Here is a 132,516-nt window from a genome sequence, read left to right as displayed (position 1 = left end):
CAGCTGCTGCTCAGGAGCCATCAGCAGAGCACTGTGGAAGCTGGGACCAGCGCTGCTCTGGATGTCAGTAGATCTGTACTATTCAGAAACACACTTACAACTTATTTACCTGGATATAGATTCAGTTGTGTCTGGAGTGGTATATGTCTCTGCTTATACTGCACACAGTGGTCTCTGTTCCTCACATACTAAACCTACTTGAATAAATGTTTTTCTCACTCCTCTTTCTCTCTCGCTCACTCTGTAGCCCTTCAGTTTAAGCCTTCCTCTGCCTGAGTGGAACTTCACAGAGATGGAGTCCAACCTCAAATCAGTAAGTCATATAGTGTGAGAGCTGTGTGAACCGAGCCTAGTGGTAATCATGTGATGGCAGCTTCTCTAATTAACTACATTGCTGTCACCGCAAAATGTAGGAATCATTTATTTTAAAATTATGATATTTTCTTCTTTTTTGTACACAAGCTGTGCAGCCGACACACAGAGCAACATTATCATTCATTAGGAGTTCTGTTTGTGTCCTGGCACACAACCAAAACAGTCGGCTGAAAGATGCTAAAAAACACTCTCTAGAGCTGAAGGGAGCCGCACATTTAAGAAATAATTCTTCCCACACTTGTCACTACGAGCAACACCTGTCACATTACATTATCTTTAGTTCCAACAATCGTGAAGTAAGCAGAAGTTCAACATCAACCTTGCAAAGTAATCTACCAGGAATGTGTGGTTGCATGTATTTGCGCCGTGCCGGACCAACCCTGCAATGTTTTGTCAAAGCGCTCTGCTGTGCCAACACACTGGTCTTATGGAAATGAATGAGGGTGCTGCGTTTTTTAACGTCGGCATGGACACAGCCTTAGGCCATCAACAAAGAGGCCTGTCTGATCCACTGATTGCATGAATACAATACGATATAAACAACACGAACACCAGTGAAAAATGGAAATGTGCCGCCAGGTGGAGGTTTCCTGTCAAACTGCAATAGTGATTCACAAAAGAGTCTGAAGCTGATGGTGAAGCTCAAATTGTCCAATGTGACTCTTGGATTCAGGATCCGGTGTAATACAAACAGAGGCATTGTTAATAATTCTGCACCCCGACTACCCTCTTCAAAGTTTGCCTGCTAATCCTCTATGCTAGTAAAGTAATCAATGATGTCATTGAAGTCTAATTTTCTGGCCACCTTGCATCGAATAGCAAGGACGGTGAGGCTGTTCAATCTGTCGTGACACATTGTGCGGCTTAAACAGTCTTTCATGCGGCTCATCTTGCCGCTGACAGAGTACAAAACAGCCTCATATAGTAAGTAGCGCCTCTCTAAAACTGCTTTGCATCTATACTTTAAAGATTGCATTTAACAGCTGAAGTAGAGAGAAGCTAGGGGGGGAAATTGGTGCCATGAACTGATGAATGAATTACAAACTGCTTTCAAATCATTGAAGACTTGTTTGCCTGATGAGCAATATGGAATGTGTCCTCTTCAGTGGCCGTTTATGTCAAACAGCAGCTACATCCTTAAATGAAGATGAAATCACTGATTATGCTTCAGCGACATATAGCACTCTGTTGCAGAACACAATCGCTGGACTCTCTACAACTCCTCTTCGCCAGTCTCCTTATGATAATGTCCTCTTTCCTTTTGTCTTTGTCCGTTTGAGGTTTGACAGTTAATCACGTCACGTTGTCTCGCCTTCTCTTCTGTGTTGAAACTTGACTAGACTATTAGCTCCACAAAATATCCCAACCAGGAGACTTCAGGAAATCACCCAGCCACTGATCGCCAAGAAATAGTTTCAGAGCATAACTCTTTATTAACCCCACATTGTCTTCTCCACATAATTGTCTGAGCTCATTTTGGTATCGGAGCTGAGTTGTAGTTATCCTTCTAAAAGGCAGACAACATGATGCTTTATGTAATATCTCATCTAAAGAAGAGCTCATTTCTCCCCTGTTTGGTTTTGTTTCTGCAGCTGACAGTCAATACTACTCCCAGTAATTGCAGGTTTTTCCACTGCCAGTCACAGTCTGTGTGCGCCTTGTTTGCCCCTTGTTCCATTAATATGTCGTACATTCTGTGCCATTTACCCAAAGATATTCTGTTACCATGTTAAGGACCCTCTGCAGTACTTGAACATTTTTTTTAATTAGCTCATGAGGGAAAACGTAATATGAGAGGCATTGCAATGAAAATTTGTTCCAGTCATGTTACATCTTCCTCCGCTATGCCTGAAGGGGTTTATTCATATCCATCACTGTCTTCTACTCTCTCTCTCTGGCCACTGTCCTGGGTCAACAGACTATCTCTCTCTTTATGCAAGCTTAACAGAAACAGGAGGATGTGGTCAAAAGAAAGGGAAAGAAATAGATTTGTGTTGATGTACTTTGGGAAAATAACCATCCAGTCTTTGTGGGTTGGAATCATCAATGGTTACATTGCCAGATGACCAAAACTGGGGCTCACCTCCTATATTGGCAACAAAGTGGAGCAACAAGTGCTGTACCAGGGTCAGGTGTTACACTTAATATTGCTGGTACATTTGTTGACAGCCAAGCGTCTGGATGAAGGGGCAGGACTTTTCACATCACCGTTCAATTCTGCTACATGAAGATGTTGGACAATAGCCAATATACAGATAATGTTCTATCATTTGTTATGACATTCAGGATTAGGGGTTTAAGGTATTAAATGTGTGTGTTTGGGTTTTTTTCCTTCACAGTATATGTTCCAGAACCAGGAAGCGGAGGCTTTTCCAGCTTCTGGCTGTGAGGAGCAGTGATCCATCTGTGCTGTGGACTGACTTTTCTGAAATGGAAGGTAATGATCCTGTGACTTCATTTGTGAGTGAAGCGGTCACCTTTTCAACACCAGGAAGATGCACTACATTCACTAATCTTAGTGCTAAGCAGGATGCAAAATACAAGGGGCCTTGGGGCTCCATGTCCTCTTGATTGACCCTCGAGACTCCCTCAATGCGTTAACAGCAAAGTTTAGGGCATCTCTGGAAAAATGTGTCGCATGTCACTAAACGCTTACTATGTTCATCAGTATTTGTTATTTAAATTGCAAAATATTTATTCACAAATACAAATACAGAATTCTTGTGGCATTTCCTCTCAAATAACCATTTAATACCCGGTTGTTTCTGGTAAGGTGGATTGCCTTGGCTCACATTTTTAAAACCTTGTATATTGCATATTGAGTCTGTGTAAGAATTCAGAGTAACACTGGAGCACTAGGTGTCATTAAAGGATAATGCTGGTGATCATTTACATTTAGGAATTTGTTTTTGCAAAGAACATAGTGGGAAGGGTTCACTTCCCTATCAGTATGGAGAGGAGGAATGAATACAGCAACTAGTAACTGTACATTGTACATATGGCATAAAAGTATCATATAAGGACAGACTTGAAAAAACCTGGTTTTTAAAATGAAGTGAACCTCATTCTGTGTCTGAGTGTTGTTGGGATCTAAAGGAGCGTGTTTGGGTTATCAGCATTTAAGAAACTGAATTCTTGACATCAATAGAATTATTAATGTATGTAACAATTATTAATGATTATTAATAACAACGGGGCACCACCCTGCGAACAGGGACCAATAACCAAACGATAAAACTAAGTCTCATAATTAGTAGTCACTCATAATGTCAATAGTCTGCGTATGACTATACATTCAGTGACAGTGAAGGTTTTAAGTTTGAGCACAGGCTACTACATACAGTCTTATCAAATACATATGCACAAGTAATCACAGACGACTGCTCGTTAAAGTATAACAGAGTTTATTAAATCAAAATAATAAATGATCAAATCAATTAATACTGCAACCAATAAACGTTATCATACAATTTTATATGCCTAAACTAAAGAATGAATAAAATGGATGAGGGTGTATGTCTGTGTGTGTGTGGGTCTGTGGGTGAAAAGGAAGGAGTCTTACAGCTACCGCTAAAGACTACAAAGATGGCGGCGTCGAGTGACGCGGGCCAAAGGGGAGGGGCCTTAAGATACTACAGCTAAAAACTACAAAGATGGCAGAGTCGAGTGACTCGGACAAAATGGCGGCGAGCCTGCTGTATGTCATCACGTGTGCCTGGGCAGCACGTGATGTGAGGCGATCGTTTGAACGGGGTTTCCCCAGGGGCAGAGACAAGAAAGAGAGCAAAGGTGGGGGTCATGAATCAAACTTCTGCGTGCGGTCCGCGTTGTAGTGACAATGGGGATCGCTGGCCGTATCGTACACAACGTGCCGTTGTCGGTAGAACTGCCAGCAGTTATGTACGATAGCAGAGATTCCACACTTCACTCACAGAGCTGATTTAATGAGGAGAGAATACCACACGAAGTGTAATAAAACAAATGAAAATAAATCAAATAAATCCCAAGCAAACAGTCATAGCAGTTCATACACAATGCAGCGGAGCTTCTCTGCTCCGTAATGATTGCGCAATATCTCAATCTCACGCGACAGTAATTTAAACACACAAAAACACGGGAATATCAACATATAAATGAATGACCTGAATTAAACTTACGTTAATTTAAGCTAAGCTATGCCCAGATGCCAAGAATCTTACTTGTCGATGCTTCGTTGCAAGTGTTCGTGGCAAAGTGGTCCTTTTTACTCGGCAGAAAGGGGGGGGGGCAGGCTGCTTGCATCGCGGCCGTGCAGCGGGCGCTGTGCGTCGCACGGCGTTTGCTGGTGCGGCTTCGGTCCGTTGGTGTGAGCTCGCTCTGGAGCGAAACGCAGACGTGATCAATCCTCGCTGCAGGGGGGATGATCTAACTTCGGCTGACGGCGTGGTCCGTGCGTCTTACCGGTAAGCATCGGTCAGGAGAGGATTAGACGTCTTCCTGCCGGAGTGTGCACCAAAAAGAAAAAGAAGCAAAAAGCGGAGAACGGATCGCGGATGCGGATTCGTCTCGACTGGGTAAAGGAGCCTTACTCAAAGTGGAACACTGTCGTTTCGTCCAGCGAAATGTCTCGTGACCTGACAGGGTTTGAGGGTTTGAGGCGGGGTGAAGGGCTGTTGCTTCCTCGTGGCCAGCGTCGCGCTGGCGGGGAAGCTGGATCGTCTGTGGCCTGGACGGGGGGTCCGGGCGAAGAGAGCGTTTGCGTGCTCCCTAACTCAACCGAGGTCGAAGGGAAAAAGCGTGCAGGTCCGGGGCGAAGAGAGTGTTTGCGTGCCTCCTGTTACCCCGGAGGGAATGTTGGAAAAGCATTGAGGTGTGATTTACAGACAGTTTTGTAGAACAGTGGTTGAACCACTGGTGTCCTGGGGTCTCTTGGCCTTCGGCCAATGAGATTGCAGCGGTGCATTCAGGTGACCATGGTTTTTTTTTGGGGGGGGGGGGGGAATTTACACCCTAGTGTGAAATTCCTTTGCTCTCATCAAACTACAAATCAGGATGAAACCTTTGCTTGAAAAGTGAAGGCCTGATTCTCTTTGTTCACAGCACATGTTTAAGCCATATGGTCAGACCCCAACAGTGTCCTATTATAACTGTTCAGGGAGAGATCACTGTACCTACCGATCCTAATGATGAAGACATTGCCCCGAATGTATTTGCATCCAACAGTTGCAGATTATTCACTGAACTGTAGTTTCCCTCATCTTCCTCCCTCCATGTTTAACTATGAAGATGCCCACCGACTGACTCTGTCATCTCTGCTTGTTTCCCTCCTCAGGCCACAGAAGCTGATGTTCTCCTCATTATTCCACTCTGCATGGGTTTGAAACCACGGCTCTGCCAGGCTGCTTCTTACACGTGGCTTTCTTTGCTTCCTGCTTTATTCCTTTCCATTCACACACACACCTACAAAATGCAGCAAAGAAAAAGCTTGTATCCTTACATTTCCTTGCCCTGCCGATGGGCCTATCAGCCAGCAGCTCTATGAGCATGACCGCTTCTTGCACGAGAAAAGACGCTGGTCAAAGGTTTCCGAAGTTACCCAAACAAGCAAGTGTGTTCGGACACAATTATACCGAGACTCTAATATTAAGGCAGCTGTATGCAGACAGTGCATTCTTGGCTCCGGCACTTTAGTCTTTGTGTGAGAGGGAGTTCCTGCTTGTGGAAGTGACTTTTTCTTCCTCTACTGTATAAAGAATCTATTACGGATGTACAAAAGTATATTTTTGTCCTTATTACAAATTTTTTTTATTTGTATCCACGTGAGAACTTTGGCAAAAGAGTCGCTGTGAAAAAAACATCTTGGAGTGCAATGTAGCATACTGTATATTACAAGTTCTGTTTTTTTTTTCAGTCTGTGTCAGAGTGTTGGAAATTTAAGGGCTCCTCGAATATTTCATGCATTTCCAATCATGATAAATGTGTTGAGATGGATCAGAGGTGATTTAGCCTCCCGTGATATCAAAGGTTCTTCTTGCAAAAATTCAGATTCATGCCACTCTAAAATCTAAAACGTGAAAAGAAACCTTTCGTTTTTTTAAGCGTATCACGATAGGAGGTTTTACACTCTGAATCGCCCATCTACTGTATCTTTGCACAGGCCTGACATGTAACATGAGTTACTTCTCTTCTGTCCATTTAAATGTGAAGTTTAAAGGAAAATATTGAAAGATAGACTTCTCATTTGACAAAACCATGAACACCACTGCATTTTTGCACAATCTGTATCACTAGTTATATATAGTCATGACAACAGGTCATTTATTGTGTGTTTGTAGATGACCAACACTTCGTCGCTCTACACATGCCTGTCTAGGAGAGATACTGGCCTAATAACAGGGTTTTTGAAAACTTGAAGGCAAATTTAAGTCTTGGAGACAAGACGTTTCTGAATGTTACAACAGTTTTTATTTGGAAACAAAGGCCACACTTTGAGTTGAGGCTTGAGTGTTCATAGAACATAAAAACCCTGATAGAAAGTCATGACAGCTACCTTTCATACTTTGTAGAAGGAAGAATCCTCAACTGTCCAGGAGCCAGTCTTTAAAAAGATTTATGATTATGATTGACTGTGTTCATTATATGGTGGGTGGTTATTTGAGAATTGAATCTGTTTAAGAACCATGAATACCTGCTTAAAGGACTGCATATTAATTATCTGGATTATTTAAGATAATCAATAACCATTCAATGTAAATGATGTGTCCACTGCACTGGTGGCAGGCAACAGTTAAAAGGGTCAATTGATGATAAATATTTGAAATATCCTGGAGATGAGTTGAATCGTGCAATATTGTACAGAACTGTGAGAACTCACAAAATTGCAATACATGGATAACCATAGGAATGTAGGAAACAGCAACTGTGAGTGGTGGACTGGAACACACCCTGGTAAGATGTGCTGCAGAAGGATAATGTTAGCCTGCGACACTAAAAGCCCTGCTAGCTCTTTACACGAATCAAACAAAAGCTTCAACCAGTAGTTTCAGTTTTGGGGAGGTGTACGCTAGCTACAACTTAGCCTATGCTATGGGGGCTGCACTGTAACGCCTTAATGCGACTATATATCCAGCTTTATGAATGCCTTTTTGCACAGAATACCTGGACATGTTACCCCCTTTGTGAATCTAAAAGCCCTGCTAGCTATTTCCAGGGAGTCAGAGCAAAAAGATTTGAACTAACTGACCCGCAACTTCACCTTCAGAGTTACCCACCGATGCTAGCAAGGCTAAAGCTCAGGGTAGCGATTTGCATTAGCTTTTGGAAAAAGCTACAATTGAGGTTTTTATGTCTGCATTAAGTGAGGACAATGCTTTAAGAAAGACTAGCTCATGACTGTGTTCCTATTTGGGTCGATTTACCCAGACATTACATTGGATTCGCCAAATTAAAAAGCTAATGCAAACTGCTCCCTGCAGGTTAACATTTTGTTGTGTCAGAGCCTCCTTCTCAGTGCATACTTTGGGGAGAAGGGAGAAAAAACAAGCTGTGGTGTATAACAAGTGGAAATGCACTAAATCACAGTTGTATGCTTTTTGAGAGTATACAGTATATTTTAGACATAGCATTTATTCTTGTTCCTCATGATTATATGAGTGTTAATGATTTTTTTTTTCAAGGAGTGATGAATACACACATTCAGTTGCTGTTGTGTTCTTAATTTATTCTGTTTTCAATTTTTATCATTTGCACTGGAAATGAACGGATGTGTGTTCAAATTACATTTATGCTTGTCAGGATTGCAGATAGATAAGGAAGTATTATTGTAAACTGAGTGAAAATATCTGTGCTGTAACAAAGCCTGGTATCCCAAAAACACTGTTACATAACCAACAATACATCAGCATATTAATACATATACAATAAACAAAAACAGAAAGAAAAACCCTTTCTTGTTTCAACAAAGTATGCTTGCTGACACACAGGCAATCTTAGTGCTTAGATGCCTTTAAAGTGGGCCACAACCTGCTGAAAATGTGAATTGTTTTTCATGGTTTTTTGCAAAGACTAAAGTGTATTGTTACAGACAGTCAAAGAAACTGAACATGTATTCCACCTGTATGAAATATTTAAGTTGTTAAAACAAATAAAAAGTGAAAAAAGGCAACCTAAGAGTGATAACTTCCTTTGGATTTGTAAATTACTGTCCATTTACTGCATGTCTGTGTGCATGCAATTGACCGTCAGCTAAACCCCCTTCCCCAAATAGCAAATGTCCAATTTAGCAACTTTAACTGGGCACAGCAGGTCTGTCAAGCTTTGGATTTCTCCACATGCTCTTGCTGTGTGATTGGGGCTGTAGAGGAACTACCAAGAGTTTTGACTGGTGTCTTTATTTGATTTTGCAAAATCAAAAAAATCCAACAACAGAAGTGTAAGGAACGGATGTAACAGGTGCAACCCTTTGTTACGGAACTACAGTTCTACAGTTAGCTAACTACATTATTATGTGGGGTTGTTGCAGCAGCGGCCCATGATGCTAATAACTCCTTTACCAGGGTAATGGTATGTTCTGTAATGCTGTATTAGAGTTTCCCACCAACTAACAGCGTTAGTTAGCTAACAAGCTACAACTACTCAAATGTGCCAGCTCCTGTTGGCTCCGCCTAAAAATGAGAAGCCTGCTGAAGCCTGTGTCTGAGTTTTAACATCCTATTTTCCAAAAACTTACTATGAGTGAAAACATCTGCAGCATCATCATTGGAGAGCAAATTTCAGAAACACTTCCATGACACTTCACTTCACGACCTTTCAGCTTCTGGCCATCAGATGGCCCTTATGAATGGATGTATAAAGCAGTGATTATATGTGATTATATTTCCTCATGATATTGCCAATTATGAGCATGTGTAAGTTAAAAAGCAGTGGTCCACGAATCGACCCTTGTGGAATCCCCGATGAAGTATTTCAAAAAAGATGAGACAGACATTTAATATCATTTTGCAGCAGAACGTTTTCAAAATTCTCAACAGATTTTTATGAATCTGTCCATCTTAGATTTCCTGTTTTATGTAGTTTTTTGTCTAAAAGAAACACCCATGTTGAGCAGGGGCGGAGTTGCTTCTGAGGCTCCAGCCCAGAATGTTTTCTCTGGGCAAACGTTTTACTACTGGAGAAATAGAGAAAATTGTTTAACATAAATAGGTCTCAAGATTAGCAATACTGTACTCTTATTTCATACCCTACTTATGGTTTCAGAATGATGAAGAAAGTAGGAGAACAATTAGATACAACATAGGATGTATGCTCTACGGCTCTTCATGTTTTTCCCAAACAACGTACTGATTTTTAGGTGTCTGTTATCGAAAAAACCTTGACAAAGAGTGTACATAGCTGTGTTAAATGGGAGAATGCCCCCGGACCACCCTAGGTTTGGGCTGGGCCCTGAATGTTAACGTCTTGCTCTGTCCCTGATGTTTAGCATACATTTCACCCACATACAGTAGTGTCAGATTGTGTCTGTCTGTCTGTCTACTATATTCTGGTTTGCTTTGTCCACTTCTGTCTGTTTTGTTTTCCTTCTCTGTCATTTTTTTATTCCTTTAATTGCGTTTTAAGTTTACATTACATTGCTGTTGCTTTAACTCTAATGTGCAAAACCCTTTTTGAGTAGCACTATGCAAATAAATAAATAATCTTCACATGATGTCTGTAAGGCATCAGAAGCCGAAGTGGGGTAACCAGCACACAGCGTCTGGGGGGAAAAGGCTTCACATAACTTTTCATTTAAGAAAAAATATATATAACCAGCACTTTAAAAACTGTCAACCTGGACAATTGTGTCACCTGGATTTGATGGAGCTGTCCCGCCCTCAAACCAGGGTCAGACAATGAGCCGGACTTAATTTGTAAAAAAAAAAAAAACTCATCTTGACTTTGATTGTTGTTTTGTAGAAAATGTTCTCTTTGTGTTTCTGCAGACATGCAGTGTTTCCTTGCTGACATGAGGCGGTATGAAAAGGAAGGGAATAGAATACATGTTGTACTACAAAATTACAGATTACATAAACACACACACACACACCTTCCGGTGTATTTTTGGAACCAACAATCATTTCCACAAAATGTGAAATAAAAGTGGCTATATGATTTGGAATATGCCAACCCCCCCCCCCCCCCCCCCCCAACATTACAAAGACAGGAAATTTATGTCTGCTTCTCATTAATTGGACACAGATGCTGTGGCTTGTACTGTGTAGTCTAGCACATTTCAAGGGCTTTATGTGTGTGTAAAAGCACACACACACCCAGAGAAAGTATAGCTGCTATAAATATATCACTATGGCTTCTCTCAACTTGTGTGTGTCTCGCGGGCTCTCTTTGTCTTGTCTTCTCCTTGTTTCATGGTGGTTGAGCTGCACTCCTCTCGAGTTACGCCTCTGATGTAGCATATATTCCATTTGTGAATCCTCCAAATTAGATTTCAGCCCATTTAACCAGCCATCAACCAAGGAGTGTAAAGTCACCGTCTAAAATTTTCTCACAGCAAATGATATCAGAGAAAGTGTTGCTTTCTCTGATTACTGGCACATTGAAGTTCCAGGCAGATATAAGGCAAAGATAAGTGCAGTTTCCCACAACAAGGCTGAACTATTTTACTCTATATATCTGACTTGTTATTCTTTTCTTCTTTTTTTTACAATGACTTTGCAATCAGTTATTAAATCAATCTTTCACAAGTCCAGCCCCATGAGCTGTTGTTATTATTTCTGCTGTTTGTATTTACTTCTTCGAAGCCTATTATTAATCCTAAAACCATGTCATTCGGGTCGGCCTCACTGGATGATTCACACAGCAAAACCTTTTTGTTTTTTTTCGTGCGCTAACTATTTCAAACTGAACTAGTTTGTGGTGTCTTGAGTCTGTTGAGCAGCAGCAGTAGGGCACATATTTAAGTGGCTGGGAAGACAGCAGTATCTCAGGTTGGCAATTTGAAAAAACATACGTAAGCAGTTTGAGTCTTTGAAAGGCTTTTATGTAATTGACTTCCACGTTTCTCTGTGCAATTTTTTCATGTTATGTAACCCGCATTTCTAGCATTCATGAGGTAACATATATGACATATTGCTGATAATGTATGATGTGAGAGTCATTACTGCGTGTGTCCATAGACCTGTCCATTGTGGTGGATATTTAACCTGTGAAATAAAGGAATCTGTTGGCAGACTTTCAATTCCTTTTCTTCATCTATCATTTTAAAGGTGGGATTAAGAGCTTATGATTAGATGGGTGTTACAATTCATGCTAAAATCTGCCAGAAAAAATAAATAACACAGAATGGCCAGTGTTAAAACTGCATGCATTCATTTGTTTGGCCACTTGGGGGAAGCCAACAAGCTGTAAATACACCGTTGGTGATGTGTGATGTGTTTGAACAATTGCCTGTGTAGATCGCTGATTAGCTGCTCAGCTGCAGCTGAGCATATTAAACAGCATGTAAATCTACCTGCAAATGTCCCCTGGGTCCGGTTAGATGCTGGTGTGGTCCATACTCGTCCATACCTCTAACAACACGCTGTCTGCCCATGACATGTAGGCTACGGCGCTATAGTTTGTTTACTTCGTCTCTTGATCTGGGACGCAACACGGCACTCTGCAGCCGACCAGCAGCTGACAATAAAATCAGACACGGACATGCCCCTCCAGCCAGCTGAGGCAAAAAGGAACATTTTCTCCTCCAAAATGTCACAAATTTTGCATTTGTGTGAATTTGTCTTCGACATGAATCATTGAGTTATGCCAAAATGTGTTTGTGAGGTCACAGTGACCTTTGACCTTTGACCACCAAATTCTATCAAATCATCCATGAGTGCAAGTTGACGTTTGTGGCACATTTAACAGGAACCCGTTCAAGGCGTCTCTGGCCACAGCTGATCATTGGCATGGCGGCATAAAAACGTACTTCCTTAAAACTTCTTGCAAAATCTGTCCACAGACAGACATTTACCTGTCAAAGTAGTGAAAACCATCTCTTTGTTAGTTCCTGCTACAGTAAGTGTCCATATTCTGCCATGACATAGACTCACAAGGTGAAAACATGAAAAAGAAACATGTTGACATTATTTTGACTACAAAAAGGATGACTAGTTTCAGTTGGACTTTACTTGTCAAAAACATTGATTAGAAAAGTGTAAAGCAAGTCATCATAGACTTCAATTTGAAACAAGTTGTAATACTTGTTCCTTTTCAAACTATATATCTTGTAATTAATACTATTCGGCTACTCCACTTTTTTCTTTTAAATAGTGTGATTTAAACTGTGTCATTGGAACATACAGGAGTAACAAGTGTGGTTTCCTGCAAAGTGCAAAGCCACTACAACAAGGACGACAGTGGGAATACGTCCTGTGACTTTTTTGTGTTACCCTTGATGTCCTTCTAATAGTGCATGCACATTGGTGTTGTAAGTGTTTCCTCCATTTCTTCCTCTCCTTTCATCCAGCACCTTATTTACTGAATTTTCTCCTCCATCTTCTACGGAGCTTGTATCGTTCTGCATACTCCTTTGCTCCCCCAGTCACTGCACAATCTCTCTTACACCCTCCTCTTCATCTTCTTCTTCCCCCTCCCTCCCTCCTCCATACTGTTGCATTATTCAGACTGAGTGCTATTTGGAATGGCTTGTGTTGTCCCTGAGTACCTCTCCTCTCATCGCGCTCCATGAAGCATCGCTCCCTGAAAATACCCCGACAGCCCCACACACACACACACGCAAACATCCACCAGGTCAGACCACGGCACACACATACAGATTCCTTACATTCAGGCGTTTTCTGCACATACAGTGGTGAATGTGAAGAAGTTCTCCCAATTGTCATGTCTTTTTCTTTCTCTTTCTTCCCCAAATACCAGCCAGGGGTCCTCAGAGATCACTTAAGCAGCAGATGCAGGGCCAGACCACAACAGACCAAGGCGTCTTTTATTCATAACTACCAGTAGCACGAAAGCTGAAGCCCTTCAACTACAGGCGCCACAGCCTTACAACACAGGACAATGTTCAGCACCGACAAAAAAAACCCAACGAAATAGAGGAAACATCCATGCATATTTAATCGTTTAAAAAAAAGCATGGAGTACTGATTAGAAATACAAAGAGATACAAAGTGTCGCTGTAGAGTCGCTTTACTGGAAGACTGCATCTTCTTCTTCTTCTTCTGCAGAGAAGGAGAAAGTACAGATATGAGAGGAAGGCCAGAAGAGATGTAATAAGATTTAAAGAAATGTTGCTGAAATGAGCAGTTGTGTATGTTTAACACTTCACTTTTTAAGACCTATAATCATTCAGTCTTCAGTGTGAAATCACAGCTGATCTGGGAGAGACAGAACACCCTTTTTTCAAGTCTTCTCAGACATTGGGTGCTTGAAGTGGCTTTCAGAGTGTCCTCTCATTCATAGAGTTTTCTCTTTATCCTATATCTCTATTCTGATAGCAAAGAGTTTTTCTTTCCCTCTTCATTTATGAACACATGTGGATCAAATTCACAGGGAACGCTGTGAAAGATATGAACTATGCATGTTCTTGGAAAAATAAAAGCAGGTCTAGTGGTTGTGGTGGTGCTGATGAAGTGACTGGGGCACAAGGGTTGAAACTCATCTGCATTTTTCATGCAAGACTGTCTTTTTATAGCCGAGTTGTGAGGAGGCGAGCTAGCTGCCAGTGCAATTGAGTTACTGACGTCAAACAAGACTGGAACCAATTTGTAACCAATTTGGTCGCCTAAAAGTGTCTTATCAGCATTCAGTTTTACTGAGCTCCACCCTCTCGTGTCACTTCTGGCTGTGAAAGAACTAAGATGGCGCCGGTGAAATATCAAGGTTTCAAAACAGCAGTGGGATGTAATGACTCCAAACGCTTCCCATTGTTGGAGGCAAGGTGGCTGCATGTGCAGCGGTGCACAGAATGATGTTACAAAGGCTCAATCTGATGCCACACATTTAATTAAGTGTTCTGCAAAATACAAAAATATCACTTTAGGTTATCGCTACACTGCGTTTTCTGCTTCCATCTTGGATACAGAGATTCTCATTATCTCACTTATTCACCATAGACGGTTTTAAAATACCACAAATGCACAAAAATGTACGATTACACATCCTCATGAACTCTTTTGAGTGTATTGTCTCGTACATTTCTTCATACACATAAAAGTTACTCATCATAACACCATATTTAAGTAATAAACAGTCCTATGAAACGACAATATGAGCGACGGGGGCTCCCACACATTACCAAGGCTACCGCCCCGTGCAAAACCTAACACAGTGCCACCAACGTACATTAAAACACTGTACTGACCCGAGATACCTAAATAACGTCACCAGCTTACCTGCAAAATACAAAAATATGTCTTTAGGTACACAATCGCTACACAGCATTCCATCTTGCACAGAGAATATGGTTCTCTCGCTTCTCTGTGATTCTCCCGTCACAGACACTGCTAATGTAGCAACACGGGAACCTACTGGCGCTACGGCCTAAAAATGTAGCTGGTGTTAAATAACACTGTACCCCAAACTTTAACTACAATGAACACTTCCTTCCCATAAACACATGAGAAACATTACAAACTCTTACACCAAGAAATTATTATATTTACTGAACTATGACTTATTGTACCACACATGTCCAACCTGTTCTCACTTCCAGCGCCTCAAGCGTCACGGCTCAGTCAGTGCCACTAGCCGTCTGATAAGGACACACCGATGCACCCTTTAGCATCTGTATGGGATGATAACTAACTCTAATGTGATACCATCCACGTCATTATTAAACGGTCAGAGAAACTGACATACTTTAAATAGCAAGAAAGTCCCTCTAGTGCGGGTGGGGGGGAGGGAGGGGAGTGTGGAAGAGTGGACGGGTCAAACAAACACAGGACTTTCACCCAAGAGACTGCTGTTTGTGTCCAGTGTGCCAAGTCAATGTTGACTTATTTTACCATAGTTTAACAACAGCTGCGTAACAAGCGTAGTTATTTTACGGAACAAAGTTTTTATTCAACCCACATCACAATCTTTTCCAAACACTAACTAGGTGGAATCTTTTCCAAACTAGGTGGTTTTGTAAACCTAAAAACTAACTAACTAACCCACCATCATTCCTGTGCCGAAGAAGTCATCTCCAGCCTGCTTCAACGACTACCGCCCCGTCGCATTGACTTCTACCATCATGAAGTGTTTCGAAAGGCTGGTCATGAAGCAGATCAAATCCACCCTTCCTCCCTCCCTGGACCCGTTTCAGTTTGCTTACCGAACTAAACGGTCCACAGAGGATGCAATCTCCTCCGCTCTACACCCAGCCCTCACACACCTGGACACTAAGAACTCCTACGTCAGAATGCTGTTCATAGATTTCAGCTCAGCATTCAATACAATCATCCCCAGCAGCTTGTGTGTAAACTTACAGACCTGGGCCTCAGCCCCTCTCTCTGCAACTGGTTGTTGGACTTCCTCACAGAGAGACCACAAGCTGTTCGGGTCAACAACAACACTTCGAACACACTAACACTGAGTACGGGGGCCCCCCAAGGTTGTGTGCTCAGCCCCCTTCTCTTCACCCTGCTGACCCATGACTGTAAACCCAACTACAGCTCCAACCACATCGTGAAGTTCGCTGACGACACTACCGTGGTAGGTCTCATCAGCCACAACGATGAGACTAACTACAGGAAGGAAGTGAACCAGCTGGTCCGTTGGTGCCAAAATAACAATCTCTTCCTCAATGTGGGGAAAACAAAGGAGATTGTTGTTGACTTCAGGAGAACCCACTCCCAACCCCCCCTCCCTCTGACCATCAATGGTGCTGCTGTGGAACAGGTGAGCAGCACCAAATTCCTGGGTGTGACAATCACAGATGACCTCACCTGGAACAGCAACACCACTGCACTGGCAAAGAAGGCCCAGCAACGCCTGTACTTCATCAGGAAGCTCAAGCGAGCAGGAGCCCCCCCCCCCATCATGCTCTCATTCTACCGAGGCGCCACTGAGAGCATCCTCAGCAGCTGCATCACGCTGTGGTTCGGAAGCTGCACCGCCTCCAACCGCAAGAGCCTGCAGCGCATTGTGAACTCTGCCCAGAGGCTCATCGGAGTCTCACTCCCTACACTACAGGACATTTACAACACCCGCCTCACCCGCAAAGCACTCGGCATTGCGGGTGACCCCACCCACCCCTCCAACAGCCTCTTCAGCCTCCTGCCTTCAGGGAGAAGGTTCCGCAGTCTCCGTTCGAGCTCTACCCGGCTGAGGAACAGCTTCTTCCACCAGGCGGTCAGGATGCTGAACTCTCTCCCTCCCTCTCTCCTCTCGCTCCCCCTCTCTCCCCCCCTGCCATCTCTCCCCTGACCTGTCTACCCTCCCCCTCACCCACCTTTCCCCACTGCCTCAAATGGAACATACCAGGACATCTACTCCCCCTCACACCCCTTCCCTCATCCAGCACCAGTCACTTTTTCTATTTATTTATTTTAATTTTTTATTCTCTGCTGCTACGAACAAATACCCCCCTCACACACCCTTCCCTCATCCAGCACCAGTCACTTTTTATTCTCTGCTGCTACTTGTTAATCCTTTATCTAGGCCCTTATGTTCTTAACTTTATTCTATTTTATTCTATTATATGTTATATGTTCATGTCTATATTACACTGTGGGACTGCGAGAAACGGCATTTCGAATTTTCTGTATGCATAACACATGTGGAAACTTTGACAATAAAGTGAACTTTGAACTTTGAACTTTGAACTTTGAACTTCAAAGTTTATTTTGAAAAGACAGCATGCATGTAACTCACACGCCATCCCTTTGTCCAAAACTGGCGCCAGAGGGGTAGTTTGAAGCGTGTGCCGAGTTGTGAGTGAGAACATACCGTCAGTTGAAGCTTTCTCAGCATGAATTCACGTTACAATTTAAACGCTGATCACCAACAGAAAGTACATAAGCAGTCTCATACATTTTACTGTAAGATTTTGCCATTTGTGAAATGAAAAGGACCATTGATGAAATGTAAAAGGGGAATCTCTTGAATGGGCGAAGAGATATCTGTGACAACAGACAATATGGTCATGGCTTTTGTGCACATGGCTTTTAAAGTCTACAAACGTTGCCCCTTGTATTGATTGTCTTTATCTTTATCTAAAATTGACAATTTTCCAAAATGAGTGCTCTATCAACATGACTTGAACGGTTTGGAAGTATGTCCTTGTCGCTGCCTTCACACTGACTACCCAGGAGGCTGTGCAGGAAGGGACTTGGGATCTGGAAGAAATGTATTCAGTGCAATAAAGAACAACATCTCCAACTCTTTGCCAATCTACTAAACCTTAAAAGAAAAGGAATGACACACTTGGCTCTTTATATTCCCTGTTAATAACCAACTCACACAGAGACAACTTGGCAACCACCTTTTACTCGCCCAATGCATTCTGGGATATAGGCTCCAGCCCCGGGACCCTGAAAAGGAAAAGTAGTTTTAAAAACAAATGGATGATTATAACCAATGTATCGCTGTCATTTTGTTTTAAATACCGTTACATGTAGTTTGAATTATGAAAGTTTCCTGTTGAACATTTTTACATTATTATTCAATGGTAGTGTTTATATGTGTGGCTCAAATCCACAACATGCATGTATTTGACGGAATCTTGCACTGCCCCTTAACATGGACAACTTAACATCCTGTAGCTTTGGCCCACATTTGTAGAATTGAACATGTCACGGCAGCTAATGAAATCCATTTTCCTTGCATTTTTTTAAATCTTATTGAAAAAATGTTTTTATCAAAAATACATGCTAACATCAAAAAGGCATGGAAACTATTGGTTTATTTTTAAAAGGCTCTGAAAGGCACTTTGGTACAAATCCCAGCTGTCTATAACTAACTTAATGTACTTATATTTACTCTTAACCATATAACACAGATTTATTTCAATATATGTTGAAGAACTTCTCCTTCTGTATCTGCTCTTACTTTTTTCTCTCCAAAATCACTTTGAAATGCATTTGCTTGAATTTTAACTTCACAGTTAAACACGATTAATTACCCCATAACGACTATTCTCTCCTTAAATAGACCACCGTGCCGATTGTGTGCTAGGAAAGCGAGCTTGTGACCAGAATATCGTTGGTTCATAACCCTTGACAGGCAGAATAAATCTGATGTTTGAAAGTGAAAAGGCAGTACTTAGCCCTCCCTTACCACCAGTGCTTTGGGCAAGGCACTTAACTGCAACTGCTCCAGTGGAGCTGCTCAGCTGCCGGACTATGGTTGACCGGGCAGGATCCATGTGTTTGAATGTGATCAGGGCGTTCCTGAAAAACAAAAGCAATGCTCTCATTGAAGCTCATCTCCTGATTATATACAAACACACACACACTCATCACCCATTGACTGTTTGCTGTTTGAGTGGATTAGGAGGGATTACACTCCACGCTTCAGTGCCTTTTGGGGGTTTCCGTAGGTTGGTAGTGAGGGGTCTGCAAATGACAGGGATGTCCTAAACAAAGGTGGAACTACCTGCTTGGTTCAGCTCTGACTCTGCTTGCTCACAGAAAACAAAATTCCCACACATAAATATCACCTCTGCAATGCATTTTGATGATTTGATCAAGATATTTCTCCTGGTACACTTACACATACACACATATGACGTATATATGGCAGTAATCGAGGTAAATGACGAGGAATCTTCATTCATTTGCTGTGGGTGTTTTCATGGGAATGTGGATCTTTCAGATCAATTTGAGGATTGTCTAGTTTGCATGTTCCCCATTTATTGTAAGAGTGTCATGCAGGGGGGAACTCGCTCTGGTCTGGTCTGGTCTGGTTTTGGTCATGACCTGGTTTTGGTTTGGGTGCTCTTGACAACAACACGTCACAGCAGTTCATTTCATTGGTTATTAAGGAAGTGCAGTTTTATTGTGGACCGTACAAACACAATGCCAAACCCCATGTTGTCTGTTTTGGGGAACATTGTGATTGTCACACACAGTGGGCTTCTCTGCCATAATGGGACACTGACCCCCATGGTCCTTACTGTAGTCCAAGCTGTCTTTTTATTCTTTCCAAATATTTACAACTTAGATGGTTGATTTATACACGTTGCTTTCCATGTTTGTTTGCATCCTCCATTGTTTTTAGTTCATTCACTTATCCTGTCTTTATTCTAAATTACAAAAGTGAAATTTGGATGTTCCAATTAAAATCTATCTGCAGCTACTGTAACAGACATATTTCACTGCTTGTTCTCAGAATGTTATTACCCAGAGGTGTTTGCTTTGACAAGCAGCACTGGCAGACACGGAATAAACAACAATTTCCAAACCCACACATCAAAAACACCACACACAAAATGATTAATTATATAAACTTACCCAAAAATATTCATTAACAGCTGCAGAGAAAATAAAAATTGAACAATCAATATTATTGTACTTCTTATGTAACCCCAAAACCAGAACACAGAAATAATGGCAGGCAGAACTTCACCTCCGATAGATTCTGTGTTATTTAAAGAAACATTTGTAACAGCCCCACGCTTTTCGAAACTGCAGGCTTCTCTCAGGAAGCAGGAGTAGGCGTGTTGTATTTGAAGGCCCACACAGTGCACTGCCCCCAGATCAGTCAGCGCTTTGGTGCTGTCTTTGATTGTTTACAGCTGTATTATCTGCCACTCTAAAATGGAAACCTTTGTGGGGGTTCTTGCCCAAGTTGGGGATGAGGGCTACGGTCACTGATACCTGTGTTGAGCAGGAAGTGTTCGGGAACTTCACCTGAGAACACGAGATTGGCTGAAGGTAAAAGTCCATTGAGTCCTGAAGATCTTACAGTATTTCACAGGATAAACGAAAACCTGCCGCTAAAATCACCAACGTCTGTCTGTCTCGATGCAGTTTCCTCTGCTTTATTGTTCCAAAATAACTTTTGCTTTATGTTGTGGGGACATTTTCAGTCCACGCTCACTTCCCTTCTGCCCTCAGCGCTCTCTGTTTATTTTCATATTTACTGAGCTGTGCTCTGAGTGTGATGTCATCATTAAGAGCATTAGGATGTCTTTTTCTGCCTCTGCACTGCTCCATATCGTATCCCATTTTTTCCTCGCACCTCGTCTTTTTTTCTCCCCCTCGCATCACTCTGACCTTATTGAATCCAGCTCCTTCCATCTTCAACCACGTTTCTTTGAAAGCCGCAGACTGAAGAGTGCAAATTGCATCCTGACACATCCAGTTAGCCCCGATCCCACACTCTGTTTTTCGCACCAGCCTCTGTGTTTTTTTTATAGAAAGGAAGATGAAGGTGTTGTTTAAGCATCTCTGCACTTTTTATTAGAAATAACCCATGGTTCTTTCCTTTGTTCGGAGGGGCGGTGATGTCATACTCCCGGTAATCGCATTACAAGTACACACTTAAATGAGTGTTTGCCAAGCCCTGCTTACCTTACTGGTGCTACTCCTGTCAAGCTTTTCTTTCTTGCATGGCACACATGAAGGTCACAATGCTAATGGGTCAACCAGACATGCTAATGATTGTACGTTATTAACACACCGTTCGATCCATTCCCTGCACTTTTCCTTGCAGGTATAATTGTCAGTGACACACTTTGTAATTCTTCCTTCTTTTACAAGTGAATCTAGGTGATTCAGGGTGGTTGTAATGTGCGACACACCATGCGGTGGTATTTTTGAAATTCCCTTTGCAAACAAGGGTTAAACAGGTTAGAATGGAATTGAAATACTGACTGCTGCCAGCACAGGTTTCTCATTTAATGTGTTGCAGAACACGTTTTTTGTTTCTTCAATTTTGTGTCCTCAATCAGCTCTTACTCTTTCCTAACAAGACTTGCATCACATCGCTGTTGATGTGTGTGTGTGTGTGTGGGGGGGGGGGGGGGGGGGTGCACTCTGCTTGTGTAACAGCAACCATAGTCTGTGTTTAACAGACTGACCAGATGTGACAAAGGAAGGAAAGGGAGGCAGAATGTGCCCTAAAGCTGTAACACATGTCTCTAATGTCAGAGAATATCAGAATCATCTTTATCAGCCATGTATGCGTAGCATACAAGGTATTTGACTCTGGTTTCTCCGTTGCTCTCCACGTAGATACACAGAAGAAAAAATGAACAAAACAAAAAACTGAGGACAACAAAGTAGAATCGAGGTAAGCATAAAGATTTAACGACTATGTACAAATATAAATATATATACAAAAGTATATATATAAATATGAACATGAAAAAATGACAATGAAATGGAGGTAATAGTGCAGCATGACATGATTAAATGTTCATATGGTGCATACTACACAAAATAATACTCACAGAATTACACGTATATAATGCAGAAATGTGATGCTCCTTAAATAGCTCCAAATTGAGCTCACACATTTTCTAGATACACTATGATTTGCCTTAACTGACTTATAGCCAGGTCTTAATAATACTTACTGTTGAAAGTAGTTAAAGTCACACACACAAACAACCTATGGAACTCCATGGATTACAATGTCAGTTGGTCCACCACTGTGGTCCATATCTCAACAATGTTGGATGGATTGGAGAGGAATATTTATAGACATTCATGGTTGAAACCTCCTGATTTTCATCAATCTGCATGGGGTTGACACTCGTGGTTCAGAGGAAATATTTTGAAAAGTACTGGATAGATTTCGATGAAATTTGCTCAAAATATTAAAAATTCTTAAGAATTTATTGGTCCTTTAAATCTGCCATTAGCACCATCGTGAGGTTGACACTTTTCGTTCTTTATTGATAAACATCTCTATGAAATTTGTCACAAATATTCAAGGCCCCTAATGATCAAGAGTCACAATCAGTTAAATGAGTAGTATTCATTGTTAGCATGCTTATACTCTTGTTAAATAAGATTATAACTGATAAACATTTACACGCATCATCATCACGAGTATGTTAGCATGCAGATGTTACTATTCATCACAAAATTCTCCAAAATCAGTCTTGAGTATCAAACACCGGACCTGTTACCGTAATTCATAATGGTGCTTGTGAACAGGAAAGGTCTCCAAAATGGTGGCTCATGAATTAAATATGACAAGTAATCAATACTATTCTGAATATTTCTGTTTTCATGCAGTTGAATAAACCTAACTGTACCATCATCACTAAGGATTGGGGGTTTATTGCAGTCCAGGTGGATGACGACGATGATGATGATGATGATGAAATGGTGGTTTCAGTAAGACAATAACATGCATGCCTCTCTGCCATTTATTACATGAGCTTCACAAACAGGTAATGTGCTTTTCCTCCAATGTGCTTGGATGGACACAATGGAACAGGATCCAAACAGGTTTGTGTTAGAACGTTCCCATTGACGTTCTGTCTGTGTTTCGAAATAGACTTCCGTTAAAACAAGGCAGGATGTGGCTACCGTACCAGTTAGCAAATGCTTGATGCTCGACTTCCTGCAGCCGTCACTTGTTCACTTTGGCTCACTGGCTGTTCTTGCAGGTCCTCCAGGTAGGGCAGCTATATGCTCAGCTTGTGTGAGTGTGTTTGCAGGAAACGTCTGTCTTGGGTTTCATATGTGGGGGCAGATGTGAGCCCTGACGCGCCACCCAACAGCCTATGAGTGGGCCAGAAACACAACATATTCAACTGAAAGCTGCACAGACCTGCAGAGTGGAGTGCTCAAAAACGAGTTCAACAATTTGGGGTGAATTGCTCAACTCGGTACAACTCGATATTTGTACATTTGCTGAATAAACCAGCAAACATCTGTCCGCTTGCTGGTTCAAACTAAATGTTTTGGCCATAAATGAACCATCGACTGAATATACACAGTCATAAAAAACTCATTCCTCTGCCGTCAGGTCATAAATTATGCAAAAGATGAACTGACCGTCATACTAATATGTTATGCTATGCTAATGCTTACATGTTGATGCTTAGCAGGTAGGCAACACAGTTTATCCATTCATCATAGCTCGGCGTGTCAGCATGCTTAAGTTTGATAATTACCGCTCAACACAAAGTACAGCTAAAGCTGATGTGAATGGCAGCTTTTGCAACAGCCATTTGCCTCAAACCAAAAGCATTGAGCTCGTGGTGACACAAGAGGAAAACTCAGGGACATGTTTTGAATGTCTGTAACTAATTTCATGGCAATGCAAACAAATTGAGATATTTCTGTCTGGACCAAAGAGTTGAACCGTCTGACATGGCCTTACCTATGCTGCTAACATGGCTAATAAGTATGAAAAATGAGGAACCAAAACATTTTCAGAATAACCGTTACCATGTGTCCTAAATTCCAAAGCTTACATGCCAACAATGAAATCTCCAAATGTTTAGCTCAGTGGTGGTGACTTGAGGTCACGTGACCGAGGTGTAGTTCTCTTATAGCCTTACGTTTGCTTTTCACTTCTGGCAAATATATTCACGCTTCAAAAAGAACGCGCTGACGGAAGATCACTGCTCATGGCTTCACAGATATGTTTGCTGAAATTAGCCAAAGTCTTGACTTTCTTGGTTCGGTGAGTCTATGACAGTTCTATGACATCTGATATTTCTTGAGCACTCTCAGTTTTGAGGCAAAGGGGTTTTATTTCTTTAAATCCTCCTGTGACTGTGAAAGCCTGTGTGGAACTTGGCTGCTGTCAGGGCACCACCAGGCCGCGCTACTGGGAGTATAGACGCTCTCCCTCTCTCCCTCTCTCCCCCACTTCTGCTTTTTTTTTTTTTTTTTACTGTTCTGACGTCAGCAACCTGCAATTGAACGAATGAACTAACGAACGACCGAGCCCCTGCTGGAGCTACCGGGAGGCAGTAGAGAGCCACAGAGCGAGTCCCCGCCGCCCGCCTCGGAGGAGCCAAACGGAGGAAGAGCCACTGTGAGCCGCGGTGAGAACGTCGTGCTGGAATCAAACGATGCGAGCGCTGCTCACCGCCGCCAAGTAACACACGACCTACTGTCCACGAGTGGAGAGGAAGAGAACCGTTACCGTGATTTACCGACACAAAAAAAACAGAAGAGAGACGAAGGACGGACGGACGGACCACTACCGAGGCCACGCTTGAGAAACGGACCAACTGCAGTGGCTGCAACGAGTTGCGTTTGCGCTGTGGATCAAACCGAGAGGATCCTTGATTTTAAATGCGTTAACGGTGCCGTACCCCCGGTTTGAGAGCGCGAGAGAGGGAGCTGCCCAGAGAGCCAGAGGAAGAGGGATCGAAGGCAGAGCTCACAAAAGGAGGAAATTAACCAAGACAGAAGAAAAAAAAAGATTTGCAACCAGCTTTGGTTCCACGCACAAGTGTCGTTTTTTTCTTTTCTTCCGTGGGTCCCGGTAATCGGTTTAGCTATCAAGCTGTGTTCTCTAACCATGGGATGTACTCTGAGCGCAGAGGAGAGGGCGGCTCTGGATCGGAGCAAAGCCATCGAGAAGAACCTGAAGGATGACGGTGTCACCGCGGCCAAAGATGTTAAGCTGCTGCTGCTCGGTAAGAGAGTCCAGCTGCCGCCCGCAGGGCCCGCAGGGCCACGCAGAGAGGTGTGGTGTGAGGGGGTGGGCGTTTGGTACAAGATGATCATAATGGTGGAAATAGATGCAAAAAAAAACATGACGTCCGTCATAAGCTAAAAACAACAACGATATGAGCAAAAACCAAACGATTGATTTGCTTTATTTCTGCCTCCCAAACGCACCCTGCCCTCTCATTACATCACTTTGAAGCCACCTGCTGTAATAAGGTTTTATCCATCAAAGATATGCCAGGTGGGGGAAATGTCTGCAGAACCAGTCAATATGTAGAGAAAAGGTGGGAACTACATCAGTGTACGTTTGTATTTTACACTGTCATCTGTTTGACTGATTAAACTGGAAGATTGATGGGAATTTAAAAAAAGGATGTTCGGGAGGAAAGGGTGCAGCCACTTTCTCCATTTATTTTTTAATCTCCACCCAGCTGCTGCTGTCTGTATTCACTTATGGTTTTAAGAGGCTGATTCTCTCTCTCTCTCTTACTCAATCTCCATCTTGCTCTCTTACACACACACACACACACACACACACACGCACGCACGCACGCACGCACGCACGCACGCACACACGCACACACACACACCCCCTGTTTACATTGTCTTCTTGTCTCTTATCCCTCAGGGGCTGGAGAGTCAGGGAAAAGCACCATCGTCAAACAGATGAAGTAAGTCTCTAATAAGCACGGTATAATAACTATAGAGTGGACGTGTGTCCCTCTGTCTCTCTTTCTTGCTGTCTCTCTCTCTCTCTCACACACACACACACACACACACACACACACACACACACACACACACTAGTATACACTTATGCAGTGATTTACTGGACTGGTTGTATGCATGGTGGGGAAGCATATACATATTATATGGATTATTCTAGCATATGTTTCATGCAGATAGACTCTGTCGTTGTCGATACACTCATCTTCACTCCAGTCCAGTAATATTAGAAGTAACATCTACTGAGATGGTTGCTTCAAGCTTTCTTTCATTGAATGGATCAGATTTGAGGTGCGGCAAATTAGAGTCTGAGTTATTCTCACTATTTAGTTGTACTCGCACACTATTTGTTTTCGTATTGTTATTATTATTTATTGAGTATTGTAGGGTAGTTTATGAGACAATATCGTTCACCTGACCTACTTTAACAAACATGTATGATAATATTCCCAACTGAGTGACTACTGCTCTGTACAGAACTAACAGTGAGTTTGAATGAGCATGTCTTACTTCTGCTATGCTACAGCATTACTGTACAGTATATTCATAGAGATTAGATCGTTAAAGGGAGCAGTGTTTAGGATTTAGAGTGGGAATATAATATTCATCATTTTTTTAATGTGTATAATCACCTGAAATTAAGAATTGTTTTGTGTTTTCATGAGCTTAGAATGAGCCCTTCATATCTACACAGGGAGCAGGTCTTCTTCGACGTAGTCCGCTATGTTGCGCCGCCGTGTCTCTACAGTAGCCCAGAACGGACAAACCAAACGCTGACTCTGGAGAGAGCCTTTTCGCGTTCCCTGTAGGCCACCGTAGTTTTCCAACACGTTTTGAAAGGGAGTGAGCGGAGAGGCATTCAGTTTTTTTTGGTTCTAACCTCACTGTTTGATGCCACTAAATCCTACACACTTGTGCTTTATGTCATTTTTTTCGAGCAAAAATGCCAAAAAATTCGTCTTGGCTCCAGCTTCTCAAATGTGAGAATTTTCTATGTTTCTCTTTTTCATATAATTGTCCACTGAATGTCTTATTTGTCGCAAAAAACAAGACACCTGGCATTGAGATTTTTCTCGATGTCAGCTTGGGCTTTAGGAAATTGTAACGAGCATTTTTCTTAAATTCTATTAACTGAGAAGTCAATCAATTGAAAAAATAATAATAATTAAAAAAAAATCACTATTTGCAGCCTTAATATTTTTTAACCCAAAACATGAAAGAGCTGCTGTGTTATGGCACCATTAGTTGCCACCTTAATGTAAATACCGTGTAGCCCGTTAGCTGTGTAAATATGTGTCAAGGCCTGCTGACTAACCAGGGGTCAGTCTCATGTAGCGCTCACAAAGTCCCACCACAGTGCTCCTCTTTCACCCCTGTAGGGACTCAATGTGTACCTGTGGTACTTAGCTTTAATGAAGTCACTAAACTCTCTGCTGTCTTTTTTTTCTCTCCTGCGGTATCATTATGTCCATATAATAGTGTTTCCTATAGGGGCAGCATTTCTTGCAGCCATATCACACTTCAATGGTACTTTTTGTATTTGCTACATCACTGCAATAATCCTATAATAAATCTACAGGATTCACTGTAGTCCTTTTTTTTAAGCCCCCCCTCTATCATTTGATCCGTAATCCATTTGTGTGACATATGGATTCTCTTCGATATCCTCTGATATCCTCATTTTCACAGACACCCGAGTGCGATTTAGCTGATAACAGGCTTTGGTTGCGGTCGTACGGTGACATATCACATGCGGACGTGATTCAGTGGATCCAGATGAGCCTGCTCGTCAGCTGTTAATGGTCATCCCAGCAGCACTTTCTGCACACCGACTGACAAACGCTCCCGGTGGGTTCATTGGAGTACAAAGTAGGCCAATACCTTTTTGGAGCAAACTGAATTCATTGATTTCATTTCACTGTCGGAAATCTCACATTTATGTAACTTGGAGTGACGTAAATGAATATTAATGTTGCTGCTGTGTTGGTCCATATAGGCGGAAAGCCTATTTTACAAATGTGGCAGATATTATAGGATGCTGTTCCAGGTCTCCTTTACAAAAGAGCTCTTTGATCTCAACGGGACAAACCTGGTTTAATAAAGGCTTAAAAAAAGAGAATAGGAGGTGAACTGTTAGGTTATTGCTGCTTTACACTCATTGTTACACCAAATGCCCATTGTATAGCTGCATAACATGAATACTATTCAATTAAATTTACCATATTTATTGACGGAAAGAGAGCCCGTGTCTTTTCAGATGGTTCGCCCCATGCTGACTACTTTCTATCATTCCAGCCACCCTCTCTGTTTTTGTTGTCTGCTTGCAGCCGACAAGCTTTTGTTATGTTTTCTTTTGCACGAGTTGATGAATTTGCATCTAGCAGACGAACATTGCCCTGTTAAGCGTGTATGAAAAAGACATTCTCTTTGTTGTTAAATGCTTTGCATGCTTCTCAGTGGCCACCTTCACCTCCCAGATAAAAAGCAACGTGATACAATGTCACCCCGAGGAGGTGATTGATGAGGTGCACTGACCATGAATTATTTGTTGTGGCATTGTCGGAAGCTTTTCACCAGGCAGACATTTTCTAACTGCTAACGTGATGTAGAAGGACCACTTTTCTGTCTTCGAGATTTCTTCCGGACTGGAATAACTGCTTGAGCGTTGGCATTAGAATCCAAATTGTGTACGCTTGGGAGTAACTAACCCTCACCTGCCGGGCCTAAGCATCGGGGAATTCTGTATGTTGAAGGTGTTTTTCAACGAAAATGTGTTGTACAAGAAGCAAACTCCTTTTAAGGGGCGTAGGTTGTGTGCTTAATGTCGGTAAGAGAGGGAGAGCGAGCCCGTTAAGTTAGCCGTGGCATTGTAGCCGTGAGCATAGCAGCGCCACGTGTGTACGGTTTAGGCTATTATGCTAACTCCTCGAGACCCAAGGCACGTTTCCGTGTCTTGCTTGCTACCTGCCTATCAAAGTGAAGGGGGCTGAGCTACTAAATAACTTTGGCTCAGGCTTGCTTAAGGTGGACAAGTGCCCCGCCCCCAAAAAAACCACCAACAACAAACAAACAAAAGACACTTGGCCTACCGACTCTTCTACTGGAAACCCTGATTTCCATAGGAAGGGATTGTGATGTTGTGGAGAGAGAGGAGCTACTTTTCTAGCGGTGGACAGCGCCCTGTGAGGGAAGCCTTCACGCTCCTGCTCAGAGACGCTCTGCTATTTCCCAAACTGCATCAGAGGAGCAGAAAGCCCTCACTGCTTTTTCTTTTTCACAGTGCTTTGAACATCTGTGGTGTGCTGAAGTGACCAATTGTGTGTGTGTGTGTGTGTGTGTGTGTGTGGGGGGGGGATTGGATTTGTATTCTACGGTGTGTATATTGAGCTGCGGTGTGTGTGCACGTGATCTCAGTCAGTGAAAATAAGTTTATTGCTGCTTGTACAAAACAGTGGAAAAAAACTACCGCAACATGTGCCCACCTTACAGACTTCCAGTTTTCAGTCCATGTTCTGTAAGTTCACGTCTAGAAAGTACTTTTGAAAAGTGCTTTGGTTGAAATTATTTACCAGGCAGCACACTTGTCTTCCAAAACTCTCCTTTTGAAACACAGATTATTGCTTTGTCAGATGATGCAACCACTGAGTGACAGTAACTCGTAACAAAGCAATGATAACGTCTCTGAGGTGAGCACAGGTACGTTTATTGTGTGTGTGTGTGTGTGAGCAAGAGAACTGAGAGTGGATTATAGTTGTTCATGGACAATTTGTAATTTAAAGGGAAAGGATTTGCTAGAATGGTGTGAACGACTGGCTTGTGTATGTTTGTGTATATGATCGCCTGTCAGTGAGTGTAATATTTAGGCCAGCAAACCAAAGGACTTGGTCAAGTGTGAACAACATATCTCTATCTTGTACATAGAAGTGTGTGTATGTGTGACACCATCTGTTTATGGTGCCTGTGTGTGTGCTTAAACGTGTGCAAAGGTTTTCTCGTTGCCCAGCTGGCAAACTGACCTCTCCAGCAGTGCTCGCTGTGTGTGAGGAAAATAATGTAATGTTGTAATACTGTCATATAATCGAGCAGAAGCAGGGAGGCCACCGGTTGGCACGGCCTAAAACTTTGGGGGGAAAAGATTAGAGATCGTAGTGCCTGGGGCATTGTGTGTGTGAAAGACAAGTGTAATGAAAGACGCCATCGAGCTTGAGCTTGATATTGATATCTCGGCCTCTGCTTTGATTGAGTTAGAGTACCCCCTTAAAAGCACATCAACTGATATTCCTTATCCGTCCTATTTCCTCTGAATATGTGTGTAAACTACATATTGAGCAAAGTGACTGCAGAGAGATCGAGGCGCTTTGACAAAGTGAAGCACGGCGAGTCTTCTCCGTGGCCACCCGATAGCCGGAGGAGTCGTGCCATGAAATCTTTTCAGACCTGATTAAATCTCCAGGTAAATTATTTTTCAATCATTAACAGTTTACAACCCCGTGTAAAAGTACGGTATATAAACTGTAAACTGCCTTCACCGTATCCTCTTATGTTCACAGGTGCTGAACAGCAGCGATAGAGATGGCCTCAATGTTGATTTGAAGTTTAACAACACAAACCATCATCCTTGTTTATTTATGCTGAGACTGTCTGCAGTGTCGGCACTGGAGACGCCTCCGCTTTTTAAAGACCTCCTCATTTGTTCATTGTAGCCCAGATAACGAGGCTAAAGCACCTGGACAAGTTGTTCAAAATAAGAAATGTATCCAATCCTCATTCAGCCAGTCAGTCGCTTTGTGTACAATATACACAGCTTCACACCCTCTCTCTTCCTCCTTTTCTTCGTCTCTGGCTTGCTCTCACAGTGTGTGTGTGTGTGTGTGTGTGTGTGTGCTGACATGATCGGAGGCGACTGGCCGAAGGGAGAACAAACGCTGTCCGTCCCTCACCGCTTCCCACAGGCTGTTTCCCGTGTGTGTGTGAGAGAGAGTGGTTTCTTTAGAACAGGAGATAATTAGGTGTAAGCCTCAGAAGAGGAAGATGAAGGGGAGGAAGGTGGAGTTTAAATGAAGGAAAATGCCCGGTGCACAGAAAGAGAGGAGCAGTCTGTAAGTGGACATTGAAAGGACTGACCTGGAGAAGATAGGAATTGTTATTAAAGGAGAATTACAGAAGCAACCGGGGAGGGAAAATTATTGTTTGTTTTTTTCAAAGGGTAAAGTGATGTTGGAGTGTGAAAAAAAAACAGGATGAGAGAGAAAAGGGTGAAGGGAGGATGTGTGAATGAGGCTGGGGAGGGAAGGGGAGGGAAGCGAAGCCATTTTGTGCTAGAGAGAGAGAGAGAGAGAGAGAGAGTGGCAAGTGAAAGAACATATTCTCACTTATTAAACAAGCTGGAGGAAGTGACAAAGGGAGGCGAGGACATGGTTGTCAGGGTGCAAAGGGTACTCCTCTGCTGGACTCTGTTATCCTCGATAATTATTACCCTCCTCTTCCTGGGAGGGAGAGACAAGGAGAGAAAATCAAGAGCAAAAAAAGAAAAAGGAAGAGAGGGGAAGGGCAAGCGGGGGGGGGGGGGGGGGTGGGTGTTGGCTCATGTTGGCACCAACTCAAGTGTTGCTTGAAGAGACATGTAACTGGCCATCTGAAACAGTCCGTCAGCCAGATAGTCATCCTTCATTGGTTAAACATAGCCCTGGGCGTGCTCATTGCCAGAATGATTTGATTGGCTGCCTCAGTGAGTTGTGAAATAACAGCAGAGCAACATCTCATGATAGCTGTGTGTGTGTGTGTGTGTGAACAAGCAGTCTTTGGTAACAGTGTGTGTAATGCGTGTTTGAATCCTCTTTTGCATTTTGTAAATAGGCAGCAGTTCACACTACGAGCGACACGGCGTCATTCTACAAGCCGATTTTCAATGGGAGCCGGTGACACAAGCTACTAACTGACGCCCGACACTTGTCGTTGCGTGGCGGCCATGTGGAGCTGCAACATTTATTTTCAGTGCTCCAATAACTCTGTGAAGTGTCAACCAATCATATGTTTTGGTTTCACCCTCTTCCGTTCCATCTAAAACAAATGACAGTTAGCCAGTTCCCCTTTATCGACATAAATCTACGTTAACGAAAGTTTGAGGATGCCGACGATGTAGCTGGCCCCGCTGCGAACACAGCATTAGACACACGTACACTCTAACACAAATTAAGAAACTTCCACTCTTCTCTTCTACACTAGTCTTCTGGGGGATGAAACGTATAGAGTGGTCTCACCTACGTCACGATCTCCTTAGTTACGAGGTCTGTCCGCCATGTTGGAGTACATACACATCCTACATGGCGGCGAGTAAACAAGGAAGTGCGGCGAAAATACCATACTTTGAATCACTGGATAGTGCATCAAAGGTTCGCTACCTGGCCAAATTGAAGGTTATTGGTAACTTGGATCCCTATACGATGAGTGCAGATCGTTTCAGTGCCGATCCTACTTATCTTCCATCGGTAAACTACGCCAACATCTACACGTATCTCGTGAACACCCCCAGTCCTTACACGAAAGACGAGTTGGAGTGCTACAAAGGGCTCGACGCTTATAATCAGTTTGTCAGTGGATGGGTCCGAGACGTCAAAGCAACGGTCGTCGAGAATTCTCATCTCGTCATTGGGAGGGTAAATATATACAGATCTGGTCCGATATTTAGCAATATTCAATGTTTACTCAGCGCAAACAGACACGTGTGTTTGTTTACATTGTACATGCATGTCATTGTGTGCGTGTGTGTAGGAATTCACTTTCAACTAACTCCTAACTTCACCCCCGCCCACACACACACATATATATATATATCTGATCTGACGTTAAACTCATATCAAGCAATGCTGAGGCTGCATCTCTGTGTTTCGCCTGTTGTACACGCTCGACACGTCTCTGGTACCGACTGCTGTCACGGGCCGATGAAGCTTCGGTAACCTTCTCATGTCCAAGTTTAATTTATATTTCCTTTATTAAATACTGTTCACAAACGAATTAGTAAATAAAATCACTGACCACTTATAAAGTGATCCGCACATACTCTAGTGTACGCCAAATTCCATTCCTTTATATCTCGAGAGATGCGTGACAGCCATTTCTCGCGACGTCGCTTGGATAGCTCCTTCGTGTCATTTCCTTGATGTGTAATGACCGCTGGCAAACGAAAGAATGATTTCTTGTCTCTATCAGCTCTGCTGCCACAACCAAAGACAGCACAAAAGTTCACCACCGATAGGTTATGCGACTCAGCCGTGCATGCCAGTGGCTTTGTGTGTACTCCAACATGGCCGACAGCTAAACTGTGACGTCACACGAGACCACTCTATATCCTTCTTACCTGCAATCATAAATATTACTATGTATTTCCCACAGTCTTAATATGAATCTTGTCACCCTGAAGTGGACCATACCGTTTCTTTACCGTGACATTAGTTGAATGTCTCGTCTGCTTGAGTTGCAGTGGCTCACATCCTTCTATGCTCATGTGTGTGGTGCAAGCCAGTGAGGATGCAAATGTAGGTTGCCAGCTGCTATCTAGATGGTCTGATACACTTTACTTTCTGAATAAGTGTGTCAAGTGTAGTTTTTAGTTCTGTGAGAAGAGGAACAGGACTCCATCACTAGTAGCATAGCTTCTAAAGGTAAAATGGTCTGAAAAGGTGAAGCAGGGATGGTTTACACGTTTGTTCTTCTAACAATTTGTGCATGATTAAACTTGATGCCTTTTTAATGGCGGCTATGAATGGGAGACTTTGCAGTTTGTTTGTTTGTTGAAGGTGTGGGGGATTGGGGGGGGGGGTGCTTCAACCTGCTGGGATGTAGAGAGGGGGATGTGGCCTAAAAGGTTCGGGAGCCGCTGCTCTAAGCCACGTCTGCTCTCTTTCTTGGTCTGCACAGTTGAGTCAGACCAGTTCAATGTGTGTGTGTGTGTGTGTGTGTGTGTGTGTGTGGTCCGCGCGCTAATCAGGGCTTCTCACAAAAAACAAAGGTCTTGTGTGTGTGTGTGTGTGTGTGTGTGCGCGCTTGTACACGTATATGCAATTGAGTGTTTTTTTTTCCGGTTTATGCTGTTTTTGTTCATTCTGTTGATGTGGTTGTGTGAATGTTTTCTTTTTGTGTTAGGCCTATTTGGAAGATTTCATGTCAGTTGAGTGCGCTGTGAGACAAAGGAGTCTTGTTCCAGTGACCCCACTCAGCTGATATAAAGTCAGCTGATGGGGACTGTGGCTGAGTTTGTAGTAGAAGAGTCGATTGTTGAAAGCATGTTTTTATTTCTTTGTTTGTGTCACACTGTGGAGGCTTGAATCTTCCCCACAGAGAGTGAAGGCCGGAGAGCACGCGGTACTGAAGTTTACAGTAGCGTCGCTTCTTAATAAATCTAGCAAAAACTGGTTTACAATTAAAAATAATTGAATCCTACTGAAGCTAATACAATTGCACAATGAAGTACACTACTAACAGAATATAAAATATAACATGATCCGCGGAAAAGCTATTTACTAGCAACCCAGCCTAGAAACACATGTTTCCATGCTGGGCGCACAGCAAGAAGAGAGTGGACAACTTTCCGAAACCCTTCCTCATTCAGTTTGAAACACCCCCCCCCCCTTTTGTCCTTCCTGTTTCCCATTGGCTATCTTAAACAGTCTCCTCCTCCTCGCAGGACCCTTGCACAGGTGTGATCTGTAATTGCCTGTCTAGAAATCTCTCTGTCCCTAAGGCTTACTCTAAATACATTCAATGACTGTCTTTTATGGCTTAACCCTTTTATGATAAACATTCTATATAAAAGATAAGAATTTGCAACTTTTGGCAAAAGCTTCACATAGATATGAAGGTGCTACAAATTCTACTAAGATACACTTCTAACTACAAATCCTAAAACACTTCTACAATTATGATTATTCTAATTATGTATTTCCAAAACACTTCAAATTATGATTTCTTTATTATGAATTATTAATCACTTCTATTATAATTTCTTAAAACACACTTCTAAACCCAAATTTCCTACAACACCCAAGTGCGAACAGAGATGTGCAGGAATAAATACGTGTGATTTTTGTGACGCCTTGTCAAAGACAGGCTGATTCAGTAATTTTTTTTGCTGTATTTGTAACGTTGTAGTGGATTGCGTTATATTGGATGTAGGGTTTTGCTTTGTTTGTCCCCTCCAGTATGCAAATCATACAAATTATTAAGAATAAACTAATTTTAGCATAATGCTGTCTGATACAACACCACCACAAAGTACAGCCTCAGGACTGAGTCAACACACAAGCAGCTGAAATTATACTTGAACAGAAACTAAACATTAAGAAAGTAGGGCGATTGCATTGCTTCGCATTGCATCATACAGGTGTTTGTATTTTTCTGGCCACTCTGTAAATCTAGAAAACCGTCTTATTAGAATTGATTTTTCCAATTCCTTTTGGTATTTTGTGAACACAGGAAGTAGTTGGGTTGATTAACGTCTTGATCTTTTTGTATCACTCACAACATCGAATAAAATAGAACAGAATAGAGTACCACAGACCTGCTAATGCTAGAATGGCAACACCTTCACAGTAACAATGCTAGCATGCTGGTGTTTAGTTGAAATACCTTCATCTCCACTAATGAGACAAAGGAAGGTTCCGTTGGTTTGTCTCCACTAGATGACTGGACTCTCCTTGAATCCGCTCAAAGTAAGTCATTAATATTGACACAGGGGAAGACAGGAGAACTGAATCATCACATTTCAACGTTGTATGTGGGACGACGTGATTAAACGCGAGGTCCGCTCCACTCTGCCTCTCTCTCCCTGTCCGTCTCATTCCTTCCACAGTCAGATATCAATCTGCCAATGACTCAAATTGCCTGTAACAGAGCACATGTTGACTTATACAGGCTTCACTGTGGATGTTATCAACTGCTCCCGGAGCAACCACTTCCCATAATCCTACCGTCAACTGGGAAATGCAGAACAATAGTCACCATGTCTTTTACATCACTTAATGCACGCCTTCTTTTCGGTAATGCTAACTGAAATCTATGCACTATGTTTGTAGTTGCATTTTAATGGCTATCGGGTTTTCTGCATTTCACATGTGATATATTTATGTATTATTATCCTTTTGAAATCTACTCTCGACAGAGACTACAACAATATGGTTGTTGCCAAAATGTTGCAAATATCTGTCAGCACCGGTCAATTTAAAAACCAATGGGATCTTAGGTCAACAAATGGCCTGGATTTTATTAAAAGCAATTATAAAACACAAACAGTGCATTGTAGCAGTTTAATAAGGAGACCAAATCCCCAGAACACAGACCAAGGAAAGAAGTATGCTTAACGGTGGTAGAGGAAAGAAATGTTGCTCGTAGTTGGTTTATCTTCATCTGAGAGGATTATTGATTGTTTTTGCTGAATTCTACTGTTTTTAGAATAAGCAGTCAAAGAGGCCAACATCCAAGCTGACCTGTACACACCCGGCTGTTAAAGCATAGTGGTGTGAGGGGGTGAGCCACACTTACAAAGTAGTTCAACATATGGTCAGCAGCTGTATCGTCACGCGCGGCTAACAAGAATACTTAAACTCATGATAATTGATTTGTGATGGGAGTATCTGCAAAGGGCATGAACTGTTAACAAGCGTAGCCCTTTGGTTTCAAAGGTACAGCGCGGTGACCAATGCTGCTGTCTGGTTTCCTGACCAAGAAAAAAAGATTTTGACTGTACTTTGCATATAAATATTTATATAATATAAAAATCCCACAAATAATAACTGGGTTTGCGAAGCTTCGGCGCAAGGTTTTGGGCGTGATTCTTTGTGCAGCTTTTACCGACTGTTAATTAGGCAACGGTTATGGCACTGCACTCTCTGCAACTGTCAAACTAAACTTTGCCAGGTGAGCACCTGTGTGCAGGTGGGGTGTGTGTGTGTGTGTGTGCACCTATGTTTCCCTGTAGAAATCAGTCAGTGGGGAGGGAGGAAGGGTGCATCGCTGTGCTTTTTAATTAATAGTTAATTGCACATGGAAAAGCAAAGGGAGCAGAGGGGGGGGAGTTAAAAAGGAGAAGACATAATTAGGAATGAGGAGTAGGAAAGAGAGAAAGAGAAGATGGCAGTGAGTGGGAGAGACTGCCGGGGAACAAGTATGATGTTAGGTAAGCAATATACAGAGAGAGAGAGAGAGAGAGACAGGAATAAGAGATGAAAGAGAACTTGGCAGAGGAGAGAGGCAGATAGAGATAACTTGTGACAGTGAAACAGAGAGATAATGGCAGACGGATTTAATGAGGTCTTCCCACATGTAATACGGAACTTTAATTATTCTGTTCTCCTGTCCGCCTGGGTTTAAAAGCATGTGTGGTGCAGCTCCCAACATCCCCCCTGAAGTAGTGTGAAGCAGACCGAGTCCCTTGGCACAAGAAGTCCTCATCATCACATGACCAAACCTGGAGCCAGGACTCAAAAACTGAACAAGTACCAGTCACAGTGGCTCTCCACGTTATACGTGCCGAGATGAGGATGAGATATAAAAGTGAGATTTGTTCAAAGACGTGAGCTCTTTCTTCCCTTTTTACTTGTATTCAAATTTGCAAACGGTCACAAACGTGGAGGTAAATCGATGAGTTTTTCTTCATAGATTGTTCAAAACTGTAAGTGCATCACATGTGGCGATCCAATGCTGTAGGATACAACAAGAAGGATTTCATCTGCTGTTAGACCAGTATGTCAGCTTCTTTCTCCATGTGTTTGGTTTTCAAATCAATTCTGTACCATTTTCTCATTATGTGTCCAGGACAAAACCACGAACCTTACTTTGCACAAGAGTAAATATAAATGGTAACAAGTCAGTCAAAGGCCACACTAGCGGCTCTGCAGGCTGGACTTTGACAGAGCGTTCCTTTGAGCTAAATGCTAACAAGCTCACAATGACAGGGCTAACATGCTTATGTTAAGCAGGGATACGGTTTACCCTGTTCACCACAACAGTTTGTTAGCATGTGAACGTGCTTGTGTTTAGTTCTTTAGGTGTGTGTGTGTGAGAGTGTGTGTGTGTGTGTGTGAGTGTGTGTGTGCTCAGGATGCTACTGCTTGACCTCAAGGTGTGACCGCAAGTGAGTGGAGCCAAATGACGGAGCAGCTGATACCTCCATTTCTGTGTGCGTTTGTGCGTCAGTCGGGGTGGGGGCTTTATTTCTGACCCCTTTGGCTATTTATAGCTTTTTCTGATTATCTCCCACCTCTTTCATGCTCTCGCTCACACCCATTATCACACATCACATTTGTATCCCCTCTTTCTCCTTCACTCTTTGCTCTTAACACTCCCGTACACACACACACACACGCACACACACACACACACACACACACGTACACACAGAGTACGTTGTGTAAGTAACTCTGTCCGTTAGTGTTGACAGGAGTTGGTCAGCGTGCACTTTGTCACACTAAGAGCTCTGTTGACAAAGACCACAAAGTGTGTGGCTTGACAGCATAGCGATGAAGAACCAATCACACATGGTCCTGTGTGTGTGTGTGTGTGTGTGTGTGTGTCAGGACAAACTGTTAGCTAGCAACAATGAGGAACAGAAATAGATACCTAATTGCGCCGTGTGGTTTGTCGGCTTTGTGTTTTTCTTCACATGAGTAGGTGTGAGGATAAAAATATGAGAGTGGAAGATAATGGGACACAGAGAGGGGAGAGACACCCATGTTGTGTTAGACACAATGATGTGCGTGTGGTCACGTTTGTGTCCAAAGCGCATACAGCGAGAGAAGTCTGGCATCGACTACAACATCCTCTCTTTTAGTGTCGTTGATGTTTGTTTTTTTAATCTAGCAGTTTTGGTATACGGTTGTCAGAGAGACGGGCCTTCCGTAAGGCTGTGTATGTACAGCGTTTGGATTTATATTCGATCAAATGTAAATGCCACTGCTGTAAGCATCTGTCTGTCTAACGCTCTGATGGCAGGAGCCACCAAAAGGCACTAGTTCCACATTTTAGAGGAGTTCAATGTTGTTTTTTTAAATACAAATATTTATCATAAATGCAATTTTGTTGCAGAATGGCACACATCAAAGGACTGCGATGTTGGCATGCTTTTGCCGTGAACCGTAGAAATACATGGACTCCTGAGGGGAGGTTTTGCGGCGCTGTCTGATTCACACCAGGTCCCGTGAGGTGACGGTGATGAAGAGTGGTTGTCATTACTTTATTGCCTTTTTAAGCTAATATCAGCTGAGATGCGCATCGTTTGCCCCCACAGTGCAAACATTCCTGACTTTCCCGACACATTGATCGACTTATGTCGCACACGTCAGGGTGGTTGTGTTTAGCTCGATGATGCCAGGTGGAGACACGCATGACTGAATGGCGTCAGGTGATTGTAAGAGTGTGTCCTCACTTTACCTTACCATCCAAGGGAAAAAAACAATATCCACGACCAATAAAGTGATGAAAACCGCCCCTCCATGTGTGATTAGTGCTTCACCAGCTTTTTTTAGTTTCTGGAACCAGGAAATCCAAAGCACAGGTGTGTCCCGAAATCCATGCTACGTCCTGAGTACTGAGCATGTTTACTGGGAAAGTGACAAAATGACGCATCCTCAAACCCAACAGTATGAATACTTCAGACCAAGTAATGAGTGTGTTGTTGACAGACACCATTCCCCCACAATGCAATGCTCAAAGGAGATGGAAGAGCTTCACAGAGCTTGGAAAATGAAAACAGATTGCATCTGATCATGAGACGCCTTCAGAAAGATGTAGCCTTTCCTGCTCGTAGAAAATGGCTCGCCTCAGTTCGACAGTTTCACACGCACTCACACAAAAAGACAATGATGTCAATGTAAATATTGCTTTTTGATACACCTTGGGACACCTTGGGACACCTGCTGTATGTCCAGAATGGCCGCCATATCATGGAATGATACCGTGGTTAAATTGCCCATATGTCTTGTCCTGCTGTCCATCTGTCTGTCTCGGTGTGAAACTAAACTACGTTTCAGGTCACTGTGCAGATTGTGCCAAAGCGACGGGAAATTAAACACACACACACACCGACACACACACACACAGTTCTCTCTCTCTCTCTCTCTCTCTCTCTCTCTCTCTCTCTCTCTCTCTCTCTCTCTGCTGACAGAAGGGCTTGCTCACCTTGCTTATCTCTTCAGGACGACACCTTTGTTCTAAAATGAGGAGAGCAGGTTGACGTATCGCACGTCTCATGTTGGAAGGATAGAGATACCGGTACATCAGAAGTCTGATTCCATTTTTTAAAGTTCTTATTGATTGGAGTTTCGTGTAACTGTTAGACACGCGTCTCCCTTCTCCTTGGCATCTGCGGCTCAGCGCATTGTTTCCGCAGATACTGCAGCATCCAATTAGGACTTTGTCCTTGTTTCACCTCTGAGTGACACGGTGTGTATTCATCCATAGACAGACATTACCTGATGTGCACATTACACAGATTAGAAGTAGGGATGCAGCCATTAATCGACCGAACATCGGCGTCGACCGATATTCACCTTGTTGACTGCCGTAAGCGTATCCGCATTTAAGGTGACATTCGCAGATGGCAGTGGCCCGAGTCTTGTCTCTCTGTTTTGTCGCATCAATTTGGCACCTGCTAACCGTTGTGTTGGAGCCGGACAACAGTAATCAGCTGCTGATTCGGATAAGACGCCACTGTCATGACGACGGGTGCCGTGCCGTGCCGTGTAATATGCAACTTAATTTATGTTTCACAAAAAAAGTAGCCTATGTAAGTAGCCTACTGAAACATTCTCCTCGTTAAGGACTTCAGTAGTTGTATAGCAGCTAAAAAGGCTTTTGAAGCAATTAAAAAAAAAGATCAGGCCATTTAATTTTTAATATGAAGAAGATATTTGTTTCCTCGGCACAAAACGGGAATAAATAACATCAAAAAATGTAAAAAACAAAAACATCGGCTATTGGCCAAGTTTGTTCATTTTTTAAACATCGGTATCGGGCATCGGCCCATATTTCGGTGCATCCTTAGTGCTAGTTGCAGTGTGTAGATCTGTGCTCGGGCCTCTGTGTGAAAGTCACAGACGTGAACAGAAGCCTGCTGTATTGATATAGGACTGGTAGGCTGCCTGATTGATCTGAAACCGTACACTGCCCAGGACTGTGCTGTCCTCCAGACCACAAATACATCGACTCACACAACGTAAACATGCTCACACACACACACACACACACGCACACACACACACACACACACACACACACACACGAACTTGCATACCAATGTATGGTTTGTCAGATGACATCACACACACTGCTTAGATGTTTTTTAAGACGGAGCAGTGTGTGTGTTTGTTTTTTTTAACTTCAGTTTTCTTTAGATATGTGTGTTAATAATTCCTTTAAAGGGTTACTTTGGGTGTTTTGAATTGGGGTTGTTTGACTCGTGTGTTAAAAAGGGCTGGACGTACCGACTGAGAAGCTACGACATTACGTCATTTGTATTGAGTCCGAAAGCGCGCTTGTTTCAAGATGCAGACAAATGACTTGACTGTGTAGCAGGTACAACCATTTCCCCCCCCCCCTTCATCGCAGAGATTAGCGGGTGGTGCGCCCATCATCGGCTAATCTCTTCAGGAGAGACAAATGCACTGTGACTTCATAGAGATGCTGGAAGATGTGTTTCAAGAAGGTGCCAGGTTCCATCCTCAGTCCTTTCTGAGCAGAGATCTTGTTCACTCGGGTTCATTTATGTGCGGGGATGTTGTCAGTCTGTATTGCCTCAAAATGTTGCCCCAACCTGCATCCGTCTGTCTGTATCAGTCAGCTGTTTTTTTGTGTGGTGTCGCGTCTGTTGTTCTTGCTGCCCGTCACTCCGTCAACTCCCTTGTTTGACTTTGTCTGATTCGTCCGTCTGTCCTTTCCTCCTGCCGGTCTGTCCTCCCGGGTAACTGTCTAACCGCCTTTGAGTCTGTCTGTCGGTGTGTCCTTGTGTGCATGACATTTAAAACAGCAGGACGGGCTGCTGCTTGCACCGTGTGCCTAAATGTCAGCTTCGCCTACTGGTTATGGGCCCTCCCCTCCCTCCCCCCCCTCCGGTCTGCTCTCTCTGTGTTTTGGTTGTAACCCTCTTCCAATCTTCTTCCTAACCCCTTGCCCCCATTCTTCTCAAACTTTCTCCCGCCTTTATTTACCTGACCCCGTATTATCCCAAGAACACCTCCGATGTCCACATGATCTCATTTGAATAACTTATTACCTCACCGCTTTGTGGCTTATGGATCTATAATCGGGCCGTAACGCTTTGTGTGTTCGTGCCGAACCAAACGGTGACTTCTGTGTGGCGTTGCGTCCCTAATCTGTCGATTTATGCAACCGTTGATGACAGGAAGGAAAGACATGACCAGCATACTGAAAGACATGACCAGCATACTGAAACACATGGCCAAAATGGCCATACATACACACGCACACTTCTTATTTCTGACTCTTTGCTTGTATGTTTCCTGTCTATGTCTCTATAAGAAGCTTTGAAGGCGCTGATGTTCCTATCTGACTGACGCGCATGTATTTGTGTGTATTCAGGATCATCCATGAGGACGGTTTCTCTGGCGACGACGTAAAGCAGTACAAGCCTGTCGTTTACAGCAACACCATCCAATCTCTGGCGGCCATCGTCCGTGCCATGGATACACTGGGGCTGGAATACGGAGACAAAGAACGGAAGGTCAGCACTCGTCCCCCACGGTCACACACACACACACACACACACACACACACACACACACACACACACACACACAGACCTGACACATTCAATTGAATCTCTCACACACACACACACACACAGCGACATTTACTCTTCATTTTTAAAATACTGTCACCAGATGTGTGTAGTGTATTACGGCTTACAGTCACACTGAAATGTAGCACAGAAACCAGACCGCCACAGATGGAAACATCAACCTACATGAACCACTGATGTAATTCTCCAAATGCTGAGCTTCCAGTCCTGAATGCAGCAAGTAGCCTCTGGAAGAATGCCATAAGAGCTGATGTAGTTCAGAGAGAGGGCACCGTGTGCCTTACGCAGAGCGACTCTCTTTCAACCAAAGCACCAGGAGTCCAGCTCTTATATCAGACCCGACACAGTACCTCTGAGCAAGACACCGATCTCTGCCAGCTTCAGCTTGTTACTGTGCACGGTTAGGGCGACCCTGTCCGCAGTGCACATTAACCATGCAATGTGCCATATAGGTAGAGTGTGTTGTCGCTGTCACAGCTTCATCAAGCTGGTGTTGAAGCACGTTGTCTTGGTGAGCTGAAGAAAGGTGAGAAATCCTCACATTAGCATTTTCTACCCACACTGATGAAGAAATCTAAGGACTGTTATTTATGCATCAAAAGTTACAGAGACTCAAGGAGGACTAACTGTTTTTTTGTGAGTTATTTCAGTGACTTGATAGATAAAAAACCAATTGCAAAGGTCCTTCCGGAGCTGCAGTAGAGGAATGTGGATGTCACACACTCTCAGTGAATTTGCCAAAAGCTCACAAGCAGCACATGATCCAAGGACCGTGGCAGATTTGTGTTAGTGCACACCTTCCTGTGCAGATGCCATGTATAGCGTTTGGTCCAGTTGAACATGTCTATTCAGCTGTGTGCAGCTGCGCCTGTCTCAGCAGCATAGCGCATGTTGGGGGGGGGGAATCATCCTTAACAAGTGCTTGCCATCATTTCTCAGGCAGACACTACAATCCACAGCAGTAAACGGCAACATATTGATTGTTTGCACATGCTTTATCGAGCAGTCTAGGTTGGGATAGTAGAAGAAATGCAATTATGACAACAATATCATTTTAGTTCTGAAGTTGGAACGGAATCAGACAAAAACACAAACGATTAAAGTCATATTTCTTAACTCCTCATGATGTTGAAAATTGTTTCTCCTGAATCCTAAATCCTACAGCATACAAGTACAATATACAGTATGATACGCTAATGGAGGATTATGAGTCTAATCCACGGAAGAGCATCAATTCTCTCCCAATACAGTGCAATGGAAGGAGGTTAATTCGAGATATAAGGATCGTGAAGACGCAGGGCTGCATTATTCCAACCTCTCTTGGCCCGCATCTCGGTTTTAGGTCCAACATTTCTCATGATTCATGCCATTAGAGGTGTCAAGATTTGAATTGGCTGTTCCTTTTGTACCCTGTTTCAATGTGGAGTATGGAGGGAGCTCCTAATGGATAGCAGTGGCACAAAACTGCAGATCGACTGAGGACTGGAATGTTTCATTCAAATACAATCCGTACCTGACCTTCTGTAATTACATGTATGCAGTACACCAGATACAAGCCCATACACAGTGTGTGTGTGTGTGTGTGTGGGTGTTATATCTTGGTATTGCATATCTGGTCAGAGGTGAAGGGAAGGTCTTATTGTTGCCATAGATTCATTAAGGGGAAAAGGGCAGTGTGTGTGTGTGTGTGTGTGTGTGTGTGTGTGTGTGTGTGTGTGTGTGCAAAGAAAACTTCCTCCTCTATGCATAAAACACACAATTCAAATGATTGGGAGATGAATGATTTTATTTTTATTGAAATACTTGGCATTAGCAGTTCTAATAATGTATTGCCTTTGTGTTAACTATGGTGCTTTCATAGAGGTTTAAGCACCATAGTCGAGCCTACGCTGTTAATGTTGGCTGTTCAGCGCCTTGCTGCCAGCAGACAAGCCGGCCGCTGTGATTGCTCTGAGCAGGGGAATGAATTCAAACGTGAGGCTGATCCTCCTCAGCTTATCTTGGAGTTGCAGTTCTGAACTTTGTGTCTTCTTCACACACTGACGACATGTTGTGTGTGTGAAGTTACTGTCTGTGGTGCTGTGTGTACCAATATGAAAGGTACTATTAACTGCAGAATCGTATCAAAATGTGTTTCAAGACCAAGCGTGAGGCTGAAGGGTGACAGAAAGATGTCAGAGGAAAATAACAAGAGAGTGTGGAAGAGAGATATATTGCAGTTTATATGAAAGCTAAAAAGCATGAGCGGGAAAGAGGAAGGAAAGGAGATTATTTAAGAGAGAATGGAGAGAATGTGACAGTGGACAAGAAACAGATGGAGAGACCACGCTGTGTATAAACTACACTCTACATCGGACTTCCCCTCAAAGTACCCAGAGGACTTCTCCATGTTCTCCTCACATCTATAAAGGACGAGGAGTTAATCCTAAAATATATATGTATATTATATATAAAACCTTTGTAATCTGCTGTGGATGATGCTGATGTTCAATGTAAGACTCTGTAGCTTTTTCTCACCCCATCTTCTGATAATAACCATCACACACACACACATCTGTTTTCGTGATCTTGGCTAGTTGCTGTGGCAACCCGATGCTTTGCCTTGCTCTCAACACATTCCGCAAGGGCACTGTGACACACACACACACACACACACACACACACACACACACACACACACACACACGCGCACACACACACACACACACACACATAACACATGCACTCACACAATGATAGCGGAGCGGGCTCGAAATAGACACGTTGTCACTGCTGTATGAATCTGCAAGTAGTTTTCACTCGGGTCCAGAGAAGAAGAAGCTGCCGCTGACATTTTGAATAGCTGTTAAACCTCCATGACCCTCATGAAACCTTTTCTTTTTCGGACCACAACTGTTCTCGAACTCCTCTTTCATTGTGATCTCCACTACACACCTGTGGAGTTTTGTTACAGCATCTTGCACGGTTGTGACACTATCACCGTGACAAAACCTACCCACAAAAAATGAAAAGCCTGTCAAAGTACTAAAAAGACACTTCTGTGGTAGTTCCCGCTACAATGAGTGTCTCCAGGACCATATGTTGCCATTAAGACACAGTCACATGTCACACTGATGCTCATAACAGGTTAAATCCTTGCAGAGATAAGTATGAGAAGCATTGTAAGCCATTTAGTTGAGCTGCCTCTTAGCAAAATGCTCTGAGTGAATTTAAGTGCCCTCTCATAAGTAGTGATGCATGCAGTGTATATGTCCAGGCCTTTTATTGTGAAAGGTAAGAATGGAAATACGTGAAGCTGTAATGTGCTGCCGTTGACGAGGTGGGAGCAATAAAGAGTTTGCGGTCTTGGTTCGGACATTAGAGCCCCAGTGTTGTTATTGCATTACCTTCATGTTGGGATAAGAGCAACTTAAGTGCTGTATTTCAGCTCAGTCAGTGTGCTTTATCGATTCATTATTACGTAATGGAAACATAAACAATGCACCACGCGTCTGAATTCAACACGGATTTGTCCGCCGTCCACCGGCGACAGCCATCTGAGACGGGCGGCTCAGGAGGGGAAGTTACTTTCATGTTGTAGCCCATAAAGTTTCTTAGAGACCACAAAGACATTTGTACGGTTTTGCTTTTAAATAAATAGCTGGCAGCGGTCACAGGCCTTTTAGCCAGCAGCCTGCACTTGTGCACACAAATACCTCGTGTTTTGTTTTCAAAGGTATCTGACACTCGATAGTTATGATTCACCAATGCAATCCTTGTGTTTTGTGTTCAAAAGTGTGTCGTACATCTTTCAAAGATACTGTTTTGGAAAAGCCAACACTCACTAATTCTGAGGGTGAAAATTCACCAGCCGTACACCATGTGTGCGCGTGCATGCTCAACATTGTTTGTACAGTGTTGCTAGACCGGCTTGTAGAATAATATAAAGTCAGAGGCTGATGGTGCCAGTGGTAGACACACACACACACACACACACACACACACACACACACACACACACACACACACACACACACACACACTACTGTGTCATGACTTCGCCATTCTAGGAAGTAATGTGACGTACTGTGCTAATAGCAGAAGCTTTAGATGGAGATCAACTCCAGTTCAAGAGATTACAAAACATTTTTTTTGCACATCATACAAAGTATACATTTCCTGTTCTGAAGCAAGTAATTTTGTCATGTCACATGTTTTCATGCAGCCAGAAAAGAAAGCAAGCTTTTCCAGCATACACGTCAACCGTGTTGTAGGCGGTCTGATCCATCTGCCTCATGTCTCTCCTCATTATTACAGTTGGCTTTTGTGGCATCTAATACACACTTTTGAGAAGAAGAGAAGGAAATTAAGGACGCAGCTGGTATTCGACTGCAGCAGGCACACACACATCAGAAAAACACTTTGTGTCTCGATGGACTCTTTAAGACGACGGAGGGCGGAAGACGAGAGGGAGATGGAGAGATGAGAGAGAGAGAGAGCGCGCTGTTGTTGTGGAAACCAGCGAGTTATCCTCACGGGTTAGTCCGAGTGTGTGTTAGTTTTAATATGTGGGTATGTGAACAACGCCCCTCTGATGACAACGTTCCCTCTGCTCATTAAAGAATAAAAGAACCTGCACATGGGCACACTTAAGTGTAGTTTAAGGTGGAGATAAGTACGACAGGTCTCCTGGATAGTTTACTTTACTTATTTTGGCTTTTGAAGTGTGTGTCCACACTTTTTAATGTAACCCTTCAAGAACCATTTTGGTTTGATTGAAATGTTACAGAAGTGCTTTTAGCCAATGCACTGACGATACAAAACGTAAACGTTTAGCAACGGCATTTAGACCCAAAGAGCACTGCTGGAGATATCCAATATGTTTTTCTTACTGTCAACAAATCCCATGAAAATAAGTCTTATTTCTCTGTGCCGTTGTGTTCCTTTCAAACAATGAACGTGGGCACTTAATCAACTTAATCCTACATACACTGCCCTGCTTCCATAATTACCAAATTTCTATTAATACACAATTTTAAATAGTCTCCTCCTAATGCATTATTTTCTCCTGTTTCATAAACGCTGTTTTCTTACTTCCGGATGCAAATTTATAAAATGCACTACAGGAATGTACGACTGTTATTCTTTCTGTTTTGGTTTTTCTTGCGTAGCATAAAAGGATTTAAACTGGATTTTGTTCAACCCTGTGTTGGACAATGACTGTAAATTAAACCTAGTTTAGCCTTAAAGATTCATTTCTTTAATGGGAATCGATGGTCTCTGGGGAGCCACAGAGAGGCAAGTCGGATAGAACTGACTAATGCATTGTTGGTTTTGCTATAGAGCTGTTCGGCGATTCATCGATTGTCAGCAAAATAATCTCTATCAATTAACAATTTAAGTCATTTATTGACTTGTGATGCACATTTGAAACCTTTTTTCTGGAATGTTGTCGGCTTAAAGATTGAGTGATTGATGAAGCATTTCTAGATTAATCAATATTGAAAACAATTGTTAGTTGCAGCCACATTTTGATATTTTCCTGAGATTTGTAGGTTATCCTTGAAGTGTTGTTTTTTTAATGGCAACCTGCTCGATAACTGATTTCATCATCTAGCTTGTGTTTGCAGATGAGGTTAATCGGTATTGTATTTATTCTATTTTATCAAAGTGATGGAAAAAGATTTATTTTCAGCTTTGGTTGAATTACCCAGAATGCAAGTGATGTTGTTTAAAGCAAAATTACAACAAAAATAAAGAAATAACCGATTGCTCCTCCTAATTTGGTCCTGGACTGACCTGAAAAACGCAGAGAAGTGCTTAATAATGTGATAAGGGACGCCTGTTTTCCATCATACTGACTTCAATTTCTAAAAGCTAATATTAGTACACTCTGTTATAGTAAGGAACAAACAGGATATGGATCGACACCGGCATTAATAAAAAGGTTAAAGATGGACATTGATGATGTGACTACTTGTCTCAGCATGACTTTGCTACACTACATCAGGTCTTAACATGTGGGTTCATAGTATCAATATGCAGGAGTTTGTGTGACACACACACAAAAGGTTATTGATCACAATATGATGCTTTGAATCGGCTTGTGTGTGAGTGCCGTTATAGATCTCTTCCAACCAGGCTAAGAAGGTCATTGTATGGACAGAGCCTCCACTACACACACTCGCGTTCAGATGTTTGAACTTTTTGTGTTTCTGAGTGTAGTTGAGAAGAGTGTGTGTGTTTGAAGTGTGTGTCAGTCCGCCACCTTCCTGTAGTGCTGAGCTGCCTTTGATTTGTGTTCCCTCCCGCTCTCCTCCCTCCCCTCCTTCTCTTTTGTTATTTTCAGCATCCTCCCTTTGTCTCCCCCCTCCTCGCATCCTCCCCACTTCAGTCCTCTCTTCTCCATTTTTCATTTTCTTTCCTCACCGCCTGTCTCTTCTCATCACTTCCTTCCTCATATAATCGTTTCACCTTTCCTCCCCCTCGTCCTTCCTTCTTCATCTCAATCACCCTCCTCTCTCCTCTCTCATCGCTCCCTCTCTTCACGCTCTCTCTCGTCTAATCCTCTTACAGGAGCCTTCTCCATTAGGGTTACGCTCACCGCTCCATTCTGCTCATCCAGTCACATCCAATAGATCAATAAGATAAGCTCTGTGTAAGGCACCTGATTGGCAGCTTCGATCAATTCATCAAGACGTGCAATCTTTAATCCCACCCCTCAGTGATGTGATGTCATTAGTCTGTGGGATACTGCAGCTGGCTAATTAACACTCAAACGGGCACACTGTCTACATTTTAGGCCAGCTGTATGTGGGAGAGAGAGAGAGATAAATATAGTAAACCAGGGAGAAGAGCCAGAGTCTGCCTCATGAAAGTGAGATTGTCACAGCAGAGACATGAACTGTATCCTAGCAACAGAAAGGACCATGATCCTATACCTGAGATTTGGGGAGTGTGCGTTTGTCTTTGTTTCTATGTGTGTTACAGTTTTTTTTTTTTTAATCTTTTCTTTAGATATTACGTTGAATCTTCTATTATGTATACTGCAGTTGCTACACACTTTTTCAGTATTCATAGAAGAAGAGATCTCCCACGAATACTCGGTTGCACTTTGATACTGGAAGCTGCCCAGTACAGTGACAGTATTCCACTGTTGGCTCGGTTCAGCAGCTTGTTTCACTGTCAGCTGTGTACAATTGGCATGCTGTCCTTGCTCTCCCACAGTCCAGAGACGTGCAGGTTTGGCTGCTCTAAATTGCCTGTATGTGGTTTGGAAAATGACTTGATGACGGTGATACTTAGTGAGGAGGAAACTAGCTTTGTACATTTCCCCAGGAGTGTGTGTGTGTGTGTGTCATCAAAATGTTTGGTTGGGTGACCTGTGGATCATTTGATTGTCATCACTTTGTTTTGGACACACTATTAGGGCAGAAATTCATGTTTTTTTCAATTAATCTACTGATTATCTTCTCAATTAATGAATGTTTTGAATTCTCTTAAATTACCAAAACATTTTTTAGCCATGCTAGCTGCTTGGCCCTATGATGCTGGTGGTGTTGTTCAGCTCATGGTTTTGATCCAGACTCAAATATCTCAACAATGGATAGATTTCCATGAAATGCTGCAGATATTCATGGTTGAATCATGAAAACGTTTGTGATCCCCAACTTCTCCTCCTGCTCCACAATGAGGTTGACATTTTTGTCTTCTTTTGTTTTGGTGAAATGTCTTGACCACATTTGGCCTGGCATTGAATTTGTGGTAAGTGGTCATTTGCATGCTCACATAGTAAACTGAGATGGTGAACATGTTTGCAAAAGTACATCTTCTTACCATCAACGTGTTAGCATGTTGGTGTTAGCATTTAGCTCATAGCCCCACCATGCCAAGGTACTGCTAGTCTGGCTGATATTCAACGATGTTCAGTTTATTGTCATATTTCAAAAAGCATCACAATTTATGTTTCAGAGCCCGAAAGATGTGTGCATTTCTTGCTTAAAAAATGACTGAAAAACCTCTCTGTCAACTACCTATTCTAATAATCCACTAATCGGCTCTTCACGTTGCAAATACATGGGGGGGGGGGGGGTGTCTGATGGACATACTGTGTGACTGCGACCCACTCTGTGTTTTTGACTCCACTTAGCTACAGCCTCTTATTCCATTGCCCTCTTGTCTTCCCTGTGTGTGTGTGTCTGCCTGTCTGTGAACCAACAGGGCTTTTTAGAGAAAAGCCTGCAAAACACGTCAGAGTGCATAACATCAGAGAGGCTCAGTGTGGGGCCTTTAGGGGAGGAAACATACACACACTAGTTCTCTACCAGAGCTCCACGAATCACCCTGCAGCTTTCTAAATCCACACACACACACACGCACGCACGCGCACGCACGCACGCACGCACACACGCACACACGCACGCACACACACTTGCCTCATAGCCTCTCTCTCTCTCGCTTACCTTCTCACTGTGTTTGCCAGACCGGTGCTGCCAGCATCATTTGACAGGCACATGGACCTGTCTCGCCACGCGACAACACCACATCGCTACAAACAGGACCACGATGCCTTGCCCCTGTCGCCCCCGGTTACCAGGGCTGCCAATCATCAGTGCTGGATTGCTAAGCACTGCCTTCAGAGAAAAGCCTCACACAAACACACACACATTCAGTGGCTTTCTAGAGCCTGAAATGGGATTTGAGGGGAAATTAAGATGGCAAGAAACAGCTGAGAATATGACTTGTTTCTACAAAAAGGGCAATAAAGAAAAGGACTGCCAGGTGGAGTATGAAGCATGAGCATGGATAGATTGCGGAGAGAAAAGCAGCACAGAAAGAGGAAGAGAGCACTGGAGATGGTCCTTAGGGGTTTAGCACATAGGCACACCACTATGCCATACATACATGTGTGTGTGTGTGTGTGTGTGTGTGTGTGTGTGTGTGTGTGTGTGTGTGTGGAATGAATCAGGTTAATGAAGCACCCTGCGATAATGTCAACACATTTCCATGCCTCTGCAGAACGGCCAAATGTCATCAATTGCTGCGTCAGTTCAGACCACAGACACAGTATGCTATAGTGTATGTACTGTTTACAGCATATGCTGTTTGCAAACACAGACACACACTTGGAGGAGCAATGGGATGATATACACTGTGAGGTGAAAGAGCTTCGTCATACCAAGATATATATCACTTTACTAGCTTTGCTTGTATTACAATGATGCAATGCATACAGTGGATTTATTGTAACACCCTGGATATGTCAGATACTCAGTTGCTGGGTTGTCCGAACACATGTGGTGATTTTATTGGTGTAAAAAGTTATTTTTTCTTCTTTGGTTATATAAATCCTATTTTCTGATGTTATGTGTTGCCCTACATAACATAACTTTAGATGCAGCCTATTAAGCCTCTGTCCCACTGGACAAAACAACCCTCCCGCTAATAACACAATCATTAACTAATGTACAAAGCAACCGATTAATAAGCTCTCCTCAAAGCCATCAGACTCCAGTCAGACATTCATTGTGTACCTCACTGATTGTCGTAAAACACACTCGACAGAAACAAAATAAAACACATCTTTGTTAGTCTTTGCATCTATCCAACAATTAGCAACTCTGGTTTGAGAGTTTGAAAGAGAGAGTGGATAAGTAACAGATCAACAAAACAAGTAACCACTGTAACATGTTTACTGTTTACTAACCCTGTTTTCTAGTGCGTTTGCGCCGCTGAATATGACACACCAGAAAAAAAACACGCTACTGGCAACGACAAAAGAGTCTATCACCTATTTTTATCGGGATTTTCCCTTGTTAAAAAACAACAACATATAAGTTTGAATATTCGTGGTAAAAAGTATTCCTGTACCAACAACGAAAAAAGTGAATTTTAACTTTGTAGCTTAATATCGGTTGGAACAATTGGACCAACAAATGGAACAAACCCGCTGTAGACAGTTTGTCACAAAGTCAACCTTTGGGGAAATACAGCAGTAGATGTCACACTACTTAGACTTTTGTACTGCATACTGACATTCTTTAAAAATTGTTGTGCTTCTCTCTTCTGTGTTCAATCTGCCAGCCAACTGCTGGTGCAGCTAATTAGGGCAGGCTAAAAATAGACACCTGCCTATAAGATTCATATATCATCTCTGTCATACAAAGCCTCAGAAGTGTAAATCTCCTTCCTCCCATCGTTAACTGGTTGGTCAGTATTTTCCACACTGGTTTTCAAAGCTTGTAAGAGTCAGGTTTAGTGAGAGTGGCCCAAACATTTGTTCCCTATGTGCGAAGCAATATCATTGAAAACAATGTTTTCTTAAACAATGTAAGAGGATATTATGGGTTATAGGTGATACACCGACTAATAAGCCATGAAGTAACCAATATAATATGAGAGAGGAAAAAAAACGAATTGTACCACGGATGTAAGTTTTGACATGGTGGCTAAGCTTACGAAGTCAAAAGTGTCCTTCCATTGAGATTTTACCATGTACTGGAGTGTGCCCTATATCGCTTAAATAGCATCGTACTGTCGAAAACGTAGTTGGCCTGTTAATTATACCTCTCTTAAAATAGACACTAATGTAATTAAACTATGGCAGCACTGCTTTGAGCTCTGCTAGAAAAGTAGACGCCGAACCATATACTGAAGAAGGCCGGGGGAGGTCTCAGTCTGCCGGCTCGGTAATTAACCCTGGCTGAAAATAGACACCAGGATATATGGATGGATTTAAGGATGGGCTGATGTGATGGTCAGTATCAGCATGGTCCAATTCTAGCCAACATACACTTACAACTACACTCTTATTCACGGTAATTAGCTGTGTAGCCTGACTTAAGAAGACGTAGCAACACATCACTTAAAAACAGCCAGAATGAGTGTTGACGGGGCTGTAATCAGTGTGAGGTCACCATCTTAGGGGGACACATGTTTTAAAGATACATCTGTTGTTTCTGCTTCCCTTTTTTCTCCCCCCCCCCTCTTTGCGCTGTGGAGGTGGTGGACTCGGCTGCTGCTGTGGCTATCAGCCCATCATGGTAATGAGCTGCTGAATCATCTGCAACTAGGACATACACTTATTGCTCTCACCAAGCATCAGCCCAGTTATCCACAACTTTTGCGATCTATGGGAAAAGAGAGAGGGAGTCGAGTAGAACGGAGTCGTGCCGCACCATGCAGTGGAACTGTTGCAGATGTCTCCCCGTGTGCTTTCCGACCACTGGAAACTGAAGCACGACTGTGATCGTGCTATATTTCCTGTGAGATCAAGAGATTGGGATGTCTCAAAGGCAGCGCAACCATGTGATATGTTGCTTTTGTAGACTTGAACAAATATTACTGGGATCATGACAGAAAATTGCAGATGAACATTTAATATCCAGGAATGCACATTATAGACACAGCTGACTATCTCGGTAACAATTTGGCCTCAACACAGACGGTCCAGCCATTTCCACCAATTCTTCTTCTTCTGTTGTGTCCTAGTTTTCCTGCTTGGTGACGTACACATTCCCCTCCACACACATATTCACACACAGTGCACAAAGCAAGAGTAATGAAAGTGTGCGAGTGTGTGTGTGTGTGTGTGAGCCTGCTGTGCCTTGTAGATGTAAATTATGAACAACATTTTAATCTATATTTGATGACTGCCTCTTATTTAGAAACCAGCCATGGCTGCAGCAGCTGTGTGTGTGTTCCTGTGTGCCATTTTCTGTGTATGTGTCTGTTTATAGGGATTGAAGGGGTAAAAGGTTGCTGCTATTGAATTTCTCACCCATATTGTGATGTGTGACTGTGTATGTTCATGCTGTGAGGTCGTCATGGTAACTGGATGGACAGCATGGAGCTCTGGTTTCAATATTGAAGAACTTGGCATTATACTTCCTCAATACGATTTTGTGCCCAGACAACTTTGAACTACAAACAGGCTGTAAGTCTGCGTGGTGCTCGGGCCACAGTAACATAGTAAGAGTCTGAAGACGGTTCATTTTATAGGGTCGGGACCTTATCAATTATAATCCCAACGATTGAGTTGTTTGCAGGAACCACTGCTGATAATCTGTAGAGTGGTGAAAAAAACAAAACAGTTTTAAATGAAAGCAAAGCAGAGAACAAAAGATGAGAGCATCTGCACTGCAAGATTGGTAGTACTCTGTTAAAGCGGAACGGGTCGATACAAATCAGAGGGGTGTTTCATTATAAGTGATGATAGAAGTTGTGAAACCCTTTCACTGTACACCAAGCTGTGCATCTATGACAATTTTCAAGGCATGCAAATATGGCTTTGCATGTGACCAGTGAGTGTGTGAGTGTGTGTGTGTGTGTGTATGTGTGTGTGTGTGTGTGTGTGTGTGTGTGTGTGTGTGTGTGTGTGTGTGTGTGTGTGTAGCCATAGATCAGGGTAGATAGTGTCTAGCTGGAAAACAACGGAGTCAGAGTTTCACTACCTGGTCAGAGACACGGCACCGAGGCCAAGCACTCGCACGGTATGCTCCCTGACACACACACACACACACACACGCACACACGCACACACACACACACTCCAGTCAGAAATGACACATTCCACATACACAAGGACAGGCACGTATCCCTTTACGACATGCGATGTTGATGTATTGCTACAGGCTTACACATCCTGCTGGCCACATCCACACACAGTTTACCACACACTGACGCACACACACAGCATCACAGTCAGCATGCCGTTAATTATTTTTGTCGAAGGACACATTTATTTGTCTTACACAGTAAAAGCCATACAGACGGAGAGCCAGAGACAAAAGCAGTCTGAGGGAAGATGGAGGAAGGCGGAGATAGAAAGCAAAACAACAATTTGAGAAAAGAGAGAACTGAATGCAAACTGATCAATAGAAACACCAGCCATATTCATATTCCTCCCGGCGAGTCTAAGAACAGACCCAGACGTTACCCATAGGTTAGCTTCGTACATCAGTCTTCAACCACTTAACATGCTGTTGTTTAGGAGTAAAACCAATTCAACGATAAACTAAAGATGCCCACGCACAGATTAAGATTCAACATCCAATGATCAGTGGTGTCAAAGGCAGCGCAAAGGTCAGAGAGATCTAAAATAGATCATGTTAAAGGGCTTGCAGTAAGAAGATCATTAGGGGAGAGCATGCCTGACTGAAATTGCTCAAAAAGCAGATTTGAAAGCAATTGTTCAGCAACATTTCCCCAGCAGTCCTCGGTAAGAAAAGGCAGTTTGATGATGTAATTAGTTCAGGAAGCTCGGGTCAGGCAAAGCATTCAGAAATGGCCGAATAGACTAGTTAGAATAGTGTTGTTAGGAGACGCAACCAACACATGTACAAACCTTTTGTGTGACTTCAATTTCAGTTTAGATGTGGAGGGAAGTCAACCCCTCTCTGACACAAAGGAAACAACATGGGGAAAAGAACATGTGCTACTTTTTGTCGTCCTTCCTGCAGGGTAAAGCCGCTGCCACTGTGTTCGAGGTGCACGATTGACTTGTATCATGGTTAAAGCTGCCACAGTATTAGATTGATGATTGTTGTTCGTCGTTGCACCATTAGTGGCCGTGAACCCTGCGAAATGACTTGTGACATGCATTTTTTGCCTATGCATGTGAGCGTGTGTGTCTTTGGACGTGGCTGTTTGCACGCCACTCTGGCATTTACAGGCTAATCAATGCCCTGCTGACTTCTGCTGCTAATTGAAGGTTAGCAGATACCATCAGCATGAGCCTCTCTTTCTCTCTCTTTGCCCTTCTCTCTTCCTGTCTTTGGTCAATAGAGCTGTGTTTTTGTCAACCTCAGGGGCAGCGTTATCCAATTCTCAGCGCACACAGCTCTCACATTCAGACACACACAAGCACCAAGCATCAGCTTTCTATCGGAGAAACGCTTCCCCAGCTTCGCTGAGTGATTATGCCATACCTGCACACACACACACACACACACACACAGTCACGCAATCCTTGATTCGTAACATTACACTGTTGGTTGCACTCTTCCTCGCAGATGATGATGATGCAAATGCAGTGTTGTAGCATTGCTCTCTGTAAATCCGTGAGAATGTCCTTGAGCCGTAATTCCCGCTGGAATTTGGTGTACAGCAGCATGATGCACAACATGAGCGGGTTACTTTACTAACAACACCTCTTCAGGAGCGCCGTCTTGATTCATTTTATTTTTTCATTTTATAACATCCAGGAAATGGTTAGGATAAAAAACGATGTCATTAAACTATACGATGTTACTTAAACTATATTCTACTTGTATTATACTCCGTTATTTAAAGATTTGATTCGGGATCTGTATTGTTTTTGGAATTGTATTTTTGGAATCAACGCCTCCACTCTTCAACATTGTGTACTGAACACGTGTTGCAGTTATGTGGAGTCAGCTGGAGTCGGCAATGAGGACAGTGTCATATATGCACCGTGTGTCCATATATGTGTGTGTGTGTGTGTGTGTGCGTGCACACTTGAGCTGCAAGAGAAGTGAGCGCTCAAGGTGACCAATTCTGATGTCTGCTGTTGCCATGGTAACAGGGGCACCTGAGAGGGAGGGGGAGAGAAAAATATGCTGGAATGAAAAATGAGGATGACCACTGTTGATGTGGAAAGAAAAATGGAGATGAAGGTCAGGGGACAGAGAGATGGCCGAGAACAGAAGTATAGATGTCGTTAGAGAAGAGGACGGCAGTCTTCTGTTTGAGATGGTTTAAACTGTTTTAAAAACCCCAAATATAACGAAATACTCTTTTGTCTCTCCTATTTCCCCATCGTCCCCTCACTCTTTACCCCCCCCTCTAATTCATCTTTCTTCAATTATTAACTTGATAAAAAGCTGCATCTGTCTGCCATAAATAATTTAGCCTTAAATGGGGTGTCCCGGGCGCGTGCGGGCGCGTGCGTGCGTTAGAGGCACAAGACCGATTCCCCTGTGCACATGTGAGATGGAAAAGAAAGAGTCCATCTATCCCTGCGTCCTGTCCACTTGTCCTTCTCTCAATCCCTCACCATCTTTGCCTCACACCCATATTTATCCATCCGTGTATCCAACTGCTGCTTCATCCCCATTCGTCCATTCCTGAACTCATTTATACCTCCTCTTCCTCCTTCCAGCTCATTACAGAGAATGAAAGAGATTTAAAGTGATTGAAAATGTCACTAAAATGTAAGTAAAGTACTGAAGTGGCCTACTCACTTCAGTGTCTGTCAGCTCGCTGTCATCGTTTTGAGCTTACCGCTTTAACCGCTCTGAATGGAGACCTCCGGGATTCAGTCCTGTGAAGCACTCTGCCCTGTCAGGGGGCCTGTCATAGCCTTATCACGAGGAGCTGTCGGTCCCATATCAAAACGGTGTCAGATGATAGCAGTTTGTCATTATTACGGTAATTTATCTGCAAACTATGTCTCAATATATGTAACTGAAGATTTGAATGCCATGGATGGGTAGAACCGGAAGATAATTTCAGGATTACGTTTCGTACAATCGCAGTTAAATATTCCCGTCAATTCTTTTCAGCCTTTCCTCGGTTTGAAACTTGTTCTGTCTTGTGCCTAAATGGACATTGAGTTTTATAGCATCACTGGCCGTACATCATATATGTGAGCAGACAGGATTCGGAAAATTCCTTACAGCCACTATGTTTTCAAACAATCTGCCGGTAACTTAAGAAATACTTCCTTTCAGCTGTATGGAGTGGTCTCACCGACGTCACGATCTCCTTAGTTACGAGGTCGGTCGGCCATGTTGGAGTACATACAGAACCTACATGGCGGCGCGTAAACAAGGAAGTGCGGCGAAAATACAATACTTTGAATCACTGGATAGTGCATCAAAGGTTCGCTACCTGGCCAAATTGAAGGTTATTGGTAACTTGGATCCCTATACGATGAGTGCAGATCGTTTCAGTGCCGATCCTACTTATCTTCCATCGGTAAACTACGGCAACATCTACGCGTATCTCGTGAACACCCCCAGTCCTTACACAAAAGACGAGCTGGAGTGCTACAAAGGGCTCGACGCTTATAATCAGTTTGTCAGTGGATGGGTCCGAGACGTCAAAGCAACGGTCGTCGGGAATTCTCATCTCGTCATTGGAAGGGTAACTATATACAGATCTCGTCAAATATTTAGCAATATTCAATGTTTACTCAGCGCAAACAGACACGTGTGTTTGTTTACATTGTACATGCACGTCATTGTGTGCGTGTGTGTAGGAATTCACTTTCAACTAACTCCTAACTTCATCCCCCCCCACACATATATATATATATACATATATACATATATATATATATGATCCGACGTTAAACTCATATCAAGCAATGCTGAGGCTGCATCTCTGTGTTTCGCCTGTTGTACGCGCTCGACACGTCTCTGGCACCGACTGCTGTCACGGGCCGATGAAGCTTCGGTAACCTTCTCATGTAAAAGTTTAATTTATATTTCCTTTATTAAATACTGTTCACAAACGAATTTTTAAATAAAATCACTGAGCACTTATAAAGTGATCCGCACATACTCTAGTGTACGCCAAATTCCATTCCTTTATATCTCGAGAGATGCGTGACAGCCATTTCTCGCGACGTCGCTTGGATAGCTCCTTCGTGTCATTTCCTTGATGTGTAATGACCGCTGGCAAACGAAAGAATGATTTCTTGTCTATCAGCTCTGCTGCCACAACCAAAGACAGCACAAAAGTTCACCACCGATAGGTTATGCGACTCAGCCGTGCATGCCAGTGGCTTTGTGTGTACTCCAACATGGCCGACAGCTAAACTGTGACGTCACACGAGACCACTCCATTGATTATGTTGGCTTCTCATCCCTGATGTTGGAGCATCCTTTCAGCGTAAGATTTTATTTTCTGCCGTTTCGAGCGTTCGGTCATGACTACGAGGGCTTTAAGATGCCCACCCGACTCTGACGTTGAGGCCCTTGGAATGCTCCTTAGTCTTCCTCAAAGGCCTCCCACACTCTCCCGCTCTAGCTCCTTTTGTGCTGCAATTGTAAGTGCTGCTGCTATTGATCAGCGAGTGAAGGAAAGGCCTCAGGGTTGGTGAGTGTCCGTGTGTTGGGTAATGACACAACATGGGCCCCAACAGAGAGAGAGAGAGAAAGAGAGAGAGAGAGAGAGAGAGAGAGAGAGAGAGCGAGAGAGAGAGAGAGAGAGAGAGAGAGAGAGAGAGAGAGAGAGAGAGAGAGAGAGAGAGAGAGAGGTTTGATATGTTCTTTGTGAGTTCACTGCTATAGCGAGTCCTGTATGAGTTCTGTCATGCGTACAGTAATAACCTTCGGCACTGCCCTCTCTGTGAGTTTGAGTTGTTCTCTGTCCGAAGCTGCTTCGCTTCACTTTTCTTCAGCTCTCTGACAGAGAGAATGAAGGGCAGCTTGAATAGACAGAGTAATGGGAGAGAGGGGGGGGAAGGAAGGAAAATGTGTTTGTGTGTTAAGTAAGCCAGCCAGCTAGTGCATCACTGCTGCTTTCTAGTCTTGTACCGCAGAAAGTTCTGCCCACGGGGTGCTGACACACACGCACACACTGCACAGTTTTATCACCGTAGGATGAGTGTTAGAGCCAGACGTGTGCTAGCATTTTAGGACTTATGAACCCACATAGGCTGTCTCACACACGCGCACACACGCACGCACGCACACACACACACAGCCATCCGAAACCCCCAACCTCACTAGCCACACACATGCACTCAAGGTCGAGCCAAACACATACGCATTTTCATATTATTATCTCAAACACTAACACTCAAACACTATCACACCAACTATCCACTGCTAGTAGGCCCTGTGTTGCCAGGTTTTTATCACTGCCTATTCCTCGAGGACATGTGGATGAACTTCACTAATATTGAAGCTCTGCTATTAAACAACACACACACACACACACACACGCACATAAAAGATGCTGTTAAAGGTTTCCTAAGGCAAAATCGGCACATCCAAAATTTAGTACAACGTGTTCTCGGGCTGAGCTTACACACACACACACACACACACACACACACACACGCCTTTATTCAGAGGATTCACTGACATCACCGGCATATCTAGGCTGGGCTCATCTAGCACGCCTGTGTTTGAGGGGCTGTCATTATTTATAGTTCAGTGAAGCATCAGGCCCGACTCTAGAAGCACCGTCTTTGCTAGACGGTGTCTAGCTGGGATGAGGTTTTGTCTTTTCCATCGCTCTCTCTTGTCTATGGGTCTCTTTCTTACCATTCAGTTTTCTAGAAGCCCTTTTGCCAGTCTCTAGGATACCGGCCAGTTACCGTAGCAACCCGGCTAGCCGGCCACCTCCATGGAACACGCAGCCATACGGTCACCTGACCACCTATCGTTCACGGGATTGGATGCTGTGTTTTGGCCTCGTCTATTCACATGCTATTGGTGGGAATGGGGGCCCCACCAAATTCTCTCCCCTCTCATTTTCATACCCTTACCCTCACCTCCTCTGCATCTCTCCATCCCATCCCCCTCTCCTTCTGTCTCACTCCCGCTCAGCAAACGCAGGCTCTGTGTTCAACTGCATAATGCTACAGCCACTGCATGGATTCACATTTGATACTACTTTTGAATCTACTGCAACTAACAATCACCTCGATTGTTTTGATCGTTTTCTCTATAAATGGCATGACATCTTCATATTCCCTGTTTTATCAAAGCACTACCCCAGAACCCCCCCCCCCCCCCAACAATATTGAGTTTCCTGTCATACATGACACAGAAAGAAACAAATCCTCACGTTTAAGAAGCTGAAATCAGAGAATGTTTGTTGTTTGCAAAGTGGTTGAAACGATTCGTTGATTATCCAAATAATTGCCTATTCATTCTCTGTGGATTGATCATTTCAGCTTCATTATTGTGGGATTTAAGGTGGGATGTTTGGCTGAAAATTTTGTAATATTGGTAAGCCATGCAACAAAAGTAATTAAATCGATTTGCCAGCTGAAGAACTCAATGATATAACCCCATCATTTATTGACAATGACCTCTTGTCAACGTGTATACTTTTCTCAAAAGTAATAAAACCTGTTTTACAATATTTTTCCATGTATTCCTTCCACGTCTCGCAAAATTCAAGCAGCAGATGCAGAGTAGCATGTCCTAATCTTCCTGAGCAGCTTCTTTATCCGACTGCAATGATCCCCATGCTCCGCCAGGCCTGCTGGGAGATGTTATGGAAGAATTTTACCTCACAACAAGAGAGAAGGCCAGAGCACATGTGACTGCCATGTGCCGTCGACACGCTGCATCAATAACGCTACCAAAACTGGTTTACAATTATAAGGAATTTAATTCCACTGATGTAAGCACGATTACAGTTATACATTGGAGTGTACATTCCTATGACATATTAAAACAATAAAACCCCATTTGCAAAAAACCTCGCTCGGCTCCTCCGGTGAAAACACATCTGTCGTCCGGGAGCCTCCAGGTGAGAGAGAGCGAGGAAAAAGTCTTCAAAATAAACCTCCCACATTTGTTCGAAACACCTCCTCCTCCGTTTATCCCGATTCCTATTGGCTATCCTCCAGGAGTGTATTCTACTGTCTGGCTCTGAGTTCATCATCACATTCAATGACTGTCAGTTACGTTTTAAACCCTTCTATAATAATCCTTCAAAATAAAAGTTATACTTTTGCAACTTGGCAGAAGTTTCATGCTTATGTTTATCTTAATTATGCATTCTCAAAACCCTTATGATTATGACTAACTATGAATTATTAATTATGAATTATTAGACACTTTTATTATATCTACTAACTACAGTTTTTTTACTCAAATTTCTTACAATTCCCCCCTAACTCACAGTTCACTGTGAGTTAGCTACTCAAATGTAGTTAGTTATGCAAATGTCCCTGGAGACCTCCCCCCTACTCAATCCAGGGAAAGGCTCCCTATCTATCTAAACCGAGGCAAAGAATGCATGCACACAGATATCATTTCAAGTATTTCTGTTCAGTTCGTTTCAAAATTGAGTCCGCAAAAAGAAGACAAAAAAAGGAAAATTTAATCCGTAAAAAAGGGAAAAATTGAGTCCGTAAAAGGAAGACAAAAAAGGAAAATTTAAAAAGGGAAAGATAGAATCCGTAACAAAGGAAAAGATCGACTGCGTTGAAAATCACTGCCTTCCATGTCTTGGGGCTGGCAGGATCAGGATACAGCCTGTAGGCTAGAGAACACATACTGAGAAGCCTTGACTGTTCTTTTACACCTGTCAAAATTACATTTCTTAATCTTTACACCCTAAAATCCCATTATAACCCATTAAACAAAGATAAAATCTCAAATTACTCATCCAGAACAATCAGTCTATTTCCCAAATTTCCAATATCTCACCGGATGTGTTAGAAGTCCATCTGGGCCTCTATCAGGTCCTTCAGGATCTCCGAGAGGATGGTCAGGAACCGCTCGTGAAGTCCCTCTGGTGGCCTCATCTAGACTGTGGCCATCAGAAGCTCCAATTCGTCCTCATCCTCGTCACATAACTGGTTGCCTGGACTGGTGTCTGGCTCATCGGTGAAACAATAAACCCCTGTAGAGGTCCACGGATGCACGGGAACCCCCATCCACAGACAACTCGGAGGCTTATGATGACAGCACACAGAATAATTACGATTGCCAAAAATGTATGTTTTCACTGGCTAAGCATACTTCCCAACCAGTCGGTGAATGGATTCGTGACACCAGAGTTGTCTGCTAGCTCTTGGCTGAGTGCTGTCAGTCCCTCCAGAGCCCTGGTCACCGATCCATCAGGAGCTGTGTTATTTGGAATGAAAGTACAGCACGCAGACCCAAACATCTGGCACACGCCACTTTTCTCTGCTAAATCATCTCTAATGCCATTCTGTTCTGCAAGGTCATTAAACTAGTCTTCGCCAGCTGTGCATGCAGTCCTGATATGGCGTCACTGGTGAAGTTTACTAAACGCTGTTGGTTATAGTAAATGTAGTTGATCCAATCGACATTTTTATTAATCATCACCCTCTGAGAGAAAACAGATTCTAAATCTGCTGCTATTTGATTTCTGGCTTGAAAGTCATTAGACACCCCCCTTGGCAGTCTTATGACATCTTATGTACACTTGGTCATCAAAGGCCCCCTTCGGGCCACCGGCATCTCTTTTGGATCTTCTGTTAGCATGTGGGCGTGGAGAGATGAGTTCTCCATAAGTTGCATCAGTGACAGGCAGGATATAGAATGACAATATAAGTTGCCCCAACGCACCTGTCCAATCTTTAGGCAGGATTGGATGTATGGTTCTTCCTCCACACCATCACCATAAATCAGCTCTAGGTGCTGTCTGTCTTAACACACTGTTATATAGATAGTCGCTAGCGTTGTGACTGTTGCTACAATTTGCTTCAATAATACTGCCTACATTGGGCCCCATAGCTGTATCTGAGGCTATACAATCAAATGGACCCTCTGAAACCTTGAACAGAGGTGGGGTATTATATTCTACAGGTGGGTAATGCCAGTGCAGCCTCTGACAAGTGTGTTGGAGGGGCAAAGTGTCATCAGTAAACAGAGTTAAAATACAACTAATTCAGGACTTAGGAGTCTGAATCTTGAAGGAACTGGTGTTGCTAGGGGTCTAGATCCTAAACACACAATACAATCTGTACTACTGGCTTGAAGCCGTATATTGTACCCACCATACATTCCCATCTGCCATTCCAGTTTCCACCCCTTACCTCATCCTCTGCGTCAGTCGTATGTCGAACCTGGTCTTTTTACAGGCTTAACAATAATCCTAATGAGCCCTTGTGGGGCAGGACTATCAGTAGCCTTTCCCTGTACTACGTAAAGTCCTCAGTCAGTCAATTTAGGTAAGTCTTAAAGGATTACATCTACCCACCCCCTTTGTACACATCACAGGCATAATATGATAACAGCTTCCCATACTTATGTGTGGCAGGCCCACACTCGTCAGTTATGATGCACACGGTTTTGGTCATCCACCCGTAGATGTGTTCATACCTGGGACCGGAAACGACTTCACAGAAGTCGAACTGGACCGTTGATGTTGTACCTTCTTTGAACATAAGAGTGAGAGTTACATTTTCATAGGTGAGTGTCGTCAGAGAAGCCTCTCTACGTGGTCTAAGATCGGTTTGATTAGCTACTGAGGCTAAATGTCGAATCCTGATGTAGTCATGCATGTGATCTGGTTCCTGTCTGTGGTTAATTCCACATACTAAGAGGGAAGCTACTGAAATCAGGAAGAAAGCAATTACAGACTTCCATAACCTACTGAAGCTAGAGTCTCCCAATGGAAGGCCTCGCTTAAACTGTGGGGGAAACGTCATTGTCAGTACTGTCTAAACCCTCTTTTGAGGTGTCTTTAACTTCAAATTTTCCTGTCTGATGTTCACTCCTGTCTCTGCGAGTGTCACACTCGTTACCTTCGCTGCTGCACAGTGAGTGAGGTTGCCAATACTACCTCCCATGGACCGGTCCACCTTGGTTCACTCCACCTGCGCTCATGGACTCTTATCCACACCAGACTGCCTGGTGACACATCAGCCTGCTTCCTTTCGTCAGCTGCTGCTTCTGCGTTTGTCACCTGAGGAAACAACACTCGGCTCATGTTAGTTAGAGCTCCCGTATATTTCTCAATTTCTAGAGTTAGCAAGTCTAGTTGTGGTTTATCATGACGTTATTAAATCTCAAAATTTGTGAGTAGCACCTTTACTGAAAACGATTCTAAATGTGGATCTACAAAAAATGTTTGACACCTTACCATAAATGTTTGACACCTTACCATATCCCCCTTCACCTCGATATCTCTGCTGTAAGGGATCACATGGCAACCATCTATGTATCTTGGCTATACCCTGAACCTCCCCATGGTCCTGGTGACAGCATGGGCATCTGTTGATGTCTCATGGGAGGAGGTCCAGCTGGACCTGGTCGTAGGTGCTGCTGATGTTGTGGTGGGAACGGAGCATGTTGTGGTGCTGCACTGATCTGTCTTCCTCTCCTTTTATGTGGGCAATCTCTTACCCAATGACCCTCTCTCCCACATACGTAGCACTTCCCTCTACCTACAGGTCTTTCATAACCTCCTCTGTAGTTACCTCTCCCTCTGTTAGATGCGCGTGCACGTCCTCTGCCTCTGTAATGTGGTGGAGGTTGGTAGTACACCACTGTGTGGGCTGGTACTGCTGGATTTGGTTGGTATGAGGTCGGGGGTGCAGCTGGATATTGGGGCTGTTGTGGGGCCTGAGCCTTGGCTACGGCCATCTGTTTCTTGGCCAGATGTTTTCTAGTTATTTCTCTGTCGGCCGCCGCTATTTGAAGTTTCAGCAGCCGCCGCGTCATTCTCTCCAGATCTTCCTGTCCTCTTGTCTCCTCAGTTAGATGTCTCTGGTTGTAGTGAGTTAGGTGTTCCCTCCACATGGCATCTTCCATGTTGCTCAAGCCTACCACTCCTCCCAGCGCTGTCTGTACTGGTAGGGGCAGGCCCTTCTGCACAGTGTGTCGCCATACTACAGTGGTGGCTTCATTGCCGTCATGTCTCCCCCCTGTGGCCTCATGCCACTCTTCTTCAGCTCTTTTTAGATACCGATGCAGCTCTTCTTCTGGTTTTAGCTTCAGTCCACTGAGGGAAGTCATGTTTGGCTTCGTGGGCCAGATGCTTCTCATAGTTTCCCAGTAGATTCCTCGGAAGTTGTCGAATGGGGTCTGGTCCACTCTGCGGGCCGTTCCCGTTCCTGCTTCTAGGGCATTTAACTTAATTGTCCCCTCTGTGCGGATAATCATGGCCCGTATGTCTCCCAGTGCCAATTTATCCGCTGCCGTGAGTTTTTCAAAGAGACGGATCCAAGGGCTGGCTCCTCCTCCCAGCGGTGGGAGTGCCTTCTCCAGTGTGTCCATGTCTCGATGTCCCCATGGCACATACTCCGCTTGTCCGTTGTATTTCACCAGCAAGGGGTACTGTTGGGTCTGGGCTAATGGTGGCATCTCACCTTTTACAGGATAAAGACGTTCTCGACAGCGTTCTGGTGCCTTCCTTTTCCTGTTGAACCGTCTGGGAAGTGGACAACCTCCGGCTGCTCCACTTACCTCTTCTCTTCTGTCCTCATCAGTGTCGTCAAGGGTGTCATCATCACTTGTGGCTGCTCTCTGTCTGTTTCTGGGTTTTGGGAACACATAACCGTCTGTCTTATACTCACCACTCCCCATCTTCCACTCCCGTTTTATCTTTTTTCCTCTGCACCCCATTTGACCTGCTTCGTCCTGGCAGCCCCCTGGGGTCTCCACGTCCATGTCCCCCCTTTATTCTGTACACAGGTGCCCGGAACTGCGTTGTTCCTGTAGTCAGTAAAGTGAGTCCGAGTGTGGAATCTCCCCCCTTGACAACTCAGATTGTGGGGGAACAGAGAAACAGAGACAGCAGCAGTATATTTTGTCCAATAAATGCTCTAAATGTGCTGTGCAGTGAATCAGCCTGCATGTGACATTCTAAACACTTTAGCATAATAGTTAACGTAACTTGCTGTAACTTTCTAAATCCTTCAATCGCATGTGTTATGTGGGTGTGCGTGGTGTTTGTCTAGTTTCTAATGTGTGTGTTAAATGTACACACTTGTCATTGAAGTCAAAGTCAACTCACCCTCTGTGCTGTATGGTGTGTGGCCGCTGACTCCAAAACTGGGATCCGCTGCTCCACTTCCCAGATCTGGACCCACTCAGCCACGCACCTTGACTAAAACAAACACAGAACTGCCAAAAGTTCAGCAGTAAATGTTAGCATACGTCTGTAGTGTAAGAGAGGTCAACGATCTCTCAAATATGTTGCGCCGTCCGTGTCAAAATTGATTCTTAGGAACTGTGTAAATTAGTAAATGTACCAAAATTAGTCAATACTGGATATGTGAAGGAATCTCGAATCCAAAATTGAAGCTAGAATTCCGAAATCAAACTCAACATCTAAATCAGAATCACAATCACAATCCAGTTCCAAATCAGAATTCGAAAGGTTTAAAATTGGAAGTAAAATAAAATTAAAAAACAATGAATAATTAATCAATTAAATATTAAATTCAACTTTAAAAATCAATAACTGTGTTCAAAGATATTCAATCAGAAATACCAATGTAAGTCAAACTGTTGAACTGCACTTACACTCTGGTCTGCACAATACTGAGTCACAATTAAGTTCAAGAATTGAAGAAACACAACTGAAACCATTAATCTTTGTTAAAATGCTGAACTAAAACCAAAGTCAACGACTAAAGTTATAATGCTTAATTAAAACTAAGGTCAGGATATAAGCTCACAGCTCTTAGACAATGAATCTCTGAAAAATTCAGATTCTAAACACTTCTTTACGGTTGCCTGCAGTTACTCCTTCTTCTGTTTAATTGTTTTTTAAATCTCCTTTTCTTTTGCCTTATGTTTTGATGCTTTTAATGGTTTTATGTGAAGCACTTTGAAATGTGCTATATAAATAAACTTGCCTTGCCGTCTGCGCCGAACCGGAAGTTGTTCTGCGCCAAACCGGAAGTTGTCATGAAACCGGCTTTTTTGTACAGATATGCTAACCGCAATGCTAACGAAAAAACCGGAGCTTCTAATACAGCGTACGCACACACAAGTATCACCAAAATCCCACACTTTAATTCCACTCATACGCCTTCTGTCTCCTCTCTCAATCCAGCCGTTATTTTATTGTATAAGCACTTATTTTACATACAGCGTACCGCAACGCCGGAGCTACACGTAGCTAGCGTTAGCTCCCCACAGCGCGGTCATGCAATATCAATCATTTTAAACGTATTTCCACGCTGCTAAAACACAGACTAGTCACACGTATTATTGGACTTATTTAGTCATCATTTTAAACGTATTTCCACGCTGCTAAAACACAGACTAGTCACACGTATTATCGGACTTATCGTCCGGTTTTTTCCTTAAACCCTCTGGTTTAACCAGACCCTACGATCGTCGTATATAACCTTTCACCCAGTGTGTTCTCACAATCGTATCGCCAACACGGCAACCACGCACATGACAAGACACAATTGTTACCGGACTTATTTATCTTTTACCCACCCGAACGTCCTTTAATATCTTGCATTCAAAAGCCTCCCAGCACCCCGCGGCAATCTTACCTTTTGCAGACTCGATTCCCGGCAGCAGTGCCTGGTTGCTTCCAAAGCTACCGAAGCTGTCCTGGCTCACCAGCTCCTTCTTGTCAGTGTCTTTATTCCATTTTGAACCACACCATCCAAAACTCAAACTCTAGGTAAGGCCGGCGAGGTAATCCGCGGACATCGGGCTCTTACCTATACCGAGCAGTGTTGGTCCGCCACTCCCAAAGAACACGCAGTTCGGCCTATCAGGGCTGCCGCCCATCAACGCTTATCGATTCAGCGCTCCCAGTCCTCGCAGTTTACCAAACGCTCTGAATCTCAGTATTCACTGAACTAGTCCCCTCTGCTCACCCTGCTAGTATACTTCAGACTGCAAATCATAGCTTACCTCAGTGGAACGAGGCCTCCTCCGGGGAACGTCCTCACCGGCACCTCAGAGCTAGCTGTTAGCAACGCTAGCCAAAGACACTTCCTCTAAAGTTCTTACAAAACTAACTCACAGATTTCATGAAACGGCTCTGCCTACCGATATGATGGGCCCAGGAAGTGTGTTTGACCAGTGCAGCCTTCAGCCCACGCAGCGAGGCCGGTAAGGAAGTCCCATCTGGGGTGCCAAATTTGTTATGGAAGAATTTTACCTCACAACAAGAGAGAAGGCCAGAGCACATGTGACTGCCATGTGCCGTCGACACGCTGCATCAATAACGCTACCAAAACTGGTTTACAATTATAAGGAATTTAATTCCACTGATGTAAGCACGATTACAGTTATACATTGGAGTGTACACTCCTATGACATATTAAAACAATAAAACCCCATTTGCAAAAAACCTCGCTCGGCTCCTCCGGTGAAAACACATCTGTCGTCCGGGAGCCTCCAGGTGAGAGAGAGCGAGGAAAAAGTCTTCAAAATAAACCTCCCACATTTGTTCGAAACACCTCCTCCTCCGTTTATCCCGATTCCTATTGGCTATCCTCCAGGAGTGTATTCTACTGTCTGGCTCTGAGTTCATCATCACATTCAATGACTGTCAGTTACGTTTTAAACCCTTCTATAATAATCCTTCAAAATAAAAGTTATACTTTTGCAACTTGGCAGAAGTTTCATGCTTATGTTTATCTTAATTATGCATTCTCAAAACCCTTATGATTATGACTAACTATGAATTATTAATTATGAATTATTAGACACTTTTATTATATCTACTAACTACAGTTTTTTTACTCAAATTTCTTACAGAGATACTGTCCTTTTCCAGTATGTCATGGGTTTTTACTGGTTGATCATGCTTAGAACAACACTAAAGGAAAGTGCCTTGACCTTAAAACCACATCAGCTACCTCCAGTCACTATGAGATCATTCAATTAGAATTGACTGGTAAATTGAAAGCAGCCAGGGTGCCTATAACTAACTGGTGGCCAGGCTGACTGACCTTGTTAACCAGTGAGGAATAAAACATCAAGATAACTCCACAGAGATCAGCCGCTCCCATTCCTGCTTTTACTTTAAATATACCGTACTTTCCTTAAGAATGCAAATGTCAATTTTTTCCCAGAGCGAGTAAGTATGCAGGAACCAACTGGCTCCAAGAATCCACACCAGCGATGGTTGGCACTGATGACAGCAGGGCACACATATACACACACAAGCAGCAATACACACATCTGTAATGTGTATAATTAGGCTGCTAAGCTGCCAGAGAGCCAACACCCAAACATAGGAACCACTTGTTATCCTAAATATTGTAGCTCTCCTTCACTTGTTTATCTTTGCTTCATGTAACAGCTCTCATGTAACAGCTTTCCCTTGGGCAAAAAGAAATATGAGGATTTATTCCACTGTGTGTGTGTGTGTGTGTGTGTGAAGTACAGAGATCTGCTGGGTTTGATTCTCTATCATCTCCCGCTTTTTCCATGGTTCGATCAAGTAACTTTCTTTTCACGATTCATCTGGGTTTCATTTACTGTATGATTGTGTGTGTGTGTGTGTGTGTGTGTGTGATTCGAGAGTGGACTCTGAGGACTAGGTATGTTCGGAAAGTGGAGGGGTGACAGCTCGCTGTCGGATCTAAGTATAGATGAAGTGTGAGAGGACAGAGGCAGTGAGTGACAGAGACGCAGATTGGACGAGAGACTGATACTAAACAAGAGACAAAGTGAGAGGAGAGAGAGCTCAGAGCACAAAGGGTGACTGTTAACGGAGGGGTGGTTGGCTTTAAAAGAAAACAGACACAGATATAAAGAGACTCTCAGGATTTATTGATCGCTGCGGGGAAATCAGAAATAATATGTTGTAACCCATTTTAATGCCACTTAACCATGGGGAACGGTGGATCACCTACTGCTGTGTGGATTAACAATTTAGCAATAACAAAACCTTTCTGTCATTCTGCCATTAAGAACACAACGCTGAACTTCATACCAGTCAAAGGAGAGAGGCTACGCAAACAAACAATCCATTAATCATATCATGTGTGATGCTGCCTCCTCCAAACCACAGTCTTTTACTCTCGCAAAGGAAAGGACACGGAAGAACAGCAGCAACGTTCTTCAATGTGGCTCAACAGAGGACCAGAGATTACATAAGGGAGCAAACAGATGCTCCAGTCCAGTTTTCTGGGTCCAGCAGAGAGATCTGTAGTAAGAAGTGGCCGGACAGCACAGGTAGGTAAGAGTTGGTTAGTGAGAGAGAAAGAGAAGAAGGGCTGTTGGCTAAGACAGATGGAGATCCCCATGTGTGTGTGTGGGTGTTTTCAGGGAGTGTTTTCATGCCATCTCTTGGTCTTGCCTTCACATCCATAGTGCACAGAGGAATACAGTTTCCATTCGTGACCCATTTCTCACTGTCTTCCAGTAATTACAGTGGGTTTGCTAATAGTGGAAGCTATTGGAAGGAAATACGTTTGTTCTGGACTTTAATGTGTCAAGTTCCACTCTAGTTTAAACAATACAGTTAGCATTTTGGTACAGCTATTGCTGTAAGCCGGATGTAGACCCCTGCCTCTTAGCTGGCCACAACAACGATAATAAGCAAATAATGAGTAAACTGGCAGCTCAGACTCCCGTTGAAGCAGCTATTAGCTGTACGGTGAAAAAAAACACACCAGCCAAGACGAGTCCTCTGAAATCAAGAGATTTCAGAACAAAGATCGGAGCCCAAATGTTGTGAACACATGCTCATGAAGCTCATTGCGTGTCCACCATTTGATGCTGCAATTTATTCCTATTTTGGAGATCTACAATATTGTTCTCCACAGTACCCTCATAAATATATACTGCCTCACAACAAAGGTTTCTGCATACATTATGTTTTGTAACACACTCATGTATGCTGATGATTACACGGAAAGCCGCGCCTGCTCCTCCTCCATCTCTATCTCTCGGGGGTTGAGGTAGGGACAGTAGGATCAATTTTTTTATTTTTTTCCCGCACTCTCTGGCTGCCATCGACTAAGTGTGTTTTAACGATCCACTCATATAACAACACGTACTGTACATGCCCCATATCCGCCACCTTCTTCCTCTGTGTGTGGGTGTGGTTGCAGGATGCCCTGTGAGGGTGGCAACGGAAGCTCCACTGGAGCAAAGCATGGACTTCACACAGATACATATATATTCATACGTGTGTGTGTGTTAGGGCTCCATTGGTGCAGTCTACAGGAGGGCTGAACAACAATTTAATATTTCATCACTTCCATTATTTAGCAACCGCTAGAGGGAGCGGCAGAGAGGGTTAAGAAGACGGTGTGCGTACTAAGCTAGTAAGATGCGTCGACAGTCCATCTGACATCTTCATCACGGAGCTGGATAGAAAACGGGATGGAGGGTTAGATGAAGGGAAGGATGATGCTGATGGAGGAGGAGGGTGCAGCAGAATGGATGGGGAGGGATAGAGAGAGAGAGGGAGAGCAAGAGGGTTGCATTGCTGGGAAATGAGGATGATCACCATGGCAACTGCAGCTGAGAGTCACATAATGCAGAGCAGTGAGAGAGCGAAAAACGAGAGACTGAGTGAGAGGGTGGGGTCGTGCCAGCAGACGACAGAGGAGGAGAGAAGAGAAAAGAGATGGTAATGAGGTGAAAAGATAAAAGCGGAGGGATCGAGATAAGGACCGCAGGAGGTGGAGAAAGACAAGAGACGTAAAACCATATATGTCTGACGATATACTAGTATATGCAAAGTGAGTCACTGTGTGTGTGCGCGCGTGTGTTACTGGTGTTTTTGTTTTTTGTAGGCCACTGGATTACAGTGATGTCATGTGAGGTTTGTCTGTAAGAGATAAGAGGAAGAGGAGAGGAGATTGAGAGAGGCGTGTGAGAACAGATTGTTGATAGAGAATGGCAGCCATGTTTTTTCCTCCACAAGATATCTGGTGGCTGATGCTCACTGTGACGTCAACAAACACGCAGACTCATGATTTCTTATCTGTTATCACGCTGTCCGTTTCTCTCCTGCTTGTGTTTTATTCATGCACATATTATCGCTTCCTTGTGGTTTGTGGTTGTGTTGCTTTATACGTCAACTTCATCACAAATGTGGCCCAGTCAATTTATTGGTCTAGCTCTATGATGTACCGAGCAACAAATGTATGCGTGTCTGTGTGTGTGTTCAACTCAGTATTACTTTTTAGCTCGCAGTGCAAACGTGCCGCCTGGGGATTTCACACCTAATCCAGAGGATTCTCACTCCCAGCTCGTCAAATAGGGACAGTAGTCCTTTGAGTCAAACTATGACACTCCACGTACCCCTCTAGCCCCACTTGTGGATGTGCAGGGCTGCGTCTAGTGGCTGTGCTCAATATGACAACAGTAAAGGAGGAAGTCGGGTGACGTAGTATAAAGAGTGACAAAGTCCACAGGTGGATCTATGGGTCAAACAAACTCAGGACTTTCACCCAGGAGACCATGTTTGTGTCCCAAGTGAAACCCACTTGTGCGAGAAACTGACTTGAAGTTACGTAACAAACATAATTATTTTAACCCAAACCATGATCTTTTCCTCAACCTAACCGAGTAGTTTTGTTGCCTAAACCTAACCGAGTCCTCCAAATATGAAGCTAAAGTGACACCCAGTGTTTTAAACAGTGAGGCCAATATCTGTAGGCTTCTTTGTTTAAATGGTGTGTGTGACTGAGAGCATTTCAAAAATGTGTATTACATGACATTGTTGAATGTTTGCATCCTGCCGTCTGTTATTTCTATAAAACACTTTGTGTGTAATTGCATGACTCAGCAGCAGAGTTCATTTGGTTGATTTATAATCGGGTTAGCGTGCCATACCTTTTGCCAAAAAACGTATTACTCATTGTGTTGCTGCACATGGCCATAAATTACTCCAGCTTACACTAAGTTCATTTTAAATCTGTATATTAAGTCAGATGGCTATTGCCGTTGATACATGACTGCACAACTAATGGAATAATTCATGAGAAAGCTGGCCATTAGAGCAAAATCAGCTCCCTTAGGGTTAAGCAGATGGTGCATGTACTTTATGGCTGCTTTTAGAGAAAAAGGTCTACATGATGGACACCCCCATTTAGTTCATTTACACACAATCAAATAATCTGGTTTCTGTCTGCTTCCTGCAGCAATTAGATTTCTTAAACACTTGGTCGGTTCTGGGTTTTAAAGAACACAGTTGGCACAAGTCTGCTTGGGAAACATGATTTCTTATTAACCAGCTGTTTTTAACCATGCTGGCGATGTGGCTGCAGGGATGGAAGCAACGATCTGTGTGCCGGTGGGGTGGTCCACCACTTATATCTGGAATAAAATGTCTCTCCAACTATTGGATGGACTGCCATTAAATTAGGTACAGACATTCATGTCCCCGAACTTCAGTGACTTTTCATCTTCCACCGTAATTCTTTCAAAATTAGTTTTTGTCCAATACTCCGTATATAATAATACAAAGCCAATTCAGTTCACATCAGCCTCAGCCCTTTGGGTTGAGTGCAGGTAGCAACATGCTAACATTTGAAACTAACATGCAGAAAATTAAACAATCACGCAAATATGTCTTCTCTGCATAACATCAATCACAACGTTATAGGTCCGAGCTACCAGTCTGATGTTTAGGATTTATATTTTCTTGTATTATGTTAAGGACAATTTTAATTATTAAATATTTCATATAAAATGTTTTATTCAGCATATTATGTTTGTGAGGTCCCACAGTTTTCCTCTTAATTGTTCCTTAATGTCTCTCCTAATTATTTTATCCAATTATAATTACTTAAACAGTCCTGGCAGTCCACCAGTGGACAGTCTGAAGAAACACAATGCATTTTAGGGTGGTTGAGTATGTACAGTAGGCTCTCATACTCTTTGCTAATGTAGAATACATTTGTGCATTACTTGCGTAAACAAAATCTACACGGAATGCACTACATACTTGTGCTGGTGCACTTTACGTCATGCTCATGTTTACACTTTGCAAGTGCACGCCATAGGCCCGAGATCGGGAAGTACTTCTGAGACTGCAGTGTGCAGGAAGAAAGAGATTATTCATAGCGCTGCAACTAAGACATCTGAGCCACGAACTACTTTCAAACTGTGACCAAGAAAAATCTAATTGAGCATCATGTATCACAGGGCAGGCTTCTTACACAGTGTTGCTTTTTTTAAATACACTTACAGTAAATGCACTCGTCTTGGTTTAGAAAAAAGACTGCATTTTGTAGTGGTTGATAATCGTACTACTGCCGTGCTTCCTGGAAATATCTGTTTTACAGTATTCAGGTTATTACAGCACATATGAAGCACACAGCTTTCTGACTGAACTGATTTCCTGATTGCAGTCTTGTGCCTGTACATTTAATCGGTGGTTAACATAATGTGATTACAAAAGATCTGTTCGGATACCTTGGTTGTGGTTGGCCTTCATAGTGTTTCATTCAGAAGGATCGAGTAATGTCGTCCTTCAGCGGGTAACTTGTAAATGTAAAAATATAATTAACTTTCCTGTTTCCTTGACGGCCTTGACTGTGAGTGAGTGTGTAGACGTTTGAGTTGAGTGTAAAGTTAGCTGCATAGGAAAGAAGGAGCATTTTCACTCGTGGTGTAATGGGCCGACGCAGGTGAACCGCGGATTAATTACGCAGTTTAACGTTAACCACCACGGTGTGAAATTAAGCTTTACTGACGATTGTTAATCCGCCGATATTCAGAAACATATTCGATCAGGACATCAGCATTCCTGCTTTTCTAGTCGCCGATCTCTGATAATGTCACATTTAACCAGTCTGTGTTTAAATTGACGGTGGCAGCACCGCTAATGGCTAACGGACAAATGTTCTGTTATGTGCTGTTTAACTTCCTAACACTAGCTCTAAGCAGATTATAATACGCCATTAAAACTGACAATATTTGTTTTAATGAATAAAATTAATTGTGTTTTTATAAAAAACTACAATAAAGTAAAAGGAAAACATTTAGAATTTTGAATGTTGTACACTGACTTATGAGTGGTTGAAATGATTTTTGGGACGGTGGCACAAAAAAAACGATGCCTGGAGCCTTGCAGACCAGCTGCTATAATCAAATAACTTAGATGTATCTGTATCTGCCAATCATTGGTGATTGGCAATTAGTATTCTGTGGCAAAAAAACGTGATCAGGGATCTGTAAAAGTTATATTTGCTCCCTTTTTTTTGTGCTGATCCGATCCATGATCCGATCCGAATTAAGTTTTATGATACGTTGCGCCACAAATTTTCACTGTGCTTGTCTCATCAGTCCATTACTATGACACACGCTTAAACACACACACACACACACACACACTGACCCTGTGCCTTCCAATATGTCTGTTCAGACAGCATCCTTGGCCTGGCCTGTGGCTTTTAAGTGTTTCTGTGGCCCACTGCCCAGGACTTTAAACTGGAACACACTCTGAACACACACTCAAACAGAAAACAGGCTCAGTGTCTTCTCTCTGCCCCTCATTCATACCCACACTCCCAAATGTACACACACGCACACAGACTCATTCCATATCAGGCATTGTATGGCCGCTGTCGGAGTGGACAGAACATTGGGAAGCTGGAACAGAGCTTAATCCTCAGACTGAAACACATTTACATCAAATCAAATCCCTTCGAGTGGGATTGGCGCCATGCAGAGGATGGCGGATGGAGAGAGAGCTTCAGTTTAATGTTTGAGAGCGTGTTCTGGGTGTCATCTTGTCTCTACACGCCAAACAGCAGACCTGGGTTAAGATGTGGCTTGTGGATAGTGTCACTGCTCCAGCTCTTTTCATCAGAAACAGTACTGAGTGTCAGAGGGCAAATTAATCACATCTAGACACTTTCATGTTTATCTGACACAACAGAGTTTCTTAAATAGTGTTTCCATGAAAGCCCAACAGTTTACTGAAGAGAGGCTGAATACATCATCAGTAGGAGGAATACAGAGTCAGCAGGTGAAGTGAAGTCGGGGAGAGCTTCAGTAATGAATAACCAATCACATGAGCTCCTCTCTCTGCTGTTACTTTAGATGAATTCACCATGAGTGCAACCTTTACAGTCTGATGTTTAGAAAACACAGAATATGATTTACTGTGAGATCCTGACCGATCCCGTCGACGTGTCCAGAGGTGTGAATAATTAAGGATGCCATCCCTGTGTTAACACGACACACAGTCCCTCTCTCAAATCAGGCTGGAGATGAAACACACACATCATTCCTGCTGCTGTGTGGTGACTACAGGTCACGTTCGACACATCAAACAACATCAGCATTGACGTTTCTGCAGAATCTTTCTCAGTCCCAATACAAATTGTATTTTGATGCACATATCAATCTGCAGTAAATGAGAAGAAAGTAGCAAATGGAAAGGAGCAGATCTTTCTGGATTTTTTTGCAATAATTGCCCTGCGATGGTTTTAAGAGGCGGTGCAAAGTCGGTGCCCTAGCACTGGTGAACAGAGGACTGCAGGACAGAGCCTGTTGTCTTTTTCTCCCTCACACACACACACACACACACACACACACACACACACACACACACACACACACACACACACACACACACACACACACACACACACACACACACAGAAGACTGCAGACCAAAAACATTTATTCTTCTGTTATTTTGTTAATCCCATTTCTAAGACATGTTGTCCTCTAAAATCTTGTTTCAGCATCGTCTGTTTCCTTGTCCTTGATTAGAAAAGAGAGGGCGAGAAGGAGGGTGACGTCTGTTGTAGGAAATAGTTGTTCACGTGGTCAATAGGGTTTGGTATCGTTTGGGTTTTTTCCGATACCGGTGCTAAAACGATACTTTTAAAACGATACCGGTGCCTAAACGGTGCCTGAACCGATACTTTTTTCTTCAAATTGAACAATATATTAACTGTTTAAAGTATACTGTGGCTATAAAATAAAGTGGCTTACAGAATCTGAGGACCTGTGCCTTTAATAAGACGACCTACAGTCTTGTTTCTAAAGACATGCAACCCTTTTCTTTGTTCAGTATGCATACAAGCTGTGTGCAGCGACTTACAGTACCGTACTTAAAGCCCCAGTTGGAGGTTTCCTCTCATAGTGTTGAGTGTGAGCAGAGTCAGAGTCTGATTCTTGTGAAATAACTACAGCGGATTATTAAACAGGATGTGAATGTGGTCTGTGGAGAAAGAAGGAAATAGGGGGGGAGGACTTTCCAAATGCACAGCTCTCAGTAAATGGTGCAGGTATTGTCAAAAATGACCGACTTAAAAATATCAGGAGAAGTCATGAAATAGAACACGGAACTTCAAATTCTTCTTCTTTTTATACATTAAAATGAATGTGGGGAACTTCTAATTTCATGTTATGAAACAGTCTCAATTTAATACCGATGCCTTTATGTGACCCAAATAAGTAAATAACACCGTCAGCGAGAAGGTTGGCTATTTCTATATCGTTATTCTTAATGCTTGTCAGCGGCGTCACCGGGCCGGATTCCACACACAATCGGATGAAATCACGCAGGTTCACCAGAAACTCCTTTTAGCTCAGACTCCAGTGGGGCCAACACCGCCGCCGTCGTGCCGGAGGCCCAGGTCGTAATGCCGAGCCCGCTGGAGGGAAGGGAGGCACAGGAGAATCAGGACTGAGCGGAGCAGACTGTCCGACGCCTGCTGCAGTAAAATGAGATGTTTTTTTAAGAGTCTCTGGTGTTTGCGTCAATGGGGACCGCCAAAATCAACACAAAATGAAAGTTCCTTGTGGTATCTTTTAAGGCTGTGAAAAGAAGCCATAAAACAACAGGAGTGAATTATTGCACATTTTAATATCCAACCAGGGCTGGAGAGAACTCCAAATTTAGATCAGCTGCACGCTCACATGTCGCACTGCCGCTTATAAGTGTCTAAATCCGTGCAGAGATTTGTTCTCTCTTATTGCAAGTGTCTTGTGGTCACTTCAGCCTCTACATTAGATAACACACACATACACGGACGGATGGTTGAATGTGTTTTTGAGGAATATATGTTAGGTGCAGTTAGTTTAGGCAGATAAATGGGTGGTGGGTGTACCGATGAGCTGTGAGTTTGGATAACTGGCTATAGAGACAATGACAGAGGTATATGATATGAGAGGTCCTACAGTCAGCTCTAATTGGCTATTGAATGGAGGCATAGAGGTAAAGAGGGAGAGAAAGGAACAGATGCGGAGGATGTGGGAGGGATGATGAGGACAACGACGATGCTGGTAATTACCTAGTCACTGTCCAAGCGGGGCTGTAAAGCAGGCCAACAGATAGCTGGTCTGTCATTAGACACGTATACACTCATCAAGGCTATCATCATCTACTTCAAGTAAAACTGCGGCAGTAAGTATAACTATTTAAGAAACGTATTTCTGTTCAAGTCCAAGAAAGTATTTGACTGAATGCGAATTGAAACACAAATTCAGTCCAAAGTAATTCAATTCATTAAATACATTTCGAAAAAAGTATTACAAAGAATTATTCCTTACGATCATGTACAAAATGTCTCGCTTATCAGTGATATTAAAAGATGGTAGCACCAAAACTACATAAAAAAAGTATAATTAACTACAAATAACATAAACAAACAAAGTACATGTGTGGAATTAACCAATATGTAAATGCTGGAATAGCTGATGCAAAAATAGCAAACCAAGAGGAGTAAACATGACGTTATACAGACAGGATACAGTATCTGACAAAGTAGAGTCGGATTCAAGCACAGCTGTTTCAACAGCTTTCTACCTATTAAGCAGGGATAAGTGCTGCGCTGGCGTTCATACGTGTTGATTTTCATAAATAGGTTCTATTCAGGGCCTTATACAGATCAATGAGATCGCTTCCTGAACAGATTTCATGATCAGCGGATCAATTTATTAGTAGTTTTAACTTTTGAAATTGTGCTAAAATCATTAAAATCACATATTTACTGTCATGAAATCCTTTGGTTGGTTCCTTTGCTCTCACAGCACAAACGAACCGCACCGCTTGGAAGCGGACCGGGAGCGCTTCATGCGGTCCTTCACACCGTCCCAAATGAAACGTACTAATCGAACAAACGAAGTGAGTTCATTTGAACAGAGACAAACAGGTTGCGTGTGTGTGTGTGTGTGTGTGTGTGTGTGTGTGTGTGTGTTCAACAGAGTTCAGAGACTTTAAAGGTCACTGTGACGAGACGGGAGGCCTCAGACTGCCTCTGTACTGTAGCTACCAGTCTTCTCCATGCATGTGGTAGAAGTGCTAGCTATCATGTACACTGTGATGTATGGCTGTGCTTATTAATGCTTTGATTTGACCTCAGGGAGGGAGATTTAGGGGGAAGGGTAAACAAAAAACAAGAGGAGGAGAGGGGAGAAGCATAAGAGACTGGCCAAAGGACAGTGCGACAGGCAAGAGAGAGGGAGGGCTGATGGTTTGAAGAATGACAGAGATGAAATATGGCAGGAACGGAGAGAAAGAGAGAGGAAAAAACCCGAAACATGAAGCCAGAGGAGGAAAAAGAACAAAACAAACATGGTTATAGGCACAGATGAAGGACAGACGAAGGACAGATGGATGAAAAAAAACCAAAAACACTGTAGTGCAATGTGTAGCTAGAGGTCAGATAGAAAGACTATGACAGAGATGATAATGATGGAAGGACGGCTAATGGATGAGGCCAGGCATGAGTTGGTGTGATTAGATAGACGGGAAGGAGCAAACTCCCCACAAGACAGGAAATGACAGGTCTGGCTGACGTCTTATCAATCTCTGAATCGGCTTTCGGGCCGACTACAATTTAGCCTTCAATATTTCTGTGGTTCCGGTGTAGCCAGTGGATATCAGGGCTAAGACTTCCTCCTCCGTGTGCCCGTCATTTGTTTTCTGTCTGATAAGACGCCTGAGATGCGAGACTGAAGTTGGAGTTGAGAGAAGAAGCCGTACGACCGGATTGTCAAGTAGCCGATTTACAAGCTACCGGTAATTCGATGCTACCAGAAAAGTAAACCATCGTCAGACCATAGCCAGTGGGTTCCCAGATTGCATTTTATTGCATTGTCATAGATGGTGATGAACAGATACAGGCTGGCGGCCTTTTGAATGTGATATTACTGTGTGGTCGCTACATTACACTTTGGTCCCTTGCTTTTAAAACATGCAAATGGCTCTGGAGACGGCAATATCTGTGGTCTGGTCACTACTTTGGTCCAAACGAAAATATCTCAACAACTATTTGATGGATTGCCATGGGATTCTGTCATGATGTTTATGGTATCTAGAGGGGGAATCCTGCTGAGTTTGGCGATTCCCTGAATCTAACTCGTGCAGCACCATGAGGTGGACATTTCTGGTTCAGAGTGAAATATTTCAATAACTAATATATTGATTGCCTTTAAATTTGCTACAGGTATTCATGGTCCCTGGAGGATGAATCCTACTGCCTTTGGTGATCCTCTGACTTCCTCTAGCCTCACAGTCAAGTCAAAGTTTTCACTTTTGTCAACACTGGATAGATTTGCACAATATTTTGGAAGGACATTCTTCTGCCAAACTAATGATGTTCCCATCAGAGAAATAGGCCAAGAAAATGAAAGAGAAAAACTGAATGATCTGAAAATCAAAGAGGGGAATGAATGCATAAGAAGAGAAAGAAAAAAGCAGATGGAGATGCCGTTCTTAAATGGGCATATCAAAGCCTTCCTCTGTTGAATTTGGACAAATGAATCAAGCCTTTTTTGAAAGCTTTGAGTTAATATAATGTAAGAGCAATTACATTTTATCAGCAACAATCATCCCTCCCTGTCCGGTGGGGAAGTCTTTGCTGACATCATTAGCTGTCTGAACTTTCTGAGTGGGCTACGCTGGTTGCAGCAGGCGACTCCCAGGTGTTGAGTGGGTCAGTTTTTAATCAGGTTGTCAAATCTCCAATCTCACGTAATCTGTCATTATCACCGCCTGTTTGCTTAGCATGCTGCAAATTTAAAGGGTATGTTGAAACTCAAAGAGTCCATGCCTTCATTGATTTCTGCCTGAGTGCTGCGCGATCTCATTGTAATGGCTGGATAGCATTACTGTAAGGGAATAACAACACTCATCCCCACCCGATTCCGTTTTTATCGGTTCAAGTATTTTATTCTTCAGGAGCTAATGCTGTACGGTTCCAGTGATGGAGTTAGCCAGGTATAGTGTTGCAGAGATTATTTATAGTCTTGAACTGTGTTTACTCTGTTTCATATTCATTTTTGCTGACTCATAGATTTCTGAGGCCACAGTAATAGAAATGTCACATTTTCAAAGTACCTGTAGGCTGACATTGTATACACCAGTGACGTATGCTGAGGTCCGTCGGTCCATTAGTTATGTGTTTGATTCTCGTATTTCAAGCTTGCTGACACAGAAAGTATATTGATGTAGCATTACACAGAAGGAGGATTGGATGTTTTTAGTTTCAGATTCAATTGAGATGCTAATGCCAGCGCAATCTAAAGCAGATTTCTGCAGCTGGTTTACTCGTAGCTAAGTGGCTAGCAAGATTCTCCACTAACACAGAAAAAACATGTCTGATATAGATTCAACAAAAGCAGTATTATGTTTCATAAACAATCTTGATATACTCATGTATGCAATCTTTGCATGACAAGGTACAATGTTGAATTCCACCAATATCCTCCCCGTCTATAACATTAAATGTCTCAACAGCATTTGGTTTATGGTTTGCTTCTATGAAACAATCAATGTCGGAAGCTACTGAAGCACCTTACTGGCAGGACTTGTATGATCATATAACAGCTTTTGGTTTTAAGACAGTTACTCCCTTTTCAGCTCTGTCAGCTACTAGGCGGTGATTTTTCTGCCTCTTTGCTAGCAAGGATATCAGTGCAGACCAACAGTCTCTGCCCACATTGCAATTTGATGATATTAAGACAGTATCGGAACTCCGGCCTCTCCATAAACTGCAGCAGCTTTCTGGTGTGTTTCAGGGTTCGTAATGACACATGGAGTTTGTCTTTTGTGTGTTCCAGTGTGAGCTGGAAATGCTCTCATTCTTTTCTCTCTCCCCATAATCACGTTCTCTTCTTCTGCCATCTCCTGTCATCGCCTCCTGTAATTGTAACCTCAAACCTCCTCTTCTGTCTTTTCTGTCCTCCATCCATGTAACAGGGATAGTTCGGATGTTGTGAAGTGGAGTTCTATGAGGTACCAGCACAGGAGCAAAGCAATGCACTGCTGTGGACGGCGGGGGCAGCATCAAAACTTATTTTTTAGGCATCTTAAATAAAAGGCCGTTTTAAGTAAATAAATATCTGATGAAGTGTACGCTATATGTCGATTCTTGTCACCGCTTTACCTTGCCGTCAGACAGCCCTTTCCGATGGGAAACTGAAGTCTTGTATCCATCTATGCTCTCATCAAAATCCCAAAACTCCTTTGACAACAGCAGCAGTTTTACCTCGCAGAGCACGAGAGTTGCTGGTCTACCGCTGCCTCGATCAGTGAGCTATTTTGTGCTATTGTGACTTTTGTGTTTTAAAGGACTGCTTCAGATTCACCAAAGTCACACAATAACACTAACTAACTAACCGATCGGTCCTTGTTCTTCTGCTATATGTAATAGCTGAATTACTTTGTATCGCTCATACACTTTAACACACAGTATTGATGATACTGTCGTGAACAAATAATCTCTGTTTACCAAGTGGCACACACAAAATGCTTTGTACTGTGACGGTCACTGTGTGGTGCGTGAATACTCACCTCCTGCTTCTCCCCTCTTGTGTTTCCTCCAGGCGGATGCTAAGATGGTGTGTGATGTGGTCAGTCGTATGGAGGACACGGAGCCTTACTCTGCCGAGCTGCTCTCCGCCATGATTCGCCTGTGGTCCGACTCAGGCATCCAGGAGTGTTTCAGCCGCGCCCGCGAGTACCAGCTCAACGATTCAGCGCAGTAGTACGTACACATGGTCATTGTGTCTCTGTGCGGTTATTTTGGCTGTTGCAGCACATGTGAAATGGAGCCGATTCTAGTTTGAGTCACCTGTTTTACCAAAGAAATTAGTGAACATGTGAAATATTAATCACACAGATTTGATAGGTGGTTCCCTGTGTAATAAGATGCAGTGTCATTCTTTGTCACAGAGGTACATTTTACAATTGCGATATTGCTCTCTGGTGGTATCGCACAGCATCCCGAGAAGTATCATATCACTGAGTCAGCACACAAGCAAGTGTATCCATCCACCCACCATAAAAGATAAAAGAAAACAAAAAATGCTCGCAAGCACACACTCAAACACACTTTATTTATTTACAATCTTCTAAATGTGATTATATGCTAGCTATTACGACACACACAGTCAATCACCATTACACTCATTGCCTGTGTGTGGGTGGAGAGAGAGAGACAGCAGGAGAGAGAGAGAGAGAGAGAGAGGAGGTGGGGGAGTAATTTCCTTCAAGTGCCACGTTTGTGCATGTAGCCCTTATTTAATTGTGCACCATACATCCAGTGAAAATCCACAGTGATATTAAGATAAATTGAGGTGACAGATGGAGTCGTATACATTTGTTGCTGTGTGCAGCACATACTGTACACGTATATCACTCTTATAGGCCCCAACCAAGGACGTAGTGAATGTAGCTTGTTTGTCTTTAGTTGATGCACTGACATGGATTCATATTAAACGGCATTCTTAGCTGCACCGAAACAATATACCACATTAGTAAAACTACATTTCATGGGGAAAAGTATAAAGTATGCTCGTCTGGAAATACTGTTAAATTATGTTCGTGAGTCTTTGCACCATGATATTCATTCAGGAAAAGTTAATTTACGGACACCGTTTGTGCGTTGAATGTATATTTCTTACTTGGAATTTAAAGGTTAATAGGAAACGGTTACCTTTAAATTAAAACTGGCTAAAATAGGAAGAAACAACCCCTTGAAATGAGATCAAATGCACCATCTGGATGAGAATCTACCAGTTGAAATACGTGTCCAGACTCACAGCTTATGCAGACACAGAGGCAACAAAAAGAGAAAAGAAAGAGGAGAAGATAAGGAAAACCGAAGAGAGCAGAGAACACGAGAAAAGACGGAAAGAGAAGGAGCAGAGACAAGAGAAGGCGATTGGGCAGCGGCCCGGACAAAGAAAACACATCAAAATGATTGAATGATACAGACCGCAAGACAAATGAGACTATAAAGGCAAGGACAGGAGTGACTCGGTCAGAAGGGATGAGAAAGCGAAAAAGGATGGAGACAGAGGAAGTTGCAGCACTTAGTTATTTCGCACCATGGCAGACATCTTGGAAGTGCAAACATATTCCTGTCAACATTTACATGTGGTCAATTAACTCAAACAACATCCGCTGTGTGTAAGTGTAACCGCGCGTGTGTGTGTGCACGCATGTGTGTGTCCGTTTGTGTGCCTGCGTTAAATGTCACATTAAAGATTGATGCACACTTCCTATTATGTTGTGGCCTGTGGAGCAGAACAGGCCGCCAAGCCAATGAACTGATAGGACAGATATCACATGATCAGACCACATTCTGCTTAACTCTGTGTGTGCGTGTGTGTGTGTCTTTCTTGACAATCCCTAAGAGCAGAAGAAAGTAGATGCTATTTCTCCCAACTTTTGATAATTCGTAAGTTTTTCCTTTCAAATACGTTGCTTTTAATTCGTTTTGTCTGAACACAGTCTCTCCTCGTCAACTGTTAACCGACATCATGAGTGCCTTGCATGCAGGGGAGCTGTGGTTGGAGTTCCTAACGAGCTGCCCAGCTGCAGAGTATATGAGCAAAACAGGAAACTGCCTTTTACACTCTGTCAGTGGGTTCGGCCAGTGCATTTCAAACCTGGCGTAATGTTAGCGAGTGTCTGGTTGGGAGGGAGAGACGGTGCGTGTGTGACGATGAGTATGAAACAGTGAAGTTATAGCTGGAGGTCAGCAAGTACAGCCTCAAGCCACCTTTCTTTATCTTTGTGCAGATGCCCTGCGTGTCCTGACCTATTTACTACAATGCACATACTTTCTGTTTATGGTTTACATTCCCTGTCTTTGTGACACAGTGGTATGCACTATGCATGTACCAACTTGTCCTCAGTTACATCCTCTAAATGCTCACATATGCAATGACATCCATGGGATAGTTCAGATTTTTGGAAGAGGGGTTTTATGAGTGTCCATAGGTCGTCAAACGGGAGTAGCACTGCTGCGTTCACAGCTGTAACGCTACTGTTACTGTACATACTCACACCCGCCCGCGCGCTCTCACACTCGACCAGACACTCGCTAACAGCTGACAACATCGCAGCTAAACTAATTGCGGTGGAGACTAACTAGAGAAGTGGCTGCATGTGTCCACGACAATGCACGCAATATGTCGACTATCGGTCAGAAAAAAATGAATCTAAATTAGCTTCCCTCATACAACCAAACCCCGCTTCCAAACTATCCCTTTAAGATGCCAGATGAAGTAGTTAAATGGACAGTGGACCAGATTTGACTTTGGTGCGTTGGCTTGTTGCACTGTAAGACTGCAGCATTAAATAGATGGAGTGCATCGTGCCCACTAATAGCAGGCAGTCTGAGAATACTTGTTCAGAACTAATTGAAGTTAATTGTCAGACAAAGTGGCCTCATTGTCCATTCTTTACTACAGATATTGATTCCTTGCATTGCATTTGATTCGTGACATCATTGAACTTCTTACGGGGTAATATTATAAAGCTACTTCAGCCTTATTGGTTTTATTAGATAAACATAGTATATCCTGGTGCTGTTATTTGTCCATTTCTGTCTTCAGATAGTTAATTGTATTTTCTGCCGACAACACAGGTAATGTTTCGAAGTCAGCGTGCTTCTTTTCACGGCTAAGATACAAAATAGATGTGGTCTGATCGGTGTTGATTTAAGATGAGCATTGAAGCGTCGGTGCACTGCCGCTGTGATATTTCCTGGTGTATCTTCTTCTCTGGGCTAAATAATGACGGGGCTTTTTCCTCTGTCCATTCAGCCTCCTTTTATGTTGTAGCCAGGTTGTGTCATGTTGCATCACGTCGCTGCAGCTCCTGTAGAAGCGACAAGTGCTGGTTGTAAATATGTGTCGGAACATCACAGTAGGGGAGACGTCTAATTATCTAAAAACCAGTTACTTAGCAACAGCTATGAAGGAGGACAGTGGACACGACCTCCCATGGGCTGATACTGTAAGAAAATAAAAAACATACCACACAGACATGTTTTTAAGGTATGTTCCTGTCTCACCTCGGTTTCTTATCCTCGTACGTTCTCAACTACCCCCCAAAACAAAGAAAAAGAATACCAGTCCTCTTTGGCATCAAGCCACTGTTTTATCAACACTAGTCCTCAGTTGGTGATGATTATCGGTCATTGTGTGGTGACTCTTCTTTACACATTACATGTAAAAGTGCTGGAGGCTACTGAAAACTGGGAACTCTTTATATTCCAATGCCAGAAGGATCAATAGATATGTGTGTTTTAGGTCCGTTACCGATTATTATTAGTAATCACGGAGACCGATAATTGATGTTTGGAACTAATACACATTTGCATTGATAATAGAATTCTCAGTTAGATTTAGAATAACACAGAACTTTGTTTGAATGCCTTCCAGCATATGGTAAATTAAATGTTGCAAAAGAGATCTTTGTTTTTGCTTTTAAGAGCGATTGCTCTTCCCATGCTAACAGCTTCTTTGCAAGTGTTGCAGACCGTCTTCACAAGTATTGGTTGAGTGAAATACTCCCATACTGCACCTTTAGACCTCCTCTTCAGGGCATTGAGAGAGTAAGCGGGGGGGAGAGAGAGCGAGTGGACGGACTGAAGTTTAAACGTAATAAAAATTCTTTGATCATGAAGCGCCGCGTTACTGTGCAATTCTCTGCTTTAATCAGTGAGGTGTGTATGAACTACACTGCAAACCGAAGTCCCTACTAGCAGTGACAAACAGAGTGACGGCTGACTCATGAACATAAATATGTTAAATATCATACAAACGCTGAATATCGCGGCTGATAATCGGTCGATCTCTTCCAGAAACACACACAAACGCACTCATCGTTGCCTCACGTCACCTCACGGACAGCATTCTCTGCGGTCGTCTCTCTTTTGTGCCAAACACTTTTTCAGTGACCATCTATAATACAGTAGATCACCAGGGAAATCAGAGAAGAAGTCACTGGGATGTGATGCTTATGGACTTAGTGCACCGTGAAGAATAACATCAGGACGAGGACGGGGACTAATGCAGTCGTGCTCTAAGCCAGAATGTTACGTAAGAGCCAGTCAGCTGATGCTATTGTGTGGCGGACAGATGTGTTTAGGTCCTGGTTCATGTTTCTATATATTTCCCAATCCAAATAATTCACTTTCCCTCATTGTGGCCCTGTAAAAAAAACTGTTTTCTGCCTTTCACATTCTCTTTGTCTCCCCCCTTTCAGCTCTCCCTATCTACTTCCTCTCCACACTCCACGCTCTAAAGCAATATTCCCTTCTGTGTAATCAATAGTTCTTATCACTGAAGCCGCGTGTGTGTGTGTGTGTGTGTGTGTGTGTGTGTGTGTGTGTGTGTGTGTGTGTGTGTGTGTTTAGACCATTAGCTCAGTTTCCCCTCCCCTCTCTAGCCTTTTTTTCACCCTCATTCCCTTAGAAGTAACTCAGCATCCATTTATGAAAGCTCTGAAACAACACTCACCGATCTATAAGTAAAATCTTTAGATCCATTACACTAAATGGATGCATGATGTTGGTGTATTTTCTGCTCATATCTCCTGCTCTTTGTATTGCTCAGACCAGCTCTGTCTTCACCCTTATCTCCCCTATGTGTCCTCGGTGGTAGGGTGGATGGATACAGTACGGAGGTAGAGTGATCATCTCTCAGCCAGGGAGCTGCCCTGCACGTTGTGTGAGATGAATCTCTGAGCTGTAGGATTATTTGATTAATATGTCTACGTTAAACAATAAAGGTCCACTTCCAGGGATATTCCATTACATAACTGAATAGACCGAGTCATCCCGCCCACCCACTTCCCTTCCTCACTTCTTACCAGGTGGCTCCTCAGCAACATAGCTTCCATATGTATTTTATATGCAAATGAAGGCTGATGGCCTTTATTCATTGAATGTGTACCGCTGGAATTACAACGTAATAATTCAAATAATTATTAATACAATTATCTTATTTTCCATTTAATCAAAATAATTAGATTTGAATGTGCTGTAAAAGGTGACTACAGATTCCTTACTGTAGCTGCTCTGACAGTATTGATCTGCACCTTACCCTGACCTCTGACCTCCCATAGAGGGAGCATGTAGGGAACAGTCAGGAGAGTTGCACATCTACTATTATTATTAATACATAATCCAGTGGGTGGTTGTCACATGCTGCTTGTTATGTAATGTTTACTGTTTCAGCCACCTGAGCTATGACATACATCATCACACTGTAACACAAAGTGGATAGCAGCAAAACAAATGCTCCTTTGTTTCAGGGACCACACTCCTACTCTGTCAGTGTGATTAGCAAACTACCCTTTGAGCTAAAGAGGCCTACGTGAGTCTAAAAGGTGAGATGCACAGAGCTACTCGTGGATTAATGGAAGACTTCAAAGGAAGAGAATTATAAAAGGAACCAGTATCATAACTGGCCGTTTGCTAAGCCCCCCCCCCCCCCCCCTCTCAGTTACTGTTAGTACTGTACGTTTACAATTTCAACATTAGAAGAGAAAAGGCTCTTACACTGAGGACTTACCGATGAATTTGGCAAACTCAGCGCTATCTTGGGTAACAATGGCTGGGGGTTGCTGGAATGTAAACTTTCCCAAATCCAAGTAAGAGCTTGACGCTAACATTAGCCTAGACTCGAGTAGACTCCAGGACCAACGTCCACACTATCAATGTGATGACCTGTAACCCCCAAACTCCAGTGAGTTAAAGCGGTGCTCCCTGGCCTTGTTAACTCTCTTATCTGTAAGCTAGTTAGCCGCCATGCTAACGTCCGCAAACTACACAAGCAGACAATCATTGTTGATCCTTTTCCTCCACTTGTGCAGAGAATGGATTGTGGACAGAGTAGGGGGGGTTAGGAGGTCGGCGTCGGCGGATCTGAGGATGCGGGTGGGAGCGTGTCGACACAGGAGGTCCGAAATATATGAAGGGGTGAGGTTATGACGGGCTTTGTATGTGATGAGGAGAACCTTGAACTGGATTCTTTGCTGCATGGGGAGCCAGTGGAGGTTTTGAAGGACTGCGGTTGATGTGGTCTCTGGTGCGGCAGTGGGAGAGCAGACGGGCAGCTGAGTTCTGGATGTATTGTGCATGAAAAAGGCAAAAAAAAAAAACACTTCTCCAAGCTCTTTAAATGCAGAACCTCTATCACTACAGCCTCATGTACACCACTTCAGCATGTGGAGAACTCCAACGCTTGACAGGCCGACCACGTCTTGTCACGCTAAACTAGGAGACGACTGCTGCTGATTTGCAATCTGTGTCTGTCTTCGTGTCTGTGCAGCTACCTGGACAGCCTAGATCGGATCGGTGCCCCAGACTACCAGCCCACGGAGCAGGACATCCTGAGGACCCGAGTGAAGACCACGGGTATCGTCGAGACACACTTTACCTTCAAAAACCTCCACTTCAGGTCAGTTTTTAACTCATAACATTGACATTTATTTTACTGGCACAAGCGCTGCCTCTTACCCATCGCCCTGTCTGCTCCTCTTATCCATGTAGAAACTCCAGTCTGTAATGAATGTGATGAAACGCTTTAAACAAGTGTCTATAGCTACGACTGTCTGTCATTTTAACTAGATCTGATTCAATTAGAGCAAGTAGCAGTGGGGATGATGGCAAAGAGGAGGGGTGTGTTCAGATGGTAGGAGGAGAGGGAAGAAGGAGAAAAGAAGCGGAGATCTTTTTCTGACCTCTAATTTAATTAATGTATCTCTGCCCCTCTGGTGTGTGCGTACACACACACACACATATATATATATATATATATATACGGAAGTATTGATAGGCACAGAGCGGAGAGGTTAATAAACTGTGGAACCACTTGTTTTTCTGGACGGATGCACCATCACACTTCAACTGATGTGTGTTTCACTTTCTGACCCAATCATTCTCACACACACACACACACTCACACACAACTATTTATGGTGTGTTCAGATACATTACACAACACTCCTAAACACCAGTTCTGCTGACTGATGCGTTCTACTGTTACTCTTGTGTTTGAGTAGGCGTTGTGCTGCTGGGCGTGTTTTCGTTGAGAAGCCTAAATATTGTCAGCTCAATTGCTGTTACTGGCAGTCAGGCGGTGTGTGGGAGACTGCAGTGTTCCTGCACTGGGTGTAACCCATCAACCTACCCACCATTAAACCCATCACATGTGGAACCGAGTTCACTTCACTTTGGATGCACTCGTCTCTGGTAGTAGTCTGTCTAGTGCAGGGATTCCCAAAGTGGGGTGCGCGCACCCCTGGGGGTGCGCGAGCTGCCTCTAGGGGGTGCGCGAGAGGAAAAATGTAATGGCGGTGCAGTCCTGTCTCCTAAAAATTACGTTCCCCCAAAACTAAAATGCATTCTCAATTACGTTTTACCACGAACGTATTTTCTCCCTGATTACGTTTGTGTTTGACGTACAAATACGCTTCTCATCAACATATCTTTGCTGTACTTTAGTCTTTATTATTTTTCTGTGATCTGCCTCGCCTCTGCCCCGCCACCCACGAGTTATTGACCCGCGGCCTGTTCCGAGGGCTGACAGACCTGACGATCGGGTGCCTCACGGCGGGGGCGGCTGGAGACCTCGCGTCCCGGCGCCAACGGGTGAGCGCGCGCCACTCGGAACCATGAAACCAAGTCCCGGATTTCACCCGGGGGACATTCTGGAGGTATTGTGGCCGGGTGATGTGCCTCGTTGCTGGGGAGGTATGAGCCGAGAGTGGCGGGGTGTTATGGAGGTATATATTACAACTCGGTGTTGTTCCCGTGCGTGGATGAGCGCATTTCTGCCGAAGACAGGCGGCGTGTTGTGGTGGTATTCTGGCCGCGTAATAGGGAGGAGAGGTGGTGGTGGAGAGGGAAAAATGTTAAAGAGATGGTGGAATGTATGATTGGAGAGAGAGAAGCGAAAAAGTTGGCCGTGATCCCGGTGTCTAACAACACTGTCGCGCGCATCGATGCTTTGTCCGAAGACATCCTGGCTACATTGGTCGGTCGCGTGAAGAAGAGTGAGTTTTACTCTCTGCAAGTAGACGAGCCTACAGATGTGGCCAATCTGGCCAATCGTCCGTTACCTTCGTAACGTTACGTCCGTTACCTTTTCGAAGGCACGGTGCAGGAAGAGTTTTTGTGTTTTTTATCTTGTAAACAAACGCCACGCGCGAGCAAAATGTTCTCTCATTCGTCCGATTTTTATGCGGCTCTGTTGCTTTTTTTTTTTAAGGTGTGTGTGTGTGGGGGGGGGGGGGTTGGGGGTGCGTGAACCCGGTCGGGATGTAGAAGGGGGTGCGTGGCCTAAAAAGTTTGGGAACCGCTGGTCTAGTGTACTCTACAAACCACAAAATGACAACTTATACGTAAGAGTGGTCATTCCAAGCTTATGAAGACACGAGGTGAATCACTGACTTAGTTGGAAAAGGTCCATCTGGTCTCAGATACACAGTTTATGAACCGAGTGTCTGAAACGGGCCCGTAAAAGGGAAAGGTCAAATCAGAATGGCCTTTAGACCGTTTGACATCAACAAATGTGTACGTTTATTGCAACATCAGCGGTACATCCAAACTTACAATGAGAAGAAAACCGGCAGAATTTACGAGATCCCACATTGTGCATACAGAGAGACTGACTGAGCCTTTCAAACACAGAACAAGAAAATATAAGGTTAGAAACATACGAGACTTATTGAGCATACGCTTGGGTAATAAAACAGTAAGTCAGCTGTTGACAATATCTCGAGATATAACCACTTTATGGACTAGGGCCAGAAACCAGAGATAGTCCCAGTTTATGAATGAACCTACAGTATAAATCAACCACAACTGAGAAGCTCCCAGACTTCAGAAGACTTTTCACCGGGGGGGGGGGGGGGGGTTACGTTAGAGTTACTCTTATAAACGAGCATAAACCATTATTAAAAAACTGAAATGATGTACACAATGCTACAATATATAACACAGTATATGTTGAGAATATAAGTAAATAATAAAAATAAGGACTTAGAAATACACAATACTGAGATGTGGGATCTATTAAGTATGTTGAATATAAATGCAAAAATAGTATTAATAAGAATAGAATAAGAATATGTATTGAAATGTACAGTATACAATGAATGCAGAATTAAAAAGCAGAGTATTGCACAGTTGAAACATTGCACCATTCATTGTACAGTTTAATCATTAGTGCACATAAGAGTAAGTAAGAAGTGAGTGAGAAGACACTGTCTTCTGTGTGTGTGTGTGTGTGTGTGTGTGTACACGTGTGTATTGATTCACGGCTGTCTCTCTCTGTCCATCAGGCTGTTTGATGTGGGAGGTCAGAGGTCGGAGAGGAAGAAGTGGATCCACTGTTTTGAGGATGTCACAGCTATCATTTTCTGTGTGGCGCTCAGCGGATACGACCAGGTGCTGCATGAGGACGAGACCACGGTAAGGACGGATGTTCACATGTGTATCTTCTCTCTCACTCTGTCTCACTGATGCTGTTTCTCTGTCACTTAGTGGCCTCACGACCCATTTATAAATATCGGAGCACACCTTTTAAAAGGATACTATGTCAGATGGCATCAGTAATGATATTTTATAGATTTGCGATGTGCAACAGCATGGGTAATAGTCCCCTAATACATTCAGACACGGGCTATATAGCAGCTAGTTTAAAGAGAGTGTACGCTTGCTCTATGTGTAGAAACGGTGTTTAAGATGAGATTAAAGGTTAAACAGCCTGTGTAAAAGCTTGAGACAGGGCGGAATAAATATCTGTGGTGCTGTTTGATGAGCTGATAAATAATTAAGCCACTTTATTAAATATTGTTATTTCCATTTCATATATTTTTCTGATTTCTTTAGGAATGACTGGTACATACAGAGAAACATAATAAGCTCTCATTTTGCATCTATTTGAATATCTGGTCTCAGTTTGGTACACCATCCTCCGATATCACAACCAAACATGGAAATAAATCAACGGACTACTGCAGAGGGCCACATTCAAAATACTTGTTGAACTTGTTTGTTTAACAAAACACTTAATCCAACAGTGCTCTCTCTCTCTCTGGTGAAACCCGCTGTTGGATGGTTCCAATGGAAAAATACCCGAGGAGATTATTTTTCTCCATGCAAATCGTTCTTCCCTATGCTGACACTGCAAAACAAGTTGCATTCTGGCCAAAGCAAATGAGCCGTTTTGAATAATGGGATGGTCATGTGTGGTTGCTCACGAAGTTGCTCTAAAGGCAAATCACGCTGACTGTAAATTATGAGATATACAGTCGGTATGTGATGCCTGTATTCACCTTACTTTCTATTTTAAAGAGCTTTAATACTACATTTACACAGAAATATAATATCATTTCGAGAATCAGTTGATTATACAACATTATATGTGATCAAAAACCTTTAATTTGCAGGACTTTATTCCTTTTTCTTTCTTTATAATTATTGTAAATTGATTGTGTGAGGATTTTAAGAAGTAGAGAGGGGCAAAACAAACTACTCATGTAGACCTGTCTGTTATTTGGTTAATGTAAGGCTCTGGACAAGGTAAAACACAGTCACGGCTCAGCGTTTCCTCAACAAAAAGCCACATCCTGCCATGTGGCTGTAAAGACCGCGTACAAATGAGCTGATTTTAATGCACGCCACTCGCTGCTATTTATAAAGCCTGAGGTGTTTCCTCTGAGAATTCTGGGCTGGGACACTGCTCTGTAGCTGCTCTATTCATGCAGATGTCATCCAGCCTCCCCCTGAGCTGGGAGCACCAGAAGAAAGTCAGATGAAGAGACGCAATATCCATCACAAAACACAGCTTCTAGTGTGTGTGTGTCGTATATCTGAGTCCATTTTAAATGGTGCGTTGTCCAAATGTCGGCAATGTAAAGTCATGGTAATACTTGAGTGTGGCTGCTATCGTGTTTGATAGGAGAACATTTCTCCTCTATAGGGAACATTAAAAGTCATTGCTTCAAAAAGCAATTGCGTGTTTCTAAACTCACAATTTCAGAGAGAAATTCATTGTAAAATATGCAAAGACCTCAAATGATCAGACTGCAATGATATTATCCCCTTAATCATCAAAATGTGCTTTAAAAACTCTTGAAATGGCACTCAAATATAACACTTTAGCTTTCATTTTGTAAATAAACAAATATTTTTATTGCATCACAGATGGTACAAACATCTCCCTTTTTGGGTTAAATACAAACAAATCGTAAATGATCTTAAGAGGTAATCATAAGGTAATCATAAATCATAAAGGTCCCCCTGCAAAAAGTGAACACAAACATAACGTGTGATTCTGTTCTTTCTTTCATGTTAATTCTGGTATTTTAAACATCAGGCTCTGTATTTCACTTCTCTTCCATGAAAGTCAGCTAGGCAGCTCTTTCAAGTCCCTCTTGACGATATTCAATTGTATCCCGACAATGGAGATTGTCCACGATCTACTTATTGTGAGTGTTTTTATCGTAATCCGTGATAAAGTCCTCTGTCGTCCCCTTCCCTACCAACATCCTCTCTCAGTTCTGCTATCAGACACAGACAGTCATGGCATGCGATCCAGAAAGTAAAACGTAGTAGTGCAGAAAAGATATTCTACAGTCAAGACCTTAAGATAACACCTCATTCTCAGTAATGAGAGCGATAAAGTCATGGTTTATTCCTCTGGGTAGATCATTAAAACCACTGATAGCCATGAATTTAATTAGAATGCCAGTTGTATTTGCCATGATACTAATGATACTACCCCTGTCTAGACTAAGGGTCTGAGTATACTAGCCTCTTAGTAAGAGATAAGTGACATTTACATTGATATTTTAACATCAAGTAAAACTAAGATACTGTCTTCCTGAAACATATCAGGACAATACCCAACGCTCACTAACATTGTTCAGACTTTTTTAATACCACGTAGAAAACATTTCCCATGTATGAAAGTATGATGGAAAGCCAGTAGGGACAATATATCATATGATTGTTAAATATTATATCACATTTCCCACTTCTTCCCTGCAGTATAATTCCCAATGACATAATTAATTGAATTAATGAGGACCTGGACCTGAAATAGCGGCATCAAATGGAATGGATGAATTAACCAATTCATTTATTCACGTCGCTGCTAAAATGGACACTTTCCCATAATGAGTCTATGAGCTTATAGCAGCTACACGTAGCAGTGTTCGCTACACTTGTGATGGCGCTGACTGAAACTCTGAAAGCACCACCGCCTGCATGCACAATCCACTGGCTCACAAATCCCACTTTTACTTCATTGATGTTTAACGGATGCCATCAGTCAGAACATTTTACAACTATCATCACCAGAGAAAACATTCAAGAAATGAAATCCTTCTTTGGCTTTTCTTTTTTTAGGAAACTGAATTCAATGACAGATCACAGATAGCCTGATATTTGAAATACCTGTATGATATTTAACGAGGTCCCATAACAGCTGTTCTGTTTTGTTTGTGTTGGTTTATGCCTCTGCGGGCCAGAGGCAGAATGTTTTCTCCGGATATTTTTTCATACAAGACCATGTTCTTTCAATTTGAGAGCATGAGTCACAAGATTTCAGGTTCAGATTTCGTAATGATCTCCCCAAAACCCTCAGAGCTAACGCAGAGCTGACGTTAGCTGTGCATCAAGCTAACGTTTGCGGACTCTGTAAATAGAGCACTTTCAGCCCGAGTGTGTTTAGTTTGAGCTCTGAAGGGAACTACAAGACTTAAGTATAGTTACAGCGAGTGGATGTGTTAATGTGGGCCGACCATGGATGTATTAAGAGGAAGGGGGAGGCCACCAGATTGGTACCACCACGGCTATTTGAGTGTGAGGACAAGGTTTTGAGGGAAAGCATTACAAAATCTGAACGTGAAATCAATGAGTCGTGCTCTCAAAATGAAAGAACACGCTCTTGAATAAAGATAGGAAAAAAGCTCCATACTTTTAATTTGGTCCTTCCGTTTATTGTCCTTTTGAGAGGACACAATGTAAAAGACCACCTCACCGGACCCCATGCCAAAGGTTTTGACTGTACATGTCGATCTAAATATCGAAGTGCTTTTTGGACACAAACACACACACAGTACAACACATACTACTTCTGCTTTTTAATTCCCTTCCTTCTATTTAAGAACTGCTTGCATTGTGTTTTTCTCTGCCTCTCTTTGTTTTGTTTCTGTGAAAACACACAGACGTCACACAAGCAGGCTATGTAATGCCAGCTGCTCTGGGTGAACACTTCTGCCTCTAAACACTTTCTTTTCAGCACTAGGGGTGTGTATGTATATTGTATGTGTGTTTGGGTTAAAGCGGGTGTCATATAGGACGTAGGCCGTGGGTGGGTGAGCGGGTCCCTTGCATTTTCTGTTCCTGCTCTAAACTCCGTCCTGCAGCATTTCTGGCTCCTTCCACTCCTCCTGTCACTCTCGCCATCGACTGTCCTCTCTTACCAATCAGCAGTCAGATCTTCTACAGATGCTCCACCCACAGACAGGTATGAAACCTCCCAATAGGTTGTGTCTTCATCTATGACTTAAATCTTGCTTTAAATACAGCATTAGTGCTTTACACGCCCTGTGGAGCTTTTATGGTAAACACTGTTTTTGTTTTGTTTACATTCAACGTTTGTCACGGAGAGGCATTGTGTGTTTCTGGCTTAAGAAACATGTCAAATGTTCTACCTCCTAAAAATATTTGCAAAGCTAATTAAAATGTGCATCGTTTACACCAGGGTGCTTATTCTTCTTCACCTCCTTCATTGGTTCACTGCAACCGATATAGTTCATTACCTCCACAAGCTGTTTCTGCCTCCTGCAGAATACACAAACCTCTGCTCGCGGCGAGCAAGTTCTTTCCTCAAGTACATGTGACAGAATGACTGAAACACTCGCTACAGAGACCGTCTTTTCTAAGCATTGCTCTTTGGTGCCCCTAGTGGTCAAGAACCTCCACACGGCACCTTTACGCTATGTATTCACTCACAGCTTAACCACTAGTAGGGCATGGCTTTGTTTAACTCAGCTACAACATTCAGCTTACTAATACCTGTTGTTACTGATGTGTTGATCTACGCACATGCACACAGATATACACACTCAACATGCAGCAGGAAATGGTGTGTCCGTAGACAAGAGGAACTCCTCAGTACTTCTGTTCTGCTTTCTCGTTTTAATTGACCCAGTTCCTCTTTGTGTTTTAGTGGTGTGTATGTAGTATGTGTGTTCTGGATTTGCCTTCTTGTGTGCGTGTGTTTTCTGAGCACATTTGCACGTATGCTTGTCTGGGTGTTTTGTGTGTGTGCGTGTGTGTTCATCGACGATGATCATGCAGAAGATTGTGTTTTGAAGCCCTTTTAACCCTTGGTAATGTCTCTTTTACAGAACCGCATGCACGAGTCTTTGAAGCTGTTTGAGTCCATCTGTAACAACAAGTGGTTTAAGGAAACCGCTATCATTCTCTTCCTGAACAAGAAGGACATCTTTGAACGCAAGATCACCAAGTCTCCACTGTCCATCTGCTTCCCTGAGTACACTGGTACATATCGATGCACTCGACAGTGATATTTTATTGTTAGTTCACACTATGAACTGCATTATTGTATGAACACTAGTAGGCACTGTAGCTGCTGAGGAAGAGCTTCCCCTTCTCAGTATTTACAAAGAAAGAGTGAAGGAAAGGCAAAGAGTCCTATCTTTAAGACTTTACAGCTCTAACGTGCTTTGGGATTGGGTCACTGCTTCGAAAGACAATGACATGAACCTTTTTTTAAATATATTTCGTCAAATGAACGTGTTGATCTGATCTCAGTGATCTGTGGATAGAATTACTCATTCATACATGCCCTCTTTCGACCACACATTTTCCAGCTAAGTTGTTAGTTTTGCTTTCCTTTTTACATTTCAGTTATAATGGTTACAAGTATAGTATTTGTAACTTAGTATTTGTACCTCCTGTAGTTTGGTTTATTTAGGCTCAGAATGGAAGGAAACAAAGATGGTAGTCAAAGAAGTGAATCAGTGAAAGAGTGAATATTATCAAGAGTGTCACCCGGAGTCCAACGGACAGGAGCTGGAGTGTGCTCGTCTAGATACGAGAGAAAATCAGAGATAAGACAACGTGAGAAAGCCGGAGAGAGCAAGAGTGTGAGAAAAAGAGAAAGTAAAAAAATGAACAAAGCAACACTGTGGGAAAGCAAGATGGAGAGAAACCAAAACAGCAAGACTGTGAGAAAGAGAGAATTAGAATTCCAAACCTGTTTCCGCTTCTCTTCTTCTCTTCATCCTTTTCCATGGCCAGACTTTGAGCCTATTCTGATGGAGTTGCTGCTGAAGCAGACAGGAAAAACCACAGTGCTGCTCATGGCTCAGAGCCAAGTAGATGTAAAAAAAAATTACTCCAATCACTGAGATCAGACTCATTTCAACAGTGTTATAACAAATGAAGGCGCTTGACTGCGTGGCAAACGCTTTGCATTACAAGCATAACTTAACTCTCACAGTTTATAATGGACTTGAGCTAAAAGGTCATACATTAGATTTGGCACTGCTGTGAAATGAATCGGTATGCAGTTTGACTCACCATTCCATCCTTTTGGCTGTAGGACCTAATATCTGTCACAGTCATGTACTGTTCCTCTATAAAAAACGATGATACATTGGCAGTATTCAGAAACAGACTTTGTCAACAAAAGCAAGATGCACAGCCCTCTGCACACCTCAGCAAATGTGTGCCGAGCTAGAAAGTCAAAGGTTGTGTTTTCAGAAAATATCATGAAATATTGCTGATGCGGTGAATGTGCTGTAGGTTAGCCCACTGATGTAATAAAGGTCCACATGACAGCAGCTCGTAAGCCTTCACCTGACTCCCACTATATGTCCTTTCTCTATCCTCAGGTCCAGACACTTACTTGGAGGGAATAGACCACATTAAGTGTCAGTACGAGAGCAAGAACAAGTCACCCAGCAAAGAAGTCTACTCCCATGTGACCTGCGCTACCGACACCAACAACATCCAGTTTGTCTTTGATGCCGTCACTGACGTCATCATAGCAAATAACCTGCGGGGGTGTGGCCTGTACTGACGAAGACATTAAATGTTAGCCAATGGATGACAGATGTTTGACTTGTGTTTACCGTACCAGTTCGTAGCACATATTATGTGTGGCCCGTGTCAGTGATGTAATCATATGATAGCCAGTCAACGATGGGGCACGGGCTGTGTTTATGATGTCCCCATACTGCTTTATTGTAAGGCTTGACTCTTAATTAATGTATTGATTGGTCGAGTGATTGGTTGAGACTTCTTCTAATGTATTTGACTTCCTCCTTAAGAAGAACCGACCGCAATTTCCAGTCGCTCCGTGCATTTAGTTGTCGCTAAACTCCAAATCTTTTGCCGCCGTGCTGCAGACATCCTGCACAATAGCTCCTGTCGACTCTCCGGGGATATAAGGTTCCTGAGACTTGTTTGTTCATGCAGCACCTCCTTACTCAAAGAACTGGACTGGCTGCTAATTAACAGCAGCCATCTTATAAGGGTTCACCAGCAGTCCACCAAACTGGTGTAATGGGAATCACTCCTCTACCCCAAAGTATTTCTAATCATTTAAATTTAAATAGGAGTTGCCAATCTTCTTTGCCTTAGACTTGTGCCTTAGTTACACGAAGGGCCAACGTGAAAGTGACGATGTAAGTATGCTGTTTAACTAGTCAGGGTCAAGCTCAGGTCACTCCAAGTTTACATCAGAAGGATGCTCCTCAGACTTTATGATGAGCATGTCATGTTAAAGTGTTGACAAGTGTCCAGCTTTCTCAGAAGAAATTTAAAGTGAAGTCATCAGCAAAAAAAAAAAAGTGTTTCTGTATACGTTGTGTGAAATAGCTTTTGTGCGCACCGTCTTCATTTTGTTGCATTTGTTGTGTAATTGGTTTTGTTCTGTTTCCTGATGACAGTCCTGCTCTGAAGGAGCTGCAGAGTGTCTGACTGCATAGTTGCACTACGGAGCTCCAAAATACTCCGTATTTATGCAGCAACTGAATCATCATATTCATAAATACTGTAAGAAAAGATGAAGCATCATTGTGAAATTATTAGAAAAAAAATCAAACTTAACTCATTATTATGAAGTGTGTATTTTCACAATAAAACGTTTCATTTTTTTTATTTGTAAAAGCAGTTGCTGAGAGGCTTGGACCACATGATGTGAGAGAGGGCAAAGCAACAGTAAGAGTAAAGCTCCATTTGCATGGGCCTAGTATTAAGCCCCCACGGATATCATATCGAGGCTCTGCGTAACGGCGAAATATGTTGAAAAAATACCAACATGGCAGATTTTCACCAATTTAACATCACAGATAATGTCCCCAGGTAACCTGTAGCGCTTTGCACTATCATTAGAGACATGAAAAAATATACTTAAAAATAAATACATTTCAAAAATATGTCATGAAATAACATGTCAGTTTTAATTATTGTTAGATCATTGAAAATTGTATTTTTACTTTCTGTATTTTATCATATTTGTTTCATTTCGTGTTAGTTAAAACGATGTCTCATTCATTGGTTTAATATTACTCATTTTGTAGTTCCATATCAAACGTGACGCCTTGCTTAACATAATGATTCAACATGTAGGACCTGCCGTCCTCTGGCCTTTTAGAAACACACGGACTGAGAACAGACTATCCGTGTCAATACATCAAAGCCTTTCCTCAGTCACACTCTTATGTCTTTTTGTTCACTGTATTTTGAATTGATGGCACTTAAAGGCCCAGTGTGTCCAATTTAAAACCTCCGTGTGTAGGATTTCTCAGTTTACAGATTATTTTTTTTAGCTGATAAAAAGCTTAATCGTCGTTAACGATAGCTAATTGGTTTCCAGATTGCATTTTGGCCAATGTGTTCCGCCTCTATTGCGCCCCACGAACTGTACCTGTATGTAGCCAAAGCCTGCTCAAATTAGGTCAATATTACCTCAACTACAAACATATTTGACGAATATTTGAAGATACAGCACAGATGCATTCTTTTGGGATTGATATTTCAGCCTCTTATGTTCCAGCATTCATGTGTCACAATAGATCAGCTACAAGAGGTTATGGTTCTGACTCAAACAGACAATTCAAAGATAATGCCTCAGAGTAAGCATTGATTTTATAGGGCCCAGGGACAACATCCACTGTGTGGAGCTGCACAGTGTAACATCTTTATTGTCCACCTCTCTGCCTTAATAAGCCAGAGGTGAGCTTTGAACGATTGTGTGCTCGTGGGTACACATAGTCCTCTGGGACCAGATTGTCTACCTTGTTACTATTAGCCCCGATATTTAGCTTTCTGCTGAGCGAGTTGCGTTTCTGCTGGATAGTCGCCCCAGAGCTGCTGGACGATTGAGGTTTGATGTAGTGCACGGCTTAGCGGAAATGAAAAGTGGTGTGTGCATTTTGTGGGAACAGTTCAAAATTGAGCCTTGACATTAAAGCCAAAGAGATGCGTATAATACCAGGAAAGTATCACCAGCTCCTCCCTTCTCTCCTTCTAAGCAGCATGTAGAGTTGTCTCTGTCTGTGGGACTTTGTTGAATTGACTGAGCTGAGTGTGTTTGCAGCTTCACTGGTATGAGAGCTCTCTGGCAAACAGAGGTAGCCAGCTTCTTTATTTATTCATGAGCAGGCCATTTGCTCCATTCCACTCCTCCCTCCACTTAAAACAGCGAGGGCCTGTCTGCTTCAAGCTGCGATTATTTTTATTTTATTTTTTGAACGGGTAGATGATGTCATCGGTTCTTCCCGCTGCATCTTTGCCAACTTTCCCTAATTAGAGAGCTGCCTAAGGCTGTTGATCAGTGTGTGTGTGTGCGTGTGCGTGTGCGCATGCGCCTGCCTGTATAAACATGCATGTCTATGTATTGTGTGAGATACAACATCAGCCCGCTGGGGGGTTGTGGTGGAGTCTGTATCTGTGGATTAATTACCCAGAAGGCACCTGTCTACCCTTTCCACACATAGGCCCTCAACACAAACGCACACTGAAGACATAAACACACCCATGAGACTTCAAAATGTCACCTTACTTGCCCGTGCCAAATAATAGCACCATATCCAACCAAAGAGCCTCAGATGTTCGTTTGCCAAACACGAGGACCGCGGCTGAAAGTCTTCTCCTCTGACTTATTACATTTAATACATAATGGGAACGTTAAACGATCCTACTGCATCACCTTTGGAGATGTGACTTTAAATTAACATAAAACATCAAACGCTGTTGTCCTGAAACAATGTCAGCATAAGTCCACATAAAAGATTTCTATGAATCTTCAGTCAGTGGTTACGTGGGACTTTTATTTGTAATTTGCATAGAAGCCAAACAGGCTGAGCCTTTCAAAGAGGTTATTTCGAAAGCAGCACAGTTTACGACTTTACCCTGTCACTGAAAACATCTTTAAATCAGCATTTGTTGTATTAACAATTTGGTTGAGCATCATACACCCTTTTTTAATTTTTTTTTAATTAATTTGTTTCCCCGATTCATTTAGCGATATGATTTTTAGCCTGAAAGCCAAACCAGCAGAAGACATGAGCTGTGGAACAATAAGCTGGGTAAAAATTTCATCTGCCGTTAGTTTGCAAGCTCCAGTTCACATGCAGTAGAAAGGACACGCCTACGTTTGTATGCGCCTTCGGGGCGGCTGTGGCTGCATACTGCACTGTTCCAGCTTTGTCTTCCAACTCCTTTCATGCCTTAACCTCAGGCTGCAGAGCAGAACAGCGTGTATCCTGGTTTCTGCTGTGCAATGTCCTTCAGTGTCATATCCGATGCATTTAAAGGTGAATTCAATGGGCCATAACTGTGTTTTTGCATATTTAAATCAATTGCTACGTATCATATACAGTATACTTTAATAAATGCCTTTTTTGGGGGTTAATCCTAGTTTTATACAGTATTGAAATGACCTTGCAGACACCTGAAAACAGGATTGTTGTGTCAGAGTTCACCAAACTCACGTTTGTGCGTTTTTACTCCTCTCTTCTGAGAGAGTCCAGCAATTGTACCGTTGCCATCAGGATTAATTGACTGATTTTGCTGCGCAATGTTGCCATTTAACATGCTGATAGCATACCAGGATGTACAGTAATTGGACCATATATATTGGCTCTAAAGCAAGAAATGGAGAAATTACACAAGGGGCAATGCTGAGAGGTTAGTGGGTAATGTAGTTTAAGTCCCAGTGATAAATAATGGACTCCTATATGCTGCAAGGAAGGAGAGATGTGTGGGTAATGTAGTCTAAGGTCATGCTAGAGAGGGTTTATGGGTAAGGGTTTTTTAAATGTATTTTAGGTGGATGGGTCTGATGTGAATAGTACAATCAGTGGTTCATTCACAACGGTCCGATTATATCTGGGCAGCAGGTGGTGGCACAAAAGAAATGTTAGCACCATGAGCCACTCAATGCCTTAGCAACATGAACAATTTCTGAAATCCCACAATGACTTATTTACGCCTAAAGTTTTGAAATAGAGTTTTACCTGGAAATGCTTTTGAGTCGTCCAATAACATGTCCAGCTGCCACTCAACAAAAAGAGCACTTAAGCTTCTCCTGCTCCACTGCTGGAGCATTCAGGAAGCCTGCAGGGCACATGACCGTAATGAACTCGTGCAGAATGAAGGAGGCAGAGCTGGTAAAAGTCCTCGCGCTCATCATGCTCTCAACTCTTACTGCTGCAGCTATTTTACCCTTCAACCCTCCAACGTCTGCGTCATTTAACCCCTCTCTCAATACCAGCCAAGGTCCCGTCTGTACTGTACAGATCCCCTGCAGCCAAATATACAGTCCTGTTTATTGTGGTTCTGCGCGTGTGTGTGTATGTGTGTGTGTGTGTGTGTGGTGTATCTTACTGAGCGCTGTAAGTCAAAAGTATCTGCTCCATCCTCCTCACTGCTGTGATAATTTATTAAAAGTTGTATTTATACATAAGAGAAACAACAATAAAGCACCACATGAGTAACTTGATATGTGTGATTATTTTTCTGCCCTATTTCAAATGAAATTACTGAGGATGCGTGTCGATTTTTTTTTTTTTTTCCCTCCTTCCATCTTACTCTGTGTTTTCCGAAACTGTGATTATTTATTTTAAACGTTGGAAAGAATTTCCTGAACAGGCCCACTTAGCAAACTTGTTTCTTGTCAGTATGTGTGTGTGAGACAAAGAAACCACTCCTCAGTTGCAATCTTTGTCTGACTGCGTAACATGCATGCATGTTGCACTTCATTTAATTAAAGACGCAGCAGCAATAATTGTGCAGAAAAGTGATATCTCGCTTGTTTCTCTTTTGCTAAAGTTTTAATTGGAAAGAGAGAGAGAGGGGGGTGTGTAACTGCTGGTCTCTCTTTCTGTGTATAATAGTATTTGGCTCATTTGTGTCGAGTTTGAAATGTGACCGTGACAATAATGTTTCCCTTCTTTCCTCTTCTCTCTTTATCATCATTCATTTGCTTTTACCCCTCCCTTTCTCCTCTTTCCACTTTATTCTCTCCGTTTAATCCTCTTTATTTTGTCACCTGTTCCCTTAATCTCTCATCCATCCTCTTTCATTCCATTTCTCCCCCCCCCCTTCTTCTGTCCTCCTCCGCAGAATCGCATGCACGAGTCTCTGATGCTTTTCGACTCAATCTGCAACAACAAGTTCTTTATCGACACCTCCATCATCCTCTTCCTCAACAAGAAGGATCTGTTTGCAGAGAAGATCAAGAAATCTATGCTCAGCATCTGCTTCCCCGAATACACAGGTAGAACAAAAAAATAAAAGTGACAGTTTTCCTGAGTGCATAGGTGAGAAATAGCAGCTCTCAAAACACAGCAGCAACCAAACTTGACAGGTGCACAAAAATCGATTTCTTAGAAAACACAAAAAGCTGCAAACCAGTGACACTGGCTTGTTCCTCTTTCCATGTTTTTATGCTCAGCTAAGTGGCTGTTATATATATTGATATTTCCCATACCGACATGAGCGTGGTCAATATTCTCATATATTATTCAGCAGGAAAATAATAAACATGTCATACCCTGTCCTATATCCCTTAAACTTCAAATCTGATGTTCTAAAACTGCTTGACAGCCAATATAAAGAGTGAATTTGAGGTGATACTATATGAGGAAGGGTTAAAGAGAGGAGCACTAGTTAAAAAGACATGATGTAGGAATAAATACCAGCTGTCTGATCTTAATGTGATTCCCAGAAGCTAAATACAGTAGCTTTCTAAAACCTCTGCGGTGTTTCTGGACATTGATCAACAGCTGCTTGATACAGCAGATTGCTTTGTTCTGCGTTGTAACTCCGGAGCTGTGAGGAACAAGCTGGGCGTTAACTGTTACCGAGTTGTAAAGCATTCTGAGAAATGTGGCAGTATTAATCAGAGCAGCTGTTTACAGCATTGAGCCAGTTTGAATTGATCCGGTTTTTGCAGGAGAGCGCATCAAAAACCAAATGTTTGATGTTGCCTGTTAGAAGAACTGTGTAGCCTTGATTGGAAAAGAGCGATATATACGTGAAGATTTACTTTACTGTGTTTAAAAGCATGGAAGAAAAGGAGTGAGAGAGGCTGAAATAGAAGCTGCGAGGAGGAGGTGCGAGTCAGTGAAAAGGAAGGGATTGGTAGTCAAGAGAGCCGGAGACAGTCGCGCTTGGTCAGCCATGAAGAGAGGAGAGAGGAGATGGCAAGTGAGAGCTGTCTCCTGCCCTCTTCACACACACATGCAGGCCTCTCACACAGTCCTGTGCATTTCTGGCTTTCATGCTTTTTTTTTTTTTTTTTTCGAACTGCCTTGATAATCACAGTAAGTCTATCTGACATGTATCTGTTTCGCGCTTCCCTTGTCACCTCCTCCCTTACCTTTCCGCGAGGAGCCTCTGAGAATAATATTGTTAAACCGACGAGGGAGAAATGATATTACTGTTATAAGCGTCGGATCTTTTTCAATTTAGAAGTACAAGTGAAGAGTTTCAGTCTTGATGGGTCCAAATAGCAGCAGATATCAGACGAGGATCTCTGTGCAAAGTTACCCTCCGCGTTAACAAACTCATTTTAACAATTCTATTGCATGAGAACTGTGTCATCTATGATTTTCTCCGTCTCTCTCTCTTCTCTCTCCAGGACCCAATACCTACGACGACGCAGCAGCTTACATCCAAGCACAGTTCGAGAGCAAGAATCGCTCTCCAAATAAGGAAATCTACTGTCACTTGACCTGCGCCACGGATACAGGAAACATCCAAGTGGTGTTTGACGCTGTGACCGACATCATCATCGCCAACAACCTCCGAGGGTGTGGCTTGTATTGAGCTCGCCCACACACCCCGTAATATCCTCCCCCCTTTTTTGTCCCCTATTCTCTCTCGCCCCTCCTGTCCTCCTCCCACCTCGTTCCTGTTCCTTTGACACTGCTGTGGAAATGATGATGATTCTGCTGATTATTTAAAGAAAAAAGAAAGAAAAATGCAACTAGGTACATATTAATAATGAGGATCATTTTAAAAAATAGGCATACATATATATATATATATATATATATATATATATATATATATATATATATATATATATATATATATATATATATATATAATGTTTTTAGTTCTTGTCTCTTCTCCTCACGCTCCGACTCCTCCTCCTGATGGCATTTGGCCTGCTGCCAAGCAAACTAATTTGTTTTAGTAGAAAACACGAAACCTGAAGCCTTGAAAACTTCTTGAACAAAGTCAATGAAAGCCTGCACCCCCCCCCACCCCCCCCATCCTCCTCTCTTTTTCTTTCTCAGCTGTGTCTTTTGTTGTTAACAAAAACAAATCATGTACCTTTTTTTTGGAGTTTTTTTTAATTATTATTGCTATGAATATGACTTATGTTTCATTTTTGTTGATCGTGTGTATATTTATTACATGGGTATCAGTCTGTACACTGATTTGTATTCACATTTTGCCTCACCTTGACATATTTTATTTGTGTCTTATTTTGTTTTGTTTTTTTGCTATAGTAGTGATGTAATAACATTTTTGGCGGAAATATGTGAAAATGTCGATAGCACTAAAAAACACCTGACAGGTCGGCGAAAACCTTAAAAAAACCTCTCGAGACCTGCTGAAACTGACAACACGTATTTTAACATTCGTCTTTTGTTTACATTAGCCAAGATGTTTGTTGTCAATTTCCCTTTTTGATTTTGAGTACGTTGTATGATTTTACTCCCCACAATCCGGTTTTCATCAACAGGAAGTGAAGCTTTCCTGTTTCCCAAACCTGGCCTTCGCCATTCACCAACCGCCGGTCGTGGCCGAGCTTCAGAGCCAATAGGAAATGTGCTAAATGTCCTATCAGTGCCATAGAACAGAGGTACTGTACTGTAGATTGCTACGCTTTTAGAAGCAAGTGCACATCGTTATAACTCTACCTTCCTCACTGTTATAACCTCTAGACCTGCTAACATTCTTCGTGCGAGGAAACTCAGTCCGGGTTTGATAACGGTTGATTCATTTTGTTAATTTATTTATTGATTGATCACCCGTCCTACACATGCCACTCTCTCTCTTTCTCTCTTCATTTACACACCACCACCATGCCTTTACTTCTCTCACCTCCAACCGTCTCTCTCTTTTTGCCTTCTTTCTGCATGGTGCCCTAACATCCTGATTTTGGGGTGAAAGGGCCTCTCCTCTCTTTCCAACCCCTCTCTCCCCCTCCTCCCTCCCTCCTCTCCTCCTCCTCCTAAAACCCTGACACAGATAGCATGAGATACTCAAGCCTTTGTATAAAGAGACCAGTTAATTCATGAAAATGAAAAATAAAAAAGAAGCTCTACATAGATGCTGTTGAGATAATAGCTTTAAAAAAAAGAATTGAAATAAAAATAGCAAAAGATGAATAAAAAAAGATGGGTGGGGGGACACAAAAACATAACGAAGAGCGATGATAGGTTCCTGGATAGGATGGGGCGGGGTCAAAAAAACAAAAAAACAAAGTGAGTCAAAAGGTCATGTGAGTGGCTTGGAAGAAGAAGTGTAGATCTGGGGATTCTTGCAGTAACACGTAGAAATAAAACAGTCAAAAATGAACGTGGGTATTACAACAACAACGATCCTGTAATATTCTAAAAAGATAATCTTTCTTGTGCTTTGTAGCTACGAAACATGTTTTTTTGTCTATATCTCCCCTTTTTTAGAATACAAATGTTTTGCAAAGAGTTCCAATTTGACAGCGAGCTGATTTGGAACCACGGCGATCTCATGTTGACCCCGTGTTGTTGTTGTGATGCTCTGAACTGTGCCCCAGCCCCCTTTTCCTTTTACCGGTTTGCCAGATTCCCTGCATCAGAACTGTGTCCTCACCTTAGCCTGAACGATTAAATATAATATAACAATATCTATTTTTATTATTTCAGAAAAAAATGAAGCACTTTCTTTGGGGAGAGCACGTTTGTCGCTGCGTTCCACTAGTTAGGGACGCCGCATGTTCACACATCGACACTGTATAAAATCATGCTCCTTTCTTCTACTTCTTCTCTGTCTCCTTTCAGTTTGACACACACCTTCCAGGTCTACAATGAAAAGCACAGTTCTCACATCACACACACACATTTGCTCGCACTTACACGAACACAAACACAATGAGTAGATTTGGAAATTTGTTATTTGTTCATACCTAATCTATGTTACCTCCCATCTATCTATCCATCTATCTATATTGACCTCTCTTTCTTGCCTTTTGATTTCTAGTTTTGAAAAGAAAAAACAACTGTGTATAAAGAAAAGATATACCTGTTTCTTTGGCATTCTGTTCCCGTTACCTTCATTATTTTTTCTTTATATTTTGACCTCTTTGTTCTGTTCTTTACCCAGTGAATACTTTTTTTTCTGTGCAGCTCTCTCTCTCTTTCTCTCTCTCTCTTTCTCTCTCGCTCTCTCTCTCCCCCTCTACTCCTCTTTAGTGAATGGTTGTTATTTCATGTGGGATGTCCGTGCTGGAAAAACCAATCGAATGTAGTGTTTACATTAAAAAGCCACTGTTTTCATGACAACAAAACAACTCTTCTTGCCTCTGAGTCATTCCGTCACGTCCCCGTCTGTGTTTTTACCTTTCAGCTCTGAGGAAACTGCTCCCCAGCACACGTCCAGTCAGACGTTTATGAAAATTGACTGTTGAAGTTCAAACCTGTAATGTCAGCACAAGCCCTCTAAAATAGGTAGATGCCGGTGTCACAAACTGCAGGATTATATGAACGCCCGGTAAAGCGCTTAGTCAGGCAGCTCGCTGCCACCAAAAACATCACGACACCTCTGTAAACGGCTTTCCAACAGAGATGTGAAACACTGTCGACAGCTGGAAATAAAACCAGTGCAGTACCATTGCTCAAACGAAACCAGCTTTGGGATTATTATTGGTGCACGCTGTCACATCAACTGAGACGGCGTTGATCTCTTTGAATTGCATTTTAATAAGCTCTCACTGTTCACAGCTGGGCGTCCTATAGCCAGCGGTAGGCGGCTCGATGCTGCTGCAGTCACAGGCGGAGAAGATTGATTAAATCAGGAGACAGAACTTCCAATTGAGTTTGTAAATTATACCAGGCTGAGACATTGTATCCTAATGACTTTGGGGAGTACCTTACTTTTCTTCTAGCGTCACCATGAGGTTCACATTTCGGCTATGGAAGATGGTAAATGAACTGTAATGACTCATGTAGCAGGTTAAAGATTCCATTCGTCCAGTACTTTTATGAACATGCTTTTGTTTTTTTAAAGGGACCTGGTACAGCCACTCAGCCTTGCTGGCAATTTGTCCCAGTGGCCACTTGCAGTATTGCAACAAAAAGCAGTACCATTGGAAAAGAGATGTCTGTAAAACTGTAGACAGGACACATCTTTATTTGTAAAACTTCTCCAGGCCCTATCAAAGCTGTTCTTATATGCTTCAAGTCATTCCAATCTGAAGTCCATGGGCCGACCAGTAGCGCAGTGAGGGAAACACTCAGGCTCATGTGCAGTGGGCCGCATAATGCAGAAGCTAGAAAACGTTTAAGATTATTGGCTCAACAAGCAATTTTCATTCAAGTGAGCGAGTGCCATCTTTGGGTCCAGTGTACAGTTCTCATTGTGTATCCATGACAAATAACTGCAAAACTAACGGCATTCCCACCAGCTGTACTTCATGTGCAACGCTAACTATCAAATGTTAACATGCTAACCCGCTACACCGAGCTGGTGAACAAGGTACACATTAGACATGAGCATGTTGGCTTTGTCACTATTTGCATGTTAGCATGCTGATTTTAGCATTAAGCTCAAAGCACTGCTTAACACAGCCTCACAGAGCTGCATGTCGATTCTTAGTCTTGTTAACAAATCACCGGTTTAACCATATGTGCTCAGTTTTGTTTTAACTATTGACTTCTGGATATATGGGTTGGATAATGTTCAGACGTGCAGCTAGAAACATGTCTGATTGCTCATGTGGCTGTGCGTAACCTTGTACAGGGTTGCATCCATAGACTACCGTCATGCTCTTCATCAGTAAACTGTTGTAATGAGAAGGACCTTCTGACTAGGAAGACCCAGATCATAAAAATAAGGAAATGTTCATTTAAGGGGATGCATAACAGACTGGAAGCTGGGAAGAGTTTTCACGGTTTGAATATCTGCCTCTCACACACACACACACACACACACACATACACACGTGATGCACACACGATAATGGAGAGACACATACACGTTGCTTCCTGTCCTCTCCTCTGTTGATCCCCACTGGGAGGAAGTCGTGATGTGGTTTCAAACAAACAAACACACTTTTTCCACTCAAGCTTTAAGTCTCACACACACACACACACTCTCAAAAAATGCCAACATCAACTCAGCAACACTGAAACAAAGCATATAAGCTGCATTAAGAAGAGTACGTGTGCGGGAGGCATTCAAGGCCTACATACGAGGCCAAATGATCAGCTATACAAGCAGCATATCAAATAAACAGCACTTAAAATTAATGGAGTTAGAAAAAGATATTAAAGAACTTGAGACAGAAATGAACCTTAATGTTACAAATGAGACGAGACAGAGACTGGCCATTCTTAGAGCACAGTATAATGAATTGTCCACAAATAAAGCACTAAATAGCGTAATGAAGTCTATGCAGAATGAAAGATCAATTCAATTTTAAATATTGAGTCTGAGAAAGGGACGACAATTACTGACCCACAAGAAATAAATAGTACTTTCCAGACATTTTATTCAAAATTGTACACGTCAGAAAGTCCAGCCACATCTCGCACACTGCACAGCTTCCTAGGTCAGATAGAAATACCGTTCCTTGGTGAGAGCGCAAAACAGGAACTCAACTCCCCAATTGCAATATCCGAGTTGTCAGAGGCCATAGACCGTATGAAAGGAGGGAAAGCTCCAGGACCCGACGGTGTTCCTATTGAAATCTAAAAAAAATTCAAGGACAGGCTATTGGTTCCTTTACTGAATATGTTTGAAGAGTCACTTGAAAATGATAAGCTGCCTCCATCTTTGCGGAACGCACTAATAACTTTAATATTAAAGCCAGGTAAGCCCTCCACAAAGTGTGAATCCTATCGCCCCATTTCCTTAATCAATAATGATGTGAAAATAATAGCAAAACTGCTTGCCAGAAGGTTGGAGAAACATGTGCCATCTATTGTGGCCTTAGATCAAAATGGATTTATTAAAGGAAGACAGGGCTCTCACAATATCCGTAGACTGATGAACATTATACATGCCAAGAAAGAAATACCGGATGTGGCTGTGATAGGACTTGATGCGGAAAAGGCCTTTGATAGGGTCGAGCATAAATATCTATTTGAAGTGCTTAACCGTTTTGGAATAGGCAACTACTTCCTTAGTTGGATCAAACTCTTATATCATGACTCGAGTGCTTTAGTAATGACCAACTATATGGTATCAAAACAGCTTTCTCTTTGTAGAGGTACAAGACAAGGGTGTCCCTTGTCTCCTCTTCTTTTTGTCCTGGCCATCGAACCTCTAGCAATTGCAATTAGAGGCAATAGTGCGATAACTGGTATCACAATTCATGATATCGAGAATAAAATAGGACTATTTGCTGATGATATAGTGCTCTTTCTGACAGACTTGAAACAATCTATACCTTCTTTACTAAGTTTAATAGGAACATATGGTAGTTTCTCAGGTTATAAGGTTAATGCATCTAAGTCTACAATCCTATTTTTGAAAAAATCGGAGAGATTAAATCCACCACTAAATTCTCCATTTAGGAACATTGTGGACAGCTTCACATACCTCGGTGTTAAAATCACGCCTACAATAGAATCCATGGTACCTACTAACCATAACCCTATGACTGAGTCAGTAGTTGAATCTATTAATAGATGGAAATCTTTGCCAATTTCCATGATTGGGCGTATCAATATTCTGAAGATGAATATTCTTCCTCAATTCCTATACCTTTTTCAAAACATCCCACTTGCTCCTCCTTCTAATTTCTTTACTAAAATGAAAGGGCTTTTTTGTAATTTCATTTGGAACGATAGACGCTCAAGACTGCGCATGACGCTGTTATACTTACCATATGACAGAGGTGGGTTAAACTCCCTTACCTCCAGGGATACTATTGGGCTGCCCAATTACGAGCAGCTTCAAATTGGTTTGAACACCAGTCAAGGCTGCACTGGATAAGGATGGAGGAAACCACAACTTCCAAAATCCCCTTATATCTCTACCTCTACTCAGCAAACTTAGCCACTTTGAAGAAACACACTGCAAACCCCTTTGTTAAAAATACGCTGACAGTATGGCATGAGGTGTTAAGCTATCTTGGGGAAAAAACTCCTCTATCCCAATACTCACCTATTTGGGGGAACAGAAACTTTACGCCAGGTACTAACGACTCTGGTTTTAAGTTATGGGCAGACAGAGGTATCGGAAAGATTTCAGATTTATATGATTGTGATACTCTTACTCTTTTAAGTTTTAATGACACCAAGCAAAAGTTTAGCATAGCTACAAAACATTTTTTCAAGTATCTCCAGATAAGAAGCTTCATAACAAAGACACAGAACTCTGTAAATCTCCCCTCTCTAAATTCTTTAGGAAAGATAGCTTTAAACCATTATGGATCAGATGGACTGATCTCAAAGTTCTATCAGACTATCATAGCTGCAGCAAAAGAATCCTCCGATGACAAAAGGCTGGCATGGTGTTCAGACCTAAATGAAGAAATCACTGAAGAAGAGTGGCAAGACATATGTCTACAGAGTCAAGTCCAAACAATAAACTCAAGGTTCAAACTTCTCCAGTATAAATGGGTGATGAGAACATATATTACTCCAGAGTTACTGCATCGCATGTACCCCAATACACCGGATGCTTGTGTTAAATGTGGAATACATAAAGGTAGCTTGTCTCATTGCCTTTGGGAATGCACCCTCATTCAGGATTTCTGGAAAGAGATTCTTACAATTGTATCTAACTGTATTAACGAACAACTTCCATTATGTCCAAAACTCTGCTGTTTTTGGGTGTTTCCCAGTAAACTGTACACTTAACAGTAGCAAAAAGAAGATGGCCATATTTTGTCTTCTTGAAGCTAAACATAAAATTGCAATTGCTTGGAAATCTGTTCACAGGCCAAGCAAACAAAATTGGATAGAGGGACTGATACAGTGCCTCGCCCTAGAGAAACTTACATATGCATTTAAAGGGAAATATAAAATCTTTGCAAAGATTTGGGGCTCATTTATGGAGTTTCTGGAGGGGGAAGATTTTATTGTAACCATATAGTCTACCGTTTTCCTTTTTGTTTTTGTTTCCCTTCCCCGTTTTTTTCTCGTTTTTTTTCTTCTCTGACTGGTCATATTAGGGAATGTGGGAGCATTCTATTTGTGGGGTATAATATGTATCTACCTTTGCATGTACATATCTGTCACCCTCTACTGTTATTTTTAATTTTTGTTTCTGCTGAGAAACAGTCAGTAACGTCCAACAACACATGCCATTTTTATCTTTATTTGAAATTTCTCTAAGTGCCTTTTGTTGTGCCTTGTTTTGTCTTGTTTGTGTATTGTGGAAAAGCCAATAAAAACATTTGTCAAAAAAAAGAAGAGTACGTGTTTACCGTCGGGCTGTTGGCTTTACGTTATATAGATTCCCACTTCTTCACACATAAACTGTCAACATGAAATGGGTTTCGCTCACTCATCACGTATTACACACGGTGTGTGTAATAATACCAATAGAGGAGCTATCTCTTCACGTCTTCATGACATGCTGATTTCATCAGTGTCGATTTTACATGGAGCTGTGTCATGTCAGTACACTGAAGCACAGTAATCATGCAGACACACCCGCCTCTTGTATTTCAACTGCACTGCAGGTCCTATTGACATAAAACATCACACACACTCATACGCAGATCATAAAGAATCCCTGTCGTGGCAGATATAATAGTAAATGTGAGCTGGAGTGATAGTGGGCAGAGAGGTGGTGTCTGATAGTATTCACTCAATGATGAAGAGAGAGAGAGAGAGAGAGAGAGAGAGAGAGCGAGAGAGAGAGATGAGTCTTTGATCCTCACTGCTGTGGCAGTATGGCTCTAAGGAAAAGGCAGGTTCACAGGGTTCAAGACAGGGAGAGGAGGAGAGGGAGGCTGGGCAGATGGAGAGAGCCATCAGACAGCAGCAGAGAAGAAGGGAGGGTAGAGATTGAAGGTTGACAGCTCACCTCGATGTTGGGTGATTATTGAGAGATAATAATATTCTTTAATTTCTCATGCAGATTACCATCTAATTGACATTAGTATATCCATTCAAATTAATATAAAGTAATACAATGGACAGCTTTGCTATTTACAGACTTGTTGCAAGTCTTATAGACAGAATTTGATGAGGAATGATTCTGTCTGAAGCTTTTTGATCCATACAAGCGTTTGATCACTGTAACTGTGATCACTATAAGCGTATTTCACACATGTTGTGTTGTTATGATAAAAGCATACATTTTATTTTTTGCTAACGCAGGTTAGTATACAGCAAGGCACAACATAAAAATAAAAAACATGGCACTAAGACAGTCTCAAAATTGTATGCTATTTGCTAGACAGACAATAGAACAGCGTGTAAGAGTGCAGCCCACTCATTGGCTCAGTGGGGATGTCAAGGCAGAGGCTGGTGGAGGCAGGTGCAGTGACTTCATGGAGACTTGTTGTAACAGTGAGGTTGCCAGGTTTGCTACCAGCCTTGAACCACTCTATTTAGCAACACAATAGAGTGCTGCAGGGATGGAGTATTTTTGCAGGAGGTTAGCATTGCACTGGTTCCCTTGACAAAAAGCCAATTGGATTTTTCCATTGGATTTTGGATTATTGCAGTAAATAAGCTCTGTGGCAAACACATGTTCCTGATTCTTACACATTTTGTTCAGCAAGACGATCTTCACAAATCGACAACACTTTTTGAATTTTTGAAGCGTGAATGCAACCGGCAGAAGTAAGAAGCCAACGTTAGGCTATAAAGGAGCTTCGCCACGTTCACAGGACTGTGAGACACAACGAGGCTGAGAAGGCGTGATGACGTTATATAATCTTATTTAGCCTCATGCTAGCAATGGCCTTAAATAGGTAAATAGTTTCTGGCTCTAGCTTCATGTTTGAGTTACAAACAGCAGAGTGGTATTGATCTTTGCATCTAACTCGCGAAAGGAAGGCAAATGAGCACATTTCCCAAAATGTTGAATCATTTCTTTAAAAGATCTCTTTCCATTTTATAAAGAAATAAAAAGGGAGGCCACACACAAGAGAGCAGCAAATATTGATTTTTGAATTTGCAGGGAGTGACAGTCGAGTGTCAAGAATCTTAATCCTTCCCAGAGTGACCTCGCCTCTTTGCTGCCAGTGAGACATTTTTAAATCATAACAGCAGTAACATGAGCTTTCTGCTTAACTGAAGCAGACCGAGTGCTTATACTTCACACATGGAAGTCATATAACAGGGCTGCGAGCGGCGAAGACTGTCATCATTTTTATATTGAATAAAAAGACAGTCTGGGACTTTGTTGTCTAATTTTGTGGGAATGCTGAACTGAACAGACTCTTCCTCCCTCGGCTTTTTCTGCTTTAGAAAATACCATTCTACCACACAGCACTCTGTATTACATTACCTTGTGTCATGCTAGCTTGCATTTACTTTTGCACAACTCAGAGAAGTAAAAACTGTAATTTGCATGGGACAAATCAACCTAAACATTGAGTGATGACTTCCAATACAAAACATTTTTTTTCAAAGTTGCACTAGATGGAGGGAAATGAACATCTGGTTCTCCTGCACAAGTGGAACAAGTTATCACTGACCATAAACCATTCCATGCCATACTTGTGTACCGTATGTAAATGAAAGTTGTAATCTAAAAAACTTTTATCTTCGGAGCATGTTGGTGAATGACGCACAATGACTTTACTGCTACTTTCTATTCTGCAAAACACAAGGTTACGCAGGATTCACATCAACACGAGGAAATACTGAACCGGAGCTTAGTTTGGCTAAAGCGTACACTCTTGGCGAACTGAACAATTAGGCGAAGACTACTGAGCCCGGGTAGTCATTCTGCAGGAGCTTGATGAATCGCAGGTGGATTGGCAGCAGGAGTGACATAGAGTGCCACGCCCAGACCAAAAACGCTCACGAGGAACTCAAGGGAGAGGTAAACAACAGAAGACACTAGGAATGAGGCAGAGGCACAGCTGCTGTGACACCTAGAGACACATCTCACGAACAAAGACCTCGCTTCTTATCAATGCAAATGAGTTTATCGGAATAACAAATCCTCCTGTTTTGGGCAATGAGCATTCTGGAGCAGCTCTCATACAATATATAATAATATTGAATAGGATACGTTGCATTCTTGGTCGAGAGGCTAAGCCCGTGACAAGGTGACATCTTGCTGACATATAACTGCCTGATAGTTCTACAGTAGCTTGTTTGTTGCTCTGTAGGTTAGACTCAACATTTAGAGAGATCTAGGAGGGAATGAAGAAGCACAGGAAGCACGGGGAGCAGAGAGGTGGGAGGGGATGAGAAGAGCGACAGTGGGAGATGAGGACAGAGAGCGTGGGGTGAAGCTTATCACCTGTCAGAGCCTTGCTATCATTTTGAAATGGCCTGCACTGAAATCAAGCAGAATCAAAGCAATCAACACTCACCTTGAGATGTTTAGCCAGCAGCCAGCCAATTTAATGAACCTGGCCCAGCAGGCACACTGCCAGTGTTAATCCACTAAAGCACCATTACACTTCATCTTTAAAGTAGTGATAACTTTTAATAGTTTTTTCGCGTACATTTCTGCCTGTTTTACACATTGATTCATATCGGAGCCATAACGCATTACCAGGTCAATTAATGTGTTGTGTTTTAATTGCAAAATACTAATTGTCTTGCTCCCCTGTGGTGGTATAGCCATGTAGCCCAGTTTGGACTTAATGGCCCAATCTCAATCTCCACCCATACGGACTCACGGACTTTGAGGCGTGGTCCCGCAAAGTCAGTGAGGGTTTGAGCAGTGGCGGGCCGTCAGGGCCTGCAAGGCCTTCTCTGCTGGCCTAAACAGAATCACAAGCTTATGTTAAAAAAAAAATAAAAAGGAATATATATATATATATATATATATATATATATATATATATATATATATATATATATATATATATTTTATAATTTAATCAGTTTTCTTAAATTATCTTATTTTCTCATTGCACAGCTACTGTCTTCCTTAGTTGCTCTGCTTCCAGTGCAGCTTGTTTTAAGTAGAGCTTTTATCCAATCAGATCTCACCTCTGTGTCTCTCGGTAAGAAGAGAGGCCCGAGGCCTGCAGAGTCTCACCTGCAGCCAGTGCAGATTGAAGTGAATGGGGACGATATTGTTGATTGTCATAGTGTTCAACCAATCAGATCTTTAGTTTGAAATGTTGGGCGTATTCTTTGACGTGCCAGAGCCTGCTAGCTGGCCTACAAGTACGTGATTGGTCAGTGGGCTAGCCTGACGTGTTGGGCGGTGACGATCCCAAAATCTGCTGCCTCTGTGGAGCAGACATTTTCAGCCTCAAACGCATTAAAACGTATTCAAGAAATACAACTAGCAACTAACCCACTGCTCTGCCTTTTCAGGAAGGTTCATTTTAAGGTGGTAGAAAGTAGGCTCCAATCGATTGTTAAACCTCAGATCCATGAGGAGCAATGTGGATTCCGTCCTGGCCGTGAAACAGTCGACCAGCTCGTTACCTTGGTAGGGCTGTTGCAGGGATCAAGGAAGTTTGCTTACCCACTCTACATGTGTTTTGTGGAGTTACACAAGGCTTATGACTGTGTCCCCGGGAGTTCTGTGGGGGGTACTGCGGGAATATGGGATACTGGGATCGTTTGCTACGAGCCATCGTTTCTTGTTTAACCAAAGTTAGTTGTATCCGTGTACAAAGTGAAATACGTTTCCAGTGGGTTTTGCCCTCTGCCTGGGTTGTCCCTTTTCACTGATTCTCTCATGGACAGGATCTCATTATGCAGCCGGGGGGAGGAGAGCGTCCAGTTTGGGGGACATCAAAATTGGGTCTATTCTCTTTGCAGACAATGGGGTTCTGCTGGCTTCGTCAGACCTTCAACAGGCACTGGGGCGGTTTGCGGCCGAGTTTGAAGCATTGTGGATGAGAGTCAGTACCTCAAAGTGCTCTGCCGGATTTCGCCCTCCAGGTTTAGAGTGAGTCACTGCCCCAAGCAAGTGAGTTCAAGTATCTTGGTGTCTTGTTCACAAGTGAACGTAAAATGAAGCAAACGATAGACAGGTGGTTTGGTGCGACGGCAGCAGTGTTGCAATTGTTGTACCAGACTATTTTGGTGAAGAGGAAGCAGACGCGGAAGTCAAAGCGCCCAATTTCAGTCCATCTATTTTCAGACCCTCAACTATTATAATGTGTGAAGAGTCACCACTCGCTGGCTGCACAGTCTCCCTCTGAGCTGGTGTCTGCATCTAACAACGCGCCTCTAATTACCTACCAAATGTACAAATACATTTAGATTCACTGTCTTTTCTGAATCTGTCCAAGCATCTCCTGTATTTCGGCAAACACATAATCCACCTAAGAGCATGTGTTGAATAAGTATGTCACCATGTTTCTCAACAATGTGAAATGAAGCGACAGGACAAGCAGTCCAGCGGTGAGAGTGACACTCTCTCCATAAACACTCCTCTGACACAACACAGCGCTTTCTACAGTTACTGTGGTGTCATCCTGATCTTATTTGGTTGTTGTTTTGGAAGCCTCTCACCTTCTCTCATGCTGCGGTACCACTCTCCGTCTGAACTGTTACTGATGCGCTGTTTTTTTACCAAAGAAGCCTTATCAAACCGTAAAGATAAAGTGATGTCTACCTGAGTAGAGAATGAAGTTGCTCTCTCTCTGTTTGTGTTGTTATCTGATCTTGTCCTTGCTTTTTTTGGCATAGCGCATACCCCACTGGTTTCCTCACCGTGCTCTGCGCTGCTCTCATGCAGCGGTTACAGCTGAAATGCAGTCACGACGGACGGCGTCATTACAGAAACGTAGCATGCACCCTCCGGTTCCTCCTCAGGTAAACACTGTTAGCTCCATCAGCACTTTCACTGTAGTTTGCACTGTTAGCACTGTTAGCACTGTTAGCACTGTTAGCTGTGAGCAGCCGGCTCGCCATCGACATATTGAGAGTCGTAGAGGCAATCAAAATGCTCCCAATCCACCAATCGTGCACCTTCAATAATTGATATTGCAAATATAAAGTTAACTTCAAAACATAAAATCATCATTTCAGGTATTGGGGACACCAGATTGTTGCATACAATATAATTTTTAATTAATACATTTTAACATTTGTATTTAATTCAATGTTCTGTCATCTATTATTCCATTACTTTTCCTGATGTTTTAGGTTTTTGACAAGGTATCGATTATGATATATTTAAGCAGGGTATCATATTGAAGTCATAATGTTGGTATTGTGACAACACTGTCCTGTACTATACATGAGCAAGGAGAACATGTGTGACATATTTCATATCAATGAAACCAACATTTAGCCAATGGGAACATCTGCCGTAATCGGTTAATGCTGATATTACTTTTGACTGAGTCATTGTTGGTAATGGGCCCAACCATCCAGGTCAAAGGCAGCAGGCACCCACAAACACGTGAAAGGATATTCAAAGAGGAAGTTCAGTAGCAATCTGGCTCCAAGAGATTAGGTTACTGTTTGTTAACCTCTGGGGGTTTGATTAAAGCAAGTGTCTCCATGAATTCAGCTTGTAGGAATTACAGTGGTTTCAGAATATTCCCACAATTAGCAAATGTCTAAAGAAAGTTGAGGAATTACTGTTTCATACGAATACATTTGTGTCTTTCTGTTGCACAAAGACTAAAAGATTGTCCTGTCTCTCATTTATACATCCCCATCCCAAGCACAGGAACATAAAAATAATTCCCTCTGGCATTAAATCAAGCCAACCTCTTTGGCTCTCTCACTGGCTCTCTCTCTCTCTCTCTCTCTCTCTCTCTCTCCCCCCCCCCTTCCCCCTCCCTCCCTCGAAGTGGAACAGGTGACCCACCTAGTGGTGAGAGGAGATCAATGCACCACCACGCCCAGCGATCATGAATGCAGGACAAGCAGCCAAATACCAGACTGTGTGTGTTGATCAGATGATCGTACAGTAACACAAACTAGAACATCCACTCACTGGTACTGCTCCATGCCTCCTTATCTTATGTTGTTGCATCCCTTCCTCCATCCTTCTCTCTCTCTCTCTCTCATCCCAATTCCACTCTCTCACACACACACACACGCACGCACACGCACACACACACCAAACAGATATTTATAGTTCTGTAGCACCAGTCTATCTGTTGCTAGGATACCAGCCAGTTCAGAACTCTGAGACGTGCAGTTTATCTGTGTTTAGTGTGTTAGACACACACATTTAGGTAAAACGTAGTCTGTGTCCACGCTGGAGTATCTCACAGTATCATGTTCACCACTCACACTGAGCGGTTAGCGGTTACTATGAGTAACCATAGTGGGACTAAATGCTGACAGTATTTAGGGTCTCCTGTAGTCTCTGGTTGCTATGGGAACTGTTCTGGCCTCTCAGCAGCATCCCCCTGGTGACAGAGGAAGAGCGCAGCGGATAAATCAGAGAGCCGCCCTGTCGCCCTCTACTGGTCCAGAGTGAGCTCAGGAAGAAGGGCCCTCCTAACACTAAACACAAATTTTACTTAAAAAATATATATTTGACATTGATTGTAATTGCTTGTCATCTTAAAGTGTTGTCACCATTGATTTCCCCATGTAGTGGGCTCTTTAATAATCTAAATTGAATCCAATTAGTTTCAATCCAAATCCCAGGTAATCTATTAAAACAGCTGTTCTGTTTTCCCAGTGTAATTAGTTGGTCAGGAGCAATTATTCTGTGTCAATGGGTGGTTAGTTTTGACGACAATAATCAAGATATATTCATGATTTATACATTTGTGTTGCAAATAGTGCAGTGACATGACAACAAGTATAAGCTGTAATAGTACAGACTGATTCACAAACCTAAACATACTATTCTGCTCAGCTCGTCTTGTCCAACTGGACAGGAAACGGTTAACTTTAGCTAAGGATAGCTGCAGCTATATCTCATCCCAATTTAGCCTTTTGCTAATAAACTCTGTTGTTTTTTTGCTAACTTTCAATCAGATTCTCTCTCAAATTGAACACTGTATGACAATAGTTTATAAGATAAAACAAATGTCAAAGTCAGATTCTAGTCTTTCTTTTTTTGTTACAGCATTTTGGCTTTTCATTGCAACTTAGATGTGTAGTTGCCTATTCGTTTTCCATACAAATGTACTGTATACCCTCCAATGTTTGACAACTCAAGACGATTGTTTAACATCTCTTGCCACGATTTACAAAATCGGTATGAAAACAACGTTTCATCAGTTGCACGATAAAAAACATTTTTAACCCGTTTGCCAAGTTGTGCCTCTTACTCTTAATTCAAAGACCAAAGCAGGAAATGTGTGTATAACATCAGTGCTTTATAGTCCTCCGACCACTCAAAGCGCTTCAACACTACATGTCATCATTCACCCATGATGGCAGGGGTGCCACCTGCCCATCAGGTGTCATTCAGACCCACTCATGCAGCGCAGGCACAGTCTATCAGTTATATTAGCATGAAATTATATTTCTTTCCAATATGTCATACATGTTTTTATAAACAAGGAGATGTGTCATTTCTGACTAGCTTGAATAGCAAATACAGTGAGCAGCTTTTTTTTCATCATTCAAATTTCATCCAATATTTTCTATCCAGCTGGTTTGGGGAGAATTATTGTTTTTTTGAAAGATTACCATGCAGTTTCATTTTAGAAAATTAGTAGCTCTGTGGCTGTAATAATAATTTAGATAAGTATATATTTGTATTTTAATTCATGAATTTAATTCATTTGTGTGTTTAAAAACAACAACAACAGAGAGGGCTGTAACGGGATGCTTTGCTCCACGCTACAGTGTTTTTTCTGATACTTCCACAGGATGGCGCCAATGACAGAATTTTCCTAATTCTACACATAGTGAAGGTTGTTGGTAAAACTATAACTCTGAACTAAAAGACGTTCCAATGTATATGAAACAAACTCTGGTTTGCTGTCATTTGTTTTGCATCAAAGTTTCTTGTGGCTCCATATTTGTGTGGTGTGTGTTATATTTTATTTGCACTCGTGAGCAGTAGGAGATCCCCTGCACCCACCCACCCACTTGTCCCTTCGGTGGGCAGACAGTCAGTCAGACAGACAGATAAACAGACAGACTGGCTGACCGTAACACTGTAACTGATGTACTAAAATACTGGACCATGTGCCATTCCAAATTTGTCTTTCAGCCACGGGATCCCACAGTCTGACCAAGAATAAACACACACATCCAGGGGTCTCCCCTGCTCTGTACTGGAGGCCTACTCCTGTGTGTGTGTGTGTGTGTGTGTGCGTGTGTGTGTGAGCGTGTTGGGTATCACAGTTGGAGATGCAGGGTTGTCTGGATGAGGAAGGAGGTTGATTCCCGGTCGCTGATGTAACCAAACTGGCAGTGTTGGGTCACAATGAGCCCACACGCAGCTCTCTTCATGGAGCCGCCTGGTAATCCTGTCTGTTGCTAATGGTCATTTAATCCAAAGCAGAGTTAGTAACTCTTTGCTGTCTGTGGGTCCACTGAGCACCACAGACCCTGCTGAACTTGTAATGACCTCAACAAGCCTCATAACAGACAGTTGAAGTGTTAACAGCACAGGAAAGCAGACATTTTTATCTTCAAAGTACTGCCGAAACAGGAGACTTAAAAACAATCTCAGAGAAAGAGGTTGAGAAAACCAAATAGAATGTATAACAGCGAGAATAAGATAGTTGAGATGTCGTATTGATGGAAAGAAATCCCTCATGCATGATGTATTTGCTCCTTGAGCGGTTTAGTTGTGCAGAAATTGTTGTGTAGACAAGTCAGACAGCAGTTTCCGGCCTTGGTTTCTCTGTCAGAGTTAGAGACAGTCGAGAAACTTGCAAACATGTCATTTCTGCACGACAGTGTGTTTGAACATTGTCGACGAGGAGGAGATAGCACAAAGGGAGTCGCACACAGGAAGAGTGACAGATGACGAGTCACTTTGTTCACATTCTTGCTCGATCTCCTTTTTGCAAACGCATCAAGGAGATGAGTTGAGAACGGCATCTTAACTGTACACACACACACACACACACACACACACACACACACAGAATGTCTCGAGTCAGCTGTGTGTCACTGTAGCATCATTAGCTTTTCTGTGATCCTGCGTTATTGATGCGTTTTAAATATTTATTTGGTGACTTCCACAGCAGCAGCAGCAGCATCTTCTAAACCAGCGAACAAAGCCAAAATGTATCTATATGTCTCCTTGAATAACAATGAGGACGAACAACAGGGACACATCTTTGTTATGATATAGGATGGCTTTTTTCTCTTTCTTTTTTGTTTGGAAAAGGTTTGACTTCATGTCTCAGAGAACTTTTGGAGCCAGTCAACAAACAAAGGAGGAAAAAATACGTTCAAATGTTGGGTTTTTACGACTTAAACTTTGTCCTCCACATTCATGATCGGTCTAACTTGCAAGTTAAGTTTGATTATATTTCATTTGGTTGAAATTAATTTAAACTAATAATCAACAGAAAAAGGAAGCTATTTACTATTTAGTCACCAAAGCAGCTTTATTACAATGATATCAGGTGTAATTGTGCTTTTATAATATATTCATTTTCCTCTGGTGACTTTAGTTTGAGCTTCAGCTGAAAACATTGTCAGAGGAACTCGAACAAGCTTTCGGTGCAGTAATCCATCATTAATGTCATTTCACTGTCAGGGACACTGTACATCTTCACATCATTTAAAGAGCTGCGGTGCATTTGGTCTTAACGCTGGATTTCACAGAAGAAAAGTTATCAGCCCCACACATGAGAAACGAGTTGTGTTAAAATGTTGAAGCCAAATGTAGACAGAGAAACGGAGACTGATCACATCCACTCATACAGAGCACAGAGAACCATGGTGGTTTCAGGAAGTTTGGGACCGACAAACAGTTAAACTGTTAAAAGATTATGAGCCAGACAGCAAGACTTTGAAATTCCACAAAACACTTCCAGTTTAGTTAAGCAGAGGACGACTGGCAGCTCTATCCTAAACAATTGAACAATGAAAATGATTTACAGCATCACGGTGGAGATGGCTGCTGTTTGACATCCTTTCCTCCACTTCCTGCTGCTTTTAGACCGGAAACTAGTTAGAAGATCAGGGTGAAACCTAAACCTGACTAAACTAAATAAAAGTATAAAGTCTATCAAGAACATATCTTTTTTATTTATTGTTATATCGATGTATATTTTCTGGAAGATTAACGCAGACATATTAATTGATTAAAGGACTATTCCATTGCTAATCCAAACAAATCCCAACATATCAAGGTTCTTTAAGAGTACACATTGATGACAAAATGTTACCAAACACCAATATTACCTCAGGGTAATGCTGCCTATAGCTACATGTATATGGCATCATGACAGATCCCAACTTTTAATCATCTCAATGTATATATTGTTATAATACCCAACCGTAAAAATAAACAAAACTAAAAGGGACTGTAATACAATACTGACATTTAATTAAAAATAAAACTCTGAATTACATCCCAATAGGTCAAGTAAACCCCCCAAAAAACTGAATTTAGTTACTAAAAAAAGTCAATCTAAATTAATTTACACCTACTTTAAACAAAATTAAACTTAAGATCAAGTAAAATAAGATATAAAAGATGATGTATTATAATTGATTAATTAATTAAACAAGCTAAACATGAAATTAAAACTAGAACAGCGGGAATAGATTTTTTCTAAAAACAATCGAAGTAAAATAAATTTCACAGATGACATGACACAACTCTGTCTCCTAGAAATCCTATAGTTGACAGCAAGGCTCCAGACGAACTTTTTTTCTCCACCGTGTAAGAAATTTGAGTAAAAAACTGTAGTTAGTAGATATAATAAAAGTGTTTAATAATTCATAATTAATAATTCATAGTTAGTCATAATCATAAGGGTTTTGAGAATGCATAATTAAGATAAACATAAGCATGAAACTTCTGCCAAGTGCAGAAGTATAACTTTTATTTTGAAGGATTATTATAGAAGGGTTTAAAACGTAACTGACAGTCATTGAATGTGATGATGAACTCAGAGCCAGACAGTAGAATACACTCCTGGAGGATAGCCAATAGGAATCGAGATAAATGGAGAGGAGGTGTTATCGAACAGATGTGGGAGGTTTAATTTAAGCCTTTTTCCTCTCTCGTGTCATGGCTCTCGGAGGACGGACGTGTTTTTCACCTGAGAAGCTGAGTTGAGGTTTTTTGCAAATGGGGTTTTATTGTTTTAATATTTCATAGGAGTATGTACTCCAATGTGTAACTGTAATCGTGCTTACATCAGTGGAATTAAATTCCTTATAATTGTAAACCAGTTTTGGTAGCGTTATTGATGCAGCGTGTCGACGGCACAAAGCCGGCCACATGGCTGGCTCCGGCCTCCCCTTTGTTATGAGGTAAAAATACTACCGTAACAACCGTCCCAAGAAATAATTTCAACCGTCCTAAAGTCAGTGTAAGGTTTCAAAACCTCGAAATGTTTTCCTTTGACCTTATTCTCATCTATCGTGGTTATTTGCATGAAAATGCACAATTCAAATTATTAAGAAATTAATTATCATGCTTTTTTATATATTTACTTTGATGAAACATTTTTTAGGGGGTATTAGTAGTTTTAATTGTGTATTATAAGCTGCTTAGAGCTAGTGTTAGGAAGTTAAACAGGTCACAACTCCCTCTCTAATATCTATTTTATATCACTGTAAGAAAATATCCTTCAAACAACTATTTATTCAAGGTTGTAGCCTCCATTAACATTTATTGGCAAGACTGTGCTAGAGAGAGACTCTGTGATTACTCTGAGCAGCATGCAGGAGAATTAATTACAACATAATTAGTGTCTGCTGTTAGATGTTCCAAATGGTTTTAATGTTGTTCCTTCACGACTTGTGTTTGACTTACAGTAGTAAATAAAAGTCACAGATGACGTGTGTGTGTGTGTGTGTTAGGTGTGCCGCTGTGTGTGCCGATGTAAAACTAGCAAACGTGTGTAAATATGACCAGCAAAAAAAATCTAAAATATGAAACGGGTCATCAGTCATGGCATACACGCTGAAAATCATCCGCTTCCGATCGGCAGCCGATCGATCGGTGCATCGATACTTAAAATTACGTTCCCATAGAACTAAACTGTAACTACATTTCGCGAGAAAGGTATTTTCTCCCAAATTACAGTCACAGTTTTAACACGTGGTTAAAATGTAAACTGAAACAAATCTAAGCAAAAAAGCAACAACATGACTTAGTTATGTTAAAGCAACAAACCTGCTTGGTTAGATTTAGTCAAACATGGCTTGGCTTATAATAAGGACGTTTTCTACGTGATTAAGTTACTTCTAGTTTCCCACAGAGCACAAACAAGAAAGTCCCATGTTTGAATTTTATTAGAAACGTATTCGTAATACCATGAACACAAAAGCAGTAAAATACGTATCCCTCAAAAGGTATTTGACAATGCAGTTCCTTTGTATGGGGACACCATTTTTAAGAGACCAGGCTGTTCCACACTAAAGTATTTGAGAAGAGATACCGTACACAACAACATGAACTAAAGTGAGCCGTGCTCAGTGTGCTGAGTGGAGATGAGATCAGACTGCACGTCAGAACTGTTCACCACGGCAACCACAGATTATCTGATTAATTAATGAACCTTTTACTGCATCACCAGCTACTGTTAATCATTCACGCACTGCGTGGCCTTCAGCTAACACACTAAAACGGAGAGTTTTACAGCAAAGTAGTGAGCTGTGTGTGTGTGTGTGTGTGTGAGAGAGATCCTTAGGCTATCTGGGTGGGAGAAGACTGGTAGAAATCACTGACATGGGTGTCATAAAAGGAATGTTTCTTTTCAAAAAAAGAAATCGGAGCATACGCTGTAGCCCGAGGCCTTGTTTCCACCCCTAAAATCCTTATTAGGGTGAGAAGCAAGGATCAAAACATTTAGCCTTTCAGCCTCACAGATGCACCAAGCAGGCCAAAAACATGTTTAGTTTTAGACACTTTAAAGAATAACACGCGACTTATTCTCGATATCCTTACATGAAACGACTAGATATTAGAAACCCTTAAATATCACACCGTCTCAGTTTTCTTCTGTTAGTGTACGTGTGTTATTAAAGCGTAGTGTGTCTCTTTTGTCTCAGGGGATCTTCACCGGTTAGTCTCTATCTACACACACAGACACACACACAGACACCGCACACACAGACCCCCCCCCCCCACACACACAGACACACACAGACAGCCTCACAAACACTCACAAAACAAAACACAAACATGTCACAACAGAAGAAGTGCATGTGAATGTACACAGACACTGTCAACCTGCAAGTTCTTGTTCATAGTTTAATTAAGATCTTAGTGGGTGATTATGAAACTCCTGTGGTAGTGTATAGTCTTATTTACTCTCTGTGTGTGCATCCGTGTGTGTCGAGTCGCCCCCCTGCTGGCTTTACTTTATGAAAAAGTAGACAGCAGCTGACTGAGCTATTGCCAAAAGGCCTGATGGAGTTTATTCACCTCTTTAAAAGTAGGCGAAAAAGGCTAAACACATTAATTAACTTTCTCATCAGTTTAAAATTGACTTCTAATATGTCTATAGGCTAGGTACTAGGATAACCAACCTTTCACCCGTATTTAATAACTTAAATAAAGTATCAAAAATGCTCAAACTGGTAGATTAGATATCCGCACACTTTATTCTATGCAGAGAACACTTTTTTATTTTTGCTTTTGGTCATCAGAGCATGGCTATGGGTTCGGTACTAACATAACATAATGTGGGCTGCATCTTGTCCAAATATGCAGACACATTTCTAAAGGATTTAAGGTTTACTGTCGGGTTTATTTGATCAGTGAAATAGAAACACCGCCTGTCTGCCTCTTCTCCCCCCCCCCGCTTGATCTCACATAAGGATGCTATAAAGTTTCTGCGGTCCAGTTCAGACGCATGCGCAGTGGCAGCCCCGAGTAGCGTGTGTAGTAGTATTATTATTGTGAATGGGGGGTATTTTGGACGTACAGTCACAAGAGCGACTCGATAGAGCCAGGAAGTAGACTGTTGATGCTTTCAAGTACTCGTCAAAATTTCCGGAATTTCAAAACTTTTCACCTTTCAAGTTACAGAGAGCAAAACATGACAAAGAGATCCTTTGCGATATACAACAGCTGGAAACACGAACTGTCACGGTGGCGCTAATTGTGTTATTGCCTTGTATGTTGGTGCATGCTTCTAATTATTGTTTGGGACTTTTTTCATTTCTAGGCTTTCTAGGTTTGTTTACGTTTTAGCTGTAAGAATAAATAATGTTTAGCCAATGACTGTTTATATGTTATTGTTTTACTGAACAATGCTGTAACTTTTGACTGATACAAATGTAAATTATGCCAGGCAGATATTTCCTCCTCTGCTACCAGAGCAACAAAACAGATCTGTGCCATGCGATTCATGACTGTAATGCGCGAATAATCAGCAGGACGACCGGGGAGGAGCACTTGAAAGTTGCAGGTAGACCAGAGCGCTCGTTTATTGCCACTTGCTTGAGCTCACACGCTAGTCAAAAGAGAGAGAGAGACGCTGAGAGACAGTGGGGGAAGAGAGAGAGAGAGCGAGAGAGAGAGAGAGAGAGAGAGAGAGAGAGAGAGAGAGAGAGAGAGAGAGAGAGAGAGAGAGAGAGGTTTAATATATCTTTATTTGTTTGTGTTAAGTTCCATTTACAGAGTTCTGTAAAAACTGTTCAACAAATACGGTCCATCAAACATAAACGTGTCTTTAATTGTCTGTAGGCTGAGATCTGACTCTCACTTAGCGCCCTGTTTGTCCAGTTCTTTGTTCACTTTGTGAACTATTTTCTTGAGTCTGTATCCTTCCTGCTTCGTGAGACCTCCTCTGTCCTTGCTCCTCATGTGAGACCTGGCAGAGCTGGAGAGCTGCTCCTTGTCCGAGAGGTAGTCCTCCACTCTGACTTTTCTCACATTCTTACTCCTCCTCAGAAACTCCTGTATCTCCTCCACGCTGTAGCCTCCAGAGCCCCGAGAGCTGCCAGCACCGTGTGTAGAGGGCTCACTGTTTACAGCAGAGTTCTCCTCCTGACTGGGCTCAGAGTCCTCCCAACCCGACTCAGGGTCCTCGTCCGGCCTGGACTCACACTCGGCTGCTCCTCCACTGTCTGTAGTTGCCACTTTCTTCGCCTGTGAGCTTCCTCTGTCTCTTCCCTGTTTCCTCTTCAGCTGAGGGGCCTTGAGCTGCTCCTCGTCTGCTTCCATGGCCACCTCCCTACCTGCCTCCACCTGTCCTCCAGTACTCTCCCTCACCTGCTGTACCCCACCTGTCACCTCCACTCTCACCTCCTGAGCCCCACCCGTCACCTCCACCCTCCCCTCCTGAGCCCCACCCGTCTTCTCCACCCTCCCCTCCTGAGCCCCACCCGTCACCTCCACCCTCCCCTCCTGAGCCCCACCCGTCACCTCCCCCCTCACCTCCTGAGCCCCACCTGTCACCTCCACTCTCACCTCCTGAGCCCCACCCGTCACCTCCCCCCTCACCTCCTGAGCCCCACCTGCCTCCTCCACTCTCACTACCTGAGCCCCACCCGTCTCCTCCTCCCTCGCCGCCTGTGCTCCACTTGTTCCCTCTTGTCCGTCCTGCTTGTCCCCTCTGTCCTCAGTACCTCTCCGGTTCTGGTCGTTGTTTGAGCCTTGTTCCCCAGGACAAACTCTGCTCATATGTCCGACTCTCCCACAGCTGTAACATTTAAAATCGTTCGTCTTTGCAAAGATGACGTAGTCAAAGTCGTCCACTGTGATCTTGAAGCTGAGGTTGACCACTCTGCTCCTGTCGCTGGGGATCATGAAGACATGTCTCCTGTGAGACACCACGTGCTGCAACAGCGGAGACTGAAACCCAGAGGACACCCTCCTAACCGTAGACACCACCTTCCCATGTTTGGACAGCTCTTTGACGATGGCCTCGCTCTTTATGAATGGCGGCACGTTGGACACAGTGACTTGCACCTCCGGTGATGCCAGAGCATACGTGGGCAGGAAGTGCTCCCCGATGGAGATCCCGTTTATCAACACCACTTCCGCAAGTTCGATACTGTCCAGAAAAATGACCACAGCGCTGTTCATCCGCGCTGCGGACTTCACGTGGCTGTGCCCGACAATCTCACCCACTGCCAGACTGAGCTCCTCCACGGAATACCCGAACAGCGGCGGAATCTTCACGCCGTGTTCTCTGGTTAGCTCCGTCAGGCGCATGCTAGCGGTTAGCACGCCGACAGCACCTGCTGCCCGGCTGCACTCCGCTCAAAAAAAGACCCAAAAAACTGATAAAAGTACGCAAAAAAAACCCGTGAACCCTGGACACCCCACTACACCATCATACCCAACATTACCCAACGAAGAAAAATGTCGAAAACCACGTTAAATTT

The 132,516-nt window shown here is 42.6% G+C and overlaps 3 protein-coding genes across 4 annotated transcripts in view; all 3 read left to right on the top strand.

The window, feature by feature from the left end:
• hsf4 (heat shock transcription factor 4) overlaps positions 1-2,774 on the top strand; it is a gene marked incomplete at both ends in the record, with an annotated part of 14,003 nt that extends 11,229 nt beyond the window's left edge. Inside the window, 3 exons of the mRNA XM_079268436.1 lie at positions 1-63; positions 248-313; positions 2,715-2,774. The exon at positions 1-63 is cut by the window's left edge and continues 55 nt beyond it. Coding sequence (XP_079124562.1) covers positions 1-63; positions 248-313; positions 2,715-2,774 — 189 coding nt within the window. The remainder of the gene's footprint in view (positions 64-247; positions 314-2,714) is intronic.
• A 21,407-nt stretch (positions 2,775-24,181) lies between these two features.
• Positions 24,182-107,799, top strand: LOC306777364 (guanine nucleotide-binding protein G(o) subunit alpha). Of its 2 annotated transcripts, none has more exons than XM_079268448.1 (8): positions 24,182-24,886; positions 25,549-25,591; positions 42,234-42,375; positions 83,802-83,962; positions 90,549-90,677; positions 93,565-93,694; positions 105,899-106,052; positions 107,418-107,799. In XM_079268448.1, exons 1-8 carry the CDS (start codon positions 24,769-24,771, stop codon positions 107,603-107,605), a joined length of 1,065 nt encoding a protein of 354 aa, XP_079124574.1. In that variant the 5' UTR covers positions 24,182-24,768; the 3' UTR covers positions 107,606-107,799. The 2 variants fall into 2 exon arrangements, with proteins under 2 accessions (XP_079124574.1, XP_079124575.1); XM_079268449.1 differs by lacking the exons at positions 105,899-106,052; positions 107,418-107,799 and adding exons at positions 98,647-98,800; positions 100,159-105,250.
• A 24,341-nt stretch (positions 107,800-132,140) lies between these two features.
• The window catches only part of cbfb (core-binding factor subunit beta), a gene marked incomplete at its 5' end in the record, with an annotated part of 30,673 nt that continues 30,297 nt past the window's right edge, over positions 132,141-132,516 (top strand). The window contains one exon of the mRNA XM_079273215.1: positions 132,141-132,174. Within this exon, the coding sequence (XP_079129341.1) occupies positions 132,141-132,174 (34 nt within the window). The remainder of the gene's footprint in view (positions 132,175-132,516) is intronic.

Source organism: Melanostigma gelatinosum, assembly GCF_949748355.1.
Source record: "Melanostigma gelatinosum genome assembly, chromosome: 1".
Classification (NCBI taxonomy): Eukaryota; Metazoa; Chordata; class Actinopteri; order Perciformes; family Zoarcidae; genus Melanostigma; species Melanostigma gelatinosum.
This window is presented reverse-complemented; position numbering and strand designations above follow the sequence as displayed.

Bases quoted from the DNA above. Each gene is read 5' to 3' on its own strand.
- LOC306777364 (XM_079268448.1), top strand. From the start codon at position 24,769: ATGGGATGTACTCTGAGCGCAGAGGAGAGGGCGGCTCTGGATCGGAGC. The intron at 25,592-42,233 runs GTAAGTCTCTAA...GTGTGTATTCAG, and splicing joins ACCATCGTCAAACAGATGAA to GATCATCCATGAGGACGGTT. The intron at 83,963-90,548 runs GTACGTACACAT...GTGTCTGTGCAG, and splicing joins CTCAACGATTCAGCGCAGTA to CTACCTGGACAGCCTAGATC.